Source organism: Callithrix jacchus, chromosome 1, assembly GCF_049354715.1.
Source record: "Callithrix jacchus isolate 240 chromosome 1, calJac240_pri, whole genome shotgun sequence".
NCBI lineage: Eukaryota > Metazoa > Chordata > Mammalia > Primates > Cebidae > Callithrix > Callithrix jacchus.
Genome location: NC_133502.1, coordinates 36,402,395 through 36,546,573, shown reverse-complemented (window position 1 = coordinate 36,546,573; position 144,179 = coordinate 36,402,395). Strand labels below are relative to the sequence as shown.

The window sequence follows — 144,179 nt, the reverse complement described above, 5'->3', positions numbered from 1 at the left end:
TTCCAAGTCTTTGCTATTGTAAACAGTGCTGCAATGAACATACGTGGGCATGTGTCCTTATAATAGAACAATTTATAGTCCTTTGGGTATATACCCAGTAATGGGATTGCTAGGTATACATGGGCATGTGTCCTTATAATAGAACAATTTATAATCCTTTGGGTATATACCCAGTAATGAGATTGCTAGGTCAAATGGTATTTCTATTTCTAGACCCTTGAAGAATGGCCACACTGTCTTCCACAATGGTTGAACTAATTTACACACCCACCAACAGTGTAAAAGCATTCCTATTTCTCCACATCCCCTCCAGCATCTGTTGTCTCCAGATTTTTTAATGATGGCCATTCTAACTGGCATGAGATGGTATCTCGATGTGGTTTTGATTTGCATTTCTCTAATGACCAGTGATGATGGGCATTTTTTTCATGTTTGTTGGCTGCTTAAATGTGTTCTTTTGAAAAGTGCCTGTTCATATCCTTTGCCCACTTTTTGATGGGGTTGTTTTCTTTCTTGTAAATTTGTTTTAGCTTGTGTAGATTCTGAATATTAGCCCTTGGTCAGATGGGTAGTTTGCAAAAATTTTTTTTCCATTCTGTTGCTTGCTGGTTCACTCTAATGATTGTTTCTTTTGCTGTGCGGAAGCTCTTAAGTTTAATTAGATCCAATTTGTCTATTTTGGCTTTTGTTGCCATTGCTTTCAGTGTTTTAGTCGTGAAGTATCTGCCTATGCCTATGTCCTGAATGGTATTGCCTAGGTTTTCCTCTAGGGTTTTTATGGTGTTACATCTTATGTATAAATCTTTAATCCATCTGGAGTTAACTTTTGTATAAGGTGTAAGGAATGGGTCCAGTTACAGCTTTTCGCACATGGTTAGTCAGTTTTCCAAATACCATTTGTTAAACAGGGAATCTTTTCTCCATTACTTGTTTTTGTCAGGTTTGTCAAAGATCAGATGTTTGTAGATGTGTGGTGTTACTTCTGAGGCCTCTGTTCTGTTCCATTTGTCTTTTTCTCTGTTTTGGTACCAGTACCATGCTGTTTTGATTACTGTAGCCTTGTAGTATAGTTTGAAATCAGGTAGCCTGGTGCCTCCAGCTTTGCGTGTGTGTGTGTGTGCGTGTGTGTGTGTGTGTGTTTTCCTTAGGGTTGTCTTGGCTTGAATAGCTTCTTTTTATTTCTTTCCTACACATTGCTATATACCATACCAAACTATATTCTCTTCATTTTGTCACATACTAATTCAAGATTAAGTTTCAGATTTTTTTTGTTGCACAGATTTGCCTTTTTTATTATGGGACCCATGACCTTTAGTGTCATGAAGATATTAAAGGTATAATCCTAACATGTCCTCAGTAGGCTTCAGTAGCATTATGAATTTCGGGCTGAGACCATACCTATAATATTTTTAACACAGGACTTTAAAGATTTTATAAATAAATATAAATATATATATATATATACACACACACACAATGACACATTCATAGAAATGGAACCTATGTATATGTATATACATGCATATATACACACATATATACACATACAAGCACATACATACACATATGGAGAAAGGGAGTGAGAGCATATACAATGTTCAAAGTATGTTTTTCTTTTCAGATTCACTAAAAGTGAAAATTTTGGGACCCCATCATAGACTCTCTGAATCAGAATCTCTCTGAGTAGAATTTACAAAACCTGCATTTTAACAGTATCTCTAGTGATACTTACATATAGTAAAATGTGAGATATGCTAGTATAGAATTTTCACATTTGAAACAGTTTTTGAATTTAATTTAAGAGAAAGTTAGATTGTCCAACAGGAAGTCAAATACAGAAATATCAGATTAGCCTCTATGTAATTTAACCTAATGTACTGAAAGTATCAGTAGATGCCAGGTGTGATGCAAGGCTCTTTTATTCATATGGTTTCTTCTATTTCCTTCAGTACTGTTGTGAAGGTAGCTGTCTTATTTTTCCCTTATATAGATAGGCAAAAAAACTCAAAGAGCTTTATGATTGTCTGGTGATCACCCAGGAATTAAGTAGCAGAGCTGAGATTCAGAGCTGGCTACCTCCATGGTGCCCCACACTTGTTCTCCTCTGCTGCCCAGTGTGATCCACATGAGCTTTCCTATCTAATCAGTTATTATGACCTTAGGGAATCAAGATATTTTTACCAATAACCTAAGAAATACCTAATTGGGATGAAAAGTCTACTAACTAACATCGTGCAATATACTCAAACCCTTTCCTTTGAATTGCTTCTGCCATTATTAGCATAGTTCTGTGAAGGTTGGGTGGCTACATGCCTGGCTGTGTGCATGTAAAGATGCATGTAAAGATAAGTCAACACTGCATTAAAGACACTGAAATGGAAACTACTTTTAGTTTATGAAACTATAGAAAACCTTAAGGGAAGTGTAGGACCATAGTCATATGTGTGTGTGAGGGATGATGTCAGTACTGCCCATGCAACCTGCCAAACTCCCTACCAATAAAGCATCAGTTTGCAGTCAAGTAAAATGGATAAGGACATGGTTTGAGTCAGATTACCAGAGTATACATTTGCTTATTGAAACTAAGAGATGTATGACAGCTGGCAAGTTGTTTATATTTCCTGGGTCTTAGTTTCTCCATATGTAAAATGGGAATAATGGTAGACTCATTCGTATAGAATTATGAAGATTAAATGAGACAGTTCATGAAGAACTTTCAGGAAAGAACCTGGCACATGTTAATGTTATCCATACAGGTTGGTCATGTTAAACAAAATGCTAAGCTCAATGGCTGGACATAGGAGGCCCTCAAAGACATTGGTTGAACATAGGTCAACACAGAGGTACTGTGTCTTTGATAGTTCCCCTTTCTTTCTCTCTATCTGTTTAAAGATTGATCTGATGTTAGTCATTTTACTAAATTAACATTCTTTTTTAGAGACTGGATATATCCTGCCCTGTGTTTAGAACTGTCTTTTTAAATTTTTTTTAAATATATGAAAGAATTGTTTGGGAGAAGGAAAAGGAGGGAGGAGGCGGATTCTTGCAGTCATAGGCCTAATGCCTGAGCATGGACTGCAGATAACAGGTTCCCGATCTTCCTCTTCATTCTTGCTTTCACCTTAGGGTCTTTGCTTTTTGCTTTAAGACAGGGTCCCCAAGCCCAAGGCTGCAGTCCCTGACCTGGTAGGAACCAGGCTGAACACCAGGCGGTGAGCAGTCAGCTATGGGGTATTGAGTGAGCATTAACCCCTGAGACTCGCCTCCTGTCAGATCAGCCAGGGCATTAGATTCTCTCAGAAGCAAAACACTATTGTGAACTGTGCATTCGAGGGATGGTCCTTATGAGAATCCAATGTCTGACGACCTCAGGTGAAACAGTTTCATCCCCAAACCATTCCCCCTACCCCACCTTCGTCTGTGGGAAAACTGTCTTCCGAAAAACTGGTCCCTGGTGCCAAAAAGATAGAGACTGCTGCTTTAAGATGCCCAGAGTCTGCGGAGCACTGTCGTTTGTCGTCTGCTTTCCAGTTGCGGTTGCTCAGGATTTCAGTTCCCCCTTCAAGCCTCCTCATCCATCTCCTTCCAGTCCATACACTCTGCTTTCTTATGAAATTGAGGGTCCTACTTTAACTTTTCAAAACTAAAGGGTAAATAACTAATTTAGCTAAAGTTATGTAGGTAAAAATTAGGACCTTTTGAGTTGTTGTTTTTTAGGGGGCGGGGAAGTAGAAGCTGGAGGTAGGTGCTCAGTGCTTGCATGCTCTTCAGAATCCACATGGGGAGTCCTTTTCAAACCACAGAGGCTTTGAACACTCCCTCCCACCCACCCCTGCATTACTAAAAGAGTAAGAGGTAGAAACAGTGTATATGCGTGAACATGTGTGCATTTTAAAAAATAAATATTTTTAATTATTTTCATAAATTATTGAAAAGTAACCAAATGATGTTTTTTCTTCAAACTCTCTGAATGCATTTAGCTTTGTGTGACCAGTTTTTGCTGTGTCAGAGGCTTTTGTTGTAAGAAGAATTAGTAGCAGACTCTCTTAATACCTTAAAATTAGATTTTGAAGCTGGTACCTGTAATATTTAATATATTTGGATTTTATTTTTCTATGACTACTATTGTAAGAGAAAAGAAATTGTTTTTTGTTCTTTCACATTCATGACAATTGTGAGTATAGTCAGCATGGGATTAAATAAAAGAAGATTTCTAACTGCTCCAGAATTTCTGTTTATGTGTGTTCTATGAAAAAGTTTATTGAGGAAATTTTATTTGCTAATTCTTTATCAATTTTATTTCTCTATGTATTATGTGGTGCATTACTGCTATTATTATTGTTTATCTTTACATCAGCACTGAAGATTCCATTGTATTTTCCATTGCTAGATTTTTGTTTTGCCTAGCATAAACAGCATCATAATTTAAATATTTATGGTAGAAATCATTTTAAGAAGTATTTTTTCTTTTCTTCCTAACCACTTTTAACAGGAGATATTACAAGAGAACAATATGAGAAAGTTGAGATAATATTTGTCTTTATTGGTGTTTTCACACCGTTTTCTAGATGATTTATATCATTATTTAATGCCAAAATGTGAGCCTTGATAAAATAATAATGCAAAATGCTATACTCTTGCTTTGTTTTTATTGTATCAATTTGTACTGAAAATACATAAAATATTTAAAAAATAATAATGAAAAAATTAATTAGGTCTGATGAACACTGGGGCGTTTATCATGATAGTTCTTGAATAACTGTGTTTTGGCTCTGAGGAGAGTGTACTGTTGATTTGGAAGGAAATGAAGACTTTGTTGAAGAAAGACTAAAATATCAACTGTCACCCCTCACCCCCAAGTGTTTTAATTTTCTTCAAGAATCCCACAGAGGTTTTATGGGGCTGTCAAAGTGGTTGTTAGCAGGCAAGGATTAATCAACAAGTATTTATTGCAGACATTTTTACTAAGTGCTTTTCATATGCATTATCTAATACAGTCCTTACACCAACTTTGAATTTGGAACTGAACTTCATCTTGACGTGACTTACCATGAACCTCATAGCTAATTAGTAGCAGGAGTCAGATTTCAAATTCTTACATGTCTCTTTCTGCCAATAGCTCAGTCTGTGCTAAGTTTTAATGAATATTGTCTAGGATTCTCATGCCATTCTGTAAAGTGGTATTTCCATGCTCATTTAGAGATGATCACATCAAAGCTCAGTGAGGTCAAGAACCTTGTCCAATACCAAAGAGTTTGAGGTACCGGGATTGGAACTGAGGCATGCCTGTTACCATGACCTGTGTTAAAACTACATGCTGCCTCAGTGTCCTTTCCACATGCTCTCCAAAGAAACTTCATCATGTACTATCTGTTTTAATTCTTCCAATCAGCCACTATACATCAACATTTCTCAGAATAACAGCAAGAATTATTAAAAGTATGTGAGATAACCCCTCTCCTTTCATATGGGTTGGGAAACAGAATTGGGATCTTTTGAAAATTTATTTTTGCCTCTTTAAAAACCCTTAAGAAGAAGTTCCTTCAAGATCTATGTAGTAAGGCACATTAGTGAGCATTTGTGATGGTACATTGGCTCAGCTAAGGCAAGATAAACAGACAAACTGTGAAAGGAGAATGTAAATTAGTAATCATCACCATTTGTCCTGATTCTGCAGGATACAGGCTAGGGACAATGGAAAGAAACAAGAAAAATGTAAGACAAAGTCCTTGTCATTACAGTATTTATAATCCAGCTGGGTCGACTAAATCTACTGTGGGTTCATTGCGTGTGTCATATACCACAAGAGAAAGCCTGCTCTTATTTGGGCATTTTATACTTGTCATCTCCTTGGTGCAATTCTAGGTCCATGATTGTATAAAACATCTATAATTATGAAATTTTAAACAACCCAAACTATTTCTGCTTCCAGACAATGTAGAGTAACAGGGATTAGATTGACTTTCCCATCTGAAACCAAATAAACCAGACAAAATATTTGAAGCAACAAAAGACAGCAATGCCTGAGAGACAGGGAAAAAATGAGCACTTTGACTACTCTAACTGCATGAAGAGTGTTTCCAGGCTGTGGCTCAAGAAAAAAAAAAAGACATAACCTGTACCTGGCAAAATCCCTGAACTGAGGACTGAGGAGATAGAACTATAAGTCTGAAGACCAAGGCAGCTGGAATTCAGGTTCAGGACAGAGTTCTTGAGAAAGAACCTCAGAGATTTACAGAAGGTCTTCCTTGAGTATTTAGCTGATCATTACATGCATGCAAGGAAACTGCTCATAGTTGAGGAAATGGATTGGCAGTTGGGGCTGGGGTTGGGGGTAGGAGGTGGCAGCTGGGGATGATTTTTGTATTGGTATCATTCCTATTTAAGTGTCAGGTATTAGACTCTGTCTCAAGGAGAGGAATTATTCCACTGCCTTTCATAGAGCTCGGTAAATACTATGTAGCAAAAAGTATGTTAGCTATTTTAAAAGCAATGTGTTATTATTAATTATCAGTCCGCTTCCAAAATCCAATCAAATATATCAGTATAGCTGGAGACTCTACTATATGTTCCATGAAAACATAGCATCTGAATGATGAATGGCCTTTGCCTTCAAGAGATTCATAGTCTAGCAGTAACAAGAATATATTGAAAATAAGAGTGATAACAATTTTTCTTTAAATTATCTTTATTAATTGAATTTTTAAATCTATTTAGATACACAACAGGGACAGCTGCTTTAATTTGAACTTCTCCAGTGGGAAGCCTGAACTACAAAGCAGATAGGTGACCTGCTTCAGTCTTCTGGTGAGATCAGGCATAGACTCACTGCTGCTGAGGCTTCTTGTCTTTCAGCAAGCTGTGCAATAAAGCTGATACCTGTATGCCTGGCCATGTCTCATGACTGAGATCCAACGCAAGATTGTGAAATATTTATACCTAGGAATGTCTATTGACAATTGATGGACTTCTCAGGAATTTTCCCAAATTTGACAATTAGATAAAAGGACACAGTAAATTCAATAAAATTTTAAATGAACTGTAACACCCTGCACGTAAAATTAGATGACCAGGTTTTCTTTATTATGATACCACAGACTAGCTATGCTTTATGGACAAGTGTTTCAAGTTAGTCTCAAAATTGGGAATTATCAAGAAGTTCAATAAATATTTTCTGAGGACATATAATGAGCTAGGTACAGTGTGAAAAAAACAGGCAAAATCTCTGATCTCATAGAGCTTCTATTCTAGTTGAGGTGGGGTAAAATGGGGAAGATGGCAGTCACCAAGTAAACAATTAAGAATGTTCCATAAAGAAAATAAAATAAGATTCTGTGATAAAGGAAAACTAGGGGACTAAGGTAGACAGAGTAGTTAGGGAAGTTCTCACTTAGAGATGCCTTGTGAGCTGAAACCTGAGGGGAGAAATAAACAAGCCACGTGAAAATCTAGGGGTACTCTTCCAGATATTTAGAACAGCAAGGGCAAGGGTTCTGTGGCAGGAAGGAACTGAGCATGTACAGAGCAAAAGGCCAGTGTGGCTGGAGAAAAGCAAGGGGAGAGTAGCAACAGAAAAGGCAAAGGGCCCATTATTGGAGGCATGATTACTTTGGCTCTTCTTCAGCATGAAATCTAATTCCTGAAATGGAATGAACAATTAACTAATAATAATGATTCACTGATTCCTGAAATAATAATTCCTGAATAATAATAATTCACTAATTCCTAAAACAGCTTGAAAAATTAACACCAGGATAGAGAAATGATCATAAGTGATTGGGACCCATCTAAGTATTTGGAGGAATCACCTAAATGGAATAAGATATATATACAATGTCAGAGTACAAAATTACAACAAACTGTTCAAAGATCTCAATTGGCTTTATTGTGATTCAAGAATCCTATTCTAGAGAATAGAGTAAGTGTTCCAATGAGTTGACCAGAAGAGACTGGCTTTATAGACAAAGAAGGCCTGAAGAAAGCAGAAACAACAAAAAGTGGATAGGTCATTTCAAAGTTACTTTCCTTGTAAAGTGGGGACAGGGAGAGAGAATAATAGAAAAACAAATGATTGGTTAATGTCAGATTACTTCAGATTAAGGATTAAAAGAGAGGAAACTTTATTATTTATGCCCATTGAAGATTGAAACTGATAGGTTTGGGAAATTGGCTGCTGTTACCTCTATCTCCTGATTTCTTTGAAGGTCAGACAAAAATTTAATTTAGGTTTTGTGACATAGAACTCTGGCATGGGTGACTCCATTTTGACTCCGAATCTGTTCTGTTGGGGTCTACTTCAGGAGTTTAGTTCAAAACAATGTTTTCCTATAATTTGTATTCAACAATGTTCAGTGGAGCCAGGAAATCTCTTCTACTGTGTTCCTAATAGAACATTTCTGAATTCACGAAATCTAGGAGTAAAGACAGTTCTGCCGTAACATGTTTTCTTTGGCTTTGAAGTTGTTTTCTTGGCCCTTTCAATTATGGAGTCCCCAAGTCAAAGTTTTCTTAGACTTGAAAGATGGTAGTCACACCCATCGGGGATTTTTAAATTCTGGGTTTGAATATTTTGATACATTAAAAATTGTGCTTCTTGGAGCCAGCAAACACATGAGTTATTTCTGTCAAATGAAAGGACAAATTAAAATTAAAATTAAGAGGCTTATGTGCCACATTTTCTTTATCCAGTCTATCATTGATGGGCATTTGGGTTGGGTCCAAGTCTTTGATCTTGTGAATACTATGCAGTCATAAAAAAGGATGAGTTCATGTCCTTTGTAGGGACATGGATGAAGCTGGAAACCATCATTCTCAGCAAACTAACACAAGAACAGAAAAATAACACCACATGTTCTCACTCATAAGTGGGAGTTGAACAATGAGAACATATGGACACAGGGAGGAGAATATCACACACTGGGGCCTGTCAGGGGGTGGGGAACTAGGGGAGTAATAACATTAGGAGAAATGCCTAATGTTGATGATGGGTTGATGGGTGCAGCAAACCACCATGGTATCTGTATACTTACGTAACAAACTGCATGTTCTGCACATGTATCTCAAAACTTTAAGTATAATAAATAAAATAAAATGAAATAAACATTTTCAATATAAAAAAGAGGTTAATTCACCCTGTTGAAAAATAAAAGATTTCTTGGGGGCTACCAAATGGCGTGGTAGGAGCAAATCAGGATTGCAGCTCTCAGTGAAGACGCAGAGGGTGAGTTCAATCCACATTTCCAGATGGATCTTTGTTGCCAACAGAACGGGGAGATTCCCCGGTGTAGGAGAGACACAGGACGCCAGCACAAATGTTTCGGCTCCTGCAGCCATTTCGGCCGGCACCGCAGCACAGCGGCACTCCACACAGAACGCACTGGTCTGGGTGCCCTGTTAAACTGGCAGTCTGAGATTTGGGAGGGCAGATTAGCATATCCATCTGATTAAACGGGACTTGGACAGTGAGCCAGACCAGGAGATTCCCGGGAAGAGACAGTTGAGCCAGGGCAGTGGGTCGCTGCACGGGAAATCACACAGATCAACCATTCAACTTAAAAAAAAAAAAAAGGGCTCTGAGGCAGGGAGGCAGGTGATCAGGCTCCATGGGTCCCACCCCCACAGGGACAAACAAAACGGCAATTCGAAACACTCAGGGTTGAGAGTTTCACTGCGGGTACAGCTGAACCCAGGATGGAGCAGCTCAATGGGGGAGAAGCATCTGCCATTACCGAGGCATACTGCCCGTACTGAGGTACATTCCCATTGCTGATGCAGCCTGCTGTTGCCAAGGCAACCCACCATAACAGAGAGACTGCCAACAGGGCAGAGCCCAGGTCAGCAGGGCAGAGCCCACAGCAAGAGGGCAGAGCCCATGACAGTAGAGAGGAGCCCATGACCACAGGGCAGAGCACACGGCAGCAGGGCTGAGCCCACGGCAACAGGGCGGACCCCACGGCAGCAGGATGGAGGCTCAGCAGGCAAATAGTGACTAGACTGCCTCCTAGCTGGGCAGGCAGGTGCAACGGATACTCATAAAGAAAGCCCTAACTCCCCGAGACAGAGCATCTGAGGAAAAAAAAGAGGTTTTATGAGTTCTGCTGCAGCAGACTTAAACGTACTGACCTAACAGCCCTGAATAATCAACAGAGCTCACAGCTCAGAACTTGAGCTCCTATAAAGTACAGACTGCCACCTCAAGCAGCTCCCTGACCCCTGTATATCCAAAAAATCACCTCAAAAAGGACTGATCAGACTGACATTTGGCGGTCATCATTCTGGGACAAAGATAGCAGAAGAAGAAACTGGTAGCACCACTCACTGTTCCGCAGCTGCTACAGGTGTACCCCAGACAAGCAGGGCCTGGAGTGGACCTCAGCAGTCCCACAGCAGAGGGGCTAGACTGTTAGAAGAAAAACTAAGTAACAGAATTACTTCATCATCAACAATCTCAGCGCCCACTCAGAGACCCAATCGAAAAGTCAGCAAGTACTCAGATGACAGATGGATAAACCTGCAAAGATGGGAAGAAACCAGCACAAAAAGGAGGAAAACACCCGAAACCGAAACACCTCACCTCCTACAAAGGACCAAAACTCCTCAACAGCAAGGGAACAAAGCTAGACAGAGAATGAGTGTGATGAAATGATGGAATCAAACTTCCAAAGGTGGGTAATGAGAAACTTCCGTGAGCTAAAAGAACATGTTCTAAATCAATGCAAAGAAATTAAGAACCTTGAAAAAAGATTTGAGGAAATGATAACAAGAATGGACAACTTAGAAATATGAATGAACTGAAGAAGCTGAAAAACACAACACGAGAACTTCACAAAGCATGCACAAGTTTCAACAGCTGAACTGACCAAGCAGAAGAAAGAACGTCAGAAGTCGAAGATCAACTCAATGAAATAAAATGAGAAACCAAGATTGGAGAAAAAAGCACAAAAAGGAATAAACAAAGTCTCCAAGAAATGTGGGACTATGTGAAGAGACCTAACCTACATTTGATAGGTGTACCAAAATGTGACAAAGAGAATGAATCCTGGAAAATACTCTTCAGGATATTATTCAGAAAAATTTCCCCAACCTAGCAAGGCAGGCCAATATTCAAGTCCAGGAAATACAAAGAACACCTCAAAGATTTTCCACAATAAGAGCAACTCCAAGGCAAATAATAGTATGATTCACCAGGATTGAAACGAAGGAGAAAATAATAACGGCAGCCAGAGAGAAAGGTCGGGTCACCGACAAAGGGAAGCCCATCAGACTCACAGCAGATCTCTCAGCAGAAACGCTACAAGCCAGAAGAGAGTGGGGGCCAATATTCAACATCCTTAAAGAAAAGAACTTCCAACCCAGAATTTTATATCCAGCCAAACTGAACTTCATAAGTGAAGGAAAAATAAAATCCTTTGCAAACAAGCAAGTACTCAGAGATTTTGTCACCACCAGGCCTGCTTTACAAGAGCTCCTGAAGGAGGCACTACACATAGAAAGGAACAACCAGTACCAGCCATTCCAAAAACATACCAAATGCTAAAGAGCATCAACAAAATGAAGAATCTGCATCAACTAACAGGCAAAACAGCCAGCTAGCATCAAAATGACATTATCAAATTCACACATAACAATATGAACCCTAAATGTAAATGGCTAAATGCACCAATTAAAAGACACAGACTGGCAAATTGGATAAAAAAACAAAACCCATCGGTGTGCTGTATCCAGGAAACCCATCCCACAGGCAAGGATACGAAAAGGCTCAAAATAAAGGGATGGAGAAAGATTTACCAAGCAAATGGACAACAACAACAACAACAAAAAAAGCAGGAGTTGCAATTCTCATCTCTGATAAAATAGACTTTAATGCAACAAAGATCAAAAGAGACAAAGAAGGACATTACATAATGGTAAAAGGATCGATACAGCAAGAAGAGCTAACGATCCTAAATATATATGGACCCAATACAGGAGCACCCAGATATATAAGGCAAGTTCTTAATGACTTACAAAGACACTTAGACTCCCACACAATAATAGCGGGAGACTTTAACACTCCACTGTCAATAGTAGACAGATCAACCAGACAGAAAATTAACAAGGATATCCGGGGCTTGAACTCAGACCTGGAACAAGCAAACCTGATAGACATTTACAGAACTCTCCACCCCAAATCCACAGAATATACATTCTTCTCAGCACCACATCACACCTACTCTAAAATTGACCACATAAATGGAAGTAAAGCACTCCTCAGCAAATGAAAAACAACTGACATAATAACAAACAGCCTCTCAGACCATAGTGCAATCAAGCTAGAACTCAGAATTCAGAAACTAACTCAGAACTGCACAGCTTCATGGAAACTGTAAAACTATTTCTTGAATGTTGACTGGATAAACAATGAAATGAAGGCAGAAATAAAGAAGTTCTTTGAAACCAACGAGAATGAAGACACAACATACCAGAATCTCTGGGACACATTTAAAGCAGTCTCTAGAGGAAAGTATATAGCAATAAGGGCCCATATGAGAAGAGTGGAGAGATCCAAAATTGACACCCTATCATCAAAATTGAAAGAGCTAGAGAGCAAGATCAAAAAAACTCAAAACCTAGCAGAAGACAAGAAATAACTATGATCAGAGCAAAAATGAAGGAGATAGAGACATGAAAAACCCTTCAAAAAGTCAATAAATCCAAGAGCTGTTTTTTTTTGAAAAGATCAACAAAATAGATGACTAGCCAGACTGATGAAAAAGAAGAGAGAACAACAAAATAGATGCAATAAAGAACGATAAAGGGGAAATTACCACAGATTCCACAGAAATTCAAACCATCTTCAAAGAATATTACAAACAACTTTATGCACACAAACTAGTAAACGTGGAAGAAATGGATAAATTCCTGGACTCCTGTGTCCTCCCAAGCCTAAACGAGGAGGGAGCCGAAACTATGAATAGACAAATAACAAGGTCTGAAGTTGAGGCAGCAATTAAGAGCCTACCACTCAAGAAAAGCCCAGATCCAGATGGGTTCACAGCCGAATTATACCAGACACACAAAGAGGAGCTGATACCATTCCTTCTGAAACTATTCCAAACAATGCAAAAAGAGGGAATTCTTCCCAAATCATTTTATGAGACCAACATCATCCTCATACCAAAACCCGGCAGAGACTCAACAAGAAAAAAAAAATTCAGGCCAATATCCATGATGAAAATAGATGCAAAAATCTTCAATAAAATACTGAGAAATGATTGCAACAGCACAGCAAAAAACTTATCCATCATGATCAAGTAGGATTCATCCCGGGGATGCCAGGCTGGTTCAACATACACAAGTCTATAAATGTAATTCACCACATCGACAAAACCAAAAACAGTAACCACATGATTATCTCAATTGACGCAGAGAAGGCATTCGACAAAATTCAACAGCCCTTTATGCTAAAAATCATCAATAAACTCGGTATTGACGGAACGTGTCTCAAAGTAATAAAAGCTATTTATGACAAACCGACAGCCAATATCATACTGAATGGGCAAAAACTGGAAGCATTCCCTTTGAAATCTGGAACTAGACAAGGATGCCCCCTTTCACCACTCCTATTCAATATAGTACTGAAAGTTCTAACCAGAGCAATAAGGCAAGTAAAAGAAATAAATGGTATTCAAATAGCAAAGGTGGAAGCCAAATTGCCTCTATTTGCAGACGACATGATAGTATACCTAGAAGACCCCATCGCCTCAGCCTAAAATCTCCTGAAACTGATAAGCAACTTCAGCAAAGTCTCAGGATATAAAATCAGTGTGCAAAAATCACAAGCATTTCTATACACCAATAACAGACTTAAAGAGAGCCAAATCAAAGACAAAGTGCCATTCACAATTGCTACAAAAAGAATAAAATACCTAGAAATGCAACTTACAAGGAATGTAAGGGACCTCTTCAAGGAAAACTACAAACCACTGCTCAACGAAATAAGAGAGGACACAAACAGATGGAGAAACATTCCATGTTCATGGTTAGAAAGAATCAGTATCGTGAAAATGGCTACACCGACCAAAGTAATTTATAGAATCAACGCTATCCCATCAAGTTACCATTGACTTTCTTCACAGAACTAGAAAAAAACACCATGAACTTCATATGGAACCAAAAGAGAGCCCGCATAGCCAAGTCAATTCTAAGCAAAATGAACACAGCGGGAGGCATCACACTACCGGACTTCAAATTATACTACAAGGCTACAGTAATCAAAATAGTATTGTACTGGTACCAAAACAGAGATATAGACCAACGGAACAGAACAGAGGGATCAGAGGCAACACAACATATCTACAACCATACAATCTTTGATAAACCTGACAAAAACAAGCAATGGGGAAAGGATTCCCTGTTTAATAAATGGTGGTGGGAAAACTGACTAGCCACGTGCAGAAAGCAGAAACTGGACCCCTTCCTGACACCTTACACTAAAATTAACTCCAGATGGATTAAAGACTTAAACATAAGACCTGGCACCATAAAAACCCGAGAAGAAAATCTACGCAAAACCATTCAGGGCATAGGAGTAGGCAAGGACTTCATGAACAAAACACCAAAAGCATTGGCAACAAAAGCCAAAATAGACAAATGGGACCTAATCAAACTCCACAGCTTCTGCATGGCAAAAGAAACAGTCACTAGAGTGAATCGGCAACCACCAGAATGGGAAAAAATTTTTGCAGTTTACCCATCTGACAAAGGGCTGATATCCAGAATTTACAAAGAACTCAAACAGATTTACAGGAAAAAAAACAAACAAGCCCATTCAAAAACAGGCAAAGTATATGAACAGACACTTTACAAAAGAAGACATATATGAGGCCAACAAACATATGAAAAAATGCTCATCATCACTGGTCATTAGAGAGATGCAAATCAAAACCACATTGAGATACCATCTCACGCCAGTTAGAATGGTGACCATTAAAAAATCTGGAGCTGGAGAGGGTGTGGAGAAAAAGGAACACTTTTACAATGTTGGTGGGAGTGTAAATTAGTTCAACCATTGTGGAAGACAGTGTGGCAATTCCTCAAGGTCTTAGAAATAGAAATTCCATTTGACCCAGCAATCCCATTACTGCATATATATCCAAAGGACTATAAATCGTTCTACTATAAGGACACATGCACACGAATGTTCACTGCAGCACTGTTTACAATAGCAAAGACCTGGAACCAACCCAAATGCCCATCGATGATAGTCTGGACTGGGAAAATGTGGCACATATACACCATGGAATATTATGCAGCAATCAAAAATGATGAGTTCATGTCATTTGTAGGGACATGGATGAATCTGGAGAACATCATTCTCAGCAAACTGGCACAAGAACAGAAAATGAAATACCACATATTCTCACTCATAGGCGGGTGATGAAAAATGAGAACACATGGACACAGGGAAGGGAGTACTATACACTGGGTTCTATGGGGGGAATAGGGGAGGGACATCAGGCAGGGGGAGCTGGGGAGGGATAGCCTGGGGAGAAGTGCCAAACGTTGGTGAAGGGGAGGAAGGCAGCAGAACACACTGCCATGTGTGTACCTATGCAACTATCTTGCATGTTCTGCACATGTACCCCCAAAACCTAAAATGTAATAAAAAAATAAAATAAAAAAATAAATATTTCTCTTTTCTCCATTTTCTTTGAGCATTTACTTTAGAAAACTTGGAATTGTACATTCTCCTCTTTCTGAAATATGTACAAATCATTTTGAAGAGTAGATTGGCATATTGTCAGCTTTTTGATTTGAGAATGTCTTTCTCAGGGACCTGGGAGCCATCTCTTTAAAATGTAAACATCAAGGGAGAGTGTGACCCTACGTGTTTCTGTGGAAGGGTGGGTTCCTAACTTGGAGGTGAATGGGGGCATCTTACTTCAAGTTACAAAACTACCTTCCGTCATAAAGGAATGAGAAGTTTCTTTTTTCTCTGGATAAAGTCAATTAGCTAATCCAGATGGTCACTTTAGTTATCAGGTAAAGTTAAAACAAGCTATGAGTGACAAATGGTGCTGCCAAATTCTCTTATTTGAGGACTAGTTATTGTTTATCTTGACAACATGTATGCAATGGGTTTTCATCTGCATGGCTATATAGAAAGTGATATTTCATTCTGTCTTTGCAGTCCCTTAGTGGATTGCCTGTGATGTACATCCCATTCTGGTTTAATGTGTATTCAATAATAAAACCGTTTTCTTTCTGTATTATCTTTGTGGATAGGATTTATGAACTTGGACATTTTGCTTTTAATTAGATTCCTTTAACATTTGTTTATGATACATATCCAAATTACTGACATGTTTTGGTTTTCCAAAATCTTCTTTCAAACATTCATGCGAGATTCATTTCCATTGGATAGTTTAACTGACTTTTTGCCCCCAAAAGTAGAATTCGCGTTTTAAGACTGGATTCATTCTTTCTGAGGGTTAACTCTATTCACTGTATTCTTGGCATAATTAATTTTTGGTTCTTTTAAAATATTATGCCTACTTTCTGAAAATAATCACTAAATAATTTAGGGCCCTATTAAAGGGTGTTCTGTATGTGTACATGTTAATGCTACAACAAACTACCACAGACTGGGTGGTTTACATAACAGAAAGGTATTTTCTCATAGTTCTGGAGATTAGATGTCCAAAGTTAAGGTGTCAGTAGGGTTGGGTTTTTCTGAGCATTCTCTCCTTGGTTTATAAACAGCTGCCTTCTCTCTGTGTTGTCCTATGGTCTTCCCTCTTAGCATGTCTCTGTCTTAATCTGTGTCTGAATTAGTCATACAATTGTGAAAAGAACATTAGTTTCAGAGCCATATTGTATTAGGGCTACCCTAATGATCTCATTTTGTCTCAATTCCCTCTTTAAGGGCTGTATCTCCCAAGAAGTCACATTCTGAAGTACTGGGGATTAAGACTTCAACATAGGAATTTTTGGCAGACATAATTTAGTGTGTACCCATTCAAGTTGTTATTTAAATATACACAAAGTAGTTTTATCAAAAAGCCCTAAACCAGAATGTGACTGTCACTTAAACTAGTTTTTGTGAGATTGGCATTCAGCATTTGCTTATGTTAGTCCTAGAACCAATGATACCCTATATTGTGCTTTTGTTTGTTTCTAAGAATATAGAATTGTTTTTGAATAACAATATACATTGCTGACTAGTTCCTTCAAAGAATGAACAAACTGTTTTATGAAAAATGCACCCCAAATCTTAAATTGAACTTCAGTAACCTGAAAACTATTCCAAAGTCTCTTTTTTGGCCTAAAGTTGGTAAATTCCTTCTTAAACATAAATAAAAATGAATAAAATATCTTTATGCTCAGCTCCACCCTAAATGACATACATGCGATGTTAGTTCCCAAAATGGTACTTACGCTCATTAATTAAAATTCAGTTCTCTCAATGTTCACTAGTGCATGTATGAGAGAAAAATAGCATATGTCTACATTTTCTAATCTTTGCATATACCTAGATTTATTAAAAGATTAGTGCCTCCCCCAAGCACACTTTGGTGACCCACAAAGTAATTTGCCACCAGACCTGAGCCTTGGAAGAAGGAGAAGAAGGAAGAACTGTTAAAAGGTAGACATATTTTCTCCTTAAATATTATATTTGTCCCCTTCTATTAGATTTATTTTTGGCACACAGAAGAGCACATCCATATGGGTAACATTTTAAAATTGCTTGTGAAGAACAGGCATATTTCCAAAAGGAAATGTAACCTTGCCTTCATCTGGCATATCAGATCAATGCACTGCAAAAGATCATGTTCAGTTACCTCATTTTTTTTGAATTAGAATTAATGGCTCATTAGTCTTGATCATATCAATATTATAACACCACTTACATTTGATAGAAAAGGAAAGAAGGCTGATGGAGTGCACTTACTCCCTTTTACTCTTAGTGAGTAGATTGTGTGCCAGACTCAGGGAAAGCCAGCAGGATCACGGAGGTGGCCCTTTTCAAATGGGCCATTTAGGGTAAATGTGGACTCTTTTGTATGAGGCTCTTGGAAGAAGAGTTAAAAGGTTCTCAAGGTTTGGGTCACTTGAGACATATATCAGTGTCTCCACCCCCTACTTTGGGCAGCTGGCCAGAGTGGAGGAACCAGACACCCTCAGCCTTTCTTTGGCCACATGTTGGACCATATGTTGGAAACTGGAAAAATAGACATCAAGAATCTCTTGAACATCTTTCCAATGAGGAATTCCATCTGCAAAAAGCATATATTTATGCAGGGCTCAGAGAGAGATACAGATGTACTCTTTGAAATAAAAATAAGAAATTGTGCCAGGTACAACATGACATTAGTTAATATTTATCCCCCATCCCATCCCTAAGTTTTGCCAAAAAGAAACAGTAATGAAATGGACTCTCAAATTAAAGCAAAAAGAAAGCAAACCAAAAACTAACCTGCTGGAAGGGAACACTAGACTAGGAGGCATGAACTCTGGCTGCATTGCTGACGGCTACTATCTATTCATGCGGCTGTGGGCAGTGGGTACTCCTTAGTTTTTATCCACACAGCACCTTTCTTTTTCTTGGGACCTGCTGGCTTCCCCTAGCCATATACATGCCTGACTGAGCTGTAAATCTGTGGGATATAGTACCTTATCTCTTTGGCCACAGGGATTGGCTCAAGAATGAATGACCTTCATGCCAATTTAGGCTAATTAGTGATTTCCTTGGGATTTTGCTGGGACTGTCAGGAAACTGGCATCACTGTCCACTGGGTTTATGAATTGAAATGATAATCTAAATCGGTAGCTGCTGTTCTTCATCTTTGCCACATAAAGGCAACCCCAAGAATGGCATGCCTGAGAAATGCCCAGAGAGAAGCAGGGCTGGAGAACACATATTTGAATCTTTGGCTCCTACTGGGCCTGGAGCTGCTCAACCTTGAGGTTTCTTTATATGAGGCAACACATTTCCCAAATTTCGGATAGGACTTTGCCACTGGGAACCTGATGATTACACTTTGTATATTCAGATTCAGCTCTCTGAGTTTCTTTTTACTCATTTGTGAAGAAACAATCCATTTAGTGTTTTCCTACATTTCTTTCTTTCTCTGAACTTTTTAAAGCTAAAAATTTTGACACACTTTACAAAGTAACTTATTGTGAGAATCCTTATCCTCAGACAGATTATAAGCCTCAGAAATTTCCAAAATTTATCTCAAAAAATTCTCCCAATTATTTGGAACTTATATGTGGAGTTAAATTTACCTTTATATTAACTATAAATAAAATATTGGATGAAAAAATTGATAGCATAAACAGGATCAGAGAGTAATATTTAAAACTCTTTTTAGGAATACAGTTTTTAGAAGATAGAGAGACATGAAAATCTAACATTTAGTCATTAAAGTATGCCAAAGTGTTAAATATATCTATTACTTCTACTTGAAAGCAATAAAGCTAAATATTTTTCTAAAAACATAATGAATAATTAAGACTGGGCAACTCCCCCAATTATTTTAACTCTTTGCACCAATCAACAAATAGTCAAAATTCCATTATGCAAATGTCCTAAAAATCTTTTTATTTTCTGCCAGTGACATGACTACATGCTGGCAAAGAAATATATTTTCAGTAGAGAAGAGAACACACAATTTGCCTTGAGAAAAGGCATTCAAGAGCTTCACAATGTTCATAAGAAACATTAACCGACATGATTTTAAAAATAAATAAAAGATTTCCAGCGTTCAGACTTCTTTCATTGCTTCTTACTTAAATTTCTTAAACTTAGGCAAGAAAAAGACTGAATTAAGAAATAACTAATAGGCTGGGTACAGTGGCTCGCACCTAGCCTGTATAGTACTTTGGGAGGCCAAGGCCAGAGGATCAGTTGAGTTCAGGAGTTTGAGACCAGCCGGGCAACATAGCAAGACTCCATCTTCACACACACACACACACACACACACACACACACACACACACACACACAAATTAGCCAGGCATGGTGGTATATGCCTGTAGTCCCAGCTACTCAGGAGGCTGAGATGGGAGGATCACTTGGACCCTGGTGTTTGAGGCTGCAGTAAGCTATTGTGCCACCATACTCTAACCTGGGCAACAGAGGAAAACCCTGACTCAAAAGATAAAAATAAAAAAGAAGTGACCTATGTAAATATTCTTTTTTTCTCCTACCCCTTGGAGAAACTCACAACATTTTACTAAGCTGATTTTTTAAAGGAATTCAGTGTGACTGGAAAAGTTATTTTAATAGTTTTGAAAATATGGCATCACTGCAAAACAGGCTCACAAGAGCAATAGCACTTAGCTGTTGTTGTACTTGAAAGCTATTTGCTAGCACACTTAGCATCCCTTCATGATATGCAAGTGTGGACTATGAAATGAGGATAATAATAGACTGGAGGAAAAAAGGCTTGAGTAAGTAGGACCAGTTTTAAACTCATAGCTTTTGATGGATGGTGTGATTGTACTGTATGTTGGAGACCTGCTGTTTATTTAAAGGGCATCTTGCTCTGTTGCCCAGACTGGAGTGCAGTGGTGTGATCATGGCTCTCTTCAATCTCAAGCTTCTGGGCTCAAGTGGTCCTCCCACCTGAACCTCTGAAGTAGCTGGAATCACAGGCATATGCCACCACAACCAGCTTATTTATTTATTTATTTATTTATTTATTTTTGAAGAGATGGAGTCTTGCTATTTCGCCCAGGCTAGTCTTGAATACCTGGGCTCAAACATTACTCCCACATCATCCTCGCAAAGTGCTGGGATTACAGGGACGAGCCACCATGCCCAGCCAAGGCTTACTGTTGTGTATTGCCCTGTGAGCACTTTGCCTGAGGTTTTGAAAAAATGGCCTTGCTTTAGTTGTGGGGTCTTTAATGTATTATCAGGAGCCAGAGGGAAATAGATAATCTATCTTCTAATGCAGAAGTGACTTAGGAAATCCCTAATGGATAAGTTCAACTATTTTTGAAAGTGTTTTCCAGAGCTAATTTATAAGAGTAGACTCTGTGGTTTGAGTGCCTCTGTAGAAAATATCACAGACAAAGCATCTGAGCAGTGAATGGGTAGTTGTGCATTATAAACTTTCTGTGGCTTTGTGCAAACAAGCAGACAAAAAAAGAAAAGTGACCATGTTCAATTCCTAACACACATCTGGCAGGCTTCCTCTTCATAAGCAGAGAATGAATTCATCCAACAAGGTAAGTGGCTTTTAAACTTTGGTGTGCATGAGAATCACCTGGGGAGTTTATCAAATTACCCATTCCTAGGTCTCTCCTCAGAAATACTGGTTCAGCCAATCTGGAGCAGAGTTTAGGAATCTGATTTCCATGTGAGGAGTTCACAAGCATGCTTGGTACCCTAACACCACTGCTCTAAGTGCTGTGGGGACAGTGTAAATTCCTCAGTGAGAATCACTTAGTCACAATGCCCAGACAAGGACCAGTGGAGCATACAGGTGAACCACATAATGGCAAAGACCCAAAGACCAGACAGTGCTATTGCTCAGGAATACAGCCTCGGGAATTTTAGGGTATCATGGGCGAGAGTTGGACATGACGAAGTTGTAGGTCGGATTTAAAAAGTAACCTGGACTTTAAAAGAAGTCAAATCTGATCCAACCTTTCTATTTTTTTTTCAGATAAGAAAAATGAGATGCACAGAGGGTAAGTGACTGGCCTAGGGCCACTCATCTAAGAGTTGAAGGACAAGGACTGCAACCACAGTCTTCTAATTTTGTATTCAAGCCACTTGAGCCTACAAGCAGCCCTTTCAGTTTGCCCTGAATGCAATGGCAGAGGCTACACAGAGCAGCATCCCATTAAAGTGACATTGGAAAAGATGGCTAGATAGTGATACTGTTTTTAGATTTGAGTTTACAAAGCAGAGGAGATAAGTCAATAATTTTCAATGATATGCAGGTAGTGTTCCACCTTGAAGAAAGGGATTCTATTCTATATATTTTTCATCACTGACTTTGATATACATTGATAATATATTAACTAACAATTAATAAATGCCATTAGATTTTTACATAAATAAACTTATCTAATCTTCTCAAAAAAAGACCCTAAAGAGAGATAGTATTATCCCTAATTTATAGATGCAAAAACTGAGATACAGGACTAAGAAGCTGTCGAAGTCTTCACAGCCAGTAATGGTAGAAGCGTGGATGCAAGTAAAGGTTGTTTGCCTTCCCAGCCCTCTCTAAACCACTCTATATAGAAGCTTACAAATTTACATACAATCATTTCATGTTTTTGGGAGTGGCCAAATTATTAAATGACAGGATGAAGATTTTGAAAAGGTTCTGTTAGGTGGAAACTAATGATGTAACTTAATAGGTAAACATGTAAATTTCTACATTGAAGTTAAAAGAAATCAGCTGCACACATACAAGGATGCTAGTAAGACCTGACTTAAATACCAATTCTCTGAAAGTCCTAGGGGTTTCTTCTGACTTTGCACTCCTATACACATGTAATGAAAAGTGGCTGACAAAAGCTTATCTAATCTTAGGCATAAGCCAGGACAAGGTAGATAAGAGTCCCACTGCATTTTAGATACGTTAGATCTCAACTGAAGTTAATTGGAAAATAAAATGAATCTGTTTTTTTTTTTTAAATAAAAGAGAACAAGTTGAGTTCAGAGGTGGAGGTTTTTTGAGTGGTAGATATTTTTGAATTTTGGTGGCTCAGTATCTATTGTCTCAATTCTCTGTGTCTCTCTCTCTCTCTCTCTCTCTTATTCTCTTGGTAACAGCACCTTATTTTCTTTTGTGTAGGACATGAGACACGTGTCCTATACCAGATTTTACTGCACATTCTTTCTCTCGTCCACTTTTGCTTTCCAATCAGTGTCTCCTGGGCCTTGTTTGCTATTCTTGTAGATTTACTACACAGAAAATCTGGAGTGCTCATAAGCTGTACCACTTGTCAGCCACTAAGAGCCCTCTCACCAACCAACATGTAGGTGGCTGTATTCTGACCAGGTCTGTTGTTCTTCAACATGAAATCAAAACCCACCCTTACTGCATTCTTCGTGGTCCTGATTGGACTCATAGTGCCCTTGTGCCTCATCTTCTATTCCTGCCTCTTAGCCAAAGGGCAATTCCATGGTCCAAACTGGCCATACTTCATCTTTTTGGGGATTTTATTTCATTTTTGAATAGAGTGAAACATGAGAAAAAGAGATTGGAGCAGAATGATTCTGATATTGGTATCTGCAGGAGACTATCTGTGCACTCCTCATCAAGATTTCTGTAAATCACTGCCCTGGTTCCTGTGTTTTTTGAGGCCGAAAGCCCAATCTGAACCAGGTACTTTTGCATAGATCATTCTTTATGAGCCATCAGCCCATTTATCCAAATGACATGAACACTCATTATAAAGTCTCACAAATATTGACTTCTACTTTTGCTTCTTCTCATTGTCATCCTTTTCCTCTTCCTTTTTTTTTCCTTTTTAGAGAAGTGCTAGGCTCCAAACCTGTGTATAGAAGTGAATATAAATATGGAAAGCAATTTCTTCTTAGTAAATGTAATAACATGAAATTGTACTTCTGAATAGTTTCAGATATAAGAGGTTATATATCTGGCCCCAGGTGGGTCATAGATTGATAGAGGAAAACCTAACTCATGTACTAATTGAGGAAAGAAAGAAACAATTATCAAGCAAACATAGAATTTCACAGAGAAAAAAAAGCCCACCCTGGTTGAAAGAAATAGCCAAGAAAAAGAAGTAAAATTATGAGAAAGGGTAAGAGAGCGATGATGACAATGATGATGACTAAAAGTGTGTTTTTTGTTTGTCAACCACTGTCACAGATTGCCTTTCTTGCTCCTTGAGAACTCTTTAAAATAGGCATCATTACCCCTGTGTTGTAGGCCAGCATCCAGAGGGCTGGACAATTTGACTTGCTCAAAGCCCTAGAGCCATGTGACTTACATGGCGAAATCACCCACTCCCACCCTCCTATCCTCCGTCACATCTTCCTGCCAAGCCCTGCCAAGATGGGAGTCTTTCAGCCTTTCTGAGTTTGACTTTCTGTTAAAATAAAACTATTTTAGAAATCTCCCAGCTTCCTCTTTCTTTCCCTCTTTGAACATGCACTGTGCCTCTCATTTTGTTTAGAATTAATGACAAAACTCATCTTTCACTCATGAGACCCATGTCCTACACCAGATTCTACTGCACATTCTTTCTCTCTTCTACTTTGGCTTTCCAATCAGTGTCTCCTGGGCCTGGTTTGCTATTCTTGTAGATATAGTGGGCAAAAAATCTTGAGTGCTCGTAAGCTGCACCACTCGTCAGTCACTAAGAGCCCTCTCAGCCAACCAACATGCAGGTGGCTGTGTTCTGACCAGGTCTGTGGTTATCCAACACAAAAGCCAAACACTGTGATACTCCACCTCTGTGACTGAGCTTTCAGGGGCTGCAAGAAAGGAAATGTTTATTAGTAGTAGCTAGAGATGTTTCTGAAAGCAAAAGGCTTGAGCAAAGAGATGATGTTCTAAGTGGAGTTTGTAATAAGTACCTGATTCCTGCTGTGAACAGTGAAATGTGGTTGTTTTATAAATTAGCCACATTTGAATTCTAAATCACTACAGGTGCAGCAGAGCCTTTGATATAAGACTAAGCTTATTTTTCAGCCCACGAAATAATTGCTCAACATTGGTGAGTTGGTGCGTGGGGGAGGGGAGAGTCAGCTTTTTGAAAAAGTATACCTGCAACCCAGATAATATTCTAAATACCTGACAGTACAAAATAATGGTTTTGATAAGATGAATAAATCTGATCCTGGCTATTTTATGTCAAATTGGTAGAAGACAAATGTTCATGCAAGTATGCAGAAAAGTAATAAACCTGCTTAAGGAACAAATTTAATGGTTTCTAAGACCATATATTTCTAATAATTGTTTATGTTTTTAATGTAATACTATTATTCCTAGCAGAAAGCTTGTTCCAAGTTGTGGAGAGATTGGAAGAAGACTGAGGAATAAGAATTTTCCAGAAGGCAGTTTCAAGGGAATTCAAGATGATTAGATATATTTCCTATTATGTTCAGGTCTTCTTTGTCACAAAGATTTTTTGTAGTAATCCTTGGACAGTCTTCAGTAGCTAGCTCTCCCCTGTTCTCCCTCATGGATGTGGGAGGTGAGAGGGAGGGGTAGGTTTTAGAGGATTTTTTTTTTTTTGTAAATTATTTTTTGGCTTCTAACTAAAAGCATGTCCACAATTCACATTCATACATTTTAAGTCTAATTGAAGATGTTAAAAACATCAAGCCTTAACCTGATGTTATTTTCAAAAATCCCACGAGTGTTTGGGAGCAGTCAGCAGAGAGTTAAATGAGGCATCAGGCAATCAAGATAATCATTTCTGTCTCTCCTTTGGTTCATGAGAAATTAATTTGTATTTGCCTAGTTGTACCATCACACCTTCCAATTCAAATCACCTCTCCTGGCCATACAACTAAAAGTAAAGAAGTAAGCTTTACGAATCAAGCTGGAAGTCTCTTGGCAAGCCTTTGTGGAAAACTCTCGCTGCCATTGCATAGGTTCTGCCTCTTCTGGGGATATATAAAACCCTCAGTGTCCACAGTTGCCAAGTCAGCACTTTCCAGGAGCACTTAGAAGTGAGGCATCCCCACCTCTCCATCAACGACAGCCGAAAGCCCCAGCTACTAGTAATGGCATAAGGGGGAGCAAGGGAAAACTGTAGAAAGGGTCTCAGGAAATACTTTCCCAGAGCAAGTCAATACAAATGTGAGGCTGTCTTTCAGAGTGAGCGGTGAAGTCCCATCTTTGGGATTCTGCCTATTTGCACTCTTGATACTGCTGCTGCTCTCTTGGCTCTGCAAGTTGATCAAGCACCACTCCTGCATTAGGCTCCCATGGAACAGGCTTAGACAGAGTGTCTGCAAGGCGAAGCACTCTGAAATGTTCTTCAGGAAACAGCCCCGTGCTGACAGGGAGAGAGGAATGGACGGCCTCCTTCTCGAGTCTCTGGTTCTATTATAAATTAGATGCCTACTTAAAAAATGAGCCAAGTATAAATAATTTAAAATAAATCAAAGGCCTTTATTACCACCATTGTACCCAGGCTTTTGAAGAGGACTCGTTTACCCTGGTACATTTATGGATGCTTGTTCTACTTTGTTCTCCTCTATTTCTCTCATAAGGGCCCATCCACTATTAAAAACAAACAAAATATAACAAAAAGAATGAAAGAAAAACACTCAGTACTGTCTTCAGTCTAATTTTATTTGCAAGTCCCAGGCTCCAAGGGAGCCAGAGTTTATTCTTGAAACAGTCCACATCTGCATCTAACGTAAGTTTGTCTCCCCTTTTCTCCCCAAAGGAATAGGAGATCCCAGGGCAAGCCACCAGGGATTTCTTGGGAAGCATTTAGAGGTGAGTATTCATTGGTCTAGCTCTTCCCATCCAGCTTTGTCACTTATGCCAGCTAAAATCACCCTATAAATCTTTACTTTTTAGATGAATAAATTAATACTACACAAAGTCACCCAAGGATCTGTCAGACGATGACATTTGTGCTCTTGGATCCTCAGTGCTATGCTGCCTTAGCCCAGGAATGCTCTGAATTGTCTTCCTTCAAAGTCTGCTACATCTGAGTCCTCTTTCTCATTTTCTCACCATGTGAAATGAAAGTAATTCCTTAGTCCTGTCAACACCACCCTCTTCATAGTCTTCATGGTTGTCTCCCTGAATCACAATTCTCCTTTGATTGTTTGATACTTTAGGCCTTGTTCAGTCTCAGCTGCTCTCCGATGATAACTGCCTCACTGATGCCACTCACTCTTCTCTCACCTTCTGAAGCAGTAGTAACGTCTGATTTGTGGTCAAGGGCATAGGTGTTGCATAGGTGCTGCAGCCAGGCTCCACATTTCCAAATAAAGACCAAATACTTGAGCTTGGCCTTCAGTGCTCTTTACTATCTTTTTTTTTCAATCTATTTTCCAAACTTCTTTTCCATTAAATTGCCACATACACCTTCCGGCAACCAGAGCTGCTAGACATCTCCATCTCATACTCTTGCTTCTGTGTCTTTATGCCTCTGCACAGCCAACTCTCTGCACATTAAAATTCCATTCTTTCTTGAAGATTCAAAACCAATGGAATTCTTTCTCAAGAGCGCTTCCCGCTTCTTCCCGGCAGACAGGAATCTATTTACTTTGTTGACTCCCACCGTGTTTTATTAGACCTCTCTTTTGCACTTCATCATGTTTTATTATTGATTATAGTTATTTATGTATCCATCTACCCAACTGGAATGTAAGGCCCCCAAAGCAGGGAATGTGTTGTATTAATATTTGCATTCCCCTAAGTGTCTATAGAGTGTCTTGCTCATAATGAGAATTCAATAAAAATTGTGTTTAAGTGACTGGGATATGAGTTTTATCTAATAATAATAGCTACCATTTATTGAGCTCTTCCTCAGTGCTGAGTACTGTGGGGAAGGCTTAATGTGTATTATCTCATTCAATCTTCACAATTCTACGAGGTACTTGTTTTCATTCTTCCCATTATTCAGATGAGGATATTGAGCCACAGATGTAACATGGACTTGCCCCCACTGCTATTCAACTTTAAGCCTAAACTGCATTAGAGTGCCTCTTCCATTGTCAAAGGAAGACTAGATTAATGCACACACACATATACAGTCATGTGTCGCTTGACAACGCGATATGTTCTTTTTTTTTTTTTGGAGATGGAGTTTTGCTCTGTTGCCCAGGTTGGAGTGCAGTGGCACGATCTTGGCTCACTGCAACTTCAGTGTCCTGGGTTCAAGCTGTTCTCCTGCCTCAATCTCTCAATCTCCTGAGTAGCTGGGACCATATGCACATACCACCATACCCGGCTAATTTTTTTGTATTTTTAGTAGCGACAGAGTTTCACTGTGTTAGCCAGGTTGGTCTTGATCTCCTGACTTCATGGTCCACCCACCTCAGCCTCCCAAAGTGCTGAGATTAGAGGCATGAGCTATCGCACCTGGCTGACAATGGGAATATGTTCTGTAAAATGCCTTGTGAGACAATTTCATCATTGTATGAACATCATAGAGCATACTTATACAAACCTAGAAATATAGTATAGTCCACCACATATCTGAGCAACATGGTATGACCTATTGCTTCTAAGCTATAGACCTAGGCTCCCTGGTGTGACCTATTGCTGCTAAGCTACAGATCTGCACAACATGTCACTATACTGAGTGCTGTAGACAAGCGGAGCATAATGGTAAGTATTTGTGTATCTAAACATATCTAAACATAGAAAAGGCACAGTAAAAATATGGTATAAAAGATAAAAATGACACACCTGTGTAGGGCACTTAACATTAACGGAACTTGCAGGACTAGAAGTTCCTGTGGGTGAGTCAGTGAGTGAGTGAGTGGTAAGTGAATGGGAAGGCCTAGGGCATTGCTGAATGCTACCATAATTTTATAAACACTGAACACAGGCCACACTAGATTTATAATAAATTATTTGTCTTTATTCAACAGTAAGTTAAAAACATTAACTTACCGTAACTACTTTAACTTTAGAAACTTTTAGTTTCTTAAAACTTTTTGACACGTTTATAACAACACAGCTTAAAACACATTGTACAGTTGTACAAAAATATTTTCTTTCTCTATATCCTTACTTTATAATCTTTGTTCTAATTTAAATGTTTTAAATTTTATTTTTACTTTTAAATATTTTTGTTAAAAATGGAGACACAGACACATTAGCCTAGGCCTGCACAGGTCAGGGTCATTGAGATATCACCAGGTGAAAGGAATTTTTCAGCGCCATTATACTCTTATGGAACCACCATTGTATATGTGGTCCATCGTTTACCAAAATGTCATTCTGTGGCACATGATTGTGTTTACTGTTACCTAAATGACCATCAGGCCTTCTGCCATCTCAGCAGTCACATTCTGAGCACTCATAGCTCTGTCTTAGCTGAAATGCGCTTCCTTCTTTTTGGGCAGGGTAGATTTTAAGAGCAACCACAGGGAGACCTCTCCTGCCAGCTGTGCTCTCAAGGACAGGAATTGAGCTCCACGAGGTAGACTGACTACAGTGAACTCTCCAAAGGATACGTCAGCATTTACACAAGGCTGATTAAAATGCAGCAAACAAATCATTCACTGCCTAATGTGCAATGCATTGTAGCTTATTTGATAGCATATTTATGCACACATCTTCAGAAACAATATTCTTGTAAATCTTGTATCAAACCCTTGGGGAGATATTGGTAGTAAGCAGAAAATCAGCAAACACATTGATCCTACATGCTCTGTGATGTTAGCAGTAGTCATGAAATTGAATTTCATCTTAACATATTAAAATCAATATACAGTGTTCAGTTTAATTCAGAATGTAAATAGCATCAAGGGTTTTCAAGACAGAGAAAATAATAGTTCCTAACTTGAATATGTGTGTATTATTACACAGGCAACTTTCCATTATTTAGAACAAGTATGACCCTGAAATAGAAAAATGCCTTGCTCAGCTTATCAGATTAAACAGGAACTCAAGTTCTCAATTGATCAGAATCAGTGGCTAAAAAGGGATTCTCATGTTAAATCCACATGGAAAGTTTAGTCATTTTTCTCTATAATTTTATCTTAAAATTTTGCCAAAAATTGCACTTATCACTTCTAACTCTCTAAGCTGTATGTCTCTGCATTACCTTGTGTAAAATTCCAATGGGAGAGTGTTGAGAATATTTTTGCCGAATGTACAAAACAAAGCAGAATTTTCTTTGCTATTGATATGATTTGGGTCTGTGTCCCTGCCAAAATGTTAAATTGTAATACCCAGTGTTGGAGGTGGGGCCCGGTGGGAGCTGATTGAAACACGGATGTGGATTTCCCTTTTTGCACCGTTCTCATGATAGTGAGTTATGGCGAGATCTGGTGGTTTCAAGGTGTGTAGCGCTCTTCCTCCTGTGCTGGCCATGTAAGACATACAGGCTGCTTCTTCACCTTCCTCCCTGATTGTAAGTTTCCTGAGACCTCCCAGCCATGCTTCCTGTACAGCCTGTGGAAACATGAGCCAATTAAACCTCTTTTCTTTATAAATAATCCAGTTTCAGATATTTATCTCAGTGTGAGAACAGACTACTATAGCCATTATGAGGGACGTAGGCTCCTAATCAAGTGATGCCCCTTATTTTGGGATCTGGGAATCTGAAGTTCAGAGTTTGAGGACTCCCAAATTCTCTCACATATTGTTCTGCTTTTCCTCCACACATCTATAATCTCATGGATAAAGCGGGGAATAGCAGTTATTGTAATGATTACCGTATTATTAGTGTATGCTCGTGAAAGACATGAAGACATGCCAGAGACGACACTGAGTTCTCTACATATGTGGTAGCATTACTACCCTCCCTGAAGCAGGCATTATTATTTCTATTTAATTGTTGAGAAATAGAGATTTAGAGGAGTAAAACGACCTGTCTGAAATCACATGGTTTGTAAGGAACAATTGAGATTCCTACCTGGGTTTGTGTGACTCTACCTCTCAGGCTCTTTTCTATGACTGGGCTGGAGGAGGGATTGCTGTTCTCTTGGACAAAATAGTATTCAACCTCAAATAAATAAAGCCCCTCTTCTAGTGAGACTTGAAATCAGAAGATGAAAGAAAGGTCTATGACCTGAGCATGAAGTGTATTTTCCAAAGCCCAGACATAAGAAAGAGTTGACACACATAATGTTCAGCAGCAGTATTTTGTGGCTAACACATTCTTCTGTTTTCATCATTGCTGCTGACCTTGATGGATGTGATATTTTTGTAGGCTCTCTTTTAAATGCCTAAAAAGCTAAAGGAAGTATGTAGTCTATTGGCTAGTTCTGCAAAGTGCATGGCTGTAGGAGTCAGGCTTGTACAGTACATTCATCTTTTTACTCTCTCATACTGGCACGTGTGATGTCCAAAGTATACGTAATCATCCAGTCAAAAATGCTTATCGCCTGTATTACCTAAGCACTCTGAAAAAAACAAAAAGCTCTTCCGTGGTATTTAAGTAGTCCAACTTTTATCCTTAAAAGAATATATATTACCCGCTGGTTTCTAGATTTCTCGTGGTGATTGAGGAGCGCTGCACTTTTAGGAGCCACTTCTCAGGTTAGAATCACAAGGATGTTGTGAGGTAATGTCTGGAAAGCACTTTGAGCTCCTTTGAGAAAGGTGCTACATCAATACCATGTATTATTATTTATTATCAGCCTGAGAGAAAAGCACGGGCAGGAGATGCCTTTTGTTCCCTTGCCTGGTTGCAACAGTGCTGTGGCTTACGTAGATTTCAGTTGGGGGGATGTTCCTGCACTTGCAGTCTTTGACTGGAAAAATGTGGGCTGCCTTGGGAACACTCCAGGGACAGAAGATGTTTAGTGCCACAGATGAAGAGGGACAGACTCTGAGGTTGTGCAGGCCAATCACACTCCTTCTTAATAAGCAGAAGCTGTTTCTCGTGTTGGGAAATTTAATTCCCAGAGTGTGTGTGGGATGGGGGAGGGGAAGGATTTTGCACATCTGGCTATTCTGAAGCAAGCACTCTCTGAAAAAAAAAAATCAAAGTGCTCAATACAGTATCATGTGAGCTGGGGTTCCGCTGCTTCACGCCATTCTATTTGTAAATTGAATGCACTCCTTGAGTTGAGCAGCTTGAGCTCAAGTTGTCTCCTCAGTGCCCTAAAAAAACCTCATTTTTCTTGGCTGCAGAAAGATTCAAGCCAATTTTTAACTCTCAGCTCAGATACCATTATTTCCTCTTTGAACTTTAAAAAATAGTTGTTATGGATTGAATTTTGTTCCCCATAATCCACATGTTGAAGTCCTAACCCCTAGTACCACAGAGAGTGACTGCATTCAGAGAAAGGGGTTTTAAGAGGTAATTCAGGTTAAATGAAGTCCTTGAGGGTGGACCCTAACTCAGTGTTGCTGGAGTTCTGCGAAGAGGAGATTAGAGCCCAGACACACAGAGAGAAGAGCACGTGAAGACAGAGAAGACAGCCATCTGCAAGCCAAGCAGAGAGATCGCACATGAAATGGGTCCTGATGGCTCATTGCTCTCAAACTTCTAGTTTCCAGAATTGTGAGAAAATAAATTCCCGTTGTTTAAGGCCACGTGGTACTTTGCTGTGGCAGCCCTAGCAAACGAACACAAAATAACCAAAAAGTAATAAGTAAAAAGCATTGTGTGCTCTACATTTTGCCACTCAAAATGTGGTCCCCTGGCCAACAGTTTTGGTGCCGCTTTGGACCTGGAAAGCACCTTTGGAATCATCTGCTTTTTAACAAGCTCCACAAGTGATCCGTATGCATCTAAAGGGATTTTTTGTTTTGTTTTGTTTTTTTGCGGGTTTTTTTTTTTGAGACAAGAGTTTCATTCTATCTCCCTGGCTAGAGTGCAGTGGTGCAATCTTGGCTCACTACAACCTCCGCTTCCTGGGCTCAAGTCATCCTCCCACCTCAGCATCTTGAGTAGCTAGGATTACAGGTGCTTGCCACCACCCCTGGATAATTACTGTATTTTTAGTAGAGATGAGGTTTTGCCATGTTGCCCAGGCTGGTCCTAAATTCCTGGGCTCAAGCAACCCACCTGCCCTGGATTTCCAAAGTGCTGGTATTACAGGCATGAGCCACCATATCCAACCCATATAAAGGTTTGAGAAGAGCTATTTTTAAATCTATCTTTGAACGATTTAGCTTGCCTTGATGGGTAACAAACCACCCCAAAACAAACTGTTTAAGTCTGCAACAATGTGTTATTTCTGAAGGTTCTATGAGTTGGCTAGGTAGTCACTCTGCTGGTTCCACTGAGGCTCTCTCACGTAGCTGAATTTGTGCAACCTTTGCTAAGCGACTTGCTCTCACGAGACTTTTATAACTTCTTTTTTGTTATATATGTTGGTATGGCTACCTTATATTTATGACCAGTGGCACTAGTTAGTGCCACTATTAACTGTGTGCTGTTCAGGGAAGGGCAGGGCCAATGGATTGAATAGTACGGAGGACTTGCTGGACCTGACCCACGGCTGTTACTTTGCCATACCAGTGTCCTTGGTAGCTTTGCGAAATAATATTGGTAGAGGCATTTCCATTCCATTTATGGTGGGAAGAGAAAATTTAAGTTTTAAGTAAGTGCATTTTTTTCAGAAAAGGAAGTCAATGCAAAGTTAAGTAAATGATGACCTAGGCTGTATGAGACTATAGCAGAAAAACACAAAGCTAGTGTGTAAACTATGAAAGTTTGCAAAACACTCTCTTAGTTCACAATTTGCAAATTTTGTGAAAGGTCAAAGGCCCATCTAATACTTTCAATACATGTGGGGGTCTCTGAGAAGATGATAGGAAAATAAAAAGACATGAGGTCATTAGATATTTCTTCTTCCTTCAACCCCAGAAATCAAATTCAAGCTCAGGATGGACGTGAGAAAGTACCTCCCTACTTCCCTTCTTAACTGTGTTTCTTTTCACCCATGATTCTTGGTAATATCAGCCCCTGACATTTATGTGGGGTTTTATGGCTTGAAAAACTCTCACACATGTTTGATGTCATTTGATCTGTAAAGTATTTGATTTGTATGTATGGCATTTTACCCTATATAGAAAGTGAGCAGGGTGGTCCCTTGTCTTTGAAGGGAAGGAAGGTCTGGGTATTGTTGGAATCATCCTCTCAGTAGGGGCAGAGCTTCCCCATATGCATAGTTTTCTATAAAGCTGACCCTATTTGTTGGAGGCCAACAGTGCTTTTGCTCTTCTGGGAATCACTGGGTAAAGTACAGTCAATGTTAACTGCATGTTTTCCAGGGAAGGGCAGGGCCAATGGATTGAACAGTATGAAGGACTTGCAGGATCTGAATCCAAGACCACTGCTTTGCCAAATCAGTGTCCTTGGTAACCTTGCATCATGATACCAGTAGAGGCATTTAATAATTGGCAGCATTGGCACAAAGTTGTGTGCCATCTAAAGTCCTTCCATCCTTCAATTCCTACTTCAAATTGTAATTTCTTCCTCAGGCCCTTTGATGTGGTTTCTCTCCCTCTTTACTTGCAATTCACAGAAATTTTAAGGTTTTTCTATTGCATTTGTCTTAAGTGAGTTTGTTTGGAGTTGTTTATGTTTGTATCGACTTCCAGTGCTAAAGAGTGGATCCATAACAGCAGAAACAAAGTCTTACCAATGTTTGTAGTGACTACAGCCTCCACTACTGTGTTTTGTATATAGCAGGTACTGAAGGAAGCTTCTGGCCTTGAGATAAAAACATGACACAAAGTATTATCAAAAAGAAAAAATAGTCTAATGGCATGTTGTTTTGCATCAATATATTTTGAGACTTTTCTATTTTGTAAATTATTGCCTAGGTATAATTATTCATGTCCCAGTTCACCTTTTAAAAAACTTTCTGTTATCCTTTCTAGCTGTGAAAGTTTAGGTCCATTTAGGAGCTGTGGCAGAATCAAATGCTGCTATCCTGGGATCTTTGAGCAGACTTTTAATTTTAAATATGTAATCCCTATTTCTCCACTGAATTTGGAAAATTACAGGCACACAATTTGTAAAGCATTCCTACTTTTCTTTAGTTGTGTATACATTAATTAATGAGTAGATGCCTGTTAAAAATGTCTTAGGTAATGTCACTTGAATAAGACTTTTTATAGGTAGAACTAATATAACAGTTTAATAATTTACATCAGCATTAAAATTGGCTTAACATTCAAAATAAAAGCTATTTAAGCAGGCAAATAATTTAGCAGTAGCTTTTTATGTTTTTAAATAACCTATAATTAAAATTATTAATGGTAGAAATCTTTTAGTAACTCTACAGAATAACAGCTTGAATTCTCATGAACACTTGCTTACTGTCTCTAATACAGAGGACTGTACTGGCTCATTTCATCCAGGGTCCTAAATTTACTAAGGGATAGTGTCAAACCATTATTTAAAGGCTACACAGTTTTCTGATCATGTGCTAACCCCTGAGCATGTTTTGTTTATTTGTGTAATTACTCCTCTTAGCTGTGAGAATTTGGAAGTGCAAGTACAGGAACAAAATCTGCATACCATATTGCATTTGTTCCATATTTTCATTAGAAAAACCCACACACATTCTGCAGCAAGATGATGATAAGCTAGAAATAGTCTCTAATATCACCTTTCCCAGCTTCCCATGGAAATACTCACAAACAGCTCAGCATCTTTAAGAAAACAGAGGCTCTTGGAAAGTTCCAAAATGTCTTATGGGGGATTAAAATGTACAGACAGAAAGAACTACTGAAGAAAATAACCATTGATTAATGCTTCAAAAAGCAAGGGAAAGCAGGTCAAAATGTACATATTTTAAAATTAAAAGTATATTAAAGGGAATGAAAAGATTTGAATGCTCTCCAAAATTAAAGCTAATACTAAACTGTATGGCAGAGTCTGAGGTGTGAAGCAGTTTGCAGTCTGTGATTTGGAGGCACTGGTTTGAAGAACCCAGCTGTAGCCTACACACGAATTTGAACCTGAACAGCATGAGTGGCTGACATTCAAGATGGAGGACATGTTGACTCATCAGCCAGCCTCTTGGATGAAGGAGTAGGGGCAGGTAACTGAACAGCTATCACCTACAGTTTAGGACTCATCTTTTGCATTGGACGACACAGAAACAGCCTCTATTTTGTGTATACTGTTCTTACAGTTTCCAATCAACCTGAGTTGGGTAGTAAACAGATGCATACTGAAATTCTAGAACATATTTTATCACTTAAAGATCAAGCACAGACACACACACACACACACACACACATCACACACCCATATATATGTGCACGTGTGCCTTTGGTAACATTTGAGAGAATTTGGAAGTCATAATTTGTAAGGTTTTATAGGCCAAATTCTCTCGCAATAATAATTGAGAAATTCTATTTTAAAAAATTTAGATAGAAATGTTCAGGCCCTTAAAAGCTAAAAAATACCATCCTAAAACTTGGTTAACAGAAACCAACCATGCAGTTGTAGATTATTCCAAACACACAAATATAAAAATACTATACATCAAACTGTATGACACACTTAACAATATGCCAAGAAGCATATTAACTGTTAAAAGATAGAAAGTATAAGTCATTTAATTATTAAATTCAATTCTTAGAAGAGAACAAAGAAAACTCCACAAGGAAAGTAAAAAGATAAAAATGATAAAACTGAGACAGGAGCAATACAGGGGTCGCAGGATAGAAAATTCCTGAAGGCAGAGTTGTACATGACTGGCCAAAGGAAACTGTTGGAATAGCTGTAGAAGCTAGGGGCTAAGAAGACCCTGAAAAACCAGGGTGTGGGCCAAATTTGCAAAAACTGACTGAACCCAACGTGGTACTGAATTTGACTTGGGTTTCACCTAGGACCTCATTAGATACTCACGAACATACTAAATCACATACACACCAATGCCATGACAGTTCTGGGAACACACATATTTGATGCGAAAATGGGCAGCAGCTACTTCCAGAAATTTTCATGAATATTCCACCCCTTGGTTAAAGAAACCAACAAAGGTAGCAGCCCCAAACCCCCTTGCATGACTCTTGAGTACACTCGTACTCCTCTGTCTTGAGTGTGTTCTCTTCACTTTGCAATAAATCTCCACACTTTCACCATTTTCCAACTTGTCCTGGAATTTGTCCTTGCAAGATAGTGTCAAGAGCCTGGACAACGGCCAGGTCAAAGGTCCCACCAACATTTGGAGACCTCCCTCAATCCACCGGCATCAAAGCTAACTTCAGAAATTAGTAAATTAGAAAGTAAATGTGTGATTAGAAAGTGAATTTGGCCAGGCGCAGTGACTTACACCTGTAATCTCAGCACTTTGGGAGGCCGAGGGAGGTGGATCACAAGGTCAGGAGTTCAAGACCAGCCTGGCCAAAGTGGTGAAACCACATCTCTACTAAAGACACAAAAAATTAGTTGAGCATGGTGGTGTGTGCCTGTAATCCCAGATATGTAGAAGGCTGAGGCAGGACAATCTCTTGTACCCGGGAGTCAGAGGTTGCAGTGAGCTGAGATCGCACCATTGCACTCCAGTCTCCGTCTCAAAAAAAAAAAAAAATAGTGAATCTAAGAACTAGTTTAATTTTTAAGAAGTCCAGCAAGATAAATGCTTAGCAAAACTAATTACAAATATATGAAGTATGTAAAATTAGAAATAAAACTTATAAAAACTGCTTACATGAGCATATTATGTACAATTTTATATTAATAATTTGACTCTAAGTGAAATAGATGATTATTTGTGGGGGAAACTATATATGCTCAAAACCAACTTAACAATTGAAAACCTGCATAGATAATTTTTTTTAATCATAAAAACTTTCCCAAGGTATCTGTACAATCCACAATTTTAAAAATATCTGCAAAATGTACTGAGGAAAAAAATTACAAAGCAAAAGTGACATGAGCTTGGGCAGACACCAGTACGGCTTCCCTAATCTCTGAAGCAAAGGTGACATGGGTCCTCCCATCAGTTTTCAGCCAGGGTCCTTAAGAGATCTTGATAAGCAGAGCCCCCTACTGACCTACACTGAACGTATAACATGAGTGAGAAATAAATTGTTTTGTTAAATCACTGAATCTTGAAATTATTTATTACTATCTATTTTTCTGATACTGACTCTGATATAAAACTATATTCAACAGCATAGAATAAATAACCAGAAAACAGCTCATTATCTAAAACAATATAGTATGCAATGAAGAGGGGCTGGGTGCGGTGACTAACACCTGTAATTCTAGCTATTTGGGAAGCCAGGTGGAAGGAGCTCAGGAAGTTGAGACCAGCCTGGGTAACACAGCGAGACCCCATCTCTACTAAAAGTTAAAAATTTATCTGGGCGTGGTGGCAAATGTCCGTAGTCCTAGTTACTTGAGAGGCTGAGGTAGGAGGATCTGTTAAGCACAGTAGGTTGAAACTGCAGTGACCCATGATTGTACCATTGCACTCTAATCTGGGAGACAGAGACCCTGCCTCAAAAAACATATAACAATCAAATGAAAACAAATAAATAAATGAGGCATCACAGATAAGTGGGGAAGGCACAGAGATGACTACTTATATGGAAAAATAGAGATTTTGATTTTCATGTTATACCATAGAAGAAAATAAATTTTACACAAATTAAAGTTAAATTTGCATGAAAACTCAAGACATAAAAGTAAAAGTCATCATGAGGGTGAATACTGAAACTCTGAAGAGGGCTCTAGGTTTCTGAGGGGATATTAAAAAGTTTGGAACTGAAAAAAAAAAGCTAACTCCAAAAAGTCCCATAAAATTTAAACTAACAAATGTTAAATATTAAGAAACCAAAGCCTAGACAACCACCACTCAGCTCAAGTCTTATGTACAGTAAATTACATGAGTTCCAATCACAAAGATAAAATCAAGCAATGTCTTCTTAGTAAAACTCATAATTTAGCTTATAAGATCTTATAATCAGTATTGAATTCATCTTAGAGAATCCCAAAGCATCAGTGGCCAGACTTAGAGCTTGGGTTTTCAACCTGACTCTTCTGCTTATCAGAGATGTGAGCTCTGATAGTCAGGTAACCTCTTGAAGGCAGCTTCCCTTTTTTCTGGGAAGGCATTGAACCAGGTGATCTTTAAAGTCTCTTCCAATTGTCAAATACTGTAATAATGTAGTTATCCATAGCAATAAAAATATTTTAAAATAGTGTTATAAAGAGACATAAAATGACACAAAACAGATTGGCTTAAAAGAGAAAGTATAGATTTACAAAAGCATAGCCTTTTTGCCAGAACTACCATCTTCCAGTAAATTGCCAAAATGACAAAGAAAAGGGAAAGAGGAGAGGCACCAGATATATGTTCTCTAGACCATTTAGAAAACATGAAGTTGTTTCTTTGGCCATGTACATACAAATCTATAAGAAGAGTGATATTGTAGACATCAGGGGAATGGGTACTGTTCAAAAAGGAATGCCCCACAGGTGTTACCACGGCAAAAGTGGAAGAGTCTACAGTGTTACCCAGCATGGTTCTGGCATTGTTGTAAAAAAGCAAGTTAAGGGCAAGATTCTTGCCAAGAGAATTAATGTGTGTATTGAGCACATGAAGCACTCTAAGAGCCGAGATAGCTTCCTGAAACACGTGAAGAAAAATGATCAGAAAAAGGAAGAAGCCAAAGAGAAAGACACCAGGCTTCAACTGAAGAACCAGCCTGCTCCATCCAGAGAAGTGTACCTTGTGAGAATCCAAGGGGAGGAGCCTGAGCTGCTGAAACCTCTTCTCTATGAATTCATGAGATAATAGGTGTTTTTTTTTTAAAAAAAAAAAAAAAAAGACCTCTGAACTGTAAAAAAAAAAAAAAGCGTGTATTAAGTTAGTTTTATTTTCCTTTTGGAATTTGACAATTTGATGCATGTATATACTTAGATAAGGTACAAAGAAGAAGGCATGTGAGTCTCTTACTGAAGCAAAACTCCAGAATTCCACAGTCATAAATTCAGTTATATGACCTGGTGACCTATTTTCGATGAGCAAATTTTTTGCAAATTACCCATTAAGCAAGCCAACACACAAAGTAAAAGGATAATATATCATGACAAGTATTTAGGTCACTTATTTTGATACGTGAGGTTTGATTTTAATTACGTATACAATTTCATACTGCAGGAGTAAGTGTCTTGTGGTATTCTTCTAAAAACTAATGAAGGTGTCTAAAGATGAGCTCTCATTAGAGCTCTATTTTGTGAAATTTTTACAGAAATGTTTATTTAGTAAAACTTGCTGAATTTAAGATTAAATGATATACAAATCAGTAAGGTTCCGACAAACTAAATGGTTTTTTAACTTACACAATAACAGAAAGTAGATACGTGCTTACGAATAGGAAATTAAGTCACCAAGTAATGGTTCTGATCTTTGCCGATTCAACCACTGCTGCGTCTTCTCAAGTCCAGCAGTCAGACTGGACTTGGGGGATGAGACCATAGGCCTTCTTTTCACACTCAAGAGAAAGAATAGGTTTTTGCCAAAGGCCATGAAATAGCAGATGATGTCAACAGCTGTGATTGATGGGAACATGATTGTCAAAACATTTATGAAGTAGATACTCTGTGCCAAGCACCATACCAGATTCCAGGAATATAAAGGTGAACACAATCCAGTTCTTACTCTCAGGGATTCTGAAGTTTAGTGTAGAGATAAACACATGTATTAGTAAGGATGAAATTCTTACTAATATGCTCTGTAATATACAAACACCCAAAGATCATATGACTCAACATAATACAAGTTTACTTCTTACTTATGAGTGGTCTTCTGTGTTGTCATTCAGAGGTTTGAGTTTCTTCCACTGCTGGCTTGCTTTCTCCTAGATCTGTGGGGTCTTCTACTGGATCTTTGTATCCAATTAAAAGAGAGAGTGTGGAGAATTACACCAAAGGAGTATGTGGGTAAGGACTGGGAGTGACATGCATCCCTCTGCACACCTTCTGTTGCCCAGAACTTGGTCATAAAGTCATACATAACTGACATGGAAGAGGAGGACTGGGAAACATGGGCCAATTTTGTGCCTAGGAGGTGGCAGAAATGTGTTGGTTTGCTCTGCTATGTGAAGTAAAAGTATCACAATTAGTATTCATTGTTATAACAGAAATGGAATGCATTGTGCAGTGGAGGTCAAAGGAAGGAGGGGATGATCCCAGTTGAATAAGGTCAAACCGGATATGAATTAGTTAAAGGCACCTATCAAGTTGCAATTGCAGTCATAGGCTCAATAAATCTTTATAGAATAAACAGAATTAAAAGTATTCCTAAATTAGGTTGACTGAAACCTCAGGAAATTTTATAATAAAAAACTATAGTGTTCATTTAGCTAAAATTTTTAATGAGATAATTGTTGATTTTTACACTGCTATAAGATATGATCAAAGGATTTCTTGTATACTTTAACCAGTTTCATCTAATGGTAATGGTAGATTATGTAAACCAGAATATTGACATTGCTACAATCCACCTTTGACATAATCCCCACCTGAATAATTCAAATTATTCCTGTATTCCTAATTGTACTTGTGTTCATTTGTGTGTATGTGTGTATTTCTATCAATGTTATCAATTGTGCATCACCCACCACAAATACAGAACAGTTTCATCACCATGAGGATTCTCCTCCACTGCTAACTTCTAGCAATCCCTCATCTTTCCTCCATTTCTAAAATACTTTTATTTAAAAAATGCTATAAAAATAGAATCATACAATTGTAACATTTAGCGGTTGGCTTTTTACTCAATATAATTTTCTGCATAGTCAACTAAGTTCTTGTGTATATCAACAGTTCACTCCCTTTTGTTGCATTATGTATTAATTCCATGATATGAATATATCACAGTTTGCTTAACCATTTGCCATTTGAAAGACATCTGGGCTCATTACAGGTTCTGACTATCACGAGTACACTGCTATAAACATTCATATACAAGTTTTGTGGGAACATAAATTCTCATTTCTTTGGTATAAATGTCTAAGACAGAGTGAAATTTGCTGGGTTGTATTATATGGAAATCACATGTTTAGTTTTATAAGAAACTACCAAACTGTTTTCCAAAGCGGCTGTACTTTTACATTCTCATCAGTAATGTAGAGAGATCCAGTTTCTCTGCATCCTAATCAGCATTCCGTGATGTTATTTCTTTTTATTTTAGTCATTCTGATAGATGTGGTTTTAATTTGCATTTCTCTGATGGCTAACAAAGGTGAACATCTTTATCAGTGCTTATTTTCCATCTGCATATCAGAACCATAGTGGTTTTTTATTTTTATTTTAAAGGAGTCTAGAGATTTTCTAGTTCTTACAAATAACTTTTCTTAACTTTAAAAAATTCCGAACAATTCATATTCATCTTTTTACACCCCGTCTAAACGTCCTATTTTCTTTGATGCAATCTTCAACTCCCGAGCCTGAGTTAATTAAACCTTTGTCTGGCTTCTAAAGGCAAAATGAATCTCTGGCTTTTCTGTGTTCCGGTTTGTTTTTCTTTCCATTGTAGCAGTTATCAAAGCATATTTTCATGAAGATGATTACCTGTCTGTGCTTCCCACTAAACTGTGTCCTGAGGGAAGGGACTGTCTTATGTAGTTTTGCCTCCTCAGCACCTAGCATGATGTCTGGTGCACTTAAATCCTTAGTAAACATGTTCAGTGAGTTTGGGTACTTTGTGTTCCGCCTTTTCCCCAAAGGATTTGAGGGTCTACTTTTTGGGCAGGCACCATGCCAGACACTTTCACAATGCTGTATCATTTAATTCTCAGAACCACACCGAGGTGTAAAGATTATCTCTCTATTTTGCAGCTAATGAAGCATAAACTCAAAGATTTAAGTAATTTGAAAGTTAAGACATCAGTAAACAGTGGAGCTAACACTTGGCTGTGGATGCTTTCGTTGCTATGCCATAATTGTACAGAGGGGGCGCAACAGAGCTGTGTGCTCTCCACTGCACTATGTTGATGGCACCACCACCCAGATTTCACTCACTGTCTGCTATAGCATTGGTTCGTGCATCTTACTGACAGACTGTGCCTCTCTGGCCCACCACCTCAGAATGGGCAATGGCCGTTGCTACATTGCCCTTCCCTGCCCTACCTTACCCTGAACACTTTCCTCCCCATTAGCCCCGAGGCTTAAGGCTTTTATTAACTTCACTCAGCAACTCTGTCTTCATGGCTCTCCATTTTCCGTAGTGACCCATGTGCCTTTAGTCCTTGGGATTTTCCTTCCCATTTCACCTCCCACACCATCATACCATCTTCCTAGTTTTATACTACCTATTTATCTCTCTCTCTCTCTCTTTTATTATACTATCTATTTCTCAATGGAATTAGATTCCAGTTAATTGGATGCTTTTGAGGGCCTATTGTGGAAAACATGCAATAGGCTGTATGAGAAATACAAAGATGGAAGCAGTGTCTTTCACTCTTAGAAAATTACTTTCTAAGGCAAGTACCAAAAAATAAAACCCCCATTCTCACTATATATGGCTCTTAAGATGCAGGCACTCTTTCTTTAGTTAATTCTGCTCTCAAATGCCCCAAATTTATAAAAATGAAAAGCCAAAGTGGACAGTGCTCTGGTAGGAACCTGAAACCTGTCCCATCACCAAGACAAGATTGTGTTCCACAGTGCTCCATTCAATGACCATTCAATGATACTAACCTCACCTTTTTTTCTATAACATTGTTTGAATACTGAGAGCTTCATCATTTTTTTTCTTGTGAAAGAAGAACTGATGAAAAATAGACTCCAGATATAAGAAATTACTAATATTTATGTGTCAATTTAATTAAAAATATCTTACACAAAGTTTATAATATACTATGAATAAAAGATAAACTCTATAAGATTATACCTTGAAATGACCTAAGTAAAGGCAACGAAGTGTTAACATTTTATTACTTTTCTCTTTCTGGGAACAAACTGATTATTAATAACACCTCATCAATTCTACGATGAACAATTTTACCTCTGCAATTGAGACCTGTCTTAGAGGTAATGACACTGCATAGTTTAATTGGCACCATTTTTTCTTTCTCAGTGTTACAAAAATAGTGCATCTTGCAATAGACAGTGTCTTGGATTCCATAATATACAGTATCTTTCATCAGGTCCTAAATGAAAAGAGAGCTATTCCCATCCTATTTAATCGTATAGCTCTAGTCGGGAAGACAGATGCGTAAGGACATAAAATATTATGTAAAGCAACAAATGCATACAGGTGTGACTGTGCAAATACCAAGGGAAGTAATGAGGTGTCCAATTCAAATCCATTCTTTTTTTCTTTCTTGTTGGCAGCAGGTACTCTCAGAGGGGAGGAAGTGGATACAAATGTCTTGGATTTACAAGCTGGGAGAGGCTGCAAAACACCTGTGAAGATGTTTAGTCATCTGTCCTTGCTGGGTAACCCACTCCAATTTTAAATTTTTATTTACATATTTATTTATTTTTAACCAGAGGCCACATGGATTCTCAAAACCATGGCTGGCAAAGGTTATTTGGGTGTTTACCCTCCCTCTTAGGCTACAGTCTGCTCATGGAAAGAGCTTCTCTCCAGCCCCAGGGACACATATCTTGGTTAGGGAAAGCAATTAAAGCCATCCAGTTCCCTTCCCAATTACTGGTGAAGGCCTTAGCACGTGACTTCATCCTGGCCAATGAGGTATGGAGAGCAGTCTGTGGAATAATTTCCAAAAAATGTTTCCTCAGTGATAAAAAGGTGCTCAGCAAGAAACATTTTCTTCTTTCGAAAAACTTGCTTTGAACCTCTGTACTCTTCATCCACATAACCAAAGCCACTTGTACTCCAAAAGTTATTGAAATTTAAAAATAGGTAAAAATATTATATATATATATATATATATATATATATATATATATATATATATATACTATTGACTTTGTTAGCTACATTTTGTTTTACATCTATGGTCATAAGTAAAAGTGGTTTTATAATTTTATTTTTCATGTTGTCTTATCTAATTTGAGAATTTAAAATTCTAGTCTCATTTTTAAAAAGTCAAAGCCCCATTGGTGAGGATTGCTGAGGGGGAGACGAGTGAGAGTGTGTATCCTTGATCTTACATGTTGTTACTATGCTGGGTTAACCTACCTGAAAGCCTCATTTCTTATTAGGTGAGACTGGATGTTTTCCTCATTGTGAGGACCCTTTGGAGTGGATATTCTGTTCATTGCAGCCTAAAATATCTTAACTAATATTGTGGATAAGCCTGCCTAGTGGTATTGGAAAATACTGTTCAAAATAAGTGAAATTTGAATCAGTTCTTGTAGAATAAACAAAGACAAGATATGGGAGAGGAAAGAGTACTTGAAAGACAAGAGAACAGTCCTTGCAAAGGTAAGGTGTGATTGACTAGGCTGTGTTGGTGTAACAATAAGAAATTTCATTTTGCCATAGAATAGAGATAAGGCTGGGAGATGCCAAAAAAGCCTTTTGTAGTATCATGTTGTGGAGTTTACTTTTTTTCATGTTGGCAACATGGAACCAGTGGAGCTTTAAAATAGGTGAATGCCTTTAAAACATTTATATATTAGCCATCAAACTTTTGTAGCAGAGTGACACCTGAAGTGACTAGAAGCTGATGGCAAAAAGATTAGAAGAGATCAGATTCTTTTTATGTGGTTGTTTTTGTAAATGAAAAACCTCTTCACCTATCTTTGCATAAACTTAAGCAAAAGAAGAAAAAAAGAAGTCCTATGTAATTGAAAATCTGGAGATAGAATTGTTACAGAGCTGATTGGATTCAGCTGCTCCTACAGTATTGTTTCTCTCTTGCTCCTTGCATTTTGTGGTTTGCTTCTCTCTGGGTTGGCTTTATGCATAGCCAGTTCCCTGGCTGCATTAATTTTCCATCATTGTCAGAAAATCATCCCAGAGAAAATGAACTCCTATTTCTCAAGAGCTCCAGCAAAAGCCCTGGGATGAATTTCGCTGGCTTGCCTTGGGTTCTATGTCATCATTCCTAAACAAATTATGGTGGCCAGAGAATTGGAGTGTTCTAATTGCTCAAGCCTAGTCATATATCCACACCTGGACTCAGGGGGAAGAATCACTGAATGACAGATAGAGAAAGGGAGTGATTCCCCTGAAGGGAAGAAGTGTAGAGATACAGAACAGACTTAACTAGTAGTCATGCCCCATGAAGAGAATGTAGTCTATGCAAAAAAAAAAAAAAAAAAAAAAAAAAAAAAAAAAATAGATCTACACAAAGGCATGGAACTAGTAACTAGGAATTGAGAAAATAGGCTGACCTTCAATGTGGGCGATGACTTTCAATGTGGGAGATGAGTAACAACTGTCTGTTGTTAATTTTACAGATGAGGAAACTGAGGCTTAAATAAGAAAAAACAATTTGCCTGTAGTCCTGTAGCTAGTTTTTTTTTTAAATTAAATTACTTTTTTTTTCTGAGATGGAGTCTCATTCTGTCACTCAGGCTAAAGTGCAGGGTGCGCTCTCAGCTCACTGCAATCTTTGCCTCTCAGGTTCAAGTGATTCTCCTGCATCAGCCTCCTGAATAGCTGAGATTACAGGCATAAGCCACCACACCTGGCCAATTTTTGTATTTTTATTAGAGATGGGGTTTCACTATATTGGTCCAGGCTGGTCACAAACTCCTGATCTCAAGTAATCAGGCCGCCTTGGCCTCCCAAAGTACATTATAGGATTATAGGCGTGAGCCACAGGTGCCCACCCACTCCCGTAGCCTGTAAATGGCTAATCTAGGATCCAAACTAGATCTGTGAGACTCCAAAGTCCATGGTCCAACCTGTAGGCAATAGGCCTCCTAATGAACAGCTGAAGAAGGGCAATGGGAGTGGAAACCAATTGACTGGTATGCTCACTCCAGCTGTCAAAATGGGAAAGGAATAAAAAGGAAAGTGTGTGTTGTCTCCGTTACCCAACTTCATCCTCAACAAGACTGAGAAAGATGGAGAGGAAAGGTATACAGGGAGGTCCTACCCTAAACCGAAATTCTTAAGCCTCAGCCTCATTGACAAATTAGGCCAGATAATTCCTTGTTGGAGTTGGGGAAGTATGTCCTGTGCATTGTAGGATGTCTAGCAACATCCCTGGCGCCTACCTAGTAGAAGTTTGTAGCACTTTCTTCCTGTGTGACAATCAGAAGCATTTCCAGAATTCTCATTTGTCTCCTGAGGAGCAAATTCTGTATTCCCTAACTTGCCTTCCTTGCCCCTACCTCCACTGGAGAAATAAACCTCCACCTTAGATAGAGGCTGAGGCCCGCAAGGCTACCCTGAGTTTTGCTCTTCTCTGCCTTAATGAGGCCCTGCCCCACTGTGAGCTCCGGTATTTTCAATGTGCCTACTCTCTCCCCAGAGGTGACTCAGACAGCACCATCCTTCTCGACACTGCAGACAAGATAGGTTGCATCTTTTTGCTCTTGGCTCTTGGAATTGTATGATTTCTGGGAATGTTTATGGTAAGAAATTCACAGTTCCTGGGATCCTGATATTTTCTGTTTCTCAATGACAAAGACCACATGAGAAGGAAAGACCACATAGGCAGTAGGTCAAAAACAAAGTTAGATTAGCCATCATTGGTTAATTCAATTGAGTTTTGCTACTTAGATTGCCTGTACTATATTGAAGGCCACAGAGTGAGAAGGGAACACTCTAATTTCACCATTTACAAGAATTGTGACCCAGGGCAACTTAACTTCCCTGAGTATCAGTTTTCTACAACATGAAACTCATAAGATGCCCATGCCTCTAAAGTCATGATTTTATAGAGCCATAGTGCTGAGCAATTACAAATTTGGCTCTATCATCAAAAGGCCAGATAGTCAATATTTGCTATTTTAGATATAGAGGAGAGTAAGAACTGTGTTTCCAAAAGAAACAGCTTTTAAAGATGACCACTGATATGATTTGACTATGCCCCCACCCAAAATCTCATCTTGAACACCCACGTGTCAAGGGAGGGACCAGGTGGACATGATTGAATCACGGGGGCAGTTTACCCCCTACTGTTTTCATGCTAGTGAGTTCTCACGAGATCTGAAGGTTTTATAAGGAGCTTTTTCCGAACTTCCTTCTGTACTTCTTGCTTCCACCATGTGAAGGGTGTGTTTGCTTCCCCTTCTGCCATGCTTGTAAGTTTCCTGAGGCTTCCCCAGCTCTTCAGAACTGTGAGTCAATTAAATCTCTTTCCTTTATAATTTACTCTGTATTGAGTATTTCTTCATAGCAGCATGAGAACAAATAAAACCACCATCAAAAAAAAGGAGGGGGGAAGGAGGGAGAGAAGATAGAAGTAAAGCATCTCAATATGCTTCTGAAAAAAATCACTTCTGTAGAATATTTGTTAACCTATGTGGGGTAATAAGATATTTTTCTATTTAGTTTCTGATCTTTTCAAGTCCTAAAAAATACTAATTTTCAAGTTTTGATATTTTCTCACATAAGGAAAATTAATGTGGAAAGACAATCTATTACTTTTATTATTCATATCTGGGGAAGTTGGGCCTCTGAATCTCCAATTAGAGAAAGAAGAGAACTCTCAAATTCAGATGGAAAACAAAAGCAGGTGACTTTTTGAAATAGAAAAGGGGAGAGAAGAGGAGTTAAAAAAGCTCCTGTCCTTATGTATAGCTGGTAATATAAATATTGTTTTCTTCTAAAATGTTTAAGTGTTAAAGCCCTCACAAAATTAAAAATTTTAAATTACTTTAGTATCAAGTAACAGACTAAGATATTTGAGTGAAATGCTCTAATCTGTTTTTGCCAAAGAGCAGTTCAGCTCTTTCCATATGGACCACAGGGCTCCAGTTCTCTAGTATCCCCTGGCTATTTTCTCTCTTGGACTCCAGTAATTACCCCTCTACTAATATAGTACAGCTTTCGTAAGTCCTTGTAAATCTCAGTGTCTTTGCCCTCTTTGCTTCCTCTTTTTATTCTGGTTAGACATTGTGTGTTTTGCAACTAGACTATGTTTATTTGGTATCACCAGGAAATGAGTTCTTACTAATAAGGGAATTTCAGTAACACCATAACTTATAAAAAATATACTATTGACAAAAATCTTTGCAAAGTATATCATTCATTTTCATGCCTTATTTAACAATGAATTGACCAAGTTTGAATTTTGTTTAAAAAGCAGTCTGGTGGAAATATAGATGAAGCCCTAGAAATTGAGGTTTATAGAATTAATTGACTTTTATTAATGTTTATTATTTCAACAAATATTTATTGAGAAATCATTATATTTTATACATTCTTCTGTGTCTGTATTACATCCTTTCTCATTCCCATGATACTGAAATTACACAAAATTTCTAATATATAAGAATCAAGGACTATACGTGTTTCCTATTTTACTTTTTTTAAAATTTTCAGGTAATAAAGCAGTCAAAATGCACTAGAATTTGACATTTATACATGTATACAAGAAAGTTTGTTTTATTTTTTGGTTCCAGCAACTTTTACCTTTCTGTGAGATCAAACACAAATTCAAAACAGCAGTGAAAAATGTAAGAGTCTGATAAAATAATTATAGCAAAGACTTAGAATATCACTCTAATGAGATGAAAGGAGTAATACCCTGCTTTTATAAGAATAAACTACAGTTGATTAAATTTAAACACAGGTGAGACTATGCTTATACTTCACATCGTTCAGTTCTATGAGGAAGCAAACAGCAGAGGTTACAGATTACAATAACAAGACTAGTGATTAGTATGACTGCCAGGGAGGCTGAGCGGCACAAAAGCCCACTGATAGACTGCAGCAAGAATTAACTGAAGTACAACTACCAGTTCCACTGATAGACTCTATTTTAACGTGAACCTTGAGAAATTGCAAAGAGCAACTGAAAAATCTTCAAAAGTATTATAAAGCCCAATTAAAAAATAATTGGCCATTGATCACTGAAATGGCAAGGGCACTTCGTATACCAAAGGCTTAGTGAAAAGAGTAGTCTGTGGAACAGAAAGTAGTTCCATATGATTAGGGGAACAGTATGGTTAAAAGATGAGGCTAAGAGAGATCAACACAAGCCAGATTAAAAGGGCCTCTAAGCAATCTTACAGGTGGGTAATGAGCGCCACTAAAGGCCTAAGTAGAGGAATGACATGATCACATTTGTGATTGAAAAGATGATGGGCAGTAGTGTGAGAGCAAAACGGAGAGGGTGAACCTAGAGGCAGAAGATTAACTGCCTCTTTAAAATATTTCAGCTGCCCTTTAAAAACATTAAGAAAAAAACAGCTCAAGCAATGGGGGCTGGTGGGTTGAATAAGAATGGAGAGATGAGGACGGGTTGCAGAGACATTTGGGAGGCCAAAGCATTACAACTTGATGGCTGATTGGATGTTGTATTTAAATGATATATCATAAACAATGCCTTAGTATTTTCCTTGGGTAACCAGGTAAATGGTGGGACCATTCTCAGAGATGGGACAACAAAAAGAGCAGGTTTGGGGAGGAAAGAGCTGATGAATAATTCAGGACACAATTAATTGGGGAATATCCATGTGGAAATACCCAGGAACTATACATAAGGGTTTGGAGCTCATTGGGGAAGACATTTAGGCTGATGGCAAATATGCAAAAGCTATAGAATTGAAAACACTTTAGTGCCGGCTACATTCCATTATATATATTTGTTTTTCTTTCTAATTTAACTGCTCTTATGAAACTGCACAAAAAGCACTTACAATTCCATCTTCTGTCCCTGAAATTCAGTTGGGTTTGCAGTAAGTTGAAATATTATTCAGCGTATTTGATTCGCAGTATCTACTTCCTATTTGGAACTTTAAAAGCCAGATAGGAATGTATAAAATGTGTGGAACATGTGGAAATTGACATCTAAGGCTTAAATTTCACCGTAATTTAATAGTCTTTTAACTGGGGATCAGTTTTCCATGGTGTTTATATTTTGCATGTTATGGAAGAATTCTTTTAGGGACTTAAAACTTCTCAAAATTGTCTTCTTTAGTTAAGAAATAGATTGCTGGTGACTACAGCCTATATAACCGAGGTCACAAAGAAATAATTTGATGAAATTAATAAAGAAACTTAATGTTCTCTAGGCAATTGCATGCTGCCAATGTGCTAAATCTTTGTCTGTTAAGTTATTAAATTATTGTTTTACGAATCTTCTGCAAGACTATATCCAAATTGAATGTTTTGCCAATATCAATCCCCTACTGGTGGTTCCAGCAAAGAATTCTCTTTCAGGGACAAGTCTTTTTCCTTGGGGAAGTAAATAGAGCCAGTGATTTACTGATAAAGCCACCCACTATATACATCATTTCTGTCCCATATATCAATGTCACTGGCAACAGCTTGCTTTACTAAGTGATTCTGCAGTGTCTTCTCAGACTATTTTGTTTAGTAATCAGATCAAAGTGCCAAAGTGAATATTTTTTAGCATTGTATGAATTGTTTTTATCTTTAATCACACAATTAGTTCTGAGACACTTTTATGAAATGACTTCCACTGCTGAAATTTTAAGTAAACCATATTGGTCTAATTCTTTAAAAAAGTGTTACTTTGTGTATCACCCATATGTAATTGAGCATGGATTATTTGCTACACACTATGTTTAAGACAGAAATGTTAATCTTGTTTTGAATTAGGAGAAATTTCACATTTGCAGTTCTTCCTAGCTGATCTGTTTTTAATTTGATGTTAATTATCTAAACATTTTGGGAGACTAGACAGCCTCCCTGTTTCATGCTATTAAATGGCATTAAACATTCTCTCTAAACCCTTGAAAATGGATTGTGAAACCAATGAGTGATAGCTTTGTAAAATTTACATGGGGGTGAACAGAAAACCATAAAGGAAAAGGGCCTCTTTGATGATGACTGACAGATACTGACAGAGCTTTCCATCCTGGTTTTAAAAAGGAGGTTTTATTGAGTGGGTAGTTCAGTTTAACATCTTTGTAAGCTGATCTGGAAAGGACTTTAGGAAGACAGTCAGAAGGACACAGATTTTTTTTTTTTTTGAAATGAAACATTAAGACAAAGAAAAGTTTTTAAAAATGGTATTTTAAAAACACGTTATTGATTTTCTTGTGTTTGCAATGCAAGCATTTTAGTGTGTTCCATTTCAAGCTGGCTCCATAGAAGTGTGTTGTGCTATGTACATAATCTTCGGTAAGAAATTCTACTTGCAGCATATTTTTCTTCAAAGGCTTTGCATTTCTGCATAAAAAGCTTATTAATTATTTGTAGCTGCTTGTCATCATGTACTGATAATAGAAGGCTGGTCAAGGATAATAATTACCACTTCACCTTTTTGGATCATATATATCTACTATTCCTAGTGCAATATTACCCAAAGCATCTCTTCTCTCCCTGTACACAGGACCAAAAGTGCAGGCACATCATTTATTGATAAGACAAAAAGAATGTAATGAAATTATCAATGTTCTTGAATTAATTATGAACATGATTAAGAAAGCTAAAATCTCAGGAGCCAGGATCTCATTACCCATTCAGTCTTAGGGATTGCTTTCATTCAGCGAGGCAAAAAGGCTTTGAGCAGCCCCACAATTGCCTTTCTCTCATTTATTTGTGCTAGAATTAAGGTTTATTTGTTTTCTGTTTTCTTCTTCTTCAGATTGTTTCTCTGTCTTTATCCATTAACAAACTGTATCCTCCTGTATCTCAGAAAGATGCACCTTCTAGGGCCTACATTTCTGTCTGCAGTCTGCCTACCTTCTTTTGAGTGCATTTCTCTCAACTCATTTTGCTGGAGCTCCTAAATATCTCTCAAGGTAAGTCTGAGAATGTAGCCAAAAAGTTCTTTCAGATTTATGTCTGCAGCTATACAGCAGTTCTGTCTGAATCCCATTCAGCTAGGAGTCCTAATGACATCATTATTACGCTGTCTGTACTGGGCTAGATTTTGCTGGGAGCCTTCACAGTATTATTACTTATCTTTCTGTGTGAGCGTACGAATAATACTTGTTTAGGGTGAAGGAAATGACTCAAAACTAAGAGGGAAATACATTTTTTATTCTAATCAGATTTCCAAAAGTAGTATAAATGAGAAGCAAAAAGTAAATTTATTTTAAATTTATATTTGGTGTACAGCTATTCTGATCATTCTAGAATGCTTACCCTTTCATCCTTGATGGTATAACTAAATTGAGAAGGACAACCGCAGAGTAATACCATGTTTGGGTTTATTTCTAAAATTTCCAAACATTTCTTTTTAAAAGGCATTCTGAATTTCTGGTATTATAATGTCCAATGCAGAGGAATATTAGTGTCTGTTAAAAATACGTCTTGGAATTGTCCTAATGGCACCTGAATGAAATGATGCTTTTTGTTAAATTAACCAGTGGTAGTTTGGCAGCAAACTTCTCTGTATTGGATAATAGGTCATTTATAAATAAGGTTATTGGCAAAGCAGGTAAAATCCTGTCAGTATGCATTGAACAGGCACATACAGAGTGATTTAAAAAATCACCCAGTTGGATGTTATTTTGGTTTAAACATATTAATATAGGGCACAAATTCTTCCACAGGCAAATTTAATATTGCAAAAATAAAAGAATTATAGCTTTAGGCCATTGAATAAATACAGTATATGTTATACTAAATCCATTGATCCTGCTTTTCTTTAAAGTGGTGATTTGATAAGATAGCTAAAACATCCAGGATTCTGAATACATAAAATCATTGAAAATCCAAAGCATGTTGGAGCAATAAGTGACAAAGTGATTTGATTATAGCACACAATACATAAAAATGATCATCTCTCTAGTCTTAGGAACAACCTTGACATTTCATAATATTTTAGAAAATGTGGTTAAGTAACAAAGAGAGAAGGCTGTTTGACTTTGTCCACAAACCTATAGCCTGTAGACACAATGTTTAGATAACTATATATTTTACATAAAAATGTTTTTTTTTATATTTACTAAATATCCAAGACAGTGAAATATACTGCTAGAATCTGCTATGGTTAATGACCATAGTATTTTAAAATTTGAGGACACAGCAGAGATTTTTGCCCTTGTATATATTCTGCATTTTTAAATGCTATTAACTTAATAAGCAAATGGTTATTAGAGCTTACTTAAAAATCACAATTTCTAGGCATTGTTCTTCTTAGTTCTTATGTTAACTAAATTAATTGAGATAGGCAATTTAATTTGAAAGTGTTAAAAATGCAATGAGGCACGGAATCTTATTTTCAGGCATCAAAGAAAAAAAGCAGTAAAGATAATTTTCTCACTTTATGAACCGAGAATGTCAGGGAGAAAAAAACATGTTTCATAAGTAGAGGCTCCCTGTACTTCATCTCTTTCTGAGAAAATGGAAATACCTCTGAATTTCTTTTGATATTTCTTTCATACTTATCAAAAAGGGAAAAATGAATCATAAAATATCCTGCATGCCATTTCTACATGAAAGGAATGAACAGAAGTCCCATGCGGCTGTCTCAAGGGGAAGCCCATTATTGTGGTTCTCTAGGTGGTCGCCGGCACTTCAGCGATTGGATATGATCAGGCGAAACAGTTTGGAAGCTGAAAGAGACACAGATAGCAGAGGCTGAGGTGAAGGAGAAGGAAGTGCAGCACTAGCAGAAAAGTTGATAAAGAGTACTTTTCCTATCAGTTTCTTCGGTTGTAAGTAGTGATACATTTCCAAACAACACACACACACACACACACACACTCAATTATGAGTGTCATAGTGGGCTAAATGTGACTAATTAATAAGCTGTTAATAAACTTTTAAAAAGTAGCATAAGTGAAAAGTATTTAAATACTGATCTTAGAAAATCAAAAAGCATACTCCCGTTTTACTAAGTAACCATCAGAAGCATTGTGGTTTACACATGTTGTCGTTAATTTCTATTCTAATAAAATGTAATGATAATTCTGTGTGTCATCACTAACTTTACTGAGTTCACAGAATTTGAAAACTAATAATTGTATAGCAGTGAAGAAGTTCGAATATTTATTTCATTTTTGAAGGTAACATGTGGAAGAAAGTAGAGATAGTATTTGAAATCATGCACAGCTGGTACCAGATTTTTTTTCTTTTTGAGTTTATCTTTGACACTTTACACTTCTGATACTGAGTGAGAAGGTGAATGTATTCAAATCTAATTGATATGGAAATAAAACTTCAACCAAAAGTCAATATAAGCAATCTTAAATATTTAATATATGAATACTGTTTTGTTCATTGTTTGAATGAGTTCTGAAATTCACAAAGTGCTAAAATTTTGTATGCACGTGGAGTTATACACATTCACAAAGACTTCTATTTTAAAGAAGCAAGCTACGCTAGAAAAAGCATTAGCAGATGTTAGGAGATTTCATTTCTGTCAATTTCTCCTTGTGACCTTGAACAAGTTATTGAACCTTTCAAAGCCTCTGTTTTCTCTCAGTAAATCTAGTGAGCAAATTGATAATATTTAAGACCCCTTTACACACTAAAATCTATTATTTTACATCTATATTTGTATGTGTATATATATATATTCATTTGACTGTATAAATAAGCCTGAAATCTGTCTTTAGCATTTACTTATCCAGGGGTTAAGATATTAGAGAACATTTTTCTTTTAGGACATGAAACTCTAATATTGTATGGTGTATGGCTGTATATCGATGGGACTTTAACATCTGAAGTCTCTGCTCACTTAATTCCTGAAATGCAGGGCTTAATTTGCTCTTAAACATTCCTCCATTCGCATTTATGCTGACCTGTGCCTCTAAACAGTGGGACTCGCTTCCCAGCAAATATGTCTTTAACGGAATTCCCCTAGTGTAGAAAGAGCGAGTAGTTTCATCTTCACATTCCTCACAGCAAGTTGTTGGGTCTTTGCAAATTGCTAATAGGCTCATTAAGCCCCTGCTATGTACATCTACTGAGTGAACATGGAATTGATAATTGTTACTAAAACTGGATTTCAGTTGTTGGTCAGTAGTCTCAATTCTACAGTCTTTCAGAGCAGCAAGATTTTGAAAAAATGCTTAGTATAGAAGATGAGAAGCAGTGTTTTACAGTTTCTTGCACTCAAATTTCGGGACTGGCAGTTTACAGAGAGAGTTTGAGGATGCTGTGTGGTGCAGCTTAGATCTACTCTGAATGGGTTAAGAACTACCTGCTTGAGATTGATTTAAATCAGTAATGGATCATCTCATAAAGCTGCTGTTACTAGATATTAGCCCGCTATCTCTGTCCTCTGATAGCACAGATAAGAAGTGCTTACCGCAGAGAAGGTTCCTAGAGGACAGATATTGTTTCCTGTACCTCAGGGAGTAAAAAGCCATACTGCTGGATCAGTGACTTTTCCTAACAGCAAGTAAATTCAGGCCTTATCAAGTTACAGCACAAACTGCACTCATGTTTTATTATTCTCATTAGAGATTTAAGGACTAATTCCAGTTGTTAGCGCTTAGCAGTTTAATGTTTTCCATAGATAAGAATTAAGATTCTTCTGGGGGATTTTTTTATTTGCTAAAGCTTGCAAAATATAATGCGGTGATGCACTTACTGTGATGTAATGCGGTAGATTTTCTAAATGTTCTGAATGTTTTCAAGGCATACGTTTTAAAAATTTAAATCTAATGATGGAATTTTTCTGAGTTGGACATGCAGTCATTTCACAGAAACATGACTTTCTTTGTCTGGGAACCCAAATTAGCTCTCCCTCTGCAAAGAGTACCAACGAAGCTGAACTTGATGCTTCCAAAGCTTGTCTTTACTGCTGTGTATTTTCTCAAAGTAAACTCACTTAATTGAGACTAAGTAGGGTCTGATTCAAAAGAAAACCTTGAACAAGACCTATTTTGTAAGTAAATTGGGCTTTAAATTATTTCCTTGAAGTGAAACTGACTTTCCTTTCCCAGCTAGGTGGAGAAAAGCTGTGACTGTCATGTTCATTTTATTTCTGTTTCAGAGGTTACAAAGCTTGAGTTTACAAGTTAAAATCCAGGCTCCTGTCAGCTTGGATACCAACATTGAATCGATGCTTTAATGACTTTCCAGTAATGGGAGTCTGCTGTTACCCCAAGTTTCTCTTTCTAATGTTGTTGAAGGGCGAAAATTCATTTATGCACACAAAAGTTTAAGTTGCAATGTGATAACATTATTACTGGAATTAAAGCTCAATGATTAATGACATAGTTTTTGGTCATGTTCATTGAAATTCTTCTTTTAGTATAGACTCTATCATGAAAACCTTTATTTCCATTCCCCTTGTTTTCTTGAGTTTGTCTAAAAGTCTGTCATGACGTGTAGCATGTGGCTGTATGGTATTTTAGAGGTGGCTGAAGTTCAATAATGTAAGTCATGGATACTGTAGTTGTCAAGTTTGGGGATCAGGTCATTTAAAAGAACATGTGCTACACACAAATAAAATTTGCTGTCATTATAAGATATTCATTGGCTGACACTTTGATATCCATTCTTGGAAAACTGTTTTACTAAAGTTAAAAACAGTTCTAGCATTAGTGACAGAAGAATGGTCTACTTTGTGGCAGTTCAGGAATCCTGAGTATACTTAGTAGGTAGGATTCATCATGTAGTTACAATAATAATAGCATCGGTCATTTCTTGTTTGCTAGATGCTGTGCTAGATAGATGTTTTAAATGCCTGATTTTATATATTGATCATTTTCAAAGAAATTTTCAACGTGTCAAATTTACCTTTTTAATTTTTTTAAGACACAGGGAACTATTTTGGTTACTGTTTCAATTATTCCTGGCTTCTTAGGTTTTGTGACTGTCTATGCCCTACATTGTTTTTCTTTTTTGGCCAGTTATACTCTAACTGCCAGAAAAATGTAACATTCTTGTTCCAGTTACGTTACTGGGTGCAATCCTCCTTTATACAGGAAATAAATTTATTATGAAGAACTCCCAGTAGAAGCCTTGGAAAACTTACACGGAGCTGTGCTGTGTCCAAAATGCTGTTCAGTAGGTTTTCCAAAGCACCCAGGTAACAGCTGGTGCAGGCCATGTGCCAGCTCTGACAGCCCATATGCTCTCTTTAGTGCAGTAATTATCTCAACACAAAACTCTGATAGCCTAGTCTACTGGGTCCAGTTTCCCTAGGTTAAATTGACTCAGTGGCTTTGTTAGTAAGTTCCTTTGGCATAGTAAGAACTTCATCAAGAGTTTAAGTATTGGGATAGGCTTCAAAGACCAATATGACTGCTACTTTCAAGACAGGTGGCTTATTAACCCTAAGAGATTCTAGTTGGCAGTTTGTTAGGCTATCACCCCACAGCAGCAATCTAGTCAAAGGTCTGCTCTTGTTTCTACCAGACATCCAGCCTAGGGATGGTGGTAATGCATCTATTTTGGTCACAGGCTAAGAGTAATTTTGGCATTTTAGTTCTAAAGCAGGTACCAGGACTTCTGTATTTCAGTGGTAGTGTTGAGAATGGAAAAGTTGGAGTTAGAAATTGTAAGAGAGGAGAAGGGGGAAAAAAGTGAGCTGGATCAAAATGTGTCTTGCTGTTCTTATTTAGAGTATCACAGATAAAACTTTTTTAAAAATGCCCCTGTGACCTTGAGATGTTAATAATGCCTCTCTGTGTACAAAATTCACTTGCTGGAGGCTTGAAGTCCATATTCATAATCTCCTTTTTTCCTTCCATCCTCCCTCTTTTCCTCCCAGCTTCCCTTCCCTTCTTCTTTATTCTTTCCTTTCTCTATTTTTTCCACTTTTCTTTCTCCCTTATTTTTCTCTTCTGAGAAATACAAAGGACCAGCTGCAATAAAACTATAGATGCAATCCTGCAATTTTAGTACAGACAGAGCTTCCCATAAATTGAGTAGCAACAATCTTGAAAGATGTTGCTGGTATGGAATCATAGAATTGAGCCATAGATGTTTGAAACTAAATGAAGGTGATAGGATATCATCACTTTAGCTTCTTTCTGTCCTCTGTTCTCATGGAACTTAGCAGAGACCTTGAATAATGACTGTGTTTTTCCTGACATAATTTATGTCTGGCACTAGTTTAAACCTTACTTCTGGTCAGTTATAAGATGATACTGGGCTTGTAATCTTAACAACAAGGTGGAGTAACTAGATCTTTCGGCCAAGATCAACCTTCCCTGTACTGAGATTATATGCTAAGATTTATGGGAACAACATAAATGGCTGCTTCTCCACCAGATCTTCTGTGGGGAATAGTTTAAGATACCCCTGAGAAGAGACATGGTGTTCTGCCTCATTTCAATCACCAAGTGGTACAAAGTAATTAGATTGTCTTAATTATTCCTGAACATAAAGAAGGATTCAAAAAAGTGCTATCTGCTTTGTCAGTATAGCTTTAGTTTCTTGAGTTGAAATGGAATTCTGAGGTGGAAGTGCAACAATATAAGTGGAATGTAAGTTCCAAGAGGAACTGGTTATATTTTATAATTCAATGGCATCTGATTTATCTCTTCTTTTACCCCATACAGGCTAATCTGGTTCTGGCCAAACCTTGCCAGTTATTTCTCACTTCTGTTATTTCAGAATAGCCTGGCATATAGTTGATACCCAGTAAATATTTGCTGATTGAATACATAAATGGATGGATGTGGGCTATTTTTTTTTAAGTGGCGATAACTCCAGCTATAAAGGGAAGTGTGAAGTCTGGAGTGGGTTGTTGGGATGGACGACATCCATGTAGGAGAGAAGATCTGACTCTCTTGTTGATAATTTCTGGTTTAAATGACCCCAGGGGAGTTCAGGATATCCAAAGCCCTTTTCAGTGACCAAGGTCTAGAGGTAGGAACATGACCAGAACTGGTTTATTTCAATTCAGACTTTAGGTTAAAATGGATTCACTAGTCATATAATCTCATTGCATTATTGTGTTTTCAATTTAATAAAGCAAATTATAACCACTAAGAGCTCCTATAGAAAACAAAATCAGCTAGTTCATAAAAACCCAAACACGAACACATGTTATTTAGTTTTCAACTACAGGTAGTTATACTTCTAAAGTCATTATTTATATGTTGTCAGGAGTACTCACCAAATTTATTGACTTGTACATTATTCTTTGCAAATAAGTTCTGGCTGCTCTCTGCATATTATAATTAAAACGACAGGGACTTTAATCATTTATGAAATTTTAAACTACATACTGAATATAAATGTATCATTCAATGTGATAGAATGAATTAAATTCATCACTGTCAAATAACTGTATAAAAGATGAAATATCTCTCATCCCACATCATTAACTTATTTAAAAAAAAAGAGCCAGATCTGCAAGCATTGTTATAGTACTTTTATGGTATTTTAAGGACACTTTGAAAACTAAGACATTAGGCATATACAAAAAAAATGCTTTTGACCAAAATGTTGATTTCTAATTTTATCTGTAAAAACTCTAATTTGAATTTGATGGTGAACAACTTTTCTTAGACAAAATCAAATTACCAAGATTAAACTCTTCTAACTGAACATGAAACTTAAAAATCATCATGATATAACTATGTTTACAGATAAAACAGTTTTGTCAATTCCTTCTGGGGGTCAAAAGGGTGATTTGGGATTGAAGAGTAATTTAAATATTTATCTGAAACAGGTGAGTAGCTGACATCTTATTATTTCTCACTCTTTTGTGCATGCCCAGACACAGCATCAACATGTAGAGTTCCAAGGAAATCAAAACACATTTGGGAAACAATAATTATGAACATTATTTTCATTTTCTGGTTTGTTATAATCAAATTACTATCTTCCATTAATATCTATACTTGATAAATACTATAGAATTAAACTTAAAATACATTTTACCAGAGGATTTTACATCAAAACTGTGAAAACTCTACTTATTTGTTTATTATATTAGGAAAATATGTGCTAATTGGCTGTTTTCTTAAACCTTCTCTAAATCTTCTGAGTCTTTTCCAGTTTTGATTATTTCATCTATGTTTCTTGATTTCCATCTTTTCTTAGGCAAAACATTTATTCACTCATTCACTGAATAAGATTTTATTGAGCCAGGCAGGGATGGGAAAAGTAGGGGCTTGATTTGGAATGAGATGAGAAGCTGAGTCCCCCCACTAAGAACTTTAATGGGAGCTACATAGTCTTGATAAAACCTGAAGTAGGCAGTGTTTTTATAAACTTATGAATTCTAATTTAGGGGGAAAGTATAAATTAAACCACTTACACCCATTTTAGGATATCTCAATTTGTTTAATCCAGTTCATAGTCATACAACTTTATGCAATTTTCCCAACCAAGTGTAAGAAACAGGTTATGAATGGAAAGGAATAGTCTGTCGTGGTGTTCTAGGATATACATATATTTTCACAGAAATGAAATTAAGAAGAAAATCTCAAGTACACAAGATATATTACTGTGGAAACCCCAATCCATGAGTTTTCAAAATGATCAACATTATAAAAAGGGGTATAATTTTGCCCTGTCAGGAATATTAGATTGCTTGTTTTGGGAGTGTAGATAATGGTATTAAATTCGTCCTCGTCTGTCTTCTTGAGCTCTTGTCACATAACATCAAAAAACAAGAAAAATAATGCAATTTAGAATGTTATCTATTGTTATAGTCACTACATGATATCTGATTGCCCTGTAGTTATCTGAAAAATAAATTTTGTAAAGTATGAAGTATTTTAAGTGGAGGAGCAGAGTGAGGAAGTATGTACAAGACTTGGGGATGTAAGCAAGAACACGTATTACCACTAATTAATATACCCTTTCTTGAAATAGCTTGTTAAAAGCTAACTAGCAGCCAGTGTATCTTGGTTTTCATTTTATGAGATTAACTTTACCTCTATTTTAGTTAGCAAGTTTAAATAACACCACCACCAGTACCAAAATGTAGAATTCAGAAGAAAACACACGCACGTAAAAATCTGGAAATTGGAATCAATAATTTAAAGAAATATTTTAGATTTAAAAATTTGATTATAAAAAGTATTTCTATGGTAGTAGCAATATTTTTCCCCCAACAGGTGGATTTCTCTCTGTGACATGTATTCCACATGCATTTTCCTTGCTTTTAAAATTGGCATTACTACTTCCTTTGTACTTTTTCTTGTCTATACTTTTTTTTATGGTGTGTGTGTTTTCACAAAATGCTTCCTCATTAGCCTGCTTTAGGAAATTATAATAGACAAGTTTCTATACTTACCTCATCGTTAAGCACCTGATATGAAAATTATCAGTCTATTTAAAGGCAAGAAGCCCTGCTGAAATGCTTTGCCAAAATTTCTAAAAGAGTACAGCTACATTATAGACCTGTAACTGTATATGGTGGTAGTTGGTATGAAGTAACAAAGCATGGCTCAGGATAAAAAGACATGTGCAATTTAAGCAACCGTTTCTAATAGCTTTATAATAAAATCTCTTCATATTGAGAGATTTTATTAGGTTTGAAATATAATTTTCACAAAGTTGCCACAGAGTCAGAGTATATTCTTCAAACCCTTTGCATTCTTTTCCCATTGCTTCTCAATATTGTTTCAGAATAGAAGGTGAAACTGTATTCCTTGGTGTGCAGTTTAAAGTCAAGAGCAGCAATATTTAGCACATGCTTGGGCAACCTTGTTTGAAATCCATGCTGCCCCTCTCTGGTGTTCTGATGTGCCTTTAGGGGATGCTTGCCTGTTTGTAGTTTGTTTTCTTTTGTTTAAGGTTTCAGCTACTGCATTGACTAATGATTATATAGCAGTAAACTCTCGTCCCTGCTAAATTCAGTAGTGATGCCTCAAAAGCATTTTTCCCTTGTGTGACATAAAACAATAAAAGAACTAGACAAACCCCTTTTGAGGAAGAATAATCCTTTGTTTAAAGAAAAAAAAGAAAAGGCATTTCCTTGATGCCAGAGGCTGGAGAATTCAAATCAAAGGCTTAGCTAATTGATAAAAAATAAAACAAGTGTTAATCTTATGATTTTTTTTGTACTCAGTTATTATTTTTGGAAAACTGTTACTATAACATTTTATGTATGCATATCTCTTTAAAGATACCAAATACACAATATCTTTTTAATACATAATTACTTGTTTAACACTTGCACTTTGATATAACATCTAAATAATAAATCTGTTTCTTCAGAATGCTGTTACCGACATAATTTATCAACAGAATTTTGGTCAGACAGTTGGTTGTATTTTACATTGATGATAAATAAATATATCATTTTCCCCCTGCATTTGTTATTTAATACAAATTAAAATAGTTTATTTTAAAATATAACACACACTACAAATTTGACTTAAAGAAAAGCAACCAGTAGATTTACATAATGCATATGCTTAGCTTTTAGATTTACAAATGCCAAGTCCAAAGAATTTGAACATGCCATTTAATTGTTCTCCCTGCAATTTTTTTAATGAGACTTGTGGCCATGATTCCAAGTGATAAATTCTTCTTGATTTGCCTCCAGTTGTCACTGGCCAAACCTTAGGGAATGAAAGATTAGTTACGGTTGCAAAAGACTTATTATTTTAAACTGGAGAATTTTTAATTGTTCTTAACCCAATTAAGCAGAAAGTGAAGAATCTATCAATATTGTTGTCAGTTTATTAAAGGAAAAAATCACCCAAATTTTAATTTAGCTGTAGACAATGTTCAATTTCTGCCTTTAAGTTAGAATAGAGTAAGATTGCATTAAATTCGAGTTGACTCTGGTGCCTAAATGTGGCATCCCTAACAGGAAAATTGCCTCGTGATTTAAACAAAGATTTCAATCGATGAGCAGGGTTTCAGCACTCATCCAATTTTTAATAGCATTTGTGTTTTATCACTCAAGTCCTTGAATAATGTAACCTAGCGGTACAACACTTTGCATATGCTTGGTCCTGTCATGAGATTAATATGCGTATGCATACCTCAATTTTTTTAACCCCCAGTTTTAAAACTCCAAGCAAAAAAAAAGTTTTCTTGTTAAGTTTAAGTAGTGAATCTAAGAGACCGCATTCAGGCCACAAAAGAGTCCAAGTTGGCCCCAAACACAGGTGCTCCCAGTTTGAACATTGTGCCTGGCTTTTCTGCAGAGAAACTAAATGAAAGAGCAACTTCAAACACAGGTGCAAAATCCCGCATCTGGGAGGGACAGCCCGAAACCATGGCTTTCCCCTGACCGTTTTCAGCTTGTAAACCTCATCCTCCATGGAGCACCTGTGTCAGAACCAATCAGGGCTGTGTATAAATGTTATCAACACCTACACATCATTACTTATTCATCAACATCAGCACCAAATATTGATGCAAACATGGAAGGGTGTTTTTTTGTTTTCGTTTTTTCCTATGGAGCTGCTCTTGTCTGGACCTGCAATCCTTTTGCCTGATGGCTGATGGCAAGAAGTAAAATACACAGATAAGAACATTTGGAATATTTTATGCTCTAAATCTGACAATCCTTTGTGTTTGTGTCACTTTTTAATCTTTGCATCTAGTTCCTTCAGTGGGAAAAAAATAGCACACAAAAGGTTCAGACACATTGATTGCTGAAAGGCCTAATTGCAGTAATTCCATACTTTGTGGGTACTTTTGAGCAGCCTCCTCCTCCCTGGTAGTCTGTTGCCTTCTCGCTGTTTGATTAGCACTCAAAGAACCTGCATTTGAAGCTGTATAAGATTTTGTTTTTCAATAGCAGTAACAAGCAGAAGAAGCAGCAGGATCTGGCTTTTTGGCAAACTCCACAGGCATTTGGGTTGGTGGCTTTGTATTTGCCTCTGGGCCTTTCCTGCACAGGGCTGAGGAGGGGCTATCAGGCTGTTAGAAGCTTTGGAAACCATTTCTTCTTTGACAATTTAAATTTATGTGGTTTTTAATTGTCTGTAAACAAAGCCTTTTACATCTAGCACTAAATCTCCATCCGAGGTCAGCTGGCATCCACAGGGATGGTTGCTGATTTAGTTTGTCTGCTTTTCTTTTCCTCCAAAAAAAAAAACCCTCTCAATCAGTTTATTGTCCTCCAATAGAGATACACAAAACACACAAATCACTTGGCCCCTCCCCACCACTTTGAATGAATAGATAAAAAATCCATCTGTTTTTTTATCTGCATGTTTCAAGGGCCAAATTTGTGTCCTTTGTGGAAAATGGCCTCAGCAATACAATGTCTTAGCAAACAGCTAGGAAAATTGACCAAGACTTGGGTCAGCGATGGCTGTAGTTGAGAAACTTTCAGTATAGTTTTGGCTCTATATGGTCACTCGATCTAGACCATTTAGGCTGTGAATGATCAGGTTCACAAACTATTAATTACATGAGTTTTTTAAATAAAAATTACTTAAAATTGGAAAAAATTAGAGTCATGGAAATGTTTGGTTTCCTATAGATTGTCACACAACTGACTACAGTTTTTCAAAGATGTAATTTAAGACACATACAGATAAATGTCTGGCTGTCAGTCCCTGGCTCCTACGAGTTCCAGAAAACCTTGGACACACTTCCCATTTGCAGCATGTTGAGCTGTGGCTGGGGCTTCTCCCCCGCCTGCCTCCTACCTGCAGAGTCAGGGCTGCAGTCCTCCCATTTCTCCAAGAGCCTGTTCTGTCTCTGCCATAAGTGAGAGAGAGAAAAAAAATGGACCATAACAAATGAGGAGAGACATAGAGCTCTTAGGAAAAGGGGAATATAGAGCCCACAGAGTTTAAATAAAAGCTGTCACTGCTGAGTGAACTGAAGGCTCCAACTCTGGCACAGGATAGCTTTTTTAAGCAGCCCTGGCTCAGTAAGGGAGAAATAAAGAAGAGCTTTCCAACACCTACTTGTTTCCTACAAGGCCTCTATTTCCGCTGTGAAAAAACCAGAACACCAAAAATGAATACTTTGGGTTTCTTTTTCTAAATATCTGTGTGAGTTATTGCATATGGAAGATTGATGTTATTTTATTTTATCCAAGTCTATTTTTAATTTTCAGTGATGCTAGGTATAACAGAACCTGTCTCTGTTTTTAGAAGACAGTGGATTGGTTCCCTACTTTGCCAGTTATAAAGCCTTGGACAAATTACTTAATTTAGAGGTCCTTTTTTCTCATTTGCAAAATTGGAATAATCATATCGACCATGAGGGGATGAAATATAAATTTTAAAAGGTAATTTGAACACAGTTTTTTACCTTTCCTAACACATAGTTACACCAAAAATATTGCTGGCTAAGGAACAATTTGAAAGCAGGACAATAGGAAAGAAACGGAAAAAGAAATTATGAAGTTCAGGTAAATAAAGAAGAATATTCTGAAAGGGAACCTCAAAAATATAAAATTATGGGAATTAAGATTAGAAAAAGTCAGGGACTAAAATTAAAACGGCATGTCATGCCATTGCAGGTTTAGATAAAGTGAATGAAATTTGGTGTTTTAAAAATAGTTCCTGGCCAGAGGCAGTGGTTCACAGCTGTAATCCCAGCATTTTGAGTGGCCAAGGCAAGAGGATTGCTTGAGGCCAGCAGTTTGAAAGCAACCTGGGCAACATAGGGAGACCCCTGTCTCTACAGAAAAATAAGAAAGTAAAAAAAAAATTTAGCTAGGCATGGTGGTGCATGCACCTGTTGTCCCAGCTACTCAGGAGGCTGAGGCCAGAACATCACTTGAGCCTAGGAATTTGAGGCTGCTGTGAGCTATGATTGTGCTACTGCATTCCAGCCTGAGTGACAGAGTGAGACACCCTGTCTTTAAATGAATAAATATATGTAGCTCATTATGGAGAACAGATGTTTGAAACAAAATAGAGAGATTGCCCTCCTGATTCAGGGATGAAGAAGTCTGAAGCATGAGAATTGTGGTAATCAGAAGCTAAAAGGTTGAACAGTTCTGGTCACACTGAAGACAGCGGGCTGCACTTCCACTAGTGTGGCTCTCGCAGTGCCTTGTGGGAGAACCTACATCTCCTTCACAGATTCTTGGCACCTGTCAGTCATCCTGGCTGGTTCTTGAAAAGCTCTATTTTTTGAGTTTAGATCCAACCAAGCAAGTCAGGGGTTCAGCTTACTTTGAGTTTATAGACTTTAGCTGAACTGATCTGCAGAAGATTCATTTTAGCTAAAATTTCAAGTTTATTCAGAATGAAAATGTTGGGAAACAGATTCCCTACTTCCTTATCATAGGATCTCAAGTTTGTTTATTCATTCATTTATTTATTCATTCAACTATTATTGGGTGTCAACTGAGCGACAGACACTGTGATAGATTCTGGGAATGAAACAGTCAACTACAGAAAAATGTTCCCTGTCTTCTGAAAGATACAGTTATTATAGGTAGTCTCACCTAACCCTGCAAGCATCCGTACACAATTGTTTTTGGGGCCCTTCCCTACTGATCAGTATGCTCCCAGCTGCCTTTGCAGAGGGCTGCAGCATACTAAAGTCACCCAGGGATTCTTGCTAAGTTTAATTAGGGTTAGATTAGGACGCCTGCTAGGTTTAAATAAATTACATACATTGTGTCTAGGTCCTCTGAGCAAGTATTGATAGCTGTATCAGGTCCAATGGGGTTAATGTGAGATCTAACATCAAATAGGGGAAGAACATGTCAAAACTAAGGTTCAAACAGTAAATAATAAAGATGAAATAAGTTAGCGGATGGACTGAATGGCAAGTGGAATATGAAACATACATTTTTGGATTCTTGATCACTCTCTTCTCTGATTATTAATCTTTCTTCCTGGTTTCACCTTATACCAGTCTGTTGGGAATAATAAATAGCTAATATTTAATGGTGGTTTATTATGTGCAAGCTACTGTGCTAAATTCATCTTATTTAATTCTCACCTCAGAGATGGCTATTATCACCGTTTTGCAGATGAGAAAACCGAGGCTCAGAGAGGTTAAGCAAATCCTCTAAGAGCATGTAACAGCAGAAAAATTGTGGAGTTAACAATTCATGTGTTTTTCTCCAGAGCTGTTATTCTCAACTCTATATTTTGTCTTTTTTAACCATCCTGCCTCTTTCTTTAGCCAGATTTAATTGGCAAATTAATTTTTATCTTTTGTGTTCTCAATCTGGGATTCTTTCTATCTTTTGGCTTTTTCTTCGGAAAATTCCAAGCAAACAAAAGTAAAAGAATGGTATAACAAACCCTGTATATGCATCGACCTTAAATTTTCTTTACTTTCACCTGACCACTCATATTTCATCTTACGGATACACCCTAAATTTCTATCTCCGTACTTATTGGATTATTTGAATGTGGCATTCTCGATATTTTTACTGTACTCCAACACCCAGAGTGGTTCAGAAGGACTGATCTAAGGGTTTTTCTATGATGCTTTACCCTAAGCTCGAAATTATCAGTCATATGATTCTAGGGTTTCCCATCTGCTTAAATCTGTAGTGCAACATACAGACAGATCAGCATGTTAATTGCAAAAGGCAGATGCTTAATGAATGCTTTTTAATGAATTAATTAAATGAAACAGGGTGAAGTACTTAAAAATTTGTGACATGGAAAAAAAAAAAGACATAGGCATGCTCCTAATTTTTGTAGTGAGGATAAAAGGGTTTGCACTTTTTCTTTTTTGCACCAGGGGATTTTCTAAAGAATTTTTCTCATCTTAGGGAAAGATAAAGTTGTTCATAACCTCTTCCTATAGAGTAAGACTCCCAAAAAGAGGATTTTTTAATTGCTGCATTTGTTATAATGTTGATAAAGAAGGGTTGGAAAGGGTTTTACTAGACTTAGATTTAGGAGGGATAAAATACTGATGGGAAATAACATGTGTAAAGTTATACAGCAGGCATGAACTTGCAAAAGCATTTCCTTTGAAGTAGCTGTCTCTTCTTCAAGCAGTGTTGTGTTGGTTGCTGCCTGAAACTTAATGCTTGCTTCCTTCCTTCCTTCCTTCCTTCCTTCCTTCCTTCCTTCCTTCCTTCCTTCCTTCCTTCCTTCCTCCCTCCCTCCCTCCCTCCCTCCCTCCCTCCCTCCCTCCCTCCCTCCCTCTTTCCTTTCCTCCCTGTCTCCTTTCCTCTCAAGAGAAGTTTTAGTTCTCTTTAGACTCTATACATTAACCTTGGAAATCCCACTCACTCTAATGGACTGAATTAACCAATATATGGAGACCAATCTTAAATGTCTAATTCCAGTCGTACCTTTTTCTTATCTCCAGACACATTAATTCAGCTGCCTTTTGGAAATTGCCACTTAGATGTCTTCACAGTTTCCTCAAACCTAGGATGTCTGAAATAGAATTTATCATCTTCCCATTAACCACTCCTTCTTCCATTTTTCCTACCGTACAAGATGACATGCCCCAATTGCCTAAGCCAAAAACCTGGACTCCTCATTCTCTCTTCTCCATTTGCCATTAATCACCATATCCTGTTGAATCAGCTTTCTAAATATATCTCCAACCTGTCACCTCTCTTATCCTCACTACCACATACCAGGCCTCCGTGATCGCTAGACTAGAGCACTGTTCGAGTTTTCTAACGACATCTTCTCTAGTCTTGCTTCCCTCCACTTCGTCTTCCTCCTTCCCACCAAAGCGGCTACTCTAAAATGCATATCTGCCTGTATATGGCCAGCTTAAAACTCTTCAAAGAGTCTATATTAACAAAGCCCAAAATTTTCAACTTAGCAAACCTAAGGGCTTCTTCCTGTATCTTTCCTTGCACCCTGGATTTCAGACCTATTAATCTGTTTGTAGCTACCAACACACAAAGATGATTCCTCAGTTTTGTGCTTTTGCTTTTAATCTTTCTTCTAAAATGAAGCCTTTAGCTTTTCTCCTTCATACCCCTACCAATGATAGCCTACTTATCCTTCAAGACTTTCTAGACTCAGCTCAAGGGGTCCCCTCTCTGTAAAGCCTTTTCTGAACCACTCTAGTAATTTCTACCTTGAAATTTGGTCATTTATGGGTAGAATTGAACATTTGCTCTACTCTATTCAATAGAAGCCAAAACATATGTAACTTTTATTTTGCTCACATTTTAATATATCTATACCTATTTGTGAACAGTGTTTTGTTTCGTTTACACCCAGTACCAGTTTCTGGCATAGAGTATACTAAAAATATTTTGGTTGTTTTCTTGATTGACAGATTGAATAAATAAATGTGTACACCCAAATAATTTTTTCTTATCATAAGTAGGTTATTACATTTTGTTTCTTTTTCATTATTATGTCTTTCCTATGTCTTTACTGCTAGATGCTGATATGAAACTAACAGTTTATATGGAATAATTCTTGTTTTAGGTTCTTATTCTTTCTAATCACCACCCCTACCCCAGATTTATTTACTTCAATTTGTTGCATAGATAACACGTCAAAAACATTAGAATTTAAATCTATAAATCAATTTCTATATAATATCTTTTAAAGAAATACTTACAGTTGTTATTATCATCTTTAAAACATCTTCTTTCAACTTATTTAGACAGCACTACCTCTTGCTAATTACAATACATTTGTGGAGAGAGTCGCCCTCTTCTCACTTCTAATTTGGTAATGTCACTTGGTTCCTTTGAGCACTGTCGTTAGAAACTGATATGAGATTTGGTAGATTTGATTGCTTACTTCAAGAGGGAATCTTCTTTACTCCTTACATTGGAAATTTTTTTCAGAATGTACTGAGAGCTGAAGGTTTTCTGGGCTCTTAGTAGGCAGGAGTATGAGATGAGTAAGCAGAACTGCTCACCTGAAGGAGTTTGTAATATTGAAGGAAGAGAAGACAGTTACACAGAGAGCTGTAACCCAGAGATGTAATAAATGTTAGGAGAAAAAGACAAAGTGCTGTGGGAGGAGAGAACAGACTTATTTCCGGTAAGGAAATAAAGGAAAGCTTCATGGAAGAAGGAAGCTTTCAAACTGGGCTTTGACAATAGACTAAGATTTCAACACGTGATTACTGGGGGAGGACATTGTGCCCTGGAAAATATGGGTGGTTGGTTGAGGTGGAGAAAATATATAAGGTATGGAGAACAGGAGTACGGAGCACCCAGGGCTCCCAGAGGGTGGGATGACAGTTCTACAGAATGCAGAAAACTGGAATGATGGCCATATTAAGAAAGGCTTTGAATGCCTCATCATCACCTGAGGCCCACTGGGGGCTTTTGAACAGGGCAGTGAACCTTCTTTCCTTCTGCTGTTATCTACCTACAGCAGCATATCATGTTCCTCTTATCTTATATGCTCTGCATTTGCAAAGGAATCGCCAGGCTATCACTCTGTTTAAAGACCTTTCTCTGACCACACTGAAATGATGCTATTTTTTTTTCCTTACTCAATCTTTTAGCATGATGTTTTGCTATTCAAACTTCAGCTGCACTTTGTTGTTGTTGCTTTTGGGACACTGTTACTAGGAACTAGCTGATTTGAAATAAAGATTCTTCTGCAAATATACTCACTGTATATTCACTGTAAGAAAGGATTCTTATCAAAACTTTTTAACTCGCTACATGTCATTTAATTTAAATATTATAATCTATTTAATATCTGTGCCATATGAATTATGCGCACCAAGAAATGTTCTCTTGGGAATGTCATATTGCTTCTTTTATATTACTCTTTTTAAATTCAAATATTTAGATTTCATTTGCTTTTTGGGGAATGCAGTACAAGTCCTGTCAGACATGTATACCGTAACTCTTCCCTCCTGGTATATGTCGCTGTTTCACTTATCTGGAAAAAGGTATTTTTTAAGCTGCTTTATTCAGATATGATTGATATGCCATAAGTTCGTTCATTTCAATTGTCCGATTTAATAGACTTCAGCATATTTACCGGGTTGTATAACTATCACAATATAATTTTGGAATATTTACTCTTAAAAAAGCCACCATGTACCTAATTACAGTTATTTCCTACTTTTACTCTCAGTTCTAGGCAACACTAATCCACTTTGTTTCTCTTATTGTTTGCTTTTTTGGACACTATATAAAAGGAATTATACAATTTGTGTTCTTCTATGTGTGTGTTTCAGTGAGTATAATGTTTTTTGAGGGTTACCCAGGTTGTAATATCTATCAGTGCTTTCCTTTTCTATTGCTGATACAATTTCATTGTATGGATATAGCATATTTTGTTTATCTATTTGTCAATTGATGAACATTTGGGTCATTTCCACTTTTTGGCTTTGTGAATAATACTGCTATGAATATTTGTGTACAAGTTTTTGGGTGGATATATTTTATTTATTCTGAGTAGACTCCTAAGAGTGAAATTGTTGGATGGTATGATAAATGTATGTTTGACCTTTTCAGAAAGTGCCAAAATGTTTTCCAAAGTAGCTGCTCCATTTTATATTCCTGCGATAAGTATTTGAGGATTCTGGTTCCTCTGCGTTATTGAAAATACTTGTTATTGTCTGTCCTTTTGATTATAGCCATTTTATTTAGTGTGATGCTATCTTATTGTGATTTTTTCATTTTCCTAATGATTAATGATATTGAGAAATTTTTCATATGCTTTTGGTCATTTGTATATTCTCTGAATAAATGCTAATTCAGATGCTTTGATCATTCTTAATTGACTTATGTGTCCTTTTGTTATTGAGATGTAAGAGTTTTATATATGTTCTAAATATGGATCCCTTACAGATATCTGATGTGAAAATATTTTCCCACATTCTGTGTGTTATCTTTTCACTGTCTTGATAATGTCTTTTGAAATTCAAATTTTTGAAATTTTTGACAAAAGTTAACCTGTCCATTTTTTTCTTTTATTGCTGTGCATTCAGTGTTCACCCACTTTTTCTGACGCATGGGTCAGACTAACTTGTGGACATATTGTTTGCTAATGTTATGATTATATAACAAATGGAAGTCTCTATGACCTTAATTGCAAGGTGGTTGGGCCTGCGTCCTCTGAAGCATCAGTTGATCTACTGTGGATATCCTGAAATCACAGCAGTGAATTAGAAATTGCTTTTAGCTTTGGGGATTCACTGCCTTCACAAACTTTTCCTTCTTCCTCTTGCTATTCTGCCTTTAACCTTGAAGTAGTAAGCACTTTCTGTCCCGAGAGATTCAGACCATATCATCTGCTCAGCTCCTGAGGGATCTAGGCCAGATAATCATCTGTTGTTAAAACTTGTGCTGTGCTTTGTAGGATGTTTAGCAACATCTCTGGTCTCTGCTACTACATGTATTAGTATTCTTCTGGCTGTAACAAATTAAAATGTATCAGACAGTGAAAATGTTCAGGGAAGTGGGGGTGGAGGGGGAGAGAAAGTAGAGAGAGAGGAAATTACCCACTACTGATAACGACTGCTCTTATCATACACAGTATATTCAAAGATAATCCATGTGCCTGGTCTTGTTGGAAACAGACTATTCCAAACCTGCTCTCCTTGACTTTGGTTCTCCAGAACTCAAAGCAGCAGAATTAAGTTATAAAAGAGTTTGGACTGGGAGCCAGAAGACCTGGATTCTTGTCTTGAATCTGAATCTTACTTGTTTTTCTTTGGCCAAACTACTTAATCTTACTGTAATTTAACTTTCTCATTGAGGAAATGAGGTTTGGGATGTCTACCATTCCTCCTTTTGGCTCTCAGTAGGGGGCAGTTTCCTCCCTCCTCACCTTCTCTCTCCCTCCACCCCCATTTCCCTGAACATGTGCGCTGTCTGATACATTTTAGGTTGTTACAGCAAAGAGAACACTAATACATGCAGTGGTAAAGGCCAGAGATGTTACTACACATCCTGCAAAGCACAGCACAAGTTTTAATGACAACTGATTATCTGGCCTCAGTTGTTAAAAGTGTTCAGCTTGAGAAACCCTATTTTAGAGTATAATTTTTTGCTACCCTTTTGTAAGAAAAATTTCCTATCTGTTTTATCCAAGTACTTCCTTTCTTCCAAAGCTCAATTGTACAGTGGGGCCTTCTTTATCCATTTTAATTCATAATAATTATTTTTAGAATTTTCGAAATTCCTATGATACTTATTAATCTACATAGTATAGTGTAATGTATATTATACTATGTAATCCAGTTAGTAATAAAAAACAAAACTATACACAATATTTGAAACCACAAAAAGTATATATTTATAGGCTAATCAAACATAATAAATAAGGTTTTTATTTTTGTCATCAAAGTAATTGTGGGCATTATGAACATTCCTTATCTCAGCTGGTCTCCTTGAGGTAACTGCATCCCTGCTATTCACAGCTAACAAATGTAGAGGCTGAAGATTTTGCTAATTTACATGTAAGGATTGTTTGAGGATCTTTCCCTGGCCCAGTCCACTCCATGCTCTTCACTAGAAGGACAATCCCTCAAGGAAAGTCTCAGATGATTCCACTCAGGAGCACAGAAAACCTGCTCAGGCTCTCCTAGGAACAACTCAGCCAAACAAATGAGGACAAGGCCTGGGTAGAGATTTTGTGGCAGGACCACTGCATTGTATGTACAGGGAATCTGTTTCCTAAAACAAGTTGTCTTACACTTTCCCTCTGTGTAGAAATCTGTTTAAGCATCTCTATTTCTCCACCATATCATGTGGGTTACGAATGATTATTTTTACCAGAATATGAGACAGCTTAGGAAACAGTTGAAAGCCCATCATCTGAGTCATTTATGAAAACATTAAGCAGCACCAGGTGCAGGGCTGACCCCTTGAGGACCACTACTCAATATGCCCCCAAGGCAGAAATTTAACCATTGATGACTTCTCAGTAGGGTCCTCTGACCAATATTACATCAATCAATAGTATTTTTCCAACCCTGCATCCCCAGAATCCCACTTCCTCTCTTTGGAGCTGACTCTGCTTATTAGTTATTTTACTGAGATAGGATAGCTAAAATTTCAAGGTATCTGCAAATGACTCATAAGAATATGAGTATATACTTATGTATGACTTTGTGTCAATGACTTATGAAGAGTACAGATTCAATTGCATGAAAGGCATCAGTTGGTTAGTTGATATGGTTTGGATGTTTGTCCCCAACGTTGTAGGCGGGGGCCTGGTGGGGGGTGTTTGGGTCATGGGGTTGGAACCCTCATGAATGGCTTTGTGCCATTCTCATGGTAATGAGGCAGTTCTTGCTCTAAGAGCTCATGCAAAGCGTTGTTTAAAGAGTCTGGCACCTCTTCCCTCTCACTGTTGTTCCTTCTCACTATGTGATACACCTGCTCCTCTGCCTTCTGTCTGATTGTAAGGCTCCTGAGGTCTCACCAGAAGCCAAGCAAATGTTGGTGCCATGCTTATACAGCCTGCAGAATTATGAGCCAAAATAAGCCTCTTTTTTTTATAAATTACTCAGTTTCAGGTATTTCTTTATAGCAATGCACATGGACTAACACAGCTATCAAATATTTTTTAAAAATGACTTTAGTTTTCCTTTTACCATAACAGGTTACTGAAACAATCACTGTCCACCACTGTTTGTAAAATATTCTTTCCTAATTGTCCTCATTGAGCCTTAACTCAACCATACAGACTCTGTGAGTAGGTCACGGTGGGGAACAGGGTCATTAAAAGGGGTTAATCTGTTCAATTAGCATTAGATTCTACATGGTATTCTCTCTGAAGAATATTCACTGCTTAATTTTATGATTTTACCAAATAAATCCAACCAGTAGACTTTCCAATTTATTTAATAGTATAATTGTAATTCAATAAAATATTTTTAGAAATAAAGTCAATAGACTTCGTGTTTAGAGCAGTTTTAAGTTTATAGAAAAGTGGAACAGAAAGGACAGGGAGTTCCTATAATGCACTCCTTCCCCCTTCCCTCCAGTGTCCCCTATTATTAACATCTTGCATTGTTGTGGTACATTTGCTGCCACAGATAAACCAATATTGATTGTTATTAATGAATATCCATAGTTTAGGTGAATGTTGACTTTTTGTGTTATACTGTTCTGTGAATTTGCAAATGCATAAAGTTCTGTATCTAATATTATGGTGTCAGACAGAATAGAGGCATATCAAGGTATGTTCAGTAGAGTTTGGTTTCAGGCCACAGAAATAAAGTGATTATCTTAATAAAGCAAGTCACAAAAAATGTTTTAGTTTCTCAGCACATATACATATTGTGTTTACATGATACTATGGTCTATTAAGTGTGAAATAGTATTATGTCTAAAAATGTTCAAAACTTAACTGAAAAATACTTAATTGCTAAAAAACGCCAACAGTCATTTGAGCCTTTAGCGCATCATAGTCTTTTTGCTGGTGGAAGATCCTTCCTGGATGTTGATGGCTGCCCACCAATCAGGATGGTGGTTGGGGTGGCTGTGGTAATTTCTTAACATAACCGTGAGGTTTGCTGCTTTGATTGACTCTTTCATGAAAGATTTCTCTTAGCATGTGATACTGTTTGATAGCATCTTAGCCACAGTAGAACTTCTCAAAAGTGGAGTTAAATCAATTTAAACCCTACTGCTGCTTTATCAACTAAGTTTATGTATATTTTAAATCATTTATTGTAATTTCAACACTGTTCACAGCATTTTCTCCAGGAGTAGATTCCATCACAAGAAACCACTTTCTTTGCTCAATTATAAGAAGCATCTCCTCATCTGTTCAAATTTTATCATGATATTGCAGCTGCATTCAGTCACTTCAGTGCATCACTTCGAATTCTACTTCTCTTGCTGTTTCCACCAAATCTGCAGTTACTTCCTCCACTGAAGTCTTGAACTCCTCAAAGTCATTCATGAGGGTTGGAATCAAGTTATTCCAAACTCCATGTTGACGTTTTGACCTCCGCTCATAAATCATGAATGTTCTTAATGGCATCTAGAATGGTGAATCCTTTCCAGAAGGTTTTGGATTTACTTTGCCAAGATCTATCAGAGAAAGCACAATCTATGACAGCTATAGCTTACAAAATTCTTAAAATAATAAGACCTAAAAGTTGATTTTTTTTCTTTATCGACACGCTGAAGAAAGGATTAACACTGAAAAACACATCAATTTCCTACTACATCTCCATCAGAGGTCTTGGGTGATCAGGTGCATTGTGAATGAGCAAAGATATTTGAAAAGAATATTTTTTTTGAGAAGTAGGTTTCAACAGTGGGCAGCTTCAATATTGAGTAAGACCATGCTGTAAATAGATGTGCTTTGTTATCCAGGCTTTGTTATTTCCTTTATAGAGCATAGGCAGAGTAGATTCAGCATAATTCCTAAGGGTCCCAGGATTTTCAGAATGTGAAATTAGCATCAACTACAACTTAGTCATCCGCAGCATTAGCCCCCAACAAGGGATTCAGCCTGTCCTTTAAAGCTTTGGAACCAGGTTTTGACTTTTTCTCTCCAGCTATAAAAGTCCTAGATGGCATCTGCTTCCAAGAGAAGCCTGTTTAATCGACATCAAAACTTTGTTGTTCAGTGTAGCCACCTTCGTCAATGACCTTATCTAGATATTCTGAATAACTTGCTGCAGCTTCTATATTTAGCACTTCCTGCTTCATATTGCGCTTCTGTGTTTTTGAAGTTGGCTTATTTCCTTAAACCTCAAGAACTAATCTCTGCTAGCTTCCAAGTTTTCTTCTGCAACTCCTTACCTCTTTCAACCTTCATAGAATTGAAGAGACTTAGGTCCTTGCCCTGGATTGGGCTTTAGCTTAAGGGAATGCTATGGCTGATTTGTTCTTCCATCCAGACCATTAAATTTTCTCTATATCAGCAATAAGGCTGTTTTATTTCTTTTTTTAAAATCATTGATGTGTTCAGTGCAGTAGTGCTCTAGATGTTTTCAAGAATTTTTTAATTCACAACTTGGCTAATTGGTGCAGGAGGCCTAGGTTTTAGCCTGTTTCGGGTTTTGATATGCCTTACTCACTAAGCTTAGTTATTTCTAGCTTTGATTTTTAGGTGAGAGATATGCAACTCATTCTTTCACTAGAACATTTAGAGGCCATTGTAGGGTTATTAATTGGCCTAATTCCAATACTGTCATATGTCAGAGAAGAGGGAGACCCAAGGAGAATGAGTGAGGTGGCGGAAGGACTTATTTGTGAAGCAGTCAGATCACACACAACATTGGTCAATTACGTTTATGATTTTATGTGGGCATGGTCCATGACATCCCAAGATAATTACAATGGTAACATCAAATGTCACTGATTACAGATCACCATAACATATATACTAATAATGGAAAAGTTTAAAATATTGTGAGAATTGCCAAAATGTAACACAGAGACATGCAGTGAGCATGCTGTTGAAAAATGGCGCCTATAGACTTGCTTGAGGTAGAGTTGCACAAACGTTCAATCTGTAAAAAGCACAATATCTACAAAACACGGTAAAGCAAAGTGAAGCAAATAAGGAATTCCTGTAATTCCAGTACCCTCAAAAATCCCCTGTGCTCCCTACTCACTACCCCGTTACTTGGGCATCATTGGTCTTTTTACTCTCTCCATAGTTTTGCCTTTTCCAGAATGCCATGTAGTTAGTCATACTACATACATACTAGTATACAGCTTTCTCAGACTACCTATTTATTTATTTATTTAAGACAGGGTCTGGCTCTGTTGCTCAGGCTGGAGTACAGTCTCAGCTGGTTCACTGCAACCTCTGCATGCCCAGCTGAAGCCATCCTCCCACCTCAGCCTTCTGAGTAGCTAAGAAGTGCACACCTTCAACACCACACTAATTTTTTTTTTTTTTGGTAGAGACGTGATTTTACCATGTTGCTCAGGCTGGTCTCAAACTCCTGGGCTCCAGTGATTCACTCACCTCAGCCTCCCAAAGAGCTATAATAAATAACAATATTCATTTAAGATTTCTTCTCTTTTTGTGGTATAAAATAATATTCCATTTATGGTGCATAGATATACTACAGTTTCCTTATCCTTTCAGGTATTGATGGATGTCTTAGTTGCTTCCAGTTTGGGACAATGATGAATAAAGCTATTATAGACATTCTTGTGCAAATTTTTGTGTAGACATAGGTTTTCAATTCACTTGGGTAAGAATCTAGGGGTGTGATTTTCACATTACGTGATAAAAATATATTTAGCTTTGTAAGAAGGTACCAAACTATTTTTCAAAGATGTTGCACCATTTTGCATTCCTGCCAGCAGTGGATAAGAGTTCTGGGTGCTCTGCATCCTTCTTAGGTTTTGGGGGTATTAGTGTTTTGGGTATTAGTCACTGTATTAAATGTGCAGAGCTATTTCATTTTTTTAATTTGCAATTTCCTAATGAAATATGATGTTACACATCTGCTTTAGTCTATTTTCACACCAATAAAGACATAACCAAGACTGGGTAATTTATTTTTTATTTTTATTTATTTATTTATTTGAGACAGAGTTTTACTCTTGTTGCCCAGGCTGAAGTGCAATGGCCTGATCTCAGCTCACTGCAACCTCCACCTCCTGAGTTCAAGCGATTCTCCTGCCTCAGCCTCCCAAGTAGCTGGGATTACAGGTGCACACCACCACACCCTGCTAATTTTTGTATTTTTAGTAGAGACAGGATTTCACCATGTTGGCCAGGCTGGTCTCGAAATCCTGATCCTATGTGATCCAGAGTCTGGGTGATTTATAAAGAATAAGACTTTAAAGAATGGACTTACAGTTTTGCATGGCTGGGGAGGCCTCACAATTATGGCAGAGGTAAAAGGCACATCTTACATAGTGCCAGGCAAGAGTGAATGAGAGCCAAGCAAAAGTAGAAACCCCTTACAAAGCCATCAGATCTTGTGAGATTTATTCACTACCACGAGAACAGTATGGGGGAAGTCAACTCCATGATTCAATTATCTCCCACCATGTCTCTCCCACAACACATGGGAATTACGGGAGCTACAATTTAAGATGAAGTTTGGGTGGGGACACAACCAAACCATATCAGCATATTTTCTTGTGCTTAATTGTTATCTGCATATTTTTTTTTTTGGTGAGATGTCTGTTCAGATTTCTTACCTAGTTTTGAATTCAGCTATTTGTTTCCTTCCATTTTTTAAAAATTTACTTATTTGTTATAAATGGACAGATAAAATTGTATGCATTTATTGTGTACAAATTACTGTTTTCAAGGATATGTACATTGTGAAATAATTAAATCTCACTAATTAAAATATACATTACCTAACAGTTATCATTTTTGTGGTAAGAACATTTAAAAATCTATTCTTTAACAAATTTCAACAATATAATACATTGTTATTAACTATAATCATCATGTAGTACAATAGAGCTTTTGAACTTATTTCTCCTATCTAACTAATTTTGTATCTTTTGAGCCATGTCTTCTCAAACTTCTCTGCCCTTAACCACCCTAGTGTCTGGCAACCACTATTCTGCTCTCTACTTTTATAAGATCAAGTTTTTTAGATCCCACATAAGAGAGAGACCATTAGTACCTTAACATGATTAGTGATGTTAAGCAATTTTTTTTATACCAGTTGGCCATTTGTATGTCTGTCTTTGAGAAATGTCTATTCAGGATTTTTGTACATTTTTTAATTGGGTTACTTATTTTGTTGTTACTGAGCTTTGAAAATTCCTTATGTCTTAAATACAGGTATTAATCTCTTATCAGATGTATAGTGACAATTTTTTTCTGTCATTCTGTAGGTTTTGTCTTTAATCTGTTGATTGTTTTCTTTGTCGTATAGAAACATTTTAGTTTGATGAATTCTCATTTGGCTACTTTTCTTATGTTGCCTGAGGTAATATTCAATAAAAATATTTCCTGGATTACTGTCATGGAGCTTGTATTAGTCTGTTTTCATTCTGTTATAAAAAAAAAAAAACTGCCCAAGACTGAGTAATTTATAAAGGAAAGAAGTTTAGTTGACCCACAGTTCAGCCTGGCTGGGAAGCCTCAAGAAACTTACAATCATGGCAGAAGATAAAGGGGAAGCAAGGACCTTCTTCATAAGGCAGCAGGAAGGGGAAGTGCCAAGTGAAGGGGGAAGAGCTCCTTATAAAACCTTCAGATCTCATGAGAACAGCATCAGGGAAACCACCCCCATGATCCCATTACCTCCACCTTGTCTCTTCCTTGACATGTGGGAAGTATGGGAATTAAAGATGAGACTTGAATGGAGTCACAAAGCCTAATCATATGAAAGATTTTCACTTATGTTTTCTTTTAGTAGTTCATTACATTTACTTCTTTAACCTATTTTGAGTTGATTTTTGTACTTGGCTTGATATGAGGATCTAATTTCCTTCTTCTACATGTGGATATCCAGCTTTCCCAATACCATTTATTGGGATACTGTCTTTTCCTTATTTTGTGTTCTTTGCAAAAACTGGTTGACCATAAATGCATAAATTTATTTCTAAACTTTCTATTCTGTTCCACTTGTCTATGTGTCTGTTTTTATGCCAGTATCATACTACTATATTGGTTACTGTAGTTTTGCTGTCTATTTTAAAGTCAGGTACTGTGAGTCCGCCAGTTTTATTCTTTTTACTCAAGATTGCTGTGACCAACATGGTCCTCAGTGACCAAAGGATTAATGAAGAAATTCAGAAGGAAATTGAAATATTTCTTGAAATGAATAGAAATGGAAACACAACATAATAGAATCTATGGGATACAGTAAAAGCAGTACTAAGTAGATATTTTATAGCAATAAATACCTATACCAAAAATAATTTAAAAGACTCCAAATAAATAACCTAATAATGCACCTCAAGGAACCAGAAAAGTAATAACAAAATTGTCAGAAGAAAAGAAATAATAAAGATCAAAGAATAAAATTGAGACAAAAAAGTATGCAAAAAATTAACAAAATAAAAAGTTATCTTTTAGAATAAAAAATACCGACAAACTTAGCTATATTAAGAGAAAAAGAAAATTAAATTAAGACCAAAAACAAAAACGAAGGCCTTACAATAGGTAACACAGAAATAGAAATCATCAGAGACTATTATGAACAACTGTCTACTAGCAATTTGGAAACCCTGAAAAATGAATAAATTTCTTGACACATATGACCTACCAAGATTGTACCATGAGGAAACAGAAAACTTGAACAGACCAATAATGAGTAACAAGATTGAATCAGAAATAAAGTTTACCATCAAAGAAAGGCACAGGACCTGATGGAGACACTGCTGAATTCTACCAAATAAGAAAGGACTAAAGTCATTCTACTCAAACTATTTCAAGAAATGGAAGAGGAGAGTAAACCTCCAAACTAATTCTCCAAGGCTGGCATTGTTCTAATACCAAAACCAGACAAAGTCATAATAAAAAAAGAAAATTACAAGCCAATATATCTGTTGAACATGGATGCAAACATTCTCAAAGTACTAGCAAATAGAATTCAATAATGCATTAAAAAGATCCTTTGCTATGATCAAGTAAGATTCATCTCAGGGATGTAAAGATGCTTCAGTTCATGCAAATCAATAAACACAATATATCACATCAAAGATAACAAAGAAAAAACCATATATTCATTTCAATAGATGCTGAAGAAGCATTCTATAAAAGTCAACATTGCTTCGTGATAAAAAAAAAAAAAACCTTCAACAAATTGGGTTTAGAAGGAATAGGCCTGAGCATAATAAAGATCATATAAGACAAGCCCACAGCTAATATAATACTGAATGGGGAAAAGTTGAAAGCCTTTTAACTAAGATCTGGAACAAGTCAAAGATGACCACTTTCACCACTTGTATTCAACATAGTACTGGAAATCCTAATCATAGCAATTAGGCAAGAGAAAGGAAAAGGGCATCCAAATAGGAAATTAATAAGTCAAATTATTATTATTATTTTCAGATGGTGTTTTGCTCTTGTCACCCAGGCTGGAATGCACAGGCACAATCTCGGCTTACTGCAACCCTCTCCCTGGTTCAAGCGATTCTTCTGCCACAGACTCCCTAGTAGCTGGGATTACAAGTGTGCACCACCATGCCAGGCTAATTTTTTGTATTCTTAGTAGAGACAGGATTTCACCATGTTAGCCAAGCTGGTCTCGCATTCGTGACCTCAGGTGATCCATCCACCTCAGCCTCCTAAACTGCTGGGATTGCAGGCATGAGCCATGGTGCCTGGCCAAGTAAAATTATTTTTGTTTGCAGAAGACATGATACTATATTTAGATAAAACATAAAGACTCTACCAAAAATGATCTCAGAATTGATAAACACATTTAGTAAAATTGTACAATACAAAATCAAAATACAAAAATTAGGAGCATTTCTATAAGTTAAGTGCTCAATCTGAAAAGAAAATCAAGAAAGCAATTCCACTGCAATAACTACAAAAACAATCTAGGAATCAATTTAACCAAAGAAGTAAAAGATATATACAAGGAAAACTAAAAAATACTAAGAAAAATATTGAAAAGGACACAAAAATGAAAACATATTCCACACTCATGGATTAGAAAAATAATATTGTTAAAATGTCATTGCTTAGAATAATTAATATTGCTAATATTGTTAAAATATATTTGGGTATATTCCTGTATACACAAAGAAAGAAATAGATTCAATGCAATTTCTGTCAAAATATCAGTATTTCTTACAGAAATAGAAAAAACAATCAACATTTGTATGGAACCACTGAAGACCTCATATAGATAAAGGAATACTGAGCAAAAAGATCACTAGATGCATCATAACACCTGATTTCAAATTATACTGTAAAGATATAGCAACTCAAACAGCATGGTACTGGCATAAAAAGAGACATATAGGTCCATGAAACAGAATAGAGGTCTCAGAAATAAATCCATGCATTTGTAGCCAACTCATTTTCCATAAAGGCGCCAAAAACACACACTGATATGTTTTTGGCACAAAAACACACACTTTAATAAGTGCTTCTGGAAAAACTGGATATACACATGCATAAGAATGAAGCTAGATTTCCATCTTTCACCATGCACAAAAATCAGTCAAATCAACTCAAAATTGATTAAAGATGTAAATATAAGATCCAAAGCTATAAATATACTAGAAGAAAATATTGGAGAGTGTAACAGGACATTGGTCCAGGCAAAGACTTTTTTTTTTTTTTTTTTTTTTTTTTTTTGAGATGGAGTTTCGCTCTTGTTACCCAGGCTGGAGTGCAGTGGCGCGATCTCGGCTCACTGCAACCTCCGCCTCCTGGGTTCAGGCAATTCTCCAGCCTCAGCCTCCTGAGTGGCTGGGATTACAGGCACGCGCCACCATGCCCAGCTAATTTTTTGTATTTTTAGTAGAGACGGGGTTTCCATGTTGACCAGGATGGTCTCAATCTCTTGACCTCGTGATCCACCCGCCTTGGCCTCCCAAAGTGCTGGGATTACAGGCGTGCACCACCGCACCTGGCCCAGGCAAAGATTTTTTTAAGGAAGACCACAAAAACACCAGCAACAAAAGCAGAAATAGACAAATATAATTAGATCAAGCTAACAAGCTTTGCCCCAACAAAGATAATAATTAACAAAGTAAAGAGACAACCTAGAGCTGGAAGAAGATATTTGCAAACTCTCCATTCAGCAGGGAATTAATAATCAGAATATATAAGGAACTCAACTCAATGGTCAAAAAACAAATAATCTGATTTTTCAAATGAACAAAAGCCTTGAATAAACATTTCTCAAAAGAATACATACAGATGGCTAAAAGGCATATGAAAATATCTTCAATTTCACTAACCGTAAGAGATATGCAAATCACCACCATAATGAAATATCATCTCACACCAGTTAGAATAGCTATTATCAAAAAAATATAACAAAAGCTGATGAGGATGTAGAGAAAGGGCAGGGCTCATAGACCAGTGGTGGAAATGTAAAATGGTACATTATAGAAAACAGTATGGGGTTTTCTGAAAAAATTAAAAACAGAGGTATCATATGATCCAGCAATTCCACTACTGGTATATATCCGAGGAAAATTAAATCGGTACACTAAAGAGATATGTGGGAGTTAACCACGTTGCCCTCCTGGAGGTAGAGAGTAGAATAGTGGTTACCAGAGTCTGAGGAGAGAAGAGGAAAGAAGGGAATGAAGTGGAGTTGGTATGAAAATAGTGTCAGATAGAAGGAATCAATTTCAGGGCTCAGTGGTATAGTAGGGAAATGATAGTTAATAATAATTTATTATATAATTCAAAGCAGAAAAATTTTAACATTCCAAAAACGAAAAAAGAATATTTGAGGTGATGGATATCCTAATTATTATGATTTTACTATACATTGTATACATGTATAAAAATGTCACATGTACCCACAAACTATTCATAATCATGATATATTAATTAAAAATAAAAAAAGACTGCTTTGGCTATTTGTGGTCTTTTGTGTTCCCATATAAATTTTAGGATTCTTTTCATCTTTCTGTAAAAAATACCTTTGATATTTTGATAGGGACTACATTGAATCTGTAGATCTCTGTGTATGGAAATTTAAACAATATTCATTCTTCAATCCATAAACATGAGGTGTCTTTTCATTTATTTGAGTCTTTTTCCATTTCTTTTCTCAAGTCTTCTGTTTTAGTTTTTAGTATGGAAATGTTTCACCTCTTTGGTAAAATTTATTTTTAATTTTATCTTTTTTATATATTGCAAATAGAATTAGTGTTTTCTTGATTTCTTTTTGATTGAAGTTAATGTACAGAAACTCTACTGGTAGTTTTATATTGACTTTGTATCCACTAACTTTAATGAATTCATTTATTAGTTCTCACAGTTTTTTCATGGGTGTGTAGAGTTTTCTATATATAAGACACCTGGCCGGGCGCGGTGGCTCAAGCCTGTAATCCCAGCACTTTGGGAGACCAAGGCGGGTGGATCACGAGGTCAAGAGATTGAGACCATCCTGGTCAACATGGTGAAACCCAGTCTCTACTAAAAAAAAAAAAAATTAGCTGGGCATGGTGGCGCATGCCTGTAATCCCAGCTACTCGGGAGGCTGAGGCAGGAGAATTGCCTGAACCCAGGAGGCGGAGGTTGCCGGGAGCTGAGATCGCGCCATTGCACTCCAGGCTGGGTAACAAGAGTGAAACTCCATCTCAAAAAAAAAAAAAAAAAAAAAAAAAAAAAGACCCCTGACAACTGGGACAATTTAACTTATTCCTTTATCATTTGGATGCCTTTTATTTTTTATTATTATTATTTTTTAATCTTGCTTAGTTGTTCTGGCTAGGACTTTCAGTACAATGTTAAATAGAAGTGGCAAGAGTAGGCATCCTTATCTTATTCTTGATCTTAGAGGATAAGCTTTAAATTTTCCTCATCAAGTATGTTAGCTGTGGGATTGTCAATATATGGTCTTTATTTCTTCTACACCAAATTTGTTGAGAACTTTTTTTTTTCCACGAGAGGATGTTGAAATTTGTCAAATGCCTTTTCTACATCTCTTGAAATAACCATGTGTTTTTTTTCTTCATTCTGTTAATGTGATGTATCATGTTTATTAATCGGCATATGTTGAACCATTTATACATCCCTGAGATAAATCTCACTTGATCATGGCAAATGATTTTTCTAATGTGCTGTTGAATTTGGTTTACTAGTATTTTGTTGAGGATTTGTGCATCTATGTTCATTAGCAATATTTTTCTGTAGTTTCTTTATGTGTAATGTCCTTTTCTGGCTTTGACATCAAGGTAATGCTAATATTATGAAGTTAGAGTATTCCTTCTTAAGTTTTTTGAGAAGAATATTAGAAAAATTGGCATTAGTTTTTCTTTAAATTGATTTAGAATTTAGGTACAAATTAGCTAAATTTAGAAATTGCTATCAAGCTATTTGGTCCTGTGCTTTTCTTTAACGGGAAACATTTTATTACTGATTCAAACTCCTCGCTCGTTTATTGGTCTTTTAAATTTTCTATTTTTCATAACTGAATCTTCATAGGTTGCATGGGTCAAATTTGTTCACTTCTTCTAGGTTAACTAATATGTTGGTATGTAGTTATTCAGAATAGTCTCTTATGATTCTTTCTATTTCTGTGGCATCATTCTGTACAATGTTCTGTAAATATCAATTTGGTCCATGTGGTCTAACACGTAGTTTAATTCTAAGGTTTTTCTAATTGATTTTCTGTCTGGATGATGTGTCCATTGCTGGAGATGCAGTGTTGAAGCCCCCTACTATTATTGTATCTCAGTCTATTTTTCCCTTCAAATTTATTAATATTTGCTTTATATACTTGGGTGCTCTAATGTTAGGTGCATATATTTATAATTTTTATATTATTTTGGTGGATTGACTTGATTATGATGAACTTCTCTGTCTTTTTACAATTTTTGACTAAAAGTTTTTTTTGTTGCCTAATATAAGTATAACTATTTCTGCTCTTTTTTGTTGTTGTTTCAATTTGAATGGAATATCTTTTTCTGTCTCTTCATTCTTTGTCTATGTGTGTCCTTACAGGTGACTGAGTTCCTTGTAGGCAGGATGTGGTTGGGTCTTTTTAAAAAATTATTTATTCAGCCACTGCATGTCTCTTGATCGGAGAATTTAAACTGCTTACATTTAGGGTAATTGCTGATAGGTAAGGACTTATTACTACTGTTTTGTTAACTCTTTTCTAGTTGTTTATCACATTTTTGTTTCTTCCTCTTTTGCTGTCTTTCTTTGTTGTTAAGTGATTTTCTTTAGTGGTATGTTTTAATTCCTTTTTACTTTTGGTGTATCTACTATTGATTTTTACTTTGTGGTTAACATGGGGCTTTAAAAACCAACTTATTGTTATAGAAGTGTATTTTAGGCTGATAACAATTTAATTTTGATCACCAAGACAAGCACTCTACAGTTTACTTGGCTCTTTCCATTTTGAATTTTTGATATTACAATTTACATTTTTGTATTGTATATATCTTAACAAAGTATTGCAGATATTAATTAAATAATTTTGTCATTTAATGTTTATACTAAAGATATAAGTGATTTACATATCACTATTACAGTACTAGAGTTTTCTGAATTTGTGTACTGTACTTACTTTTACTAGTGAGTTTTATACTTTCATGTTTGTATGTTACTCATTGGCATGCTTTTCTTTTACCATGAAAAATTAATTCTCTTAAGCATTTATTGTAAGACCAGTCTATCGTAGGTGAACAATCTGTTTTTGTTTGTCTAGGAAGATGTTTATCTTGCCTTCATTTCTGAAAGAGAGTTTTGCTGTGTTTTGTTTTTTCTTCTTACAACTTTGAATATATCATCTCACTATCTCTTCATCTACAAGATTTCTGCTGAGAAGTCTGCTGCTAGGCATATTGGAACTTCCTTATATACTATTGGCTTCTTCTGTATTGCTGATCTTTAATTTTTGACAGTTTGATTATGTCACAGGATAGTCTTATTTAGATTAAATTTGATTGGAGACTTTTGGCTTGCCTGCACCTGGATATTTGTATCTGTCTTCAGGATTGGAAATTTTTCTGCTATTATTTCTTTATGTAAACTCTCTTTTTAAAGAAATATCTCAGTTGTATTGTTATAATTCCCAAGTTTATTTTGAAAACAGTTTTTTCTGACATATTCATATAAATTTGAGATGAGTTATCTTAGCATACACAGACATATATATTTTCTATAATTTTTAAATGCCATGAAAGAATGCATATTAACATATCTATATTTAAGTATGCCAATATAATAAAACTTTTCCAACTTTTTAAATTAAGTTTTTAAGCTAAATGTATTCATATTTGACATTTGGGTTACATGTGCTTATAAAAAATAGGTATATTCCTCAACTGACCATAATGAAAATCAGCATACAAATATAATTCTTTCTTAATTAAAATTTCAAAGACAAGGCAAAGTGGTTTAAATGAGAGCAAATAAGCTGAACTCCTCATGAAATAAACCAGACAAAAGTAAAGAAGTGTTGAAGTATTAAAAGTTAATTTTATAATCTTTTTCTCTTTCATATCTTTTTTATTTTTCGAGAAAGAGTTTCACTCTGTCATCCAGGCTGGAGTGCAGTGGCAGAATCTTGGCTCTCTGCAACCTCTGCCTCCTGGGTTCAAGCGATTCTCGTGCTTCAGCCTCCCAAGTGGCGGGTGTGCACCACCACACCCAGTTAATTTTTTGTGTTTTTGGTAGAGACAGGGTTTTGCCATGTTTTCCAGGCTGGTCTTGAACAACCTGCCCACCTTGGCCTCTCAAAGTGCTAGGATTACAGCTATGAGCCACCGTACCCAGCCTCATATATTTTAAATATATAAATGTTAACCATGGGTGTTTGTGAATTAAAATACTTCTAATATAGACCATAAGCTCCTATTGATGGTGCTACTGTTACTCAATAAAAGACCCTGGAATAAAAAGAGAGAGATGGCTCAGTAGACTAGATTATCTAAGTGGGCTTAGATGTTGACCTGAACCTTAAAGTGATGTTTTACTTCATTATGTTTGTTTTTTTGTTCTATATGTTGTTTGTTTCACTATTTTTATAGTTGATGCCAAGTTGGAGGTCCAGCTAGTCTAATTATACCCCATCAACTGTCTGAGTCATATTTTTATTTATTTTTCTTCCAAGCACACTGATTTCTATCTACAGTTCTTTTAAGATAAGAATCAGTAAGTCAACTGGAGAAATAGCTGGGTTCTTGAGCTATGGAACACTACTGTACTTTAGCGCGTTGTCTAAGAAATGCAGCTCCTTGGTGGTGCTTCTTCTGGTACTTCACAGAAATATACACTCTCTAACCATGCTGCAAGATGGGGCCTTACTTAGGCATTTGAAACTTCAAAACAAGGGAACACCTCTTGGTTGGCCCTTTCTTCCTTGTTACAATTTCTTCGGGGTTTCTACTTACTTCTTGTTTCTCTCTTACAAAAGCCTCCTAATGCTTCTTATTTTTCCCCACAGTGGAGCTTGATGGACACTAGTCCAGAGTCCCAAGACCCTAGCACGATTAAAAGGTATTGACTCTGAAAGTTTAAAACAAGCCTTTACCAACAGAAGTACTTTATAGGAAGAGAGAGACTATTTAACTTACGTATTAGTACATGGGTTATAATGTACATGGTACATATACATTGGCTAATACATTATTATATTAGTTCTAATTAGTAATTAGTACATCAGTACTAAACATGTACTGATGTACTAACATGCATTTATTAGTACATCTGTTACATAATCTTTCTGCCCTGGAAAAAATCAGTAAACATAAATAAAATGGAATTTTGTGTTAAACACAGTTGAACTTTTCATATCTTGCCTCTTTTCTGCTACACAGCTATTCAATCTGCACAGCTTGAGAAGGTTACCAGTTTTGTATCTGCTCCTTTCTGCAGGAGCAAGCAGAAATGCAAATAGTTCCATTTTCCTTCTGGATCGTTCTTGCCTCATTGTTCAATATAAGTCTCTGCAATGATTAAGAGTTCTTGGTTATCAAACACTTGACATGTAGCTAGTGTCACTGAAAAGCTGAATTTGTAACTTTTATAAATCTAATAAATATATTTGTTTACTTTGAGACAGAGTCTCGCTTTGTTGCTGGGCTGTAGTGCAATGGTGTAATCTAGGCTCACTGCAACCTCTGCCTCCTGAGTTCCAGCAATCCTCCCATGTCAGCCTTCCAAGTAGCTGGGACTATAGGTGTGTGCCACCATGCCTGGCTAATTTTTGTAGTTTAAGTAGAGATGATGTTTTGCCATGTTGGCCAGGTTGGTCTTAAACTCTTGGGTTCAAGTGATCTGCCTACCACAGCCTCCCAAAGTGCTGGGATTACAAGCCTGAGTCACCACGCCTGGCTGAGTCTAATAAATTTAAATTTACACTTAAGTAGTCACATGTGTCTATCACACTGGAAACTATCACATTGGAAAACATAGACTTAGGTGTTCTGGAAAGCAACTGAATAGCATGTATCAAGAATCTGAAAATATTAATATTCTTTTAATTTCAAGAATTATATTTCATGATAAAATAGTAAAAGATTCCTATGTTTATTTTAACACTTGCATTCTAAGCAAAATTGAAAAACTCAATTTATGGTACATTCCATGGCTGTTAAATATTGATTTAAAATGAAATTTAAATACACAGGTTAATGCTTTTGTTGTTAAGTAAATATACATGGATTTAAACTTCCCATAGTGTTATCCCATATTTAATTATATGTATTTAAGATATATAGAAGAAAACAAACCAAAAAATTAATAGCTTTATTTTAAAAATAATGAGCAATAAGTGATTTTATTCTTTACATTTTTCTTGTAATATTAAGCTTATATACAGAATAGAAATTGCTTTTTAAATGAAAATATCCCCAGTAAACACTATTCTTAAAACAGTTGTAAGTAATATAGAAGACACGAAAGTAAAATTTGAGAAAAGAGCCTTGCGTTTTAGAACTAGAAGGTAAGTGATAGAATGTGATAGTGCAGATTTAGGTAGACAATGTAAGAAGTTGACCAAAAGAGATTGGAGAGTGAGTAGGAAGCAGATATCCAAAGGCTTAACTGTTTCTTCGGAAGGTACGGCTCTGAAGAAAAGGAGGAAAATACATCATGATCATATCATATCAAACACTTAATGTTTTCTGTATCTACTAGGTATTATTCTTGACTTTTTACATTTAACTGACAAAACAATTAAGTATTGTAATAAAACTCACAGTTTTCTTATTATAAAACATAATAATGAAACTCCTAATTTTCTTTATTATAATGGGCATTACATTACTCATTTGAATTACTCAGAGGAACTGAATAATTGATCTTGTAAAAACAAAGCATCTGCCACTAAAACTTACTGACCTTCTACCAGGCTCTACTGTCTCCTACAGGATGAGACAAGTAAGGTCAAGTGAGTGGTTTTTTTTTTTTTTGTTTTGTTTTGGTTTTGATTTTTTTTCAGCTAGTGCATATCTATCTACGCAAGGAGGAAAGAATCAGACAGCACTGTGGTCTTTTATAATACATATTTCATTTACTCGTCAGTTGGGCGGAACAGCTAATATATGAGGATGGACTCTGGCCAGCCTGGATTCAAATCCCCCTGCTCCACCTTATACCCTCTGCATGCCTGTGGGTACATTATTTAGCCCTGTCAGCCTCAGTTTCCTCATTTATCTAGTGGAGATAATATTATCTACTTCAAGAACTGTTATGAAGATTAGGAGGATAATATATGTAAACACACATGCCTGGCAGAAAAATTACCCTGATGCACAGTTGATGCAGTTGTTGATACTGTTTTTGATGTAATGTCACTGAGGAGTTGCCCTGGATTTTTTGGAAGTTATGGAGTGCAAGTCTTGAATTTGTTATATTTATGAAAACGTGCTATATTTTACTATGCAAACACAAAATTTAGTCATTGGCTGATTCATTCAACAAACATCTGAATGCCAACTCTGTGTCTGATGCGATACTAGGAAATGGAGATGGAAGGATGAATTAGACATTGATCCTCTGCTAAGAAGCAAGTGGAGAGACATTTATGTACAGTGGTTATTTAAAGTGATATAGTAAATGCTCTGCTAGGGATAGATGCTTACTGCTAGGGAAGCTTGGGGGGAATTAAACTCTGCCTGGGCTGGTACAAAAGACATCAAAGAGAAGGCGGCTTTTTATAGTAATAATACCTAACACCATCTTCCACTGTCCATGAACTGTACTAAGAGTTTTGCATATTTTTTCTTCATTGAATTTTCCCTTCATTGTATCATTCTGCCTCCTATCTCATGATCTTTTACAGAAAGTTGCAATATAAGCTAATCTCCTCATATGCTGTTGAGAAAAAGTGAGTATATGGGCTTCTCCAAGTGTATTATTTGATGGGAAGCTGCCCCTCATAGGTGCTCGATACCTAAAAAGAATTCTGTAGTCAAGTATATTTGAGATATAAGTAATGCTTTGCATCTTGTAATACTGCAGTGTTTGGTCATATTTACAGGTTCCAAGAAGACTTGTTGATATTTTTTAAACTCAGACTTTCTCCAAATAGCGACTACAATAAAAAAGTAATTGTAACAACTATAAATACTTCACAGGACTAAGACTTGTGGAACTCTGTAAAGGTGCTGATTTAGGATATACATCTACCTTCTAAACAAACATCTGTATAAGTTCCAGAGTACTCTTTCATAGAGAGAGGCATGGAGGATGGTGATATCAGGCATACAGTTTGGAATATTTCTAATGTAAATGACACATGCTTGGCATGGTGGAAATTGTAAAAGCTGAGATGTTAGTGAAGTAGCATAAAGTACAGAACCAGAAAATGGCAAAGCTGTGGAAGGTTGCATTGTTTAGAAAACAGGGGAATATGCTGAAACTTTAATTAAGCCCTTATAAAATTACAGAAAAATGCTAACATTACAAAGTGTTTAGAAAAGATATACAGAATTATTATTACACTAATATGAAACAATATACTGTTTTTATTTTTTGCTGGTTATACTCTATCTTAAACTATTTCTGACTAAAATTTCCCTCATTTCCTCATATCCTCCTAGTATTCCAACATTTGGTTTATAATATTATCTGTCAATTAACAGGACTTTTGAAATCACTGAAAAATATTTTAAGAAGATTGTAGTGTTTCATTGCATGACTGGTTTTCGATGATACTGTGGTCATGACCTGAATTTTCTTATCAAGTATAACAAATCTTTTCTCATGTCTGGTTAATTATTGCAATTTGATAAATATCTGCTTAACATAATGAAGTTGAAGGATTCTAACACACATGTTTTGCCTTAATATTGTGATGAAAAATGGCTCTAGAAGATGACTAAATGATAAAAAAGGCATATTCTAGGGATGTCTCTTTCTCTATTCTGATTCTACCTCTTGCACTTTGGCTCTTTAAGTTTTCTAATTGTCATCAAATAAGAATTTCCAGGAGCTACTAAATGTTCTATTGGATGATGCACACATCAAACCTTTGGTCAACAGCTCAAACACACAGGTCCTCAAAGGAAAATGTATAACCGGAACGGTGGAGATGGGGTTTGACTGCAGAGCTGCAAAGTGTATTCCAGGGCTGAGCACCAGGTGTGGTCTGGGATCCTTCAGTGGTGTCAATATCGGAACAAGCTTTGTCAGACTCAGGGAGAGGATTCCTAGACACTAATGAATAATTTGCCTCCATTGGGAGGAAAGGGGGTTACCTACAGCCAGGGTCAGAAGTGTTCAGGGATCTGCTTTCTTTCTCTGTTCACTGTCAACTTATATTTTACAATGCACATCTCCTATTTTCCCATACTACAGTAACAAAAAATTAACTAAGGTTTACTTTTTAATTAAATGTAGTACCACTTAGGAAGATGTATGCTAATCTGAGGCCAAATCTGCCGGCCTCAGCTTTACAAGATGCTAGCCCCAGCAGAGCCTGTAAAGCTCTCGATAAGAGAGGCGAGGAGCAAGGTGCAGGTCCCTCAGCGATAACCTCCTGACTCCGACATTATAGGTCTTTCTGCTGGAATTGAGTTCTACATCTTACTCGATGGGTTATTGTCACAGATGAGTAATGAACGCACCCTGCCTGAGTCCCAGGGTGCAGGAGGCAGTCGGTCAGGCCACAGGGAGGCCCAGCTGCAGGCCCGGGGCGGGCAGATAAAGAGAAGGCACTTAAAGGCACAGGGACACCGGTGACTGCTCAGAGAGCAGCCATAGAACGGGCCTGTTGGCTGGGGCAGAGAGTGGGTGCATTAATCACAATGTTCCCTGGGCTAATGGGCAATGCCGAGAAAGCAGCCTGGACCCACAGAACAAAGGCAGAACATGATGAAGAGGGCACCTCTGCCAGCTGAGGGTTTCCAGGATTGGTTTTTGGAAGGAGAAATAAAATAAATGATAGCTACTATGAGCACAAACTGCAGGCAGAAGGCATGATTAGGTAGCAGGTTGACGTGGCATCCTTTGCAAAAGGGGTCTGGATAAACTTCATTTGGATGTTTGATTTCCTTGCAGCTTCCTAGGGAGCTCAGCTCAAGGGTGAAGGGCATCTTCTTTGAGAAACAACACTGCAGGCTTGATATGAGTTCTAGTAAGTGGCTGGTTATAATTATAAAGATAATGTTGGAGATAACTCCTGAGATATAATAGGTAACATAATTAACTATGGTTTTAAAATCCTTATTTGTAATGTGTTATATATTATTCTTGAAATTACAATTGCATTGATTTATCAAATAGATCTTCATTTCTGTAAAAAAGAATAACCTGAGTAGTGTGGCTCCCCTTTACTGTTCCCTCCTGAGTTTTCTGAGACAGATAAAGCGAGAAAGAAAAGAGAGAAAGAGAACAGAGACAATACTTCTAGCCAAGAACAGGAAAACTTTAAGAGCAGAAATGAAAATATATAACCCAGCTATTTCCCTGACCTTAAGATGCTGCACAACTTTTAAGAACAATGGTTTAGAGGGAGGTAAACCAATTGACATTTTTTTTTATTTTTATAGTAATGGTATTGCCCCAGTTGATTAGGTTTTATTTATAATCATTATTATTCAGAAAGATTTTTATAATCTCCTTCACATTTTGCAAAATAATAGCTTTAATGCTTATTTAGAAAAAGTTTTAAGTTAGAAATTTTGGGAGAAAAAGGAAGGAGAAGCATGAAAACAAGAAGTAGAACAATTAATTCCAGCTGGGCAAAACAGGCAGAACACAGTTTCTATTCGGTCAAACCAGGAGCAACTCCTGAGAGGGTCAGGCCTGCGTAGCACAGTGTGACGAGCTCCTGTGTAACCAGTCACTTGGACCTTAGTGGGAACAGTACTTGACATTTTTTTTCTTCACAATGGTGAAATTGTATCTGAGATATCTAGTGGCTTGAGAAAACTATGTTTTCATTTTCATTCAGTTTTCTTTTATTATAACTTTACTTTTTCACTTTTAATAACTGTAGTTTGGTAATATTCCTCCTCCCCACATGCAAATTCTACACTTACAAAAGTGGCAGCATGTTAGAGACATCAAATAATTGTCAGCAAACTTAAGAATCTAGGTCTGCTTTGTCAATTGCTAATTGTTTGGCCTTCGGCAAGTGGTTTCATTTGGGGCTAAAGGAGACCCCCTTTTCTAATCTGTAAAATGTAGACAGCAACAGAGTTCGTGGATTTTTTTTTTCTCATTCCCCTCAAATGCAATTAAACCAGAAAATCTTCATGTTTCTCTATTTGCCTTTGAACAAGAGATTCAGAATCTACATAAAAAGCTATCATGAATTAAAGTATGCTATGTATTCCAGTAGTAAGAGTTACACTAATTCATGTGTATAGTATGAGGTGAAGTACCCTAGTGGCTCAGATATAGGAAAATCTTAGACTTTTAGATAACAAAACCTTCCAGCAACTGTAAAGTTAATATATCAACTACCAAAAATTATGGTTTCTAGTTTGCAGGAACTATTGTAATCAAAAATAGGAAGAGCAGATACTTGGGAATCATTATGTATGTAGATTTAGAAATTCATATATATATAAAAATCTACCATACATAATTATATATAAATATAGACATATATACATCCAAAATATTTCTTAGAAATTATGTTCAAATAAGATATATAAATTTACATATATATCCTATTTGAACATTATAAAATCATACATACATATATAAACTATTTGAACATTATTTCTAAGAGAAGTTGTTTGGACCTACATCCAAATTTGGAGAAGGTGTTTGATTTAAACCATAACCATATTCCTCCTGTGATTTCTTCTTAAAGCCTATCCGAGTGTTTCTGGCTTATTAGACCCTCACTTATCACTTTAATATAGTGACCTGAATTCAAAGCAGACTTACCACCCCCTTCACAGCCGGGGGCATGAGTTAGAGTGTATCCTCTGTAAAGAAATACCCAGGCCTTTATGAGGTTGCAAAACTCTCCTAACTCCTGAGTCATCACCTGGATAAGTATTCAGTTTCTATGCATGGTCCCAGAAATAAAGGAGGTAAACCAGAGGGCTCATGGCTGCTTTCATTTCAGAATAGTTGACTGTCCATTATTTAGAGTAAATCAGGGAGTCCTATTCTGAGCCAGGGAAGAGGCGATTGAAGGAGTACATCATGATTTGAATAATCGATTCTGTTAGTTAACCTTCAACCCTCAGCAGTACCCCAATACACTTAGGTCAAATGAGTATTAATGAATGTTTCTCTAAATGTGCAATCTGAATGGCTAGGATCATCATAATATTATCAATTTTATGCTAACATTTTAGATTTTGACAAATGGCTGAATTGGCTTAAGAAATGTACAAAATGCATAATGTCCAAAAGAAAAAAAAAATACCCCTCACAAGTAGAAGAATAAGCCTAAAATTCTGGACATAATCCTAAAAGTCTAATTTATTCTAAAGATATCGATCATGGATAAGAACCAAAAAATGTTATTTAGCTTGAGAACACATCAAATAATGTGTGTGTTTGTATATATATGCATTTTCCCACATTAAAATTTGCTCTTATAGTGTTCATTTTGAATCCTGTAGAAGTATCACAAAGCAAACTTTCTAATATACTAAAGACTGATAAAACATATAATAACGATAGTAAACTTTATCATGTATTAATGACAGATAGAATGGCTATAATCATGGAAGGCATGCATGATTGTTTCTTTCTTGCTATGTAAATATTATATTGGTAAGAAAAAAATATTCTGGACTGAAAATAAGTCCAATGCTCGATTTTCTAAAATGAGATTCTCTTTTAGAGTTTGCTGTGGTCTGTGCCATTACACATTTTGATGCATTTAAAGTGCTGCTAAAAAGAAACCAAGTTCTTGTTAGAATTTAAAACACAAGGATCCATTTCTGCCTAACAGTCTTGTAGTTGTACATTCCCTGAAGTGTATCCCATCTGCTTTTGGGAGCTCTCATTGCAATATGCAGTGATTGCAGGATAAGCACACCATTTTCCTGTCAATACTTTCCTATTAGCCTCCTGGATCCATACATCATCATCTTGCTGGCCTGCAGTTTGCTTATCTTTGTCTCCGAGGTTGCCTTTGATTTATCTAACACCCAAGCTAATGAGGCATGGAGCCCAGGGTGGCTCCAAGGATAATGCACTCCTGTATAAAAATGCTTAAGAAAGGATCAAGTGCTAATCCATTCTAGACTAAAAGGCCTAGTCCTTCAACAAATGTTGTATTTCTTAATCGCTAAACTAAGACTATAATAGCTCCCCCTTAAGCTACTACCATCAGTAAAACCACACACAATAACTACATGCAATTTACCAAAAGAACTGAAAATTGGATCTTAATTTGTGCTTCCAAAAAAAGGCAAAAAATAGTTTCTGTCTTAGCAATAGTTATCACCATTATTTGACAGCATTCTTATGCAAGAATAAGTTAGCTTTAATATTTAATTTACAGTAATAGTTTTATATTCCCTTTCTGGGACCTATGTTTTTCTAAAGACAAAAATAACAGAAGCTACAATGTTAACTGTGATCTGGATAAATCAAGCCAACCATTTCAATAATGGAGGTAATTACAAAGTGTATATATCTGAAATGTACTGAGTGGTTAGGGGTTGTTTAATTAACATAAAAATTTTAATATTAGCAAGTGTGTTGGTATCACAAAAGCATTGTTAAGAATATATTATAAAATAGTAAATAATTTTCACTATTTTAGTAACACGCAGTTTAGCTATAGAAACACTTTTCACTAATACACAGTGGATTCTACATCCTTACAACAACACAGAATAACCCTTCTTTAGGGAATTAAATTCCCGTTCTTTAGGTAATTAAATCACTTCCCTAAAGAAGTAAGTGATTTAATTTGGTCAGTGTAAATAACCAACCTAGAAATCTAGGTCCAAAATATTTCTCAGAAATAATGTTCAAATAGGAGGTATGTATATCATATGTATATATAAATCTACATACTTAAATAATCCTCAAATATCTAATTTTCCTATTCAGTTTTTCAGTGTAAAGAACCTTGAATTCACTGTGCAGAGATTTTCTTAAACTGTTTTGCTTTTTCTGTTACTCATTTGCCATAAAATTAGGAGGCAGAAGTTTCTTCCCTTTGTAAATCTTCTGCCAGTACTAGGAGCAAAACTATTCTAGAGAAAAGAAGAGAGCAAAAGGAGAAGAGGAGAAAAGAGAAAGGAAGGGAGGGCAAGAAGCAGGGAGAAGGAAAGAAAAAAGCAAATTTATAAGTAAATTGTGGCAAAAGTTCAAAGAGAAGAAAGGCTCACTCAGAAACATCATGCAACAATAAAATCCTTCACCCACTGGTTCACTCTATGCCCCTGAGGACCTGACCAAGGTAATAAGTTCCTTTATTGGTCACTCAGCAATGTTATTGAGAACCAGGGTGGAATTTAATAATGTGACATTATTAGGAATTGTCATTGAGATGTAAATGATCTTCAGTTCATTTATTTGAGTCACATAAAGAACCTAGTTTAGAATGAAAATTACTTATTGATTATTAGAGCAATTAACAGAATAAATTTTACTGCTGGTATTAACATTTTCCTAAAGTCCAAACTGTTGTGGCTTCAACTTAGCAGGACATTTAATCAGTCTGGACTCAAAGATTATCTTCTTTGAGGGAGTTGCTTTTAAAGGATTTATTAAAAACAAGAAATTGCCAAAATTCTTCTAAAACATTTGAACTTCTTAAATTTTAGCTTTTATTAGGGGTGTGGAAACAACCTAGAATAAGATGAAGCTGCATAGACCTAGTTGCATAAGCAAAGGAATAGAATATTCTAATTTTGCTTTATTAAAAGAAACTTTAAGGTCTATTAAGGTGGAATCTGTATTGTCAATTTTCATTTTTTCCCTTTTTGCTAGATTCTGTCAGTCAGCATCATTCATCATTTTAGTGGTTGACTATCTTAGTGGTAATTCTTTCTTTCCATTAGTCTTTATTTTGAAGATCAGATCAATTCTTAGAATAAAGCTTTATCAGAACTTGAACATTTTTGCTATGGTTTTCTAGAAGTGATAATGATGTATACATTTTACATATTGAAAGGTATATAATAATTTGGTGCATAATTCAACACCCAAATCTTTGAAATTTGCTTGTATTATTCTGATGTCACTGGCAAAGTTGTTTTTTAGTCTATAGTATTGCAATTAGCTTCATCCCAGTTCACCTGCCTACCATTTTGCTGTGCTAGAAACTCTTGAAAGGGAATTGCTAATTTACTTAACCTGTTAACTGACATTGCTATTATGAAGTCTTAAAAGATATTCTAAAGTCCAAGTGAGAATTTCGACTAAATTATTGTGTTGGTTTCTTGATGCTGCCATAATCAAGTGGTCTTAAATAATAGAAATTTATTCTGTCACACTTCTGGGGGCTAGATATCCAAAATCTAGGTGTTAACAGGGCTGTGCTCCCTTGGAAGGCTCTAAGGAAGAACTCTTCCTTCCTAGCTTCTGGTGGCTCCTATGAATATGGGACATGCTTGAGCTTGTAGATGCATCACTTTAATCTGTCTGTCTTCACACAGCCTCCTTTGTGTGTCTCCTCTTCTTATAAGGACACTAGTCATTGGTAACAGCCAAGTATACTGGATTTAACACAGTATAAGCTCATTTAACGTGAATAAATCTACAAAGATCCTGTGTCCAAATAAATTTACATTCACAAGTATCAGAAATTAGAACATGATTATATCTCTTTGGGGGATACAGTTTAATCCACTTTAGTCATATAAATAATCATCCTCAACTTCCACCTGCTTCATTTATAATAGCTACTGTTTAGTGAGTGCCTAGCCTGTGCCACTTTGAATGCTTTTTTAAACCTATATAAATAGATACTAAAATTCCAATTGCATACAAGGAAACTGAGTTTTAGATACCTTACCCAAAACCAAAAAGCTTGTGAATGGCAAAGCCAATATTTGAATTGAGCCCTTTTCTAAAGCCCACACATTTTTTCCTGTGTGATCGTCATGAATTAAAGAAAAGATGAAGTGCTTAGACTTGAATTTGTGGTAGACTAACTCTTTAAAGATGAGCTATACATGTAAAATTTCATATGTAATAAAGCAATGTATAATCAAATTCATGAGTGAACAGTATACTCAATATAGATCCTAAATTTGGCAGTACCCCAAAAGACAATGGTATCACTTGAAAGTTCCATCCAGTGTCCACTTTGGTGGTTTCAATGCTACTGCATATTTTAGAAGAGATATCTGTTAAAGGATATTTATAAAGCAGACCAGTGAAATTTGCGAGGTTGAAATTACTGAGCAGATATCACTTCAGAAAGATCTTATCGGGATAATTTTAGATGTGGGCACTCTGTTTATATTATGTTATATTTTCAAATTGCTATAGTGTAAAATTTCTAAATCAACATATGCATGCTGCTGCTTCAAGTACTTTATGAAGGAGAGTTGATTCTACCTCCAAGTAAAAAGGTAGAATAAGGGTTTTTTGTTTTATTTAACTTTTATTTTTGTCATTGATGTATTTTGTTAAAACATGCCAATCAACCAACTGCCTGATTGGTGCTGACAGAAACCCACAGACAAGTTATGAAAAGAGAGGTACATGTATAGATTTGTTACATAGGTAGACTTGTGTCATGGGGTTCTGGTGTACACATTATTTCATCACCCAGGTATTAAGCCTACTACCCATTAGTTATTTCCCCTGATCCTCTCCGTCCTTCCACCTCCACTCTTGGATAGACCCCAGTGTGTGTTGTTCCCCTCTATGTGCCCATGTGTTCTCATCCTTTAGCTCCCACTTATAAGAGAGAACATGAAGTATTTGATTTTCTGTTCTTGTGTTAGTTTGCTAAGGATAATGGCCTCCAGCTTCATCCACATTCCTGTAAAGGACATAATCTTGTATATAATGAATTTTAAACATTATTATTTCTTTTTTATGCAATTATTATACACAATAAAATATTCTTGTTAGACTTTGCATTTGCTTGGTTATTATAAGTAAAAATGGATATTTAAGAATTCTATTTCTTGGCCATTTTACAATGATATTTTTTGCCTGTTTATATTCTAAGCTCTTTGTGTAATGTGTATTTTGAAGGGATGGCTGGTTTATTTCTCTCCATGTTTTCCATGAACTCTTTCTATATTAAGGATATTAACCATTTCTCTACACCTGTTGCTTAATATTTTTCCACGCTAACCTATTTCTTTAACTTTTTTATTCTGCTTTTATCTTAACTCTCCCTCCCCATTTTAATTCTTATATAATTGAAGTTATTGCTTTGTTTCTTTATTGTTCTCTTTCTAAGGTATGTTTAAAATGTCATTTCATACCTCAAGATGATTTAAGTATTTTTCTAGTATTTTTATGGTTTTAACCATTGCCATTGTCTTCTTCATAATTATTATCTTACGTTTTAATAATTGATCCATGTGCTGATTTTTGGCCCAAGTCTTCATTCTTATTAAGTCCCAGGAAGAAATACGATTCTCCTTAAGTAAAGCAGCAACTATGATTTGCCAGACCAGAGAAAGATGCTGCTTGCTAAGAAAGCTGCTGCAGACTCTCACTGAATCTCGGGTTCTTCTGCCTGCATTTAGGGTAATATGAGATAAAACCCCTATGCTGTCAAATTGCTTTCCTCATCCCAGTCTCAGTTTCACTATTATTGAACTGTGAAGTATTGCACTTGTCTCTAATTCTTCAGAAGTTATTGTCCGTCACACAACTGCTCTGATTGTGCCATTTATTAGTTAAGAGTACTAGATCATGTTTAATACAATAGATAAGGAGAAATTACAAGTGCTTAGCATAGCCTCTGCGCCTGTTTGCTAATGTATAAAGTGAGGATAGCAGTACATTGATATGAGGAATAAATAAAATGATTTGTGCAAAGCAAGTGTTACTGGAATTACTATTAGTGTTATTAATGTTATTAATATTTTTCAAGTCTGATAAGAGATTTGGCTTTGGGGAATTTTTAATATTCACTAAGTGAGAAGAACAATAATAGACCATACACTTGGAAACATCATCTAGGGATATTTAGAGAATTCTTAAATACATTTTATTTTGCAATATTTAGTGTTTTATAATAATTTTCTCTGCATTACTGTGTTTCAAACGATAGAATGCGGATGACATTACAATTTATACCTTACTTATTTTTATTTTTTAAGAACCGAATTGCAAGATTGAACCAGATAATCATCTTTTTAAAGATTAATAACAAAATGGTAAACTAGGTGGATAATATAAAGTACTTCATTAATTGGGGCATATGCAAATTCTTAATTTTAATGGAAATTTTATTTGAGTCAGCAAAAACGTACATGGGCTTTGTTCTCTGAAGCAATCCAAGCACATTAAGTCAATAGCAAACATTTGAGCAACTGTCACTCTACTGTATCTTCATCTATCAAAAATAAGCTTTAATTATAAATTTCTCTAGCACTTATTTAGTGTTCTAAAACTACAGTTATTATAAAAGGATATTGTCAGAGGTGAACAGCGTTTACTTATTAACCTCATTTACCAGCAAGCTTCATTGCCCTTCACAGTACTTCAAAATAAACACTGTCTCACATCATGCTGTAATCTTTTAAAGTTTATTCACTACACCAGGAAAATCTTAATTTCATGACTCATGTTTGTGTGTGTGTGTGTGTGTGTGTGTGTCTGTTCTAACTACTGAAGATATGTTTACTTCCTCTATTTCCTATAATCAATTGTATTTTCAGATGGTTATATTTTTCAGTCTACATAATATTCTGTTGCATATAAAAATTGCTCCATGTTAATAATGGGCATTATTAATTAAAAACTACATGCTTGATAATTAGCCTGTAGGGTCTGTCCTCCTGCCAGGACAGGGAAGACTCCCTGGCTGGAACATGTCACACTGACTAAGCTAATGCTGTTCTTGCTCTTAGCCAAAAGGCCAAGCGGTAAGGCAACCAATTGGCTGGAATTTAGCAGTCAGTCAAAGGGTTTGGTCCCTGCTGGATGTAAAGTCATGGACTGAATGACATGGGAGTTCTGTGATGAAGCAGAAGACACAAAAACGGGTCCAAAGTCTGATGAGGCTAAAGGACTTTGAAAATGGAAGTAGACAATTATATAACTTACAGAAATGATGAATAAAGGATTGGTTTTAGTGATTAAATATCCCAAACTATGTAATTGGTCAGTATTATAGACATAACCAAATTCACATTTTAAAAAATTCTTATTTGGGCAGTTTTTTGCTTAAAGCTAGACTGTTTTTAGCCATCTTCAACAAGTACTACTGATTGCCTGCCCAGTGGCTGCTCCTCTCTTCCTCCCTCCAAACAGAATTCCAGCTCTGTTCAGGCATCTGTTCCTCCCCAAACAGCCCCTGGAACTCAGGGGAAACTGAATCTATCTTTAGCTTGAGGGGACTATAATAACTGCCATTGGTACAGCTGTGGTGGGCATGTGACCAAGTTGGACAAATCAGATGAAAAGAAAGTCTTTTATTTCGCTCTGGGGAAAGACAGTCTTTCCCTTTCGACTGAACATGAATGAGGAAGGTTGGGTCCCAGCTGCTGCTGGCAGCCCTCCTGTGACCAAGAGGAAAGCCAGCTTCAAAACAAGGCTGACATACATGGAAGGCATAGATCAAGAGAAATGCCAAAAGATGAAGCTGCAGCCCTGACTGTGCAAGGCCCTGAGGTTGTCCTACCTAAGGCTCTGTTATGTGAGATATGTTTCTAGCTTTTAAAGGCCAGTTGTAGTTGGAATTTCTGAAAGGATCCTACTTCTATATCATCTCATAAGAAGGCATTTATCATTGAAGGCAATTATGTACTGCATTTTACAAAGCATTTTAATTCATTGTATGATTCTTGGTATGTCTTTTTTGGGTATACATTTGCTGGGTCCATGTGCAATTTTGTTACATGCATAAATTATATAGTGGTCAAGTCATGGCTTTTAGGGAATTTGTCACCTAAATCATGTACATCATGCCCATTAATTTCTTTTTTTTTTTTAATTTTTTATTGGATTTTAGGTTTTGGGGTACATGAGCAGAGCATGAAAGACAGTTGCGTAGGAACACACATGGCAGTGTGCTTTTCTTTCCTTCTCCCCTTCACCCACATTTGGCATTTCTCCCCAGGCTATCCCTCCCCACCTCCCCCTCCCACTGGCCCTCCCCTTTTCCCCCCAATAGACCCCAGTGTTTAGTACTCCCCTTTCTGTGTCCATGTGTTCTCATTTTTCATCACCTACCTATGAGTGAGAATATGCGGTGTTTCATTTTCTGTTCTTGTGTCAGTTTGCTGAGGATGACGTTCTCCAGATTCATCCATGTCCCTACAAACGACACAAACTCATCATTTCTGATTGCTGCATAATATTCCATGGTGTATATGTGCCACATTTTTCCAATCCAGTCTATTATCAATGGGCATTTGGGTTGATTCCAGGTCTTTGCTATTGTAAACAGTGCTGCAATGAACATTCGTGTACATGTGTCCTTATAGTAGAACGATTTATAGTCTTTTGGATATATACCCAGTAATGGGATTGCTGGGTCAAATGGAATTTCTATTTCTAAGGCCTTGAGGAATCACCACACTGTCTTCCACAATGGTTGAACTAATTTACACTCCCACCAACAGTGTAAAAGTGTTCCTTTTTCTCCACATCCTCTCCAGCATCTGTTGTCTCCAGATTTTTTAATGATCGCCTACCCCTCACCCTTCTAAGTCTCCATGTCTTTGAAAGCTGCCTGACTTAGTAAGCCTGCTGTCTACTAAAGAATGCTAAAACATCTGGACAAGTAATAATAGATGTGCAGGTAAATAACAGGCAATCTCTATAAAGTATTTAAGTTTTTTAAAAACATACAACATAATGTCATGTAATTATGTATTATTTTTACTTGTTGGGCCTCCAAATTCAACACATAATAAGAATCTGTACTTTATACCCTACACTTAACTTAATAGAGAACATCATGACTTCAGTTCCTGTTAAATACAATCCTCAAAATCTAAAAGGAAAAGTCTTCCACCACTCTAATTAGTTTTTTCTTTTTAATCAAAGTTTTACATAGATCATATTATTGCAGGTAAAAGGTGAGACTCATACATATGCATCAGGCTAAAAAAATTGCTTTAGCCCGAAAGATTGAAAAGGCTTCACATGGTTAACATGCACACCAGAATAGAAGCATGCCTTGTTGAGAGCTCATATGCATGAACCCTTGCTCTCCAGGCAGCAATCCAAGCTACTAGAAGAGTAGGCTTCTCTTCTCCATGGGTTCTGGGGCTCCTCTGAAGACTGACCTTTTCCAATTGCAAATCCAGCATCCATATTCTGTAATTTGTGCAGCATGGTGAACTGGAGGTCATTCACTTGGTGAAGACTTGGGTTAGACTGCGCTTTCTGGGTACTTTCTAGTACTCTTTCACCTTGAGTTAAGACTCATCAGATACACACTACTCATGTTGGAAGCTGTGGCTGAATGACTTGTTTATAAAAGAGATATATCTCTGAAATTAGGCAAAATATAAGAGAAACTAAATTTACAACATCTCATTCAGAAGGGAAGTGGACTATTTTCTAAATCAATTGTGAGGGTAGTTCTGGTAATATGTGTAAATTTCATTGGGTAACACAGGAGAAAGTGAATATGTTAAGGTCTATATCTTTGGAAATAAATCTTCAGACTATTTTCATTTATTAACTCTACAGATTTATTAAGCATCTACTTCATACCCTGTATTGATGCAGAAACCTAAGATTTGTAAAATAATGGTTCCCACACTTATGGTATTATGGTCTGGTGAGGAAAGCAGACAGAAATCAGGAGCTCATACATGCAAAGATAATATTAGCTGTGCTTACATTCTGTAATAGTAACTTGTATGGTACTGAAGAGCAGACAGTGTGTTAGAGAAAATTACTAATAGACTGATCACAGAAGGCTCTTACACAGGATGAGTCAGAACTCATCTTCACCCTGAGACTCTGAAACTCAAAAAACTGTTGGTTAAATCTGGATATAAGGGTGATGGAATGAGTAAATGTAAAAATAAATGCAAAAAAGTAAAAAGACTGTACTGAGATGGTTTCAGCAAGTTTTTCCCTTCCCCCAGTTTATCCATGGAGAATTCTTTCTTCGAATTCAGGTCAAGTCTTACTTTTGGTCAGTTCAATATAAATTCATGACTTTCCTCCTGCCAAAAGAAATTCAAAATAAAAGGATAAAGGCAGATAGAGGAAACCCTCTTTCAAATGTAATTCACAGAGAATGTGCCTTAGAATCACTGTGGATGGAACAGGTCATGCTGTGAAGAGAGGCTTTTTAAAAATTCAAATTCTCAGTTCTGACTCAGATATTCCATGTCAGAATTTGGGGGTGGGGGAACTATCACAACAAAGTGAATCTGCAGTCTTAACATGCTCTCTTAGAAATTCTCACACTAAAATCTGAAATATGGTACGTTCTCTGACTAGGTGAGAATTGACCTCCCCTTTAATGAGGACACGTAGTATAGGGCACTGTCCATGGTGCCAGAGATGGTTCTATGGCTCCAATGCAGAAAAATCCAGAAATTGACCACAGGGAATCTATTTCCACTGGGAGGTTTCTGCTTCTGAACTAAACTACACACACAGTCTATTATTTATATGTAGAAAGTGAGGCAGGAATTCTGGATTTCTAGATGAAACAAGCTTTAAGGAATAAAAATGTGACTACTCTTTCTGTGGTTTATAAGGATGTTAGGACTAGAAAATAGAGCTAGACCATTTGTACTAGCAATGGAGAGAGGGTCCTGGCTGTGGTCTGATAGTAGGATTTATGGGGGAGATGATAAACCTGTTCAATAGCCACCATTCTCTATCCATGAGAAGAACAGACAGAGGAAACTCAGAACTACAGCAACATGGATTTCAGTTCAGTATAATGTGTGCTTTCCAAATCCTGACACTTAAAAATGCCAAACTGAGTTTTCCAGAGAGAGAAATTATAAAGTCTCTTTCATTCAATGCCTTTTAGTTTCTGTTTTTGTTTCGAGACAGGGTCTTCCTCTGTCACCCAAGCTGAAGTACAGTGGCACAATCATGGCTCACTGCAGCCTCAACGTCCCAGACTGAAGTAATCCTCCAGCCTCAACCTCCAGAGTACCTGGGACTACAGGTGCATACCACCACACTTGCCTAATTTTTAAATATTTTTGTAAAAATGAGGTCTCACTATTTTGCCAGGCTAGTCTTGAACTCCTGGGCTGAAGTAATCCTCCTGCCTCGGCCTCTCAAAGGGCTAGGATTATAGGCATGAACAACTGCACCCAGCCCAGTCAATGTCTTTAAAACGGGGTAGGTATGAACCTGTCTGTGGTGTTTGAGGAGAAGTATCGCTGTGAGGTACAAGCCTGGGCTCGATTACATTTCAGATCCTCTCTGTCTCTAACTTTATAATTTGAAATGTTTTATAATTATATCTTATAGATAATATGATGACAAATAAGGTCTATACAGACAAATGGGTAGAAATTCAATGAATACAGAAAAATTCCAGCAGGCACCATTTGGGGATTTGCATTCTGTAAGTTATAGGGACAAAAATTTATTTCAGTTTTCATCTCTCTGCTTCACTAACTTGATCGTGGGCAAAATGAGATTTCTGATTTTTACCTACAAAATGGCATAGGAGGTAGTAGTTAGTTGTATGTCCTATTGTCAGATTAATACAGTAGGTGTATTCATTAAGCAAATGGATGACTTTTTTTCTAAGTTTGCTTCTGACAGTCTGGAAGAAGATTCATTTTATAGATTTCTTTTTGTTTTCTGGGATTTTTTTATATGACATGGAGTTTAAAATAGTGTTGTACTAAAAACCAAAAGTGTAGTAGATAGAGAACTTGATCTCCAAAAATAGAAGCAGCAGTAGCAGACAGGTTGATTTTAAAATTTTCTTCTTAGAAAAATATTTACAAATTTTAAATTTTTATAGTATTTTTATCCAAGTCATTATGAAATGTGCATTTTTATTTTTAATGTGTTCAATTTTAATTGAGCCATTTAAACATATACATGTTGTTTAATTTCAAAACCATTTATTTGCATATTTTAGTAGTGATGTATAACAGCCAACCAAATGTTACCTATTTTGTAAACATTCCTATACCTCATTTGGAAAACTGTTCAGATACATGTGTAGGTGAGATGTGTAGTCATATGGTTTTATAAATAATGTTTCTAACTCCAAGCTGTGGCAGAAGCATATGTACATCTTCAAGGCCCATGGCTGATGGTTGCAGAATGAGACCCTGACTGATAAGATGCATCTATAAGAGAATTCCAGGGACCTCCAACCAAACTCTAAAGGCATGTGGTTTTTATGCAGCCACCAGCCTCTTTAGAACCTGGCTTCCAGCTGGGTTCCTGTGAAAGATAAAAATCCTGGTGCAGCATCTCCCCTCTCAAGTTTCTGGCAGGTGTGTGCTAGATCCAGCCTACTAAATACTGTGTAATTAGAATGCCTTGGGCAAACACTGTCATCCTACATCTGTAAGGAAGGGAGGGCAGTGTTAGCATGACGGTGCTCATTTCTTTAACATCCCATGCTTATAGACCCAAACATAGCTGCCTGAAGGGCCTGTGTTTGATGCATAAACTATAGGAGGACCTCAGAAATGAGTCTAATTATATCAGTATCTGAATACTTTGTGGAGGCAAGATGCATTATTCATAATCAGGACTGCACCTCTGTATAAGGAAAAATAGTCCATCATATGTACTGCCACTTTTTAAATAGCGCTTGTCAATTTTTATGTTTATTGTGTTTATTATCTGCCTTCCTAACACTGGAATGTCAGTTGCTAGAAGGCAAAGACATTTTTTTCTGTTTGTTAGTGATGGAGCCATAACTACTTGAACAAAGCCTGGCACAAAGTTGGGGATGAAGGAATAAATAAATGAATATTAGCTTTTAATATGAACCATGAAATTAGGTTTGTTGTAGGCAAACCATGTGTGTTTTAAACTATTATATCCAATGTAATCAAATGAGGGAAGCATCTTTTTCCTAAACTTTGTATTGGTTATTATCAGATAATCAAACATCACCAAGAAAGTGAGAGAAAAGGGCAATATACTGTTTGTGGAAACTGTCGATCTGAAGAACTCCAAATTCCTACAAGAGAATTGAATTTGAAGATGCCCAGCCTGGAGTATGTGTATATTTTCGGTGATTACTGCATTAAAAAAATGAATGATGACATAAAATTATATCAATAAGATGTCACTTCATAAGGACTTGATTGCTAACCTCAGCCTGTAATTATTTTCATAGCTAACATTGTCACATCATATCTACAAGTTAGTCTATCTTTTTTTATATACACAGCAGGTACAATTTTGAATTTTGGTTTTTAACTTTGTTAAAAACCTTTGCTTTCCCTTTAGAGAGAAAAAAACATATTACTGCAACTAAGAATAAGAACCTAAAATGTCCATAAATTTCTAAAAGAATGGCATGTGCATTATTACTATTTAAACATAATTTAGGATTAAACCTATTGTTATTAGCATTTCAGACTATTTGTTGTGTTTGTAAATAGTCACTGTTCTGAATAAAATAGCTATAAAAGTAAATATCTCTTTCTTACAAATATGTTCGTAGTCCCATAACCACAAATAATATATATTTGTTCATTGTTTGACTTCAGATTTCTCTCTTAAAGTCAAACAATAGACAAATATATATTGCTTATCATATTATCCCTCAGTTTTATCCTTTGTCTCCTCTGGTCCTCACCTCATTCTCTTATACATTTCCTTACAAGTATGATTAAAAACACACATCTTTAATGGCTCAGAAGAAACAGGAATTATCTGAAATATCTAAAAGAACTTAACGTACAGCCAGGCTAGCTATTTTAATTTAAAGAAGCTAAAGGCCAGAGAAATGAAGGGCCAAAGGTTGTGCAGCTACTTCATGATAAGATGGCCCTGAGGTGTCCCCGTTTTTTGGCAAAGGTTAATTTCCTTTGCTTTTCCTTGGTGACCCCTCGGCATTTAGCTGAAAATATGAAGGGAGCTGAATTAATACTGATTGGTTTACACTGAGCTGAGTTAGAATACATTCCTTTGCATCTTATATGGAATTAAAAATAGTCAACCTGTTTATTAGCAATCTGAAAAACATCTTTAGAGGCCATGCATGGATGTGGTGTTAAGCATAGATACAGCATGATTAAGGAATGGGAATATTTATTGCTAGACAAACTGCCGAAATATAGATACCAGTGCATTTTCCCAGTTAATTATTGATGGTCAGGAGCAATCACAGGAGACAGAATGAACATCAGAAGGGGGATAAAAGGATTAGAAAAATTACAACTGGTCACCATAGAACTTTCAAGCAAGCAAGCAAGCAGAACTTTATACAAAAAGAGATTAACAATTTGAATGAAGTTGGTGGGAACAGTTTTAACATTTACTCTTCACCATTTGTGTAAGTGGACTGACATGTTTGCTTATTAATTCTATTCCTTTAGACTTCTTTCTAGTCTGTTCCAGCAATAGAATTGCATACTCTAGTTTTGCAATTTTATTTTTTGGGACTTTCAAGCTAGAAGGCTACATTTTAATCTCTTTTTAAATTGAGTAATCATTTGCATTATATATTGATATATATTATTTCAAGTTTTATAAGGCAATGAGGGATTTGGAGGTTTGTCTGCTGATGTTCACACTTCTTTATAAAACTGTAGAAGTGACCAAAAGCTTTAGTTCCTAAGCTTTACACACAGGCAAATACAAGTCCAGGAATGCTTTGTATAAAGAGATTTTTTTCCTAACTGCAGTTGCATCTGTGTGGTGAGGACTGATTGACTGAGGGAAAGAGAATAGCTCCCCCAGCTCATTGCAATCCCCAGAGAGATCTCAGCTTGCATCTAGGAGGTCACAACTCCTTGATGGTCCGATTGTGACTTGACACAGGAGGCTGATGAAGAAAGAGCAAGGTGATCCCCCGAGGGCCTGCAGCACAGCTCAGGACATTTCTTCTAATGTATAAAAACACAAGAAAATGTCACTTTATTTGCTTTCAATGTGACTCTGTGCCAAGAAATTGAGGTGAAATCTGATAAACTTTTTATGCATAAACATCTGCCCGGAATTATTTTCTAGTAGATTTATTTTCTAATTTGAACAAAAGTTCTAACAGGGCATTTGACAGCAGTTGCTTTGAAATAGAATTTGTTTGGGAAGTAGAAATTTTGGTACAATTCATTCATTTGACAAATATTTTCTGGATTCTTTTACTATAAAGGGATAGAGAAATGAATGAGATAACACTCTTATAAAGAGATTTCGCTGTAGTGCTGTCTGTAATGTTTTAGAACGCAGTTGGTATTGTAAAATAGGGAAAATAGAACCGATCATTTTTGGTGCTAAAATGTCTTCAGTGACAACGGGATAAATTTTCACATAACATTTTAAACTAAACCATGAAAAGAGAACACAATATTTGGAATATTGTGTATACTTATTCCTCCCTTTCATTTCTTCTTGCCTTGCCTTTCTTCCCTGCTTGCTTGTAGCTCTAGCTTTTAAGCCATCTTTAATTCCTTCTACTTTGTGCTCTTGGGAGGGTCTGCACTTTGAAAATACTTGACATTCAGGAAAATACACTTTATATGTTAAAAATCAATGGTGACACAATATTTACAGCCCAAAGGCCAAACATTTGGAGTTTCTTTATAGAGAGTAAGTGCTCAGAGACCAGCTTTGTGCTACTAAGCTATAGACATCAAAGAATAATAATACAGCGGTTTTCAACTTGATGGCCCGAATGGGCTTTAGCCCAGTGAAGTGAAGTATTGAGCTATTTCACAGATCTGTAATAGAGAGCCGGTATGGGAATCCTTATTTTATCTTAATTACTAAGGAGCCCTTTATGTCTCAGAAGTCCCCATGTTTTGTTTCAAAACTTCTATCTGGAGAGTTTATAGACTGTGTCTACAAAAGAATGACAATACTTTGAATTAGGTTTTAAGAAGATTCAAAGTGCAGCCAGAAGGGGAATTCTTTTGCTAGTCCCTAGTACATTGCAGTGTTTCAAAGAAAGCTCATGGTAGGTCTGTGATATAGTAGAAAGAAAAGAAAATGTATTCGTCGGCAACTCCCATGCAACCTAGCAAGTTTAATTTTCTTGGGTTAAGCATACACCTGCAAACAGAAACACACGTGTACACATGCACACACACTCACCCCGAAGCATTTATTAGCTCATTAGAAGCTGCATTATGTGTCTGGGTGAAGAGTATTATTTGGTGTGTACATTTGACCCTTCATTGTTATTAGTTGCTCTTTAGCAGAAAGCCTCTCAGCAGAAAGAGTGAGGATGGCAATAACTATTACTAAGCTAATAATAATTACCAGGACCAAACATGGTTATTGATGTCTTCTCTATTTTTCATATGTGTGTGCTCTGGGTAATACTGATATGCTACTTCTGTTATTGGGCATGAACTTTCTGTGACCTATCATTTATCATCGAATGAAGTTCAGCCCAGCCTAATAGTTACATTACGTAACAGAGCTTTCTAGTGGTAAAAGGAATCCACTTAAACCACTGATGTGCTAGGGTTTCATACGGGGTGTAGAGTGTTCATTCTCTTTACTTGTAAAAGAGACTTGGAGGGGCCTATCTGAGCATTCACCTTGGAAAAGACTGTTGATGAAGCCAGACAGCGCTGATAAAGAATAACTCTGGGAATCACTCCAAGCCTGCAAAACCTGGAGCATTTAGGAAAGAGGATCCATTCAAAGTGTCAGAAATATAACCATCAGAGAAAGGATCTAGAGATTTTCTAGTACATTTTCCCCTCATTTTTTGGATGATGAAGTTGACAGTCTCAAGGTCACACATCTTACTCATGCCTTTTTCACCAAACTACAATGTCTCTCGGGGGGGCAGGAAGGACATGACCTATATAATCAATGTCTCTGGGACATCTAGTATACAATTGCCACTGATCACTGCCAAGCCAGGAGGTGTGATTTTTAGGTCCCTCCCTCAAAAATCATAGTGGAGAGTACATTAGCAAGGAAGCAGCTGGCTCTGGGGTGAGGTGGAACTGCTTCCCAGGCATTCAGATCATATAGTCATAGCATATGGGGGTCTTGGATTGGCTTCACAAAGAACCCATCAGCAGCTATATCCCACTCTTCTATGGAGATGGATGGTACACCTACTGTGCTAGTGTGTGTGGGTGAATGCTCTGTCACCAGAAGACCTATGGAAACTATTAAAACTACACATATATGAAGATGGTTTTTTTGGGATGGCCGTAGGCATCATGGACACGTCTTTGTGTTGCTTCCCTGGATGCTGGTGTTAGCTTATGTTCTGAACCTTGGGAAGGTTTTATTCCAGCAGGCTTTGAATGTCTAGGTCCCTGGAGTCCAGAGGCCAGAAGCACTTGCCAATGGGTACAAGCAAGAAAGTAGCAAGCAATTCAGAGGCCTCTGTGCAGAAGGCAAAGCATCTGCAGCCCTCAGGTTCATCTTAAGGAGTCTCCTGAAGGCACTCCCGGACAATCTGGAAGGTTGGGGGAGGGGTGAGGATCTAACCATTGGGAGTAAAACTTCATAGCTAGAAAACTGCATTCATTTACTATCACTGTCATAACAAACTGGGCACCTTAAGCAACAGAAATAATCTATTTATTTATTTTTAAATAACAGGTAATTGCATATATTTATGGGGCACAATGTGATGTTTTGATATGTGTTTATATTGCATAATGGTTAAATCATCACACATGACTGACATATCCATCATTCCACATACTCATCCATTTTTTGTAGTGGAAACACTTAAAATCTCCTTCTTTAGCAATTTTGAAACTTATAATACATTAGGGATTTTTAAAACTTTTTTTATATTATACTTTAAGTTCTGGGATGCTTTTGCAGAATGTGCAGGTTTGTGACATAGGTATACATGTGCCATGATGGTTTGCTGCACCCATCAACCTGTCATCTACATTATGTATTTCTCCTAATGCTATCCCAACCCCAGCCCCCAATCCTATGACAGGCCTTGGTGTGTGATGTTCCCCTCCCTGTGTCCATGTGTTCTCATTGTTCAACTCCCACTTATGAGTGAGAAAATGTGGTGTTTGTTTTTCTGTTTCTGGGTTAGTTTGCTGAGAAAGATGGTTTCCAGTTTCATCCATGTCCCTGCAAATGACATGAATTCATCCTTTTCTATGACCACATAGTATTCCATGGTGGATATGTGCCATATTTTCTTTATTCAGTCTATCATTGATGGGCATTTGGATTGATTCCAAATCTTTGCTATTGTGAACAGTGCTGCAATAAACATACATGTGCATGTGCCTTTATAGTAGAATGATTTATAATCCTTTGGGTATATACCTAGTAATGGGATTGCCAGGTCAAATGGTATTTCTGGTTCTAGATCCTTGAGGAATATTATGGGCACCATGCTGTGTAATCGATCTTTAAAACTTATTCCTCCTGTCTAACTGAGGTTTTATATTCTTTGAACAACATCTTCCCATCTCCTTCCACCCTACAGCCTCTGGTAACCACAATTCCATTTTCTACTTCTATGAGTTTGACTTTTGTAGATTCCACATATAAGTGAAATCATGCAGTCTTTGTATTTCTATGCCTGACTTATTTGTCTTAACATACGATCCTTCAAGTTCATCCATAAAACTACAGAAACTTATTGTCTCACAGTTCTGCAAGCTGGAAGTCTGAGATTAAAGTATCAGGAGGGTTTGTTCCTTCTGTGAAGGAAGGGTCTGTCCCAAGCCTCTCTTCTTGGCATGAAGACAGCCATCTCCCGTGACTCTTCATAACACCTTCTCTCTATGTGTGTGCCCCACAGTTCCCCTTTTCCTCCTAAGGACTAGCCATTTGAGATTAGGGTCTTCTGCTTCCAATGGCCTCATTTTAACTTGGTTACTTTTCTGAAGACCGTATTTCCAAATAAGGTTACATTCTAAGTTACTGGGAGTTAGGATTTCAAAATATGTGGGGAGGAGGGATGCAATTCCATCCATAACAGGAACCTTTCCCTGAAATCCCTGAGGTTCATTTCTATGGCTGATGGCTAGAGGCCATGTTTGGATTCCAGAGACATTCTTGAATGTGTGTGTGAGTGCATGTCGTGCATGTGTGTGTGTGTACATGGATGTGCACTAGCTGCCTTCTTCCTTAGGATGGGGTTCATGGTTAGTCTGTATTCTTCCACAGCTTTCACCCATCTGAAAGCATATCAGTTTCCTTTTTCAAAATGGAAAGCTATCTTTTTTTCTCCATGTCTCCACAACACTCCCCGCCCCACTCTCCTTTTCCCTCCTACTACATGTCTTAGGCTATTCAGGCTACTAGAACAAAATACTATAAACTGCATAACTCATATACATCAAAAATGTATTTCTTACAGTTCTGGAGGCTGCAAAGGCCAAGATCAGGAAGCCAGCATACTCCAAGTCTGGTAGGGGCCTCCTTCCTAGTTAATAGATGCTGCCTTCTTGCTGTGTCCACACCTGGTGGAAGGGGCTAGCTCTCTGGGGTCCTTCTTATAAGGGCACTAATCCCATTTGTGACATAATCACCTCCCCAAGCCCCCCTCCCAGTATCATCACTTTGGGGATTATGACTTCAACGTAAGAATTTGGGGGGACACAAATATTCAGACCACAGCCTCACCTTTTTTCTCTGACTTCCCTCACTTTTTTTTTTTTTTGTGAGGGAGAGTGTCTCTCTCTGTTGCCCAGGCTAGAGTGCAGTGGTACAATCTCAGCTTACTGCTACCTCCATCTCCCAGGTTCAAGAGAGTTTCATGCCTCAGCATCCTGAGTAGCTGGGATTACAGGTGTGTGCCACCACACCTGGCTGATTTTGATAATTTTTGTAGAGATAGGGTTTCACCATCTTGACCAGGCTGGTCTCAAACTCCTGATCTCAGGTGATCCACCCCTCTTAGCCTCCCAAAGTGCTGGGATTACAGGCATAAGCCAACGCACCTAGCCACCTTACTTCCTTTTTACTGTATCCACATCGTGCTGTTTGCTTATTGATTCTTTCACTGTCCCTTATATCCCTTCTACTTTCATCATCATAATTTTTAAATGTTTCTTCATTTACTAACATTACATTCCTATTGGCTCAGATCATTTTCTTTAGATTTCAGCCTCCTTTAAGTATTTTTTTCTCCATGGGTGTCAGAAAGTATGAAGCAAAGACCTAAAAAATGCTTATTCACTTATGTGACTGGATTGTGAAATATTTATTCTTTCTACTGGAGTGTTGTCTGTCCTAGGTTTTAACTATCCAGAGAGTAACCTCCCACCATGAGTTGATTATCTGTTAACAAATGCATTTCATTATCAATGGTTTGAAGCCTTGAAGATTTTGAAAAGAAGCTTAAAACAAGTTTAGAAAGAGGATTGTTCATCCTGAGACTTCACTTGAGTTCACCCATCACTAGAGTTGAAAAAATAGATACCACAGACTTGCTTGGCTTCCAGAGAAATGCTACCTTCATGTCATACTATTAGAAAAAAGCAGAAATAATTATTGGATTTTTTTTCATCCATTATTTTTCCTTCTGTCTCTCCTTTTTAGCTCCTTAAGCTGGTGTTCCATGATATATTGCTGGTAAATATTTAATTTCCATTCTAAGATATGTGTTTTGCATTTTCGCATTACCCTCCTCCTCATGGTGATGCGTAATATATGTGTGCCGGTGTCAGTGAGTGTGTACTGTAGGTACTGTCTTTATCATAAAAGATAATATATACATTAGATTTCCTGTAATGGAGAACTTCCTCGCCTGCTTCTTAATGAGAGGTGCTGATGTGAAATGACCCTAGCTTTCCTAAACACACAGCAATCTAATTTGAACCTGTATGCCAATTACAGGCCTCTGTGGAGCACTTTATGGTGAAACAATCACGTCACAATAGGATTAGAACACTATGCCCCAGGATTGCAAGGGAAGCCAGCCCAAGCATAACTGCAGGTTTATTCCTCTAAATTGTCTGTAAACAGCATTGATAGCCACCTTGGTGCCACCTTGGTATTGTTTCTATAAATCCTCCGTAGAAACATTCTGAAATGAATAGACAACGAGTCAGTAATGGCTTCTCAGTTCCCTACTCAGGTTTGCGCCACTGAGCTGGCTAATGAATACCACTCATAGGGACTGATCCTAGGTAAACATTCACAAACGCTCTGTGACAATAATCAGGTTAGATATTCTGAGAAATCATTGTGAATTGTGCTTGCCCCTTGATCTTTTCTTGCAAAAATTGGCTTCAGAACTGAAGCATTTTAGTTCTCTTAGTAAGTTTATGCAGTCATACACTTTCTACAGTCTCTTCAATTTCAATAGGAATTTTTTTGCAGTTACCTGACAATACTTACTGCCTTTGACTAATGTAAAGAAAGCTAAAATTGTTATGTCTTGATCATTAGGGCAGGTTTGAAGAAGATGAGACATGTGGAAGTCAAGTCACTAGACTAGAAATTAATCAGCAGGTTGTACTGGTAGAGTGGAAGTAACTACAGGATGTACAGCAGATGATCATTGTAATGTGGCAGTATTAAAGGGCCAACTATTTACCCAGGCTGGAGTGCAATGACCCGATCTCGGCTCACTGCAACCTCCGCCTCTTGGGTTCAGGCAGTTCTCCTGCCTCAGCCTCCTGAATAGCTGGGATTACAGGCATGCGCCACTATGCCCAGCTAATTTTTTGTATTTTTAGTAGAGATGGGGTTTCACCATGTTGACTAGGATGGTCCCAATCTCTTGACCTCGTGATCCACCCGCCTCGGCCTCCCAAAGTGCTGGGATTACAGACGTGAGCCACGGCGCTCAAAAAAACAAACAAACAAAAACATAAAGGGCCAATTATAAACTCTTATAAATTAAATCCGAGTAAAATTGTGCCATTAAACTCTAAAGAAGTATTAGTTACTTTTCCCAATATAGTATAAAATCCCTTATGTCAAACTTCAGTTTTTCTTTCATACATAGAAATAATCATTTGCCCTGCTATATTGCTTAATACTTTTCTCCATTTTGGCTATTTACAGACAAGGTTTTGTTTTGGTTTTTGTCTGAATAGGTTAAAATAGTTTAGTAAAGTAGAGCTACTATTTATATTTGTTAATGAGCTGCCTAAAACTATTTCTGCATTCTTTATTTAGTGATGTTGGTTGACTACAAGAAGTATTTTTAATAGGAAGAGAACTTAAGAAAGAATATAATATGTTCAGGGAGAAAGGACCTTCCATATTCCCTAGGTTGGTGTCATTTTGGTCTCTGATGATGGTTACTGGTTTTTAAGAGCACTCCTGCTTAGGTTTAGGTTTAGTGGCTTCTCTATTTCCCAGGCAGGAAGATGAATAATACTCATTCACTCAGAAAAAAAATGGAGTGCCTTCTGTGTTAGTTACCATGGTAGACAGAAGGTGAGTTCTACCTCAAGGATGATACAAACTTTTGGCCATTGAGGAGTTGAGAGTATTTAGTTAAATCAGATTAAAAACAAAAGCAAAAACACAAATGAAAAGCCTATTTTCTATCTGAGAGTGAAAGTACAGTTTGGGTTGGAGTGATAACTCAGCTCCTTACTGTTTTGTGTAGAAACGTGCATGTTTTAACTCAGGCTGCCATAACAAAATACCACAGATAAGGCAGCTTAAACAACTGAAATTTACTTTCTCACAGCTCTGGAGGCTGGAAGTCTGAGATCAGGGTGCCAACATGGTGGGGTTCTGGTAGGGGATCTCTTCCCCAGTTTTTGACTGTCACCTTTTAACTGTGTCCTCCCACAGCCTTTCCTTGGTGTGTGTACAAGCGGGAAGAAAGTGATATCACCCTTTTCATCTTCTACTAAGGCCACCAATCCTACAGGATTAGGAGTCTACTTTTTGGACCTCATTTAAACTTATCTCTCTCTCTCTTTTGTAAATTTTAGTAGAGACAGGGTTTCAGCACGACGGCAAGGCTGGTCTCAAACTCCCAACCTTGTGATCCGCCTGCCTCAGCCTCCCAAAGTGCTGAGATTACAGGCGTGAGCCACCATGCCTGGCCTTAAACTTCTTTATCTCTTAAAAGCCCCATCTCCAGATACAGTCACATTACGGGTTAGGGCTTCAGCATATGCATTTTGGAGGAACAAACTCAATCCATAGCAGTGTATCATTTATTTCAAACAGCAGGTGAAATTTATTTCAATAGAAGATTTCTGACAGATGCCAATAATTCATGTATTAAAAATAAGGCTATTGTGTCCCCAGAATAGCCCTTAGTTGAAAGTTGAAGATCTGAATTTGAGGTCTGGTTGGGCCATTTGCTGGCTGTGTAAAGTTGGGCATTCTAGACCCATCATAGTCAAAATAGATATAGTCCCATCTTATACCTGGACATTTCTTTCACTTAGTAATGAGCACAGTATTCTCCAGCAGCTAAGGCGGAAAACCTGTTTTTGTTTATTGGTTTCCTTCTGTGAGCCCCAAATTCACTCAGTTGCCATGTCCTGTTGGTTCATATGTGACAGATCTTCTCCGAATACTGCCCTTGCGTCCCTGCTCTCCAACCCCCACCACCCACTGCCTCTACATTATTGAAGGCTAGTGTGATCGCAGACCAGACAATAATAATGGCTTCCTCACATCCTACCACCAGTCTTTTCCACAGCTCTGATGATGTCCTTCCCTATTGAAAAATTTTCAACCAGTTTCCGATTTATATATTAGACAAAGTCCAAACCTGACATCCCAGGTCTTCTACTAGCTGTCTCCAGCTCAGATTCCTCACCTGTGCTCTCCCAGTTTTTTTCATCTGCCATCACCTTAGCAAACTCAGCTCAACACCATTTGATACACTGTGTTTGCCCTTCCTCAGAGCTTTCACAATTTACCATTGATGCACCAGTTCCAACTGTAGTCATTCAACATTCAACAAATACTTGTTAGTGCTGTTTCAGTTACTGTATGAGGTGCTGAGGTTGTACAAAGGGGATTGGACCTGGTCCTTTCAGAGTTCATTGTCTAGTGAAACAGAGATAGATGTGTAAAGCAATAGTTACAATTTAATATGGTAGATAAGAGATCAAAGCTGTAATGGTTGTCATATTCATCCTCACATGTCTGCATCTCACTCACCCAGTCCTAGTTCGCAGGCTACTTAATCTCTTATTCCCTTCTCTTATTTCCATGGCACTTATCTGTGCCTTTCTTGTAATCTTAATCACTTTTGTCATGTTTTAAATGCTTGTGTTCTCAAGTCTTGTTCTTCTCAATCTGACTTTAAGCTTCTTGCAAGCAATATCCATATTCCATATTAACTTTTGTGTTCCCATAGTGCCTAATATAGACTTTTATCTAGCACTCATGAATGTGCTGACAAAAATAATTCCTAAATTTGTTAAACCACATGTTAAGACAGCAGATCCTTTAAATAAAATCTCTTGCTTTGAATAATATGAAAACCTTTGTGATTTAATCAGGTTTTAACTTACTAATTTAGTTAAATAAAGCCTGATTAGAGGTGTAGAAACATGCATTTCAAAATTAATTCCAAAGGTTGAACATTGCATACAAAAAAAGTACATGGAACACTAATTATTACTAATATGTTCTAAGCATTAAAAATAGATTTGATTATGATACTCTTTGAAGTGTTTCTGGAGAGTATATAAGAAAAATAAAAGACTCTGGAGGCAAAGTCATATTCATTAGATATATAAAAAAAGGAAATACAACTTTTAACAAATATTTCCAACATTAAAGGAGTATAAGCCCTTAGGAGTTTTTGTGGTTTTACTTGCAAATGTTATTCACTTTGTATTTTAAATTAGAATTTTCTTTTATAAAATCCTTTTCAACAAATGAAAAGGCTAATCTGTACTCTTAGAAATATAAAATTATTTTTTATTACTTGCTTTACTGATACTGTAATAATTGTGAATAAGAACACAGTAAACTGGCACTATTTTTCTGGTAGAGACTAGTATATATTCAAAACATTCCCATTTCATTCAGATAACTGACGTAGCCTTTCACAGTAACTAAGCTAAACGGTAACATATAATTATATCGTTTTTTTAACATTTGACTTTAATCTTTAATTAACCTCATTCTGTCATCCAGGCTGGAGTGCAGTGGTGCAGTCTCAGCTTACTGCAGCCTTGAGCTCTTGGGCTCAAGTGATCCTCCCGCCCCAGCCTCCTGCATAGGTAGAGCTACAGGTGTATGCCACCAAGCCCAGCTAACCCTTTATTTTTTGTGGAAACAGGATCTCACTATATTTCCCAGACTGGTCTTGAACTTCTGGGCTCAAGTGATTCTTCCTACTTCAGCTTCCCAAAGTGCTGTGATTACAGTCTTGGGCCACCGCATCCAGCCTCTTTAGCAGCCATAATAAAAGGGAACATATATGGTCAATTTTGCAACTCACAAAGTTATTGTAAAGCTTAGACAGGCTAAACTTTGAAATTTGGAAAGTTTAGAAAAACATTTAAACATGTGGAAAGCATCACTCATAATTCCACTGTATAGAAATATTTAAAATGTTGGCATAATTTGTCTCAGTGTTGTATTTTTCTGTACATTTTTAAAAATTGCATAATGGATTTTATCTTCCTCTTTTCTGTTTTTTTTTCCTCAACATTTACTGGTTCTGCAAGGAAAAGTAAGAGATGTGGATGTCTGGGACACAATATAAAGAAATTATACACGGAATGTCATTGGTCATCTTTTCTGCTACCTCACACTTGATGTTCTCCAGGCATCTGTATTTGACAAACATCTGTGAAAAGTAATGTATGTGATCAATTCTTTGCTGATCTCTAGGTCTAGAATGATAAAACAATGTCCCTACATTCAGTAATCTTGAAGGACTGTCAAAAACCAAGGGCCATGTGGCCACTCTTGCTTAAGGTCATATGGCAGAGCAGGACACAGAGGAAGTAGTCAGGTCTTTTGATTTCAGATCATCTTGTGGTCTCATATGAGCTACATGATCTCATCTATTTTGTTAATCTCAAAACTACTTTGTTAACATTTACTTCACACTTGAGCCAACACTAATGTCCCAGAGTGAGGGAAAATTTGCAAATAATCTAGGTTAAAATATGCTTGGGACTCTTCTGAAGGGGACATGATCATAGAACAAATTGCCTTTATTCTTCTAGCTCACGCAGGCTCAAGCCTAGGGCTGTTAGATGAGCTCAAGTCCCAAGTACAGATACTAGAGAGACATAACACTTCTTATAATGAAATGTACTCATTAGGAATTACAAGTGATTTTTTCAGTGGCAATGTTTATCACGTATTATTTCTTTTCCTTCTGCCACTTTTATAAGAAGCTGATCACACTCTGCAGGGAGGTACTATGTCTTGTTTTATCATGTGCTCTTTACCCCATACTAAATGCCCAATATGTGTGTGTTGACTTGAATAAAACCAACCTACATTATAACTGAATTTTAAAAATGCGATCCATGTTGAATATTGGCAATATAAATCTAAGTGTGGAAGTGAAACCATTTCATCTTGAATACTGCAATGACTTATTTCAATTCTTTGAGGACAGAGACTATGTCCTCCTCACCTTTGCATTTTCAGTGGCTAAAATATTACTGAGTGCATCAAGGGCACTTACTTAATGCTTGCTGAACTAAGTTAAATAGAGTTGCATTTTCTTTGCTAGTCTATATCAAATCATTAGTACCTGGGCAGGCTTCTACTTCATGCAAACTATTAGCAAATCTATACTCTCTAGTTTTTTATTTTTAGAAAAAGGCAAACAAATTGACTGTGAAGTAATTTTCTGTTTTCCCCATCTAACCTATCAGATGACCTCTCGTTCTCAGCATCAGCACAGATTATCTTGCTATCATTCTTGGAGTGTTTTAAATTATTTATTTTAAGGGGGGAAAATATTTACATTAATAAAATTATTTTTTGGAAATCAAGGAGGCTCTCACTTACAGAACAAGTAGGTAACCCTCCAGACACAAACATAAAAATCTCTCAGGCTGAACTTAGCTGAAAGCCCTGTTGATGAGCTTCAAGGGAATTTGAAACTTGGCATAATAAAATCACACCCCTGAGTTTTGCAGGAATGATTGCTGCACTGTAATATGTATTGTACTTAGGTACTTAGATTAAAGATATATTTTTATTTTTATTTTGTTATCAATTATGCATCCAGAAGATAAATTTTATTACTAATGGAACCATTGAAATAGATAGGTAAAGGAGTGAATGGATCACTGTATTTCTTGTCAGGTTCTATATTAGGCTTTCCAAGGCCCATTTGAGTATTTGACTACTATTGTTATTGTTGTGGCATAGTGCACCTGGGGGAAATCTGTACGGGGGAATGAATAGGCCTGAATTCTATATCTGATTCTGCTTTTTCTTGCTGTATATTTATAGGCAAGTAACTTTATACCAGTACCTGGTTCATTCCACAATACAGAAATGCCTCATTTAGATTTTCATACCTAAAGCATTACCTTATTTTAAAGTAAACACTATTAGTTTTTTTTTCAACAGAGGCATAATTTTATCTTCATGTATGTTACTGTGCTGGACATATCGTTCAGAAAATAGAGGCACTTTTTACTCAAGACTTAAAAGCTGTGAAATGGTAGAACTGGGATTAATAATTGGCTTCAAAACATTTGTGATCAAGGTACTTTTCTCTTGCTTTGTAATTGAGCAACTTGAGATTTATGAGTGCATGAGAGGTCTAACTTCTGGAAGAACTCAAGATCTGATTTCAGAAGAAATGATTTCAAAACATTTAAACTCTTAAAAAAGCAAATGAAGAACTAGGGTAGTGGTTCTCAAAGTGTGATCTCTAGAAGAACAGCATTGGCATTACCTGGGAACTGGCAATTGGCAAGAAATTACCTGACAACTGGTAAGAACTGATGTTCTCTGTTACCACGCAAGACCCAGTGCACCAGAAACTCTGGGGTTAAGGCCCAGCAAACTGATTTAACAAGCCCTCCTGTTCTCTAGGTGATTCTGATGCCTGCTCAAATTTTCAAAGCATTGCTAGGCTTAGGGAAACACCTTAGACCTTGTAAAAGGGTGAAAGTGCTTTAGAATTTCTTATTTCCGGCCGGGAGCGGTGGCTCACGCCTGTAATCCCAGCACTTTGGGAGGCCGAGGCGGGGGGATCATGAGGTCAACAGATCGAGACCATCTTGGTCAACATGGTGAGACCCCGTCTCTACTAAAGATACAAAAAATTAGCTGGGCATGGTGGCGCGTGCCTGTAATCCCAGCTACTTGGGAGGCTGAGGCAGGAGAATTGCCTGAACCCAGGAGGCGGACGTTGTGGTGAGCCGAGATTGCGCCATTGCACTCCAGCCTGGGTCACAAGAGCGAAACTCCGTCTCAAAAAAAAAAAAAAAAAAAAAAAAAAATTCTTATTTCCAGGCCTGTGATGACCAAGGTGGAGGTCAACTACGGGAGAACGTACCACCCAGGCCCAGATCCAGGTCAAAAGCAGGATGGGGCCTTTAAGAACCAGTAGCTGTAGGACCAGCAGAGAGCATCCAGCTTTTCTGAGAAGTTTTGGGACACTGGAGCTCTTCAGGTTGTACCCTTGGCCTTCGCAATTTGAATGTGGAGGCGTTGCTACAATCAGAGTCTTGTTTGAGTTGGAAGCTGTTTGGGATTTACTCTTTCTCATCTGAGGCCTAGAAAGGGACTGGCTTCACTTGAGGTTCTCCCTAAACAGTAACTCACATAACAATAAATGCACTGAGCTCATTCAAGTTCAAGTTGAACAGAGTCGCTTTGGGCAATTTGTTTACACTTCTTTGAGCTGTGACTTTCCCTAACTGCAAAGTGGGTATAATGATATGTGTTTGAAGAATAGCTTTGAGATTGAAATCAGAAAATATTTGTGAACTCACTTTCTAAGTTTTGAAGAACTTTAAAAATGTAAGATATAAATGAGTAGAGATGTGGTATGAGTTACTACATCTCAAAATCAAATAGCAATATTTTTGTGGCTTCAAAAGCAGTGCCATTTTTTTATTAACATTGCTTAATAAAGCAGCATTCTTAATTATGGCAAAATTTAGAAATGATTCTATGGGATATGAAAAAGCTATTTTCACTTTGAATATAAAAAAAGATGGGCTCTACACTCTGTCCTTCACTAGCCGTCAATGACCTGTCTCACTGAGCACACGCCCTGGTGCAGCCCTGCAGGACTGTTCCAATTACCCACAATTTTTTGCCAAATAAGACTGGTGTCCAGGGTACTAGAGCCTAATCTTCCTCAGGCTTATGCCAGAGATGTAAAATTTGGTGCAGATGCCCAAGCCTTAATGCTTCAAAGTGTTAGACCTTTTAGCCAATGCTGTAGCTATTCCAATGGGGCCAAAGGGAAGAACAGCCATTATTAAGGAGAGCTGAGGTAACAAAAGATGGTGTGGCTGTTGCAAAGTCAATTGACTTAAAGGATAAATATATAAATACTGTAGCTAAACTTGTTCAAGATTTTTCCAATTACACACATAAAGAAGCTGGGGATGGAATCACCACTGCTACTGTACTGGCATGCTCTATTGCACAGAAGGCCTTGAGAAGATTAGCAAAGGTGCTAATCCAGTGAAAATCAGAAATGTGTGATGTTAGATGTTGGTACTGTAATTGCTTGACTTAGAAAGCAGTCTAAACCTGTGACAACCCCTGAAGAAATTGCTCAGGTTGCTATAATTTCTGCAAAGGGAGACACACATTAGCAGCATTATTTCTAATGCAATGAAAAAGGTTGGAATAAAGGTCGTGTTCATGTGAAAGATGAAAAAACACTGAATGATGAATTAGAAAATATTGAAGGCATGAAATTTGATTGAGGTTATATTTTTCCATACTTATTAATACATCAAAAGATCAGAAATGTGAATTCCAGGATGTCTATGTTCAACTGAGTGAAAATAACCTTTCTTGTGTCTTGTCCATTGTACCTGCTCTTGAAATTGCCACTGCTCACCTTATGCCTTTGGTCACAATTGCTGAAGATGTTGATGAAGAAGCTCTAAGTACACTCATCTTGAATAGGCTAATAGTTGGTCTTCAGGTTGTAACAGTCAAAGTTTCAGGTTTTGGTGACAATAGAACTAGTGCTATTGGTCGTGCAGTGTTTGGAGAATAGGGGTTAACCCTTAATCTTAAAGATGCTCAGCCTCATGACTCAGGAAAATTCAGAGAGGTCATTGTGGCCAAAGATGATGCTATGCTATTAAAAGGAAAAGGTGACAAGGCTTAATTTGAAAAATGTATTCAGGAAATCATTGAGTAGTTAGCTATCACAACTAGTAGATATGAAAAGAAAAAACTGAATGAATATCTGGAGCTACTCCAAAACTTTCAGATGGAGTAGCTGTATTGACGGTTGGTGAGACAAGTGATTTTGAGGAGAAAGAAAATAAAGACAGAGTTACGGATGTCTTTAATGCTGCATTGCTGCTATTGAAGAAGCCATTATTGTTCTGCTTCAGTGCATTCCAGCCTTGGACTCATTAACTCCAGCTAATGAAGATTTTTTAAATGGTATAGAAATTATTAAAAGAACACTCAAAATTCTTTCAATGACAAATGCTAAGAATGGAAGTGTTGAAGGATCTTTGATAGTTTAAAAAATTTTGCAAGATTCTTCTGAAGTTGGTTATGATACTGTGATTGGAGATTCTGTGAATATGGTGGAAAAAAGCATAATTGACCCAATGAAAGTTGTGAGAACTGCTTTACTGCATGCTGCTGGAGTGGCCCATCTGCTGTGACTACAACAGCAGAAGTTGTAGTCACAGAAATTTCTAAAAACGAGAACCCTGGAATGAGTGCATTGGGTAGAATGGGAGGTGGTATGTTCTAATTCCTAAAAGAGTGCTTTACCTTTGTTATTGAGCTGCAACTAGAAGGTTAAAATGGTGTCCCTCAACAATAGTTTTAGCTGTCAGGTGAAGAAAACGACTAAAGAGAAGGCTGACTGATATTTAAGAAAATCATCATGACTATCCATTACGGGTTTCAGTTGACAATATATAATAACTTACTGCTGTCATTGCTCATGCCCACAGATAATTTATTTTGTATTTTCTAATGGAAAAATATTTGTATGTTCTTGATGGTGGGTGCAAGAGCCATGAACCAATGTACTACTTTCAACCTGAATAACTGAGACATTTTTACTGCAATTCTATTAAAATTGGAATTTTAGTGCTTGCCATTACCAGATGAGAGGTTAAGAAACAGCCTTTCTTTGGACAGTAAGAATAATTATGTACAAAGTAGAGAAATATCAAATTGTTTGACAGCCTTTATGTAATAAAAAGTTGTTTAAAATTTTAAATAATGTAGCCTGAAGATATTTTTAAATTTCCCAAATTGGCCCTCATGTAAAAAGGCTTATTCAGCACCTTTAAGGACGATTTAAATTGTGGGTAAAGGATTATGTTAGATGCTGTATAAGTATTTAAGACATAGTGGTTGACATTTTGCTCACTGTCCACCATGGGAAGATGACAGGTAAGAGGGGCAACTCGTTAGGAGTACATGAGTCTAGAAGAAAAGAGTGGCCAGAAAAAGATGCCCAAGAAAATGGATATTAAGCAAACAACTGAAGAGAGAATCCTGTTTGAATTCCTGAGATGATAATCTGTGAGTCTGCTGTGAATATAAGCGGGGTACACTGCCAAAGAACAAGGTGAAAGGAGTAGTAGTGATTTTGAGAGGTCCAGGCAGGTGGATCACTTGAGGTCAGGAGTTTGAAATCAGCCTGGCCAACATGGTGAAACCCCATCTCTACTAAAAATACAAAAAATTAGCCAGGCATGGTAGTGGGCACCTGTAATCCCAGCTACTGGAAAGGCTGAGGCAGGAGAATCACTTAAACCCGGGAGGCGGATGCTGCAGTGAACTGAGATTGCACCAGTGCACTCCAGCCTGGGGGCCAGAGTGAGATCTGTCAAAAATAAATAAATAAATAAGAAAAAAGAAATGCATATGTAAGATACTGTATATGTTAATGAGCTCAACTTAGCTATTCTGTGATGTGTACCTATTTCAGAGCAACATGAACACAATAAATAAATATAATTTTATTAATTTCAAAAAAATTTTTTTAAGTTTGGTAAATATCAGTTTAAAAAAATATTAACAGGATTGTTTCTTACAGGGTTTGTCATAATCTTTAATATTCTAATACATTTAACTCTTTAAGACAGAGTTCTAGTGCATAGGTCTTCCTAAACTTTCTTAACTATGAAACTTCTTTTTTTAAATGGAGCACTTTGAGAGTCTAGTGTCCCAAAGAGCACACTGTATGAATGCTACACAATGCCACTGGACAGCACATAAAATCAGAGAATTTGTCTAGTGGAGGGTGATTCTAAAGCTTTCATGTTTGACTTTTAAGGCCTTTTTAATTTTAAAATTATATAGTTTCTAAATAGGCTCCCTCATCTCTCATAACTAGAAAATTGAGAAGTGGTGAGGAAAATACTCTGAGATCCTCCCTTGTGAAAACACAGACATCCATGAAATACATTTATTTTTACCATTTTCACAAGGTTTCAAACTACGTTGTTTAAAAGGGTGTAATTGAAACAATAACATTTGTTTACAAAGGACGTTCATATTAAAAGGAAGATGTACAAATAAGCACAAACATGAATAAAAATTGCCTGTAAGAAAAAGATCATAATCCTTAGAATGTCTAAAAGAAAACAGGATTTGTTCCCAACATTTTCCAGTTTCATCTGCTCCTACTTCTGCTCCCATGTAGCAGATATGACCACCATGTTTCTGTTTTTCAACAGAGTGCCTTCTCTTAAGTTATGTTTTGCACATCTGCTATAGTCAAGGTGCCCTTCAAAACCTGGCTTTCGAGTCATTTTTCTCTGTGCTTTTCAAGTCATTTTCTCTGTGCTTTGTCCCGATGTTGGTGTCCCAATGTTGGTCTCTTCCCAATGCTGCCATGGTACCACAGAGATATTTTGGTCAGAGCTTGTGCAACCCTTCATTGTGAGTATTTATTAATGTGTCTCTCTTTCAACCCCATCCTAGAGCATTTTCTCATTTCTGTATCTTCAGTGTCTGAAAAATAACAGATATGGATTAGTAAGTAAAGTAAGATTACCATTCATGTAATTTTTTGTAAAGGATATTTAAAGCTCTGAATGCTTATATTGTAACAATAAAACCTATAGATTTTGGATCAAATATTAAGTCTGTGTGTGTGTGTGTATGTGCATGTGTGTGTGTATACATGTATACATAAGACTTAGTTTCTTTACCTATGAAATGGGATGATTGTGGGCATATGCCCTTTTTAATAGAGATATTAAGATTAGTTCATTAAAAGATGGATTGATATCCTCAAATAAAACTTGTATCATTATAATCCATATTAATATTATTAATAATAGGTAATACTATAAATTATGGCATATCTGTAATAATAGGCAAAAATGATATATGGGGCTATAATAATTCTTGCAAGGCATTATAAAGGGTTATAAAAACCATAAGAATAAAGGTTGAGTGGTTGTGATCACATACACCTAAAATAGAATTATTGCCTCATAATTCAAAATACCTAAGCCTTTTATTCTTTCTGGTTATAAACTGCCCAAGGGATGAAGTTGATTTTTCAGGTGCTAACAAATCCAGTTTAATTGGTTAGACTCTAAGTCTGTGTGACCAAGAATAACCTTGCTTCAAATAATTGCAACATCTTAGAATATTAGAGTTTGGATCAGTAATTGAGATCTTCTAATCCAATGATTCTCAAATATGCTGTGCATAAGAATCATGTAGGCAGCTTTAAAAATGACTAATGTTTAAGGTGCCATTAGACAGCCTGAAAAAAATAAAACCTTTAAAGTTGGAGTTCAGGGGTCAGTATTTTTTAAAGGCTACACTAAATTTTAATGTGAGCTTCTCTGATCTTGTCCAGATCTAGGGAGGTGACAAGAGAGGCCCAAATGGCTGACTGTCAGAATCAAGTTAAGGTCTAATTCTTGTGACACCTGTGTTCTTCTCATTACACTAGAGATGGCAACAGGTATCCAGTTCCGATGTCACTCTGATTGACTGGTGGCAGCTTCCTGCAATGCTTTGATGACAAGCTTTCTGTAGTTGCACGTGGCTTTGCAGGAGAGAAAGTGTTGATTGATAGCAGTGTCCACTGTGGAGTTAGGGGCCAAGAGTGGTGTCAAGGGTTTGTCATCCCTGTGCTCTCTGCTGTAAGTTTTTAACGGCTCTATTCACTTATCTATTGTAATCCTTTTTATTCTTAGAGCTTTTTTGTTTAATGGAGGTAGAAGATGCAAGTGCCTACCTTTAACATATGCTTAAATATTGAGCAAAAGAAAAGGGCATCTAGAAAGGAGAGGCAGACATCCTAACTTTTGGGGACTCATATGATTATTCTAAGTGGCTCTGACAGATCCTTGGTCAGCCTGTATGTATGTATTTCATTTTATGGACTTTGGCTAACTGCTATGATTGATCAAAATATTGATATTGTTGATAAAAACAGAGCTTGCCATAAAAACATTAATATTTAACCTCAAGATACTGAGGCTTTTATTGGCCTCCTAAAGTATTCTCAAGCTCTCTGTGATAAAAGATCATTTTTTTTAATTTCCAATTTCCTGTGGAAATATAACCAATGATTGCTAGAAAAATGAAGTAAAAATTCAAAAGATATAGGGAAGTCAAGCTTCAATTTTTAAAATAATTATATTTAAGACATGATGAGTTTGTTGCTATACTAATTTATGAATGCTTTCTCTCAGTTTTAGTCATTATCTTATCACAGACTGGCTACAAACTTCATAGATAAGCACTTATCCATGGATCACACTTTGAGTAGAACTAGTCTGGAGCTTGTTTTTCTCCTACTACAGCTACAGTCAGGATGACTGATTGTCCTAGGGACCTAAGTGCTTGAGGGTTCCTGGCTTCTAGGAGATAAAATTGGTATGCATCAATTACTCTGGTTCTGTGACCCATACAGTTTATCCAAATCTTAGACTTCTAAGAACATGAATTTAAATATATACTTGAAGATAAATTTCAATATATGCATAGTCACATAAGATGCTTTGTTTCTCTCTCTTTAAGTATTCATTATCCAGATAACTTGATATGATTAGAAATGGTTGATAATTATTATTTTACCCCTGTGCACTGGAATGCACAAAACATTTGACACAGACTGTAGAAGACGGCTCATTTAAGAGTCAACCACCTGGAACATTGAACAACTGTGTTCTACAGGCTGCAGTTCCTTCCAGTAACTTTGGAAGGACTGACTGTCCTCTGGGAAGTTCAGTGGTTTCTCCCAAGGGTCAGCAAACTTTTCTACAAAAGGACAGTAAATATTTTAAGTTTTTCTGTCCAAACATAGTCTCTGTTAAATATTCTTGTTTTGTTTCATTTTGTTTTTTTACAACCCTTTAAAACTGAAAATAATTCTTAGCTTGGAAGCTGTACTAAAGACGGTATAAAGTAGATTTGGCCCACAGGGAATGGTTCGCCCCCTAACTTATCTCCTGGTAACACTGGAAAACCAGCTTTTTACAATTCAGTAGTATTGATATTAGTTATCTATTGCTATGTAAAGAATTATCCCCAAACTTAGCAGCTGAAAATAATATTTGTCATTTTATGGTACCATGAGCCAGAAATCTAGGTGCAGGTTACCTACGTGCCCTGGTTGTACATTGCTCCAGAGGTCAGTTGAATTGATAGCCTGAGCTGCTGACCCATATGAAGATTTGACAAGTGGGGATGATCTACTTCCAAGATTACTCATGTATTTTTTTGTTAGGCCTTGGTCTTTTGACACATGAACCTACCATGAGGCTACCTCAGGACAAAGCAACTGACTTCCCTCTGAGTAAGTGATTTGAACCAGTGATAGCAATTAAGCAAAGCAGAAGCCATAATTTTTTTATCTCTTGACCCCAGAAGCAACATCCTGTCACTTCTGTTGTGGAAACTAACAAATTGCTTCACCTATACTCAAAACGAAGGGATTCCACAAGGGCTTGAATACCAGAAGGCTTCAGGGATCACCTTGAAGTCTGCCTATTTCAGTGGCTACATTTTTTTTATGAGTTCCAACAGGATACACATCTCTCAATTATGATTTTATAATACCATCTGGTTTCTACCATAGACTTACTGTACTGTTATTGTCGTTAACACCATGACGTGTAAAGATATATTTGAAAGGCACATTAGCAATTTTTATTTTTGGATAGCTAATTATGCAAATATGTTTTCTAAATTAAAGATAAATTATTTATGCAGTAGGTTTAAGGGAAATTCATGGAAGTGGCAGTGAAACTGAGAAATAGGATTTTTGAATAGTTTTTTTTTTTAACTTTAGGTTCTGGGGTACATGTGCAGATCATGCAGGATTATTGCATAGGTACATAAATTGCAAGGTGGTTTGCTGCCTTCATCCCCCCCATCACCTATATCTGGTATTTCTCCCCTCATTATCCCTCCCCACCCTTCCCACCCCCACTGTCCCTCCCCTAGTGCCCTCCACAACTGACTGCCATATGTGATGCGCCCATCCCTGTGTCCACCTGTTCTAATTGTTCAACACTTGCCTATGAGTGATAACATGTCGTGTTTGGTTTTCTGGTCCTGTGTCAGTTTGCTGAGAATGATGGTTTCCAGATTCATCCATGTCCCAATGAAGGACATGAATTCATTGTTTTTTTTTTTTTTTTTTTGGCTCTGTAGTATTCCATGGTGTATATGTGCCACATTTTCTTTATCCAGTCTATCGTTGATGAACATTTGGGTTCGATCCAGGTCTTTGCTATTGTAAACAATGTTGCAATTAACATACATGTGCATGTGTCTTTATCATAGAACAATTTATGATTTGGGTATATACCCAGTAATGGGATTGCTGGGTCAAATGGTATTTCTGTTTCTAGATCCTTGAGAAATCACCACATCTTCCACAATGGTTACACTAATTTGTACTCCCACCAACAGTGTAAAAGTGTTCCTATTTCTCCACATCCTCTCCAGCATCTGTTGTCTCCAGATTTTTTTTTTTTTTTGAGACAGAGTTTCGCTGTTGTTACCCAGGCTGGAGTTCAATGGCGCAATCCCATCTCCAGATTTTTTAATGATCACCATTCTAACTGGAGTGAGATGGTATCTCAATGTGGTTTTGCTTTGCATTTCTCTAATGACCAGTGATGATAAGCATTTTTTCATATGTTTGTTGGCCTCATAGATGCCTTCTTTTGTAAAGTGTCTGTTCATATCCTTTGCCCACTTTTGAATGGGTTTGTTTATTTTTTCCTTGTAAATCTGTTTTAATTCTTTGTAGATTCTGGATATTAGCCCTTTGTCAGATGGATACACTGCAAAATTTTTTTGCATTCTATTGGTTGCTGGTTCACTCTAGTGATTGTTTCCTTTGCTGTACAGAAGCTCTGGAGTTTAATTAGATCCCATTTGTCTATTTTTGCTTTTGTTGCCATTGCTTTTGGTGTTTTAGCCATGAAGTCCTTGCCTATGCCTATGTCCTAAATGGTTTTGCCTAGGTTTTCTTCTAGGGTTTTTTATGGTATTAGGTCTTATGTTTAGATCTTTAATCCATCTGGAGTTAATTTTAGTGTAAGGTATCAGGAAGGGGTCCACTTTCTGCTTTCTGCACATTGCTAGCCAGCTTCCCCAACACCATTTATTAAACAGGGAATCCTTTCCCCATTGCTTGTTTTTGTCAGGTTTGTCAAATATCAGATGATTGTAGATGTGTGGTGTTGCATCTGAGGCCTTTGTTCTATTCCATTGGTCTATATCTCTGTTTTGGTACCAGTACCATGCTGTTGTGATTACAGCGGACTTGTAGTATAGTTTGAAGTCAGGAAGCATGATGCCTCCAGCTTTGCTCTTTTTGCTTAGGACTATTTTGGCTATGCAGGCTGTCTTTTGGTTCCATATGAAATTTGAAGTGATTTTTTTCCAGCTCTGTGAAGAAGGTCATTGGTAGCTTGATGGGGATAGCATTGAATCTATAAATTACTTTGGGCAATATTGCCATTTTCACGATGTTGATCCTTCCCATTCATGAGCATGGAATGTTTTTTCATCAGTTTGTGTCCTCTCTTATTTAATTGAGCAGTAGTTTGTAGTTCTCCTTGAAAAGGTCCTTTTCATCCTTTGTTGATTGTATTCCTAGGTTTTTTATTCTCTGTAGCAATTGTGAATGGGAGTTCACTTTTGATTTGTTTCTCTGTTTGTCTATTACTGGTGTATAGGAATGCTTCTGATTTCTGTACATTGATTTTGTATCCTGAGACTTTGCTAAAGTTGCTTATCAGTTTCAGGAGATTTTTGGCTAAGATGATGGGGTCTTCTAAATATACAGTCATGTCATCTGCAAATAGACACAATTTGGCTTCCTCTTTTCCTAATTGAATACCCTTTATTTTTCTTGTCTGATTTATCTGGCTAGAACTTCCAATACTTTATTGAATATGACTGGTGAGAGAGGACATCCTTGTCTTGTGCCAGATTTCAGAGAGAACGCTTCCTGTTTTTGCCTGTTCGGTATGATATTGTCGTGGGTTTGCCGTAAATAGCTTTTATTATTTTGTGATACGTTCCACTGATACCTAGTTTATTGAGGGTTTTTAGCATAAAGGGCTGTTGAATTTTGTTGAAGATCTTCTCTGCATCTCTTGAGATAATCATGTGGTTTTTGTCTTTGGTTCTGTTTATGTGATGGATTACATTTATAGATTTGCATATGTTGAACTAGACTTGCATCCCCAGGATGAAGCCTACGTGATCATGATGAATAAACTTTTTGATTTGCTGTTGCATTCTGTTTGCTGGTATTTTATTGAAGATCTTTGCATCAATGTTCATCATGGATATTGGCCTGAAGTTTTCTTTTTCTGTTGCATCTCTGCCCGGTTTTGGTATTAGGATGATGTTGCTCTCATAAAATGAGTTGGAGAGGATTCCCTCTTTTTCTATTGTTTGGAATAGTTTCAGAAGGAATGGTACCAGCTCCTGTTTGTACATCTGGTAGAATTCGGCTCTAAACCCATGTAGACCTGGACTTTCTTTAGTTGTTAGGCTATTAATTGCTGCCTCAACTTCAGCCCTTGTTATTGGTCCATTCGGGGCTTTGACTTCTTCCTGGTTTAGTCTTGGGAGAATTCAAGTGTCCAGGAATTTATCCATTTCTTCCAGATTTACTGGTTTGTGTGCATAGAGTTATTTGTAGTAATCTCTGATGGCAGTTTGTATTTCTGTGGAATCGATGATGATGTCCCCTTTATCGTTTTTTTATTGCATCTACTTGATTCTTCTCTCTCTTTTTTTTATTAGTCTGGCTAGAGGTCTATTTTGTTGACCTTTTCAAAAACCAACTCCTGAATTTGTTTAGTTTTTTAAAGGCTTTTTTGTGTGTCTCTCTCCTTCTGTTCTCCCCTGATCTTAGTTATTTCTTGTCTTCTGCTAGCTTTTGAGTTTTTTGATTTGCTCCTCTAATTCTTTGAATTTTGATGATAGGGTGTCAAATTTAGATCTTTCCTTTCTTCTCATATGGGTATTTATTGCTATGAATTTCCCTCTAGACACTGCTTTAAATATGTCCCAGAGATTCTGGTAGGTTGTGTCTTCATTCTTGTTGGTTTTGAAGAACATCTTTATTTCTGCCTTCATTTCATTGTTTATCTAGTTGACATTTACGAGCCATTTGTTCATTTTTCATGAAGTTGTACAGTTTTGAGTATGTTTTTTAATCCTGAATTCAAATTTGATTTCCTCTGTGGCCTGAGAAATGGTTTGTTATGATTTCTGTTCTTTTGCATTTGCTGAGGAGTGATTTACTTCCAATTATGTGGTCAATTTTAGAGTAAGTGCTATGTGGTGCTGAGAAGAAGGTATATTCTGTGGATTTGGGGTTGAGAGTTCTGTAAATGTCTATTAAGTTCCTTGGTCCAGATCTGCATTCAAGTCCTGGATTTCCTGTCTTGTTGATCTGTCTAATATTGACAGTGGAGTGTTAAAGTCTCCCACTATTATTGTGCGGGAGTCTAAGTCTCTTTGTAGGTCATTAAGGACTTGCTTTATGTATCTGGGTGCTCCTGTATTGGGTGCATATATATTTAGAATAGTTAGCTCTTCTTGTTGTATTGATCCTTTTACCATTATGTAATGCCCTTCTTTATTTCTTTTGATTTTTGTTGGTTTAAAGTTTCAGAGACTAGGATTGCCACCCCTGCTCTTTTTTTGCTCTCCATTTGCTTGGTAAATATTCTTCCATCCCTTTATTTTGAGTCTATGTGTGTCTTTACTCGTGAGATGGGTCTCCTGAATACAGCGCATGGATGGTTCTTGGCTTTTTATCCAGTTTGCCAGTCTGTGTCTTTTGATTGGGGCATTTAGTTCATTTACATTTAATGTTAGTCTTGCTATGTGTGAATTTGATCCTGCCATTTTATTACTGTTTGGTTGTTCTGCCTTTTTGTTGGTGTGATTTCTTCATTGCATCATTTGTCTTTACCATTTGGTTCTTTTTTGCAGTGGCTAATACTGGTTTTTACTTTCTGTGATTAGTGCTTCCTTCAAGAGCTCTCATAGGGTAGGTCTGATAGTGACAAAATCTCTCAGCAGTTGCTTGTCTGTAAAGGATTTTATTTCTCAAACACTTATGAAGCTTAGTTTGGCTGGATATGAAATTCTGGGTTGAAAGTTCTTTTCTTTAAGGATGTTGAGTATTGGCCTCCACTCTCTCTGGCTTGTAGGGAGAGAGATCCTCTGTAAGGGGTGATATGCTTCCCTTTGTGGGTGACCGAACCTTTCTCTCTTGCTGCCCTTAGTATTTTTACCTTCATTTCAACCCTGGTGAATCTGATGATTATGTGCCTTCAGGTTACTCTTCTAGAGGAGTATCATTGTGGTGTTCTCTGTATTTCCTGTATTTGAATGTTGGCCTGCCTTACTAGGTTGGGGAAGTTCTCCTGGATAATATCCTGAAGAGTGTTTTCCAGCTTGGATTCGTTCTCCCCACTGTCTTCTTGTACACTGATCAAGTTTAGACTAGGTCTTTTCACATAATGCCATATTTCTTAAAGGCTTTGTTTATTTCTTTTCACTCTTTCTTCTCTAATCTTGCCTTCTCATTTTATTTCATTGAGATGATCTTCAATCTCTGATATCCTTTCTTCTGCTTGATCTATGTAGCTATTGAAACTTGTGTATGCTTCTCAAAATTCTTGTGCTGTGTTTTTCAGCTCCATCAAGTCATTTATCTTTTTCTCTAAGCTGGATATTGTAGTTAGCATTTCTTTTAACCTTTCTAACTTCTTCTTACCTTCTAATCAAAGGTTTTGAGTTCCTTTGCATTGGGATAGAATATGTTACTTTAACTCAGAGAAGTTTGTTATTACCTACCTTCTAAAGCCTGCTTCTGTCAGTTCGTCAAATTCGTTCTCTGTCCAGCTTTGTTCCCTTGCTGGTGAGGAGTTGTAATCTTGTGGTCGGGGAGAGGCATTCTGGTTTTTCATGGTTTCATTCTTCTTGCACTGGTTTCTTCCCATCTCCTTGGGTTTATATAGTTTTTTTTTTCTTTTTTATTGCATTTTAGGTTTTGGGGTACATGTGCTGAACGTGCAAAATAGTTGCATAGGTACACACATGGCAGTGTGTTTTGCTGCCTTCCTCCCCTTCACCCACATTTGGCATTTCTCCCCTGGCTATCCCTCCCCAGCTCCCCCCGCCTGCTGTCCCTCCCCTATTCCCCCCAATAGACTCCTGTGTGTAGTACTCCCTTCCCTGTGTCCATGTGTTCTCATTTTTCCTCACTCGCCTGTGAGTGAGAATATGTGGTATTTCATTTTCTGTTCTTGTGTCAGTTTGCTAAGGATGATGTTCTCCAGATTCATCCATGTCCCTACAAAGGACACGAACTCATCATTTTTGAATGCTGCATAATATTCCATGGTGTATGGGTTTATATAGTTTTGACCCCAGGTAGCTGCTTGGGGAGGCGGCCTTTCCTTTGTCTGCCTGCAGAGGTGCTGCTGGGCTACCATGGATTGAGTGGAGCTTCTGCATCTTTTATTTACTAGGGAAAATTAGGCCGCTGAGTTTTTTAGCCTGCTGGGCTTTGTGTGGGGTGGTAGGGGAGGAACAATCCTGCCCTATGGGCTGTTTCCCTGTTTTCAGTTCCCTTCCTTTCTGGAGGGCAGGTAGCTCTGTTCAGCCAGCCTTCTAGCTTTCGTGTCAGCCAGTGCTTCTGCCTAGATCTATGCTGACAGCCCCAGGGCCTCTGAAGTTGCTGTTCTGCCCTGTTCAGGCAGCTTGATGAGGCTTTTCAGCCTGGCAAAGATCTCCTATTCTGTGGGTTGTAGAGGGCTTGGGTAGAGCACTGTATCCAAACTGAAATTCCAGAGGGGGAGAACCCCTGGTGCTCTGGTCAGTTGCATGTACCTCCTGGGTGTGGCAGTGCCCCACCTTGCTGCAACTTGCCCTATTTGGTTTATACCCACTGTCCAACCAGACCCACAAAATGAACATGATGCCTTGTTTGGAATTGTGGAGACCACTCGGCTTTTGCATCTCTCTCGCTGGGATCTGTCTTCTGGAGCTGCCTCTTGTTCAGCCATCTTGGGATCCTCCCCTGGAATAGTTTTAAAATGAACATTTAACACTAGATACCTTGAATTTTAAAAATATTTTCCTAATCTAAACTAAGATAGTTGAATTTAACCCTCATTTTATAGATGGGGAAACTGAGGCAAGCAGTGGTTGGGTAACTTAGCCTAAGTTACACAGCCAGTAGATGATGAAGCCAGGATTTAGACCTGGCTTTTCTGATTCACTGTCTTTAAGACACAAACACAGTCACAGTATCTAAATACAGATTGACAGTTTGAAATAGTTCTTATAATAAATCAATACACTTACCAATTAAAATACCATATTAAGGCTTTTTATGAAAAATATTCTAAGGCAGTCACTGGCCTCAGTGACAGAGGAAATAAATCAAAGTAGTCACCACTTTTATATTATTGGTTTTCTACTAAATATCATGGAGAAAAAATATCATTGAGAACTTATTTCTCCTTCTTGAAAGGTGCATTTCTAGGAAGATGCCCATTTTTTTCTGATTCAAAAATCTATAATTCTTGTATAGATCAGATTCCTGCTGCTTTTGATAGTCCCATTAGAACTCTATCTGTATAAAGCAAGGATTCCAGAAACTAATGTGTGTGGAAATGCACAATCTTACTTCCAGTGTTTTCATCAGTATTACTCAGATAGTATAATATCACTGATGATGAGACTGACATCAAAAAGAACTATTCTAGAATAAGCACAGATTTTAAGCTCTTAAATATACTCTGAAAATACGTTCTTCATTTAATCTACAATTCCAAGGACCTTTGTGGCTATGCAATTCTTAAGCTTTGATCAAACTGATTTTCATTTAAGAAAATGAAAGTTAACACCTGTAAACTTCTGTTTTCCTGAGTAATAAGACTCTTTCAGTTATATTGTTAGTATGACATAGTTAGCAATTGTTATTTTTTTTTTAATTTAGGTAAAGTCTTTAGAAATCATGGTAAACAACATCTTAAGACAAAAAGCTTATGGCAGTGAAACCAAAACCTTTAGGAGACCCTGTTGGTGTGGGAGAATCCTACTCAAGTAGTAGCAGCATCTTCGTATGTAAAAGATGCAGAGACAAAAGAAATGAAATAATGTGATATGCTAAAAAAAAAGATAACAAGACAGAAGTGTGGATGTGGAATGACCACAGGACTAGTATATTTTAAATGATCACTTTAAGGATAAATCCTAGGCTATGTACAAATCTCTTTTATTATTTGTTTGTTTGTTTTGTTTTGTTTTTTACTCCATGACACAAGAAAAAGTGGATTCAGGGGGCCTGGATTTAATTCCTGAACCTAGGAAAATTTATTTATGTCAGTCCTAACTTTATCATTTATAACCTGAAGATAATATCTATTAATGAAAATTAAAGGGAGAATGAAAAGAGAGAGAGTGTATGACATCCAATAATCACTTGATTAAATTAGTCTTTTCCTCTGAATTTTATTTTAGCAATCTAAACACTTTAGATTTTTCTATATCAACCATGGGGAGCCTCTGTGATCTTGTATTAGCTTAATGTCTTTCATGGTACACCTAGGATTACTATGGGACTTTCTTCTGCTTTGACATATTGCCCAGGAATTCAGCCAAAACGGCCTAAAATTCCTCAACTCCCAGAACTGAATAAAATAAGACAACGCTGTGGACCTCAAAAGTCACATTACTGAAGAGAAGAGGGCCTCCATCCAGCAATGGGGTGGGTTAACCCCATGGGTTAATGTTCACATCTGGAGGGACTATAGACCCACACAGGGAGAAACAGAAGGCTCAAGTTGCTGCACAGGGCATTCAGCTTGACTGGAACCTTCCCTGCCTGATGGGATCAGGTTGAAGTTCAGCCAGTCTAATCCTGTCATTTTTTCCTTTCACCCAGAATCAAAGCCATGGAAATTCAGTCATTAACCTGCACCCCAGCTCCATGAATCACAGCTAAAGCAGGTGAGACCAAAAAAATGCTCAGAATTGTAAACAGTCAAGATAAAAATGCAGGCTTTCCATATCCTCTAAATGGCCTCTTGTCAAATCTGAATGTCTGATTTTCTGTCTATTTAAATTAATTGTATGATACACTCAGCAATTTGCCTTCAGTGTTATATTAGGTTGGTGCAAAAGTAACGGCAAAAACTGCAATTACTTTTGCACCAACCTAATGTAACATTGAATCATTGTCAATATTTTAATGTGATCACATTTCACAAGTATCTGTTTGCCAGGTGCCAAGAGAGGTGTGCTGTAATTCACAGAGATACCTATAAAAATGCAAATGAGATAGTCCTAGCTGGGCAGGATGATTATGGACACTCCCTAACTGCTAACTGAAAAACTTACCCACCCGAGCCTTCTCTGTGCATCAACTTCTTCCACAGATCTTGCATTTCTTTCCTAATGGCTTTTCACAGTAACAAATACACTCATCAATAATGTACATTTTTCAGACACAGTAAAACATTTGTGAAAGGCTATTAATGCAAAAGCAAAATGCTCATATTGAAAACACAAATTCCCCATTTTTTAAACATTATTTTCCTTGAAAATATTTAAAACTAAGTCTGCATTTAAAAAATATATATCCAGTAGAAAAAGATCAGTGGAAGGACTAGCAAAAGTGCACCCATTTGAAAGCTTTAGATGTTCAGGAGTTTGTCCAACAGGTAGCATTGGTTTCTTTGATTCTAAAAATCATACAGCTAATTTCTTTGCAATTGATATGAAAGGTTATAAAAATACATATGAGCTAAGATCCAGCATGAAAAGTTTTCTCAAAAAAGTACATTTTTAGTATGGAGTTCTAAAGCCCCAGAAAAGTAGGGTGTATAATGGGAAAAGTGACAGATCCTTAGCACTATAGTAGAGATGGTACCATTATAATGAGAGAAACTATTGTTTGGAATCAGAACAGCTATATTCTTCTCTCAGCTTCCACAGTCCCCACACCCCTGGAGTACCATTCAAGACAGTGATGAACTGTGGTCTCAATTCCCTTATTAGCTGTAAGACCTAAAAATTATATGTGCAATTAAAAGGCAAAATGCTGATATTACTCATAGGAAGCCCTTTGTACATTAGCAAGGTACAAAAGTCTGCTGACACTTTGCAACAGAGATAGTCAGCAGGGCAGAAGATTAATAGAGCCTCATAAATTTGCAGGGCGAATACAGTAGATGGGGCAGAATAAGCATGTTGTGTTAGAGATAAATAAAGGGCATGGTCAGCTTGACAAAACATTTAACAAGGAACACAACCAGTCCTTTTACGCAATTTGCTTGCATGGCATTCGTCCATTTTATATAACTACATATAATTACCCCACAGCAATTGCCGCTCATGTCACAAAGGCCTCCAACATGACCCAGAGAAGGAGCATTGGCAAAGCCAACAATGCTGATGGCTTACACATTGTGTCACACTGCCCTGTTCAGTTATTTTTCATAATCAAAGGTTTTGATGGTAAAGGTGGCATCTCATTCCAGGCCAGTGTTCTCCTGGGGTTAATGGGCTGCAATCTCATTTCTTTGTGTTTGAGTTACTTGAATGAAAGCAAGGGAGTGTGTGCTAAAATTTCAAAGCAAGACAGCACAGGAAATATTTTTAAATCTACTCATTATTTCTGAGATATCTGTGATAGGAACTGGTTTCATCTTTTTTAAAAATAGATGTATAATGAGTTAATTACATAAGTTCTAACTACCTTTTTTGTGATTGCTAGCTTAGGAAATATTATTTGTTTTCCTATGCTATGTAGATTAGCTATAAGAAAACCTCAAAATATTTCAAATTTACTTTCTCTTTTAAATGATTCCCAAGGGAAGAAGCTTATTTTAATGCCTATACGTGAAAAGTGACATGAAAATTCCTCTTGGGAATAACCTGTCTTGCAAGGAATTGCTGTTTTCTGGTTTTAGAAGAGCTTGTCTCCTCAATTGCAGATCATGCATTCACTGAACAAGAGACTATATGCCATGTTCTACTGCTGTGTAGAACATGAAGTAGCCACAAGTGAAAGTTGTGGCTTCTAAGTAGCTAGATGAATTAGAAAACAATGGTCATACATAATTACAACTGTCAAAGGCAGCCCAAGATTTTCTACATGAGAAGATGGCAGACACCTAAGACAGAGAGATTACCTGTGCAGAGTCCTGTTACAATAGTCCATCCAAGACAGAATCCATTTAAGTTGTAAGAAACTTAATTTCCTCCTCAACCATTCATTCATGCTCCAGTCCCTGTGTGGAAAGAGGAGTCCAGCTGAAGATTGATGACAACGCCATTAGTAAAGACATGGTAAACCTTTCCAAATCTGGGTAATATAAGGACTATTCAATGAGGTCGTTAACTAGGCAGATATCTGAAGATTTTGTGTTCTAACTCCTTTTTTTTCCTTTGATAGAACTGTTAGATATAGATATATGTCAGCCTTCCCTGGGGTCAGCTTGCTCACCATTTGAATTTAATAATCCCCAGTTTACCATAAACTCCTTATCTGCTAAATAACAGGTTCTTGTTCCTTTCTCTGAAGGTTATTATGAACCTTCATCTTGGGAAGGGCACTGACCATTCAAAGAAAAACCCTCTGTACATGCCGTGGGGCAGTGATTTGTATGAACTAGTCCCCTCTCCAAATTTAGAAGCTTATTGAAGCCCCTACCATTAAAGAGTTTGGTAACTTAAGTATAAAAGTGAGGTGGCTGCAAGACCAAGAAAGAAATGGAATATGACTTGAAAATGTGTCTACTAAAAACATACATTTGTTAAAATGATAGTTTTTTATTGTATGATCCCTCAGCAAGAAGCTGTAAAGAAAGGGAGAGTCAGATATGAAAATCCAGTGGAACATCTTTTATAGTACAGCAGATGAGCCTTCCAGAACCTTCCTTCACAGTGACAGAATTATAGTCACACAAAACTCCCTGCTGTAGACTGCCCTTCATGCATTCTCATAAGTATCCCCACAACCTGTCTAGGGGGTTGTTTTTCATGACATGATTTTCTCATCTGCAACGGTCTAATAAAGTAGCATTCACCTACCTGTTCTGTTTCTACTTAATATTCTGAGTCTGCTTTTCTCCTGGGTGTGTTGGGGGTAACCTGTTAAAATGATTGGTCTTTGAACTCTGCCTTCTGGGTGA

At 37.0% G+C, this 144,179-nt stretch overlaps 1 long non-coding RNA gene and 2 pseudogenes across 2 annotated transcripts; 2 read left to right on the top strand and 1 right to left on the bottom strand.

Moving 5' to 3' along the window:
- The first annotated feature begins 37,533 nt into the window (after positions 1-37,533).
- LOC144578611 (large ribosomal subunit protein eL21 pseudogene) lies at positions 37,534-39,349 on the top strand (annotated as a pseudogene).
- Positions 39,350-52,822: 13,473 nt separating this feature from the next.
- Positions 52,823-115,873, bottom strand: LOC144578985 (uncharacterized). 2 transcript variants are annotated; one of them, XR_013525690.1, is made up of 5 exons: positions 115,764-115,873; positions 104,545-104,628; positions 68,634-68,721; positions 67,161-67,229; positions 65,850-67,050 (listed from the first exon to the last, which is right to left on the bottom strand). It is a non-coding gene; the product is annotated as an uncharacterized LOC144578985 (long non-coding RNA). The 2 variants fall into 2 exon arrangements; XR_013525689.1 differs by lacking the exons at positions 65,850-67,050; positions 67,161-67,229; positions 68,634-68,721 and adding an exon at positions 52,823-54,126.
- A 9,658-nt stretch (positions 115,874-125,531) lies between these two features.
- On the top strand, positions 125,532-126,224 carry LOC100402883 (60 kDa heat shock protein, mitochondrial pseudogene; annotated as a pseudogene).
- Positions 126,225-144,179: the final 17,955 nt, after the last annotated feature.